Genomic DNA, 144,179 nt, shown 5'->3' on the forward strand with positions numbered 1-144,179 from the left:
GAGCTAAGGAGTCCATGGAGCCTAGAAGAAGTGGAATCGGTGGGTGTTTATAGGATTAGATTGTGATTTTTGTGATGGGCCAAGTAAAGCCTACTGATTGATGGTATGGATCCTATTTGGGACCCATTTTGATGTATATATTGTGATCATAGGAGGGCCCATAATGGCGGGGTCCCTCCATCACCGTCATCTCTCTCTCTCTCTCTCTCTCTCTCTCTCTCTCTCTCTCTCTCTCTCTCTCTCTCTCCCCCCTGTTGTGGCCCACCTTGATGAATGGATTAGATCCACACCAACCATTAGTGGCAGCCACCTTGCTGTCCACCGTTTGGGCAGACCCTGTCTTGAAGGGAAAATAATATCAACTTGATCCAGAGTGTGGTGGGCCAACCAGGTGGGGCCACCATGATTTATGCATTTTAGCCTCATGTCTAGTAGGTGGCTGGACGGTCTAGCACTGCTGGCACCGTCCAGCAGCCTGGACGAGAAGGGATAAATACAAATATTAGCTTTCTTCTAAAGCTGGTGGGTCTCACACATGTGGACCCACCATTGTATATGTTTCATCCATGCGATCTTCACCGTCCAGCAATAGATAGCTGCTGGATTAAACGTCAGAAGTCTGTGGGTCCCGTATGAGGTATATTTTATATCCAACCGTTCATCCGTGTGGGACCCACATGTGATGTATGTCTTATATCCACCCGTCCTTTTTTTTGGACGCTGGATACTTCAAAAAAGATATAATAATAATAGTAATAAATAAATATATAATATAAATTATTATTATAATATAATATATTATGTTATAATATGGTGGGCCCTACGTGGGACCCACCTAAGGAAGCTGATTGGCTGGCATTCCTTACAGCAGCAATATAGCTGTTGTATTGATGTCAGCAAGGGCCATGGGCCCCATGATGTAAGTGTTGTACCCTCACCGTCCATCTGGAGGTGAGGCCTACCTTGATGTGGTTATCCACACCGTCCACTGTCTAGACGGTGGGACCCACCTGCTGCTTATGACGTCAGCAATATATGGGTCTGATCACGGGTATGTATTATATCCTAACCGTCCATCCATTTCACCCATACCGTCCACCTGTTGGCGAGCAGCAGATTAGGAAGTTTTGTGGGTCCCACTTGAGGTATATGTTTCATCTATATCGCCCGTCTGTTTTGACAGCGAGTGGAGCCCACCTATGATATACGTGTTTCATCCTGGCTGTCCATTTGGATGGACCCACCGTGATATATGTATTAGATCCAAACCGTCTATCAGGTGGACCACATGCAAAAATCAGTGGAGAATTGACGCCTACCATTGAAACCCGTTTTGGGTCCCATAAGTTTTGAATCAATATGAAATTGTTGTTCCTCTTAATTCAGGCCTTTGTGACCTTATGAACACATTAGATGGAAAATAAACGTTGGTGGGCCCGGTGAATTAACAGTAAAAATCATTATCTCCACTGTTATTTGTGGTATGGTTCAGATGATCTTCCGTTATGATTCATTTGGGTAACGCTCTAAAATGATCTGTAAAATTGATGAATGGTGTAGATGGTGCGGCCCATGTGATGCGGCCCACTTGATGTTTATGAGGCCCATTGTTGTGGCCCATCTTGATGTACATGAGGCCCATTGTTACGGCCCATCTTGATGTATATGATATGAGTCCCATGAGTGAGGCCCAATGAGATGTATGTGAGGCCTTTGTGTGAGGCCTAATGTGATGTATATAAGGTTCATGGGATGTGATCCAATTGTGATGTGATGAGGCCCATGCGATGCGGCCTATTGATGTATATCGGGCCCATTGTGTATGCAAGGCCCATATGATGAGGCCCAGTGTGATGTATGCGAGGCCCATATGATGAGGCATAGTGTGATGTATGTGAGGCCCACTGTGATGAGGCCCACTGTGATGTATGAGACCCTTGTGTAAGGCCCATCGTGATTGTATAAGTCTCATTATGAATGTATGAGGCCCATTGAGATTGTATGTGGCCCATTATGTATGAGGCCCTTGTGTGAGGCCATGAGCCCACTATACGTTTAGCTCTATGTGGGCCACTCCTTTCGAGCAATGTTGGTTAAATGTCCACATTGATGAGCAATAATGGTTAAATGTCCATATTGTGACCTTCCCTTAGGACCTTTGTTAGGCTGATTGTCAAGGCCGATTATCAATACCGATTATCAAGGCCGATTGTTGAGGCCAGATATCGAGGCCGATTGTCGAGGCTGATTATCGAGGCCGATTGTCGAGACCAATTATCGAGGCCGATTATCGATGCCAGTTATCGATACCGATTATGAGTATGTGACAACATAGCATCATGATACATGCCTATACGCATCATCTGCATGTTTGTTATGAGATGTGGATGACTATTGCATATGCCGCAGGGCAGGTTGTTTATGGGAATCCCTGATAGGCAGAGTCGTCCCACATGAGTGCACGGTATGTGCAGGATTGATGCATGATTGGATTGTGACTCATGCATCTCGCATTTTGGGATATGACTACTGTACGTCCTAGTGACATCAGGGTCGTGGCCTCCACAAGCATATCGTGGATGGCCAGATGGGACATCGAAAATCTTTTTCTACATGGGGTGTCATAAATGTCCTTGGGAGAAAGTCCCTAAACCTCCATAGCTAGGAGATGCTCCAACGTCTAGATTGAGTAGATACATAAGCACCCTAATGTCGAATACCAGTAGGTCACGTCTCCCACTGTGTCATGGTCAGTTGAAAGGGGGTGTGGCCTTACCTGCTCGAGGGTAAGGGGCATAGCTAGGCTGAGTTTGACCAGCTCATAAATGGGTCTATTATCGATGTGCTAGATAGATATTGGCTTATTACTGGCCAAGCGGATAGTGAGGTCTCTTCCACTTGCATGGTTGCACGTCCAATGGGCGGCGATCGTGTGTAGAGTGTACTAGACCCCGGTGATGATCCCAAAGATGTACAGTACTGATATGTGAACTTATTGAGCAGGAGTTGCATACTCAACATTTTACTCATTCATTCATTCATTCACTATCCACTTGGGTTGGTGGTTCACAACTAATTGATATGTGTACCTTCGCAATGGCCAGGATTTTGGTTGGGGCGTGTGACCAACCTGAGGTCAAGAGTTTACCACATTAAGTTTATCTATCCAAATTTAGGTATGGGACTGGTTTCGATAGAAGTCCTTGTGATAGACCCCGTAGCCTGCGATACTGCGTATTATCATCCGGACTTCACATTCCAGCTTGGTTATTTCATTCGCACCGCATATTGCATTACATCCGCGGCATATAGTATTCTGGGTTGCTACGTTTCTGCATTTATATAGCCTAGATGAGGTTGACGGCATTCATGAACTTGTCGAGATTTGCATATTGCATTGTATCTTTAGTATATGATATGGGTTTACTATGTCTCCGTATTGCATAGCTGATCTACATTGCTTCCTCAGTATATGATATTAGCTTATTATCTTTTTGCATCACATAGCCTGGATAAGGTTAATGGTATTTATGAATTTACTAGCATGTTTCCGTATTGCTCTGATATTGTATACTTTGCACTTACCTTGCACACACACTTACACCACCCTCTAAGCTTTCTATAAGCTTATGCACGATAGATGCGTGCATGTGGCGTTAGGTCGTAGCAGTGTTGAGCTTGGAGCGTGCAGTGGTCTTCTAGAGCTTTGATTTTCGATATATGTATATTTCTCTTTCAGCACTGTAATCAACTATTTATATTAGTAGATATGTGATGATGATGTTGCCTTTGTGATTTGGGTAAACTTGTTGTTATGCTTATTTCAAGATAAATGTACGTTTAAAAATCCTCCTTGTAAGATCCTATGATCGGAATCTGGTGTATGGGTGCTGAAAGCCGAGAATAGGGCACTACGAAGGCTGTCGGCACCGGATTTGACGATCGGAAATTCTGTGAGCCTAGTTTTCAAGTTTGGGGCGTGACATATGTGGTTGAAAAATAAGGTACACTAACAATCTCCCCTTTCACAAATTACATGACAAAAACCTAACCTAGACAATGACATGTTCAGTATAAATTATTTACAACTCGATACAAACAAGGCACGAAAACTTGCAAGCTCCCCCCTTAATTTCTCCCCCCATCTTCATCAATCTCTAAAACAAATAGAACCTACAAAAAAAAAAATCACTTATTTTGGTAGGACTTGATATTTCTCCCTATTTTGTCAATATTTGACAAATAATTAATCCAAGAATATACCAATAAAAATAAAAACATGGAGAAACTCTATAAGTTATGGATTTACCAATTATAAGGCACATACTAACAAGAGAATATGGTGCATATAAATATTAAAAACAAGGAGCAGGGTGATTATGGTCATTAAAAAAATATACTAATGTAAATAGAAATTATCAATAATAGTTTAAGCTAAAACATATAATCCCAAAATTAAGCAACTTTAAAGCTTAAACTAACAAAATTGAGGCTTAATCCTCGAATATACCAATTAAGGGGTCGTTTGGCACCATGGATTTAGGGGGATTTCAAATCCCTTGGGTTGTTTGGCACTATAAAGTAACTAGGGGTTTCAAATCCAGAGGGTTTCAAAGCCCCTCAACCAGGGGGTTTGAAATCCAAGGTGAGACCTTGATTTACATCTAAAATCATTCCCATAGTTGCATGTGTAGCATGTGTATCACTAGATTATTAATCTACTGGACACATGGCCCATTAATGATATCCTAAAATAATTAGATTATTAATTGCATCACTATAACTACTTTAATATGATGATCGGCACCGTCCAAACATTGTCCATGTAAATCAACGATTAAAAATCGTTGGTTAGTCACTCGAACGTGATCTTGCGCTTGTGGCCCATTCGAGACCTATAATTTCATCATTTTTTGGCACATAATATATTCCAGCGGGCTTATTACAACCATCGTGTCAAAAATTACATGAGTTCACTAATTAAAGATATTAAAGTTGATTTAGTAATTAAATTCAAACCCCTGCAGATATACTATGAATAGCTACTTTTGGATTAAAGTTGATTCTCGATCTAGGGTGCCAAACAAAACAAGGGGATTTCAAATCCAGAGGGTTCTAAATCCAAGGGGTTTCAAATCCACGCTTCCAAATAGGCCTTAAGCATAATATGAAGCTAAATTCTCTGACTTTTCTATGGTGCTCACACTTGAGGTTAAAATCCTCTGATTTAACTATTAAACACATAATGATGATGCTTGAATCCTCAAATTTAACTATACGCTCATAATGAGGCTATAATCCTTGAATTTAACTTTAAGCTTAAGATGATGATGAAATTCTCATATTTAATAATTAGCTCAACAAATGAGGCTTAATCCTTTGATCTCTATTTAAGCCCTCATATCCCATCATAGGTAAACATCATTCCAAAGCTATTTTGGATAAACTCTAGGCGATTAAGCATTTCAAGAGCTACCTACTTTGATACCAATTGAAATTACAATGTGGATTGTCTAACATGACACCACATGCTATGCACGAAAGCTTAATAGAGCTAAGGAATGAATGACACCACATGCTTGAATTTGACCAATTAAATTTTATACTAATTAAAATGCAAATGCCTACTTGAACAATTTACTAGGTGAAATAAAGTAAAGTAAATAACACTATAGCTTCTAAGCCAATAGCAGGTCTAATCACATAAACTATAAATCATATTCTAATGAAGTAACTAGTCTATAATTGATAGTGTTCTTGTGTGTGTTTTTCAAGTTAAATGCCTAACATACAATTCAATTCAAGAATTTAAATAATTTAACTAATCAAACACATAAACATAAATTAAACATATACGCAAATTACAATCTCAAACACAAGCATGTATAGTGGTTCTGTTTTCCTACTCCACTCCTAACGGACGCACCCTCTCTTAAATTGTATCAATATTCACTATCGGAGGTTTTAAATCAGGTTCACCTCTAACCTTTATAATCTCACACAAAGATCTAGGTCCTACACAAGAACCTATTAAGCGTACACTTCCGCTAAAGGCTCCCACAAGGGACGTTAATTACTTTTCTATCAGTAAATCAACAACCTTAGTTCTATTCCAAGGACCTATGTTTACTCCTGTTGGAGACTCCCATAGAAACTAACATATACACACTCGTGTCCAGTGAATTCGACCCTATACAAGAGTATAGGTCTTACACAAGAACCTATCGAGTTTGGGTTATAAAATCTTACCTCCAATCCTATATAAGGAAAGAGATTATGGACTCATTAAATGACAACTCACTTATTGGATTAAGTCCCTTTGATGAGTCGCGCTTTAGTTGCTTGATTGATGCTCTCCCGTGCTCTAATAAGCTTTCCTTGTGCTCCCTTCATCGTTGAAGTCGATCTTCTTTCACTTCCTTGAATCGTCTACCTTACAATTGATACTCCAATGAGGCTACCAAGGTAATAAGATGAGTTTGATTGAATCTCTTACAACTAAAGACTTAATTGATTTTCAAATGGGGATTCACCTAAATGGGCATTCTAGAGGTTGCGAAAGACCAAGAGTTTTCCTATTGGATTGGTATCTATCTTCTAAAGAATGTAAGGAAACAAGATTATCTTCATAGGAAGCTTGGAATGCTTATTAGAGTGATTACACACATGAAAGATGACTTAAATACTGTGAGAGCTTAGAAGTGTTGGGAAGTATTCAGATACACAAGGGTTTCAAAGTCACTCAAAGTCCTTTTTATTTATTTATTTATTTATTATTATTTAATACCAAGATCTAGATGCAAAATTTATAAAGAAAAAGTCTCAACAAATCTACAACGGCTAGCCTCGATTAATCGATCGACTGAATTCTGCTGAAATAGTCCAGTGAACTCGCTAGGCGTTTTTTGCGGTGATCGATCAAGAAAGTCTCAATCGCTCGATCGAACTCACTTATAGGTTGGCTAGTTTGTGCATTTTGTATTCTAGTAACTCAGGATTTTTATAGTCAATTTAAACATGTTCTAAATAAGCTCCTAATTACACCTAGATCTATAGCTCAAGTAGTAGACTGAGTGAAAGATACCTCATTTCAACACTGAGGTCTTGGCATCAATTCCCTAGAGGGGGTGGCTAACAGTGAAGTGTGAATTGACCGTGGGGTGTACTAACAAGCTAACAAAAAATAAAAAATAAAATAAGCTCGTAATTCTATTGTATGATCAATCAAATATTTACATACTAAGCATGATTATTTAAAAGTTTAAGTTGTTTTAGGTCTAATAATAAGATCACCAGCGCACTTTATTTATCTATTCTCAATTCTCTCTAAGTTTTTACGTACCTTTGGTCTTCAATTTTTAAAAGTTTAAACAATCTCACGTTATTGATACAAATAAGTATAATAACAAATTTTCAGTCAATGAAAAATAAGATAGACACCGATGCAACCGAACTATAGTGAGACGTAACATGTGGACGGTCCCGATGGACATGAATGTATATCCTATGTGTCAGGTGGATGAGTTGCCATCGTTCAGTGAACGTGACCACCACTACAAACCGATGTCTGTCCGTGGAAAGGCAATCGAACGGGTAAAGGTCACTTCAGGCTGCGATGCATGCAGGGAAGCTTTCCAGTTCATAGACGTTTGAGGACCCCACGTACAGTCCATCGCTAGTCTACACTAAAAGTGGCTGCAATCTCAGAAAATCTGGACCGTTCAAATGGTGTTACCTACTAAAAATGTATAATTTTGAAACATTCACACTGATATGTCAATATCGCCTTAATTAATAGGCTTTTCGTTTTTAAATCTCGACCGACCATTGAAATTTTTATACCGTCCGTCTATTTAAGGATACAAATGTACAGATGGAATGTATCATCCGATGGTTGTCCCTAATAGTGGATCCTTCAAATCACTGATTATCAGATGGACGGTCTAGAATCACCAAACGGAAACCACATGTAAAAGGAATGGCAATACACGTTCGCCAGTTAATTATGCGACGACTCGGACCAAAAAGGAAAAGGGATTGTACAGACATTGGGCCGAGGATATGCACATTCGCCTCGGGTCTTGATTAAGAACAAATGAGCCTCACTTAAATCTGATCCAGACCGTTGAGACGACCTACACCAGCATGGGTAGACTAAATCTTATAAAAATTGAAAATTTTAGCCACCCAACATTTGGTTCCTTTTCCATCAAACTTGTTCCGTTGTTATTATATTCCCAATAAGGGTTTGAATTGTTCTTACCGAAGAGATTTGGAGGGACGCGGTTAAGAGGGAGTTGGCTACTGATCGGTGCTCAGTGGGCCCCACTGATGTATGTGTTTTATTCATGCCACTTATTTAGAGTGGATTTTCATATGCAATCCAAATCTCTGGTGGACCACACCACGGGAAAACAGTGGTGATTGAATGCCCACAGGTAAAAACATCACGGGGCTTACTGTAAATGTTTATATGTAATCCAACGTGTTTTTTGTTTTTTTTTTTATTTTTTCAAAAAAAAATAATAAATTAGATGACGCAGGCCGGGAAAACATAAATATCAGTTTCATCCAAAACCTTCATGTCCTTGACGAGTTTTTAAACGTGGACATTCAATCACTGCTATTTCTTGTGGTGTGCACTGGAAAATTTTGATTTGACCTATTTTTTTAGTTTAAGTCATGAAATAATGTCATAAAGGGGATGGATAGTACGGATAAAACACATACATCATGGTGGGCCCAGAGTGCACCAACCGGTGAGTAGTTACTTGAGGCGTCGGTAAGCAATCCGCCATCCGGGCTGAGTTTGTGTGGGACTCATAAGAACAACGGTCTGGATCGCCGATTCGGAGGATCACCTCACCAAGCTCAATGTCCGAGGTTACCACACCTAACCTCCACTCGACATTCTTTTTTTAGAGAAAACATTCAGTAATGATAGGAATTAGGATTCTAGACCCTAGTGTAACCAAAGTATATCCGGGTCCATTTTTTGTACAGATCCGGACCATTCATCTGTTGGAAATCACCGTGAAAGAACTACAAACTACCAGTTCCTGCCCACCCCAACCACTCGGGTCTTCTTCGGCTGAATATGGACCGCAAATGTATTTTTAATCCAAAATATCTATTTTCATTTCATTAAAAGAAGGTTACGATTACATCACAGACGACAATCTTTGGCAAATTCTAACATCAATGGCCTAGATCAGTGGATTATTTTCTCTGATTGTCCCAATAGAGAACCCGAGTACGATTCTTCTCGAGTCCAGTATCTTATTATTCCCTCGAGAAGTAAAACATGCCAATGCCATTTCCCAACTGCTCTCAGGCAGCCGCTGCACATGCTACTAACAAAAGGCAATTGAATTCGCTCGCGTGAACTTTGAAAGCGCATTCCCCTCACACGTGGAAACATTAGGGCTGGTGTAAGATCGGATCCGTTTGTCAGTCGTCCTTATCTGCGAATATATTAAAAATATTAAAGCAGACTTGTACCATCAAAAAATGGGTCTGAAAGACCTTAAAAAATTAACGGTTAAGATAAATTTATAGCGTTTCAGATCACCTGATCATCATAATAATCTAATTTTTGTAGGGTGGAATTCAAACAGCGTAGATCAATTGATTAGCTTTGTCCAGTCTTATACACGAGCGGAAAAACCTCCACATGTGAGGCGAGTGCACTCGAGCGACTGCAATCAGTATTTCTATGTGCTATAGTGCGTGGAACACGTCCAAGTCCGGCCGGTAGTTTTGACCCAGCGTAAGTAATTTGGTACTCTAGTTACATAGGCACATAGAAATTGTACACGTGGCATATTTTAACTCAAATAAAGCCGACTAAATTTACTGAGCCCACTGTTTAAAATATAAAAATTAGATTGGTTGAACCATTCTAACTACTGTGTCATGAATACTTGTTGTTTGGAATATAATTTTCATTTTATACCATCTAATATCCAGATATTGATGTAGAGTGGGTCGCAGAAAATTACATGGCCAAGATGGATCAGAAAAGGCCCGGTCGACGACAGAAGTAATCCAGACCATCGAACCTTAAATCGGGCGTATCTTGCAATCCGGAATGAGTTATCTGACGTAAAATATATGATTTTGGGGTAGAACGAGCTACTGAAGCCAACCAACCCAGCTACGCCGGGTTGCGCAGCCCGGAATTGCGAAAAACCCCTGGATTGACGGTCGTTTCCCTGTTTTAATTTCGTTTTTACTATAAATAGTAAGTTTTAGTTCGATTATAACTCTTCATCCGTCGGGCTTTAGGAGTTGCGCCCAACGTGAAAAGAGCTTAGAATAATTAGGAGAACGGTTTGGTGAAGCCAAATAGGACACTTACTATTTTTGGCCGAAAACCTTGCGCACTAGTAGACATCACGACCATCTATAAATAGTAAGTTTACTATTTATAGTAAGTCACGGATTCTAGGAGTTTTAGTTGTAGTTTGATTCTGATTTCTTTCCCATTACTTGGTACCCCTATTTAAAGGGTTGTGAACTTATTTTTATTCATTAATTAATCAATTTTTAATTTATTAGAATTTATTTCTATTTTCTGCTTTCTTTCCTCGTGGATTCGAGAAGTCTCTGTGAGGAGTCCAGAGAAGCTCCGTGGATTCGGAGTAGTTATCCTCATCACGCTCATCCTTGCATCAATTGCTGACCCCAGCTTGAACTCAGCTTGGCTCGGTCTTTAAGCCTGACTGGGCCAGCTCTATTCGGTTCATTCAGCAGCTCGGGGCAGTCAGTTGACCATGCAAGGGCTGCAGGCAACTCTTGACCGTCTTGCGGATGCGCTACTTCCGCCCCGAGCCTTAGGCGGTGCTCCACCACCCGTGGTGGCCCCACCACCCATGGTTGCTGTACGACACAACCCCGATTTTCGTAGAGCACTACCAGTGGCAAACCGTAGGGCTACACCAGATGATTCAAGTTCTAGCGACGAGGACCTTAATGAGGGTTTTGCTCGACGACCAATCCATGGAGGTGATCATCTAGATCGTGCTGAAAGAGACTATCGAGGTAAGGCTGAACTTCCTAGTTTTAACGGTTTATTACGTATAGAAGATTTTCTCGATTGGCTAGCCGAAGTAGAGAGATATTTTGATTATATGGACGTGCCAGATCATAAAAGGGTAAAATTGGTAGCGTTTAAATTAAAATCTGGTGCTTCTGCATGGTGGGAACAATTACAACTCTCACGAGCTCGCCAGAACAAGGCGCCTATCTCATCATGGCCACGGATGAGACGTCTTCTTCGATCTCGATTTCTCCCTGATTATGAGCAGATATTATTCCAAAGAATATCAAAATTGCAGTAAGGAAATCGAATACAGATTATATCAAGAATTTCAACGCTACACGAAACGATCTAATCGAGTCACGAAGGTGGCGCGATTTATAGTGGGTCATGACCGACAATTCAAGAACGAGTTCAGATGTATCAGGACCGTGGATGAAGCGGTTCAATTGGCGGGTAGGCGGAAACACAACTTGCAAGAGCTCCCGCTCGTCCATATCCTTCAACTCGACCCCCATGACGGGTCCCACGCAGAATCCAGTGCTGCCACGAGGAAAAGACCCAGGACCTCAACTTCCTACAACCGCAAACCGTGATACGGGGAGTGGCTCAGGCCTCAACGTGCAGCACCTGCAACAGCGAGTCCGAGTAGGATTCCAAATCCTTATACTCGGCCAAGGTCGAACAATTGTTACCGCTGTGGCCAACCAGGCCACTTATCAAACACTTGTCCTCAACGTCCCGCAGCGCACTTGACTATAAACGAAGGGGGCACTGAAGATGAGGCCGCAGAAGAAGACCATCGCTTTGATGAACATGAACAAACCACTGAAGAAATAGCAGGTGGCGATGAAGTGACGGGCGAGGATCGTGGCGAATTTCTAGTTGTGAGGCGATTACTGTATGCCCCACGAAAGGAATTACATCCACAGCGACACAATATATTTCGTACTCGGTGCACCGTCAACGGAAAGGTCTGTGATGTGATCATAGATAGTGGTAGTAGCGAAAACATCGTCTCAAGAGTAATGGTGGACAAGTTGCGGCTACCAACGATGAAACATCCTTCCCCATACTCTATTGGCTGGATAAAAAAGGTGAATGAGACCAAGGTAACTGAACAATGCACTATCTCGTTTTCAATTGGCAAAAATTATAAGAATCAAATACTTTGTGACGTGGTCGATATGGAAGCTTGTCATATGTTACTCGGTCGACCTTGGCAATCGGACCGTGATGCGACCCATCGGGGACGAGATAATGTCTACGTATTCGTCAAGGATAATCGAAAAATAATCCTTGCCCCTATGGCACTAGAGAACCATCCTAAAGCTTTTAAAGTAGAGGAAAGTTCCCTCTTGACCATTCAGAATTTCATGGAGGAATTCAAGGAAACCGGCAAGGTATATGCCGTAGTGGTGAAGGGCAAGGAAGAGGAACCCTCAAACATCCCTCCAAGTTTAAGACTATTATTAAACGAATTCAAAAAAGTTTGGCCTGAGGATCTACTTGATGGATTGCCCCCATGAGGGACATCCAATATCACATAAACCTCGTCCCTGGGGCTAGCCTGCCCAACCGCCCTCATTATCGGATGAGTCCGAATGAGTGTGAGATACTTAAGGGGCCAGTGGAGGAATTGATCTGTAAGGGTCTCTTGAGAGAGAGCATGAGCCCATGTGCCATACCAGCATTATTAACGCAAAAAAAAAGATGGAAGCCAGCACATGTGTGTCGACAGCCGGGCAATCAACAAAATTATCATCAAGTATCAGTTCCCAATACCGCGGTTGGACAACATGCTCGATATGCTAGAAGGGGCCAAGGTATTCTCTAAACTAGATCTAAGGAGCGGGTACCATCAAATTCGTATCCGAGCTAGTGATGAGTGGAAAACGGCATTCAAGACCAAGGAAGGGTTGTATGGGTGGCTGGTTATGCCCTTCGGCCTATCGAACGCACCAAATACTTTTATGTGTTTAATGAATCAAGTTCTAAAACTGTTCACTAGCCGATTTGTGGTAGTATATTTTGATGACATATTGATATATAGTCAGGATGAGGCGAAGCACGGGAAACATCTCAGGCGGGTGCTGCAGGTCCTACAAATTAACAAGTTATAGCTCAACTTGAAGAAGTGTAGTTTTTTAACTGACAGCCTATTGTTTCTAGGATTTGTTGTAACATCCATAGGCATTCGTGTGGACGATGAAAAGGTGCGAGCTATTAGGGAATGGCCGATCCCGACAAACATTCATGAGGTGAGGAGTTTTCACGGGTTGGCGACTTTCTATCGTCGATTTGTGCGAGATTTTAGCACCATAGTCGCGCCTATAACAGATTGCATGAAAAAAGGACCGTTCCAGTGGACCGATAAAGCTGATAAGAGTTTTCATGAGATCAAGCATCGTTTGTCTACAACACCGGTCTTGGTGCTTCCTAATTTCGACAAATTGTTTGAGGTTGAGTGTGACGCTTCATACGTCGGAATTGGAGGAGTATTATCACAGGAAGGCAGGCCAGTAGCCTTCTACAGCGAGAAGCTTAGCGAAGCCCGAAAGAAGTGGTCGACTTATGAGCTTGAGTTGTACGCAGTTGTTCAGGCGCTGCGACATTGGCGACATTATCTGATTCAAAGAGAGTTTGTTTTGTACACTGACCATCAAGCATTAAAGTTTATTAATAGTCAGACTAACGTGAATCGTGTGCATGCTAGATGGGTTGCGTTTTTACAGGAATTCACGTTCGTTCTGAAGCACAAGTCAGGGCAGCAGAACAAGGTGGCTGATGCACTTAGCCGTCGTGCATCACTACTAGTAACAATGAGCAACGAGGTAGTCGGCTTCGACTGTCTCAAGGAGCTGTATGCCGAGGATGAGGACTTCAAAGATTCTTGGATGAAGTGTCAAGAAGGTCACTCCAGTGACCTTCATATACAGGACGATTTTCTCTTCAAAGGGAATCGATTGTGCATCCCCCAAAGTTCTCTGAGGGAGCAGATTATTCAGGAGCTACATGGAGGTGGCCTCGGTGGACACCTGGGGCGAGACAAGACGCGAGCTCTTGTGGAAGAGCGGTATTACTGGCCGCAGTTAGTACGCGATGTGGGAAAAACCGTATAACGTTGTCATGTTTGTCAGACCTCCAAGGGGCAATCTCAGAATACGGGCCTCTACACCCCGTTACCTGTGCCTAACGGCCCTTGGGAGGATTTATCAATGGACTTCGTACTTGGTCTCCCACGAACACAACGTGGCATGGATTCGGTGTTCGTGGTGGTAGATCGTTTCTCTAAGATGGCGCACTTTATCCCATGCAAGAAGACCCTCGATGCAACACACGTGGCGAATTTATTTTTCAGGGAGGTCGTTCGGCTACACGGGGTCCCCAAGACCATTACTTCCGATCGTGACACGAAGTTCATTAGCCACTTTTGGCGGACTTTATGGAATCGATTCGATACACGACTTCAATTCAGCAGTGCTTACCACCCACAGACTGATGGGCAGACCGAAGTTGTGAATCGCACATTGGGAAACATCCTTCGCTGTATTGAAAAATAAAAGCAGTGGGATTTGGCCTTGTCTCAAGCAGAGTTTGCATTCAACAACATGGTGAACCGCTCAACAGGGAGATCACCATTCCAGATTATATACGGACGAGTGCCTCGCCAAACACTTGACTTGGTCCCTCTGCCCAAGCATCCAGGCACGAGCATTGCAGCAGAACATATGGCAGACAAAATCATGGGCATCCATGCAGAAGTGCAGACCAAGCTACATGCCTCGAACGAGAAGTACAAGGAACAAGCGGACAAGCATCGGCGACAAAAAGTGTTCGAGGTTGGCGACCGCGTTATGGTCCATCTGTGCAAAGAGAGATTTCCGACCGAGACGTACAACAAGTTGAAAAATAAGAAGATTGGACCTGTCTCAATCATCCGAAAGATTAATGATAACGCTTATATTGTTGATCTTCTAGATGACATGGCAATCTCACAGACTTTCAATGTCGCGGACCTGACCGAGTATCATGAACCAGAGCATGACGAGAACTCGAGGACGAGTTCTTTTGAAGTGGAGGAGATTGATGTAGAGCAGGTCGCGGACAGTTACATGGCCAAGATGGATCAGAAAAGGCCCAGTCGACGACAGAAGTGATCCAGACCATCGAACCTTAAATCGGGTGTATCTTGCAATCCGGAATGAGTTATCTGACGTAAAATATATGATTTTGGGGTAGAACGAGCTCAAGCCAACCAACCCAGCTACGCCGGGTTGCGCAGCCCGGAATTGCGAAAAACCCTGGATTGACGGTCGTTTCCTGTTTTAATTTCGCTTTTACTATAAATAGCAAGTTTTAGTTTGATTATAACTCTTCATCCGTCGGGCTTTAGAAGTTGCGCCCAACGTGAAAAGAGCTTAGAATAATTAGGAGAACGGTTTGGTGAAGCCAAATAGGACACTTACTATTTTTGGCCGAAAACCTTGCGCACTAGTAGACATCACGACCGCCTATAAATAGTAAGTTTACTATTTATAGTAAGTCATGGATTCTAAGAGTTTGAGTTGTAGTTTGCTTCTAATTTCTTTCCCATTGCTTGGTAGCCCTATTTAAAGGGTTGTGAACTCGTTTTTATTCATCAATTAATCAATTTTGAATTTATTAGAATTTATTTCTATTTTTCGCTTTCTTTCCTCGTGGATTCGAGAAGTCTCGTGAGGAGTCCAGAGAAGCTCCGTGGATTCGGAGTAGTTATCCTCATCACGTTCATCCTGCGTCAATTGGTATCAAAGCGAGGATTCCCCTCGGGCCGATGGCAAACAACGAAGGTATGAATCAAAATCGTGTGGCAGTGATCCAGGATTCGTTATCTTTCTGAAAGAATGGAAACTTTCCACCGGAGAGTCGATTGACCATGCAAGGGCTGCAGCAACTCTTCGACCGTCTTGCGGATGCGCTACTTCCGCCCGAGCCTTAGGCGGTGCTCCACCACCCGTGGTGGCCCCACCACCCATGGTTTGCACGACGCAACCCCGATTTTCATAAAGCACTATCAATGGCAAACTGTAGGGCTACACCAAATGATTCAAGTTCTAGCGACGAGGACCTTAATGAGGGTTTTGCCAGACGACCAATCCATGGAGGTGATCATCTAGATCATGCTGAAAGAGACTATCGAGGTAAGGCCGAACTTCCTAGTTTTAACGGTTTATTACGTATATAAGATTTTCTCGAATGGCTAGCCGAAGTAGAGAGATATTTTGACTACATGGCCGTGCCAAATCATAAAAGGGTAAAATTGGTAGCGTTTAAATTAAAATCTGGTGCTTCTGCATGGTGGAAACAATTACAACTCTCACGAGCCTGCCAGAACAAGGCGCCTATCTCATCATGGCCACGGATGAGACGTTTTCTTCGATCTCGATTTTTTCCTAGTGATTATGAGCAGATATTATTCCAGCAATATTAAAATTGCAGACAAGGAAATCGAACAGTCACAGATTACATTGAAGAATTCCAACGGCTGGCTACACGAAACGATCTGTCAGAATCTGAGTCACAGAAGGTGGCGCGATTTATAGGTGGGTTGCGACCGACAATTCAGGACCGAGTTCAGATGTACCCAGTCGGGACTGTGGATGAAGCAGTTCAATTGGCGGGTAGGGCAGAAACACAACTTGCAAGAGCTCCTGCTCGTCCATATCCTTCAACTCGACCCCCCATGACGGGTCCCACGCAGGATCCAGTGCTGCCACGAGGAAAAGACCCAGTACCTCAACTTCTGACAACCGCAAACCGTGATACGGGGAGTCCTCAACGTGCAGCACCCACAACTATGAGTCCGAGTAGGATTCCAAATCCTTATGCTCGGCCAAGGTCGAATAATTGCTATTGTAGCCAACTGTGCCACTTATCAAACACTTGTCCTCAACGTCCGCGGCGCACTTGACTATAAACGAAGGGGGCATCAAGAAGAGGCGCAGAAGAAGACCATCGCTTTGATGAACATGAACAAACCATCAAGAAATTAACAGGTGGCGATGAAGTGACGGGCGATGATCGTGGCGAATTTCTAGTTGTGAGGCGATTACTGTATACTCCACGAATAGCGACATAATATATTTCATACTCGGTGCACCGTCAACGAAAAGGTCTGTGATGTGATCATAGACAGTGGTAGTAGTGAAAACATCGTCTCGAGAGTGACTGTGGACAAGTTGCGGCTACCAACGATGAAACATTCTTCCCCATACGCAATTAGCTGGATAAAAAAGGTGAATGAGACCAAGGTAACTGAACAATGCACTATCTCTTTTTCAATTGGCAAAAATTATAAGGATCAAATACTTTGTGACGTGGTCGATATAGAAGCTTGTCATATGTTACTCGGTCGACCCTGGCAGTCGGACCGTGATGCGACCCATCGGGGACGAGATAATGTCTACGTATTCATTAAGGATAGTCAAAAAATAATCATTGCCCCTATGGCACAAGAGAAGTACCTTGAAGCATCTAAAGTGGAGGGGAGTTCTCTCTTGACCATTAGAGATTTCATGTAGGAATCTAAGGAAACCGGCGAGGTATACGCCGTAGTGGTGAAGGGCGAGAAAGAGGAACCCTTAAACATCCCTCCAAGTTTAAGACTGTTGCTAAACGAATTCAAAGAAGTCTGGCATAAGGATTTACCTGATGGATTGCCCCCCATGAGGGACATACAACATCACATAGACCTCGTCCCTTGGGCTAGCCTGCCCAACCTCCCTCATTATCGGATGAGTCCGAAGGAGTGTAAGATACTTCAGGGGCAAGTGGAGGAATTGATCCGTAAGGGTCTCTTGAGAGAGAGCATGAGCCCATGTGTCGTACCAGCATTATTAATGCCAAAAAAGGATGGAAGCTGCCACATGTGTGTCCATAGCTAGGCAATCAACAAAATTACCATCAAATATTGGTTCTCAATATCATAGTTGAACGACATGCTTGATATGTTAGAAGGGGCTAAGGTGTTCTCTAAACTAGATCTAAGGAGCGGGTACCATCAGATTCGTATTCGACCCGGTGATGAGTGGAAAACGGCATTCAAGACCAAGGAAGGGTTGTATGAGTGGCTGGTCATGCCCTTCGGCCTATCGAACGCACCAAGTACTTTTATGCGTTTGATGAATCAAGTTCTAAAACCGTTCATTGGCCGATTTGTGGTAGTATATTTTAATGACATATTGATATATAGCAAGGATGAGGCAGAACACAGGAAACATCTTAGGCAAGTGTTGTGGGTCCTACAAATTAACAAGTTGTATCTCAACTTGAAGAAGTGTAGTTTTTTAACTGATAGTCTGTTGTTTCTAGGATTTATTATAATGTCTACAAGCATTCGTGTGAACGATGAAAAGGTGCGAGCTATTAGGGAATGGCCGATCCCGACAAACATTCATGAGGTGAGGAGTTTTCACGGGTTGGCGACTTTCTATCGTCGATTTGTGCGAGATTTTAGCACCATAGTCGCGCCTATAACAGATTGCATGAAAAAAGGACCGTTCCAGTGGACCGATAAAGCTGATAAGAGTTTTCATGAGATCAAGCATCGTTTGTCTACAACACCGGTCTTGGTGCTTCCTAATTTCGACAAATTGTTTGAGGTTGAGTGTGACGCTTCATACGTCGGAATTGGAGGAGTATTATCACAGGAAGGCAGGCCAGTAGCCTTCTACAGCGAGAAGCTCAGCGAAGCCCGAAAGAAGTGGTCGACTTATGAGCTTGAGTTGTACGCAGTTGTTCAGGCGCTGCGACATTGGCGACATTATCTGATTCAAAGAGAGTTTGTTTTGTACACTGACCATCAAGCATTAAAGTTTATTAATAGTCAGACTAACGTGAATCGTGTGCATACTAGATGGGTTGCACTTTTAAAGAAATTCATGTTCATTCTGAAGAAGTCGGCAGAACAAGGTGGTCGATGCACTTAGCCGTCGTGCATCACTACTAGTAACAATGAGCAACGAGGTAGTCGGCCGACTGTCTCAAGGAGTGTATGCCGAGGATGAGGACTTCAAAGATTCTTGGATGAAGTGTCAAGAAGGTCACCCGGTGACCTTCATATACAGACGATTTTCTCTTCAAAGGGAATCGATTGTGCATCCCCCAAAGTTCTCTCAGGAGAAGATTATTCAGAGCTACATGGAGGTGGCCTCGGTGGACACCTGGGGCGAGACAAGACGCGAGCTCTTGTGGAAGAGCGGTATTACGGCGCAGTTAGTACGCGATGTGGGAAAAGCCGTACAACGTTGTCATGTTTGTCAGACCTCCAAGGGGCAATCTCAGAATACGGGCCTCTACACCCCGCTACCAGTGCCTAACGGCCCTTGGGAGGATTTATCAATGGACTTCGTACTTGGTCTCCCACGAACACAACGTGGCATGGATTCGGTGTTCGTGGTGGTAGATCGTTTCTCTAAGATGGCGCACTTTATCCCATGCAAGAAGACCCTCGATGCAACACACGTGGCGAATTTATTTTTCAGGGAGGTCGTACGGCTACACGGGGTCCCCAAGACCATTACTTCCGATCGTGACACGAAGTTCATTAGCCACTTTTGGCGGACTTTATGGAATCGATTCGATACACGACTTCAATTCAGCAGTGCTTACCACCCACAGACTGATGGGCAGACCGAAGTTGTGAATCGCACATTGGGAAACATCCTTCGCTGTATTTCAGGAGAAAAACCGAAGCAGTGGGATTTGGCCTTGTCTCAAGCAGAGTTTGCATTCAACAACATGGTGAACCGCTCAACAGGGAGATCACCATTCCAGATTATATACGGACGAGTGCCTCGCCAAACACTTGACTTGGTCCCTCTGCCCAAGCATCCAGGCACGAGCATTGCAGCAGAACATATGGCAGACAAAATCATGGGCATCCATGCAGAAGTGCAGACCAAGCTACATGCCTCGAATGAGAAGTACAAGGAACAAGCGGACAAGCATCGGCGACAAAAAGTGTTCGAGGTGGGCGACCGCGTTATGGTCCATCTGCGCAAAGAGAGATTTCCGACCGGGACGTACAACAAGTTGAAAAATAAGAAAATTGGACCTGTCCCAATCATCCGAAAGATTAATGATAACGCTTATATTGTTGATCTTCCAGATGACATGGCAATCTCACAGACTTTCAATGTCGCGGACCTGACCGAGTATCATGAACCAGAGCATGACGAGAACTCGAGGACGAGTTCTTTTGAAGTGGAGGAGACTGATGTAGATGGGTCGCAGAAAATTACATGGCCAAGATGGATCGAAAAAGGCCCGGTCGGTCGACGACAGAAGTAATCCGGACCATCGAACCTTAAATCGGGCGTATCTTGCAATCCTAATGAGTTATCCGACGTAAAATATATGATTTTGGGGTAGAACGAGCCACTCGAAGCCAACCAACCCAGCTACGCCGGGTTGCGCAGCCCGGAATTGCGAAAACCCCTGGATTGACGGTCGTTTCCTGTTTTAATTTCGCTTTTTACTATAAATAGTAAGTTTTAGTTCGATTATAACTCTTCATCCGTCGGGCTTTAGGAGTTGCGCCAACGTGAAAAGAGCTTAGAATAATTAGGAGAACGGTTTGGTGAAGCCAAATAGGACACTTACTATTTTTGGCCGAAAACCTTGCGCACCAGTAGACATCACGACCGTCTATAAATAGTAAGTTTACTATTTATAGTAAGTCATGATTCTAAGAGTTTGAGTTGTAGTTTGCTTCTAATTTCTTTCCCATTGCTTGGTAGCCCTATTTAAAGGGTTGTGAACTCGTTTTTATTCATCAATTAATCAATTTTGAATTTATTAGAATTTATTTCTATTTTTCTGCTTTCTTTCCTCGTGGATTCGAGAAGTCTCTGTGAGGAGTCCAGAGAAGCTCCGTGGATTCATTTTATACCATCTAATATCCAGATATTCGGAAATATTTTGTCCTTGGTATACTTAAACTGGTACACAGAATTTGGATGGTTATTTTGAATTACTTGTACTCCATGTATGAACTTTTCCAGTAATTTCTAACTAGCTGTGTATCATCTACCACTGTTTGCCAGAGTATCGCAAAGCATTTCTCTTTGACCCGCCAGTGGAAGCAAAGCCCACCCTCCTTAAATGGGCACATTAATGGCTCACATTTAGTCTGCATAAAAGATTCAAAATCCCAAACAGAGAGAGAGAGAGAGAGAGAGTGAGAGAGAGAGACTGGAATTCTTGGAAAATAAGACGAGAGAAAGAGAAGGAGATTGGAAGAGAAGTGGGAGAGAGGGAGGTGGTGAAGATGGGAAGGTCATTGGCAGAGACACCAACATGGTCTGTAGCAACTGTCATAACTGCCTTGGTTGCTTTTGGATTCATTGTTCAACGCTCTATCCAACGCTTTGGAAAGGTTACATAGATAGATAGAGAGATTCTTACTTCTATTTCTTGATTGGATTTCCTATTCCATTTTTACGAGCTGTGTTTTGCTTGTTTTCTATGAACATGTCCTTTATTTACTTATTATTTCTTTCACCAGTGGTTGGTTAAGACAAAGAGGAAAGCTCTTCTTGCTGCTCTACATAAGATCAAAGAGGGTGGGTTTTATTTTATTTTAAGATTTTGAGGAGTAATGATATTCTCTTGTTGGGTATGTGCGTCGTACGTTGACGTCAACACGGGCCGTCCAGATTGTGGGTGCCATTGTGGATGGATCATAGCTGAAAGATTGCAACCGTTGGATGATTCTAACTATCTGATTTTGCTGATGAATTTGAAACTTTGAACATATTTTCTTTGAGAGTAATGATCTCCTACAACCGGTTGTTGGATAGCTTACAATACAGTCCATATAACCTGTAAACCTATCGTCTGCCTGACATGAGGGCCATGCTAAAGGAGGGACTCACCTTGAAGAATCATTTGGTTAAAAAACCAGGCCATTGTGCATGAAAAAAACAGAGTTTAAATCAGAGATGCTGATGGTGTGCTTCCATGTACTCATTTGGCCCACCTGATAAATGAGTAGGGTTGATTTTTGTGCCAGCTGACCTACATGGTGGGTCACATTTCTTCATGGTTCAAATATCCTATACGTGACATATTGGCACATGTGATTAGTTGTATCTTAAGCTAAGCAACAATGGATTGTATGTGATCATTACTTTTCCTACAAAAAAGAACCACCCATTTGGTGGCTCCCCATCGAATGGAGGGACCATCTAAGAAGTGCAATCTTGGGCAATTCCCATCCAAACTGAGGCCCACAATTCAGATGGTCAGGATTTATGTGCATATACACTACATATAGGGTGGACTTGTATTCTGAGTATGATCTACAAAACTCCTCTTTTTTAATTCTGACTTTAATTGAGGGATTTTTTTTTTTTCCTTCCTTTTTGCAAGCAGAGCTAATGCTCTTTGGGCTCCTATCATTGTTGTTGGGTCATTGGACGATTTGGGTAGCCAAGATATGCATTAAATCTTCATCATTTAGCAGTCACTTTTATCCGTGTGCGAAGGAAAGCTACAAAAGTGGGGTGATGAATGTGAAACATTTGCTGGTTGATGATTTCTATCGCTTCAATTACACACGTTCTCGAGACCAGGAGATGAGTAGTCGGCATCGTTACTGCCCTGAGGTGGTTTTCATCCTAAAAGCCCATTCATATCAGTTCTTTTTTTCTTCTTATAACTAAGTTCATGTGTTAGTATCTTTACTGACTTTCACGGATTTAATCAGACTATCTAATCATACTTATTGCACATTTATTCATTTTATCCTAGGAGTGTTAGCATATAGAAATGAAGTTCTGTAATACATGTATGTAGGCTACGGTACACAGATACTTGCAATTTGTCCATAACAGATGCTTCAACATCAAGTGTAATAGGCAATGGCCACACCCCATCTTGTCATATATGTGCATGGGTCCTGAAATGTAAATCAAAGAAAGTGGTGCTGGAGGCTTACAAGGAAATGATGTGAGGGGGCTGATCTTTGATGAATATGTTAACTTTCATGGATCCTGATGAACGGATAGGATTCCCCAGTTAGGATTGTGCAACACATACATAGGCAATTAGGCACTATTCTAAAGCTTGAAAAACCACAATTGGGGATAAAGATTAGGCACATACCTTGACTCATGGTGAACTGGTGATCCATGAAACACTTCTACAAGGCTTGGGTTTCAAGATGAACGGTTCCAATTGACAGTCCACGCCTCTCAGGTGTAGACACCCTTGGCCCACCTTTTCTCTAATTCTCTCTCAAGTTTGTGCTAGAAATAGGTAGTCCCACATGTTTTGAGCGTGGTATGGAGAGGGTCAAGAGTCTACCTTGTTAGCTTTGGTTCCCCTCTCTCATCATAGAAACCAAGCCCTAGAAAGACTCTTTCCTTGCACATGCTAGTCCCTTACATGTGGAGTTTCCTAATGTGATTAGGCTTTGAAGACTTAGAGCCCAAGTTTCCTTAAAATGCAAGGATAAGTACATGCGTACGTGCGTGTGGACCACTACTCATGTGGGCCACCATAATAAACTGTTCCCAAAATGTGGTTTTTGGTTTTATTTTTAGTGGATCCAACATGGGATCTTGATGGCCTTTTGGATTTGGCACCCAAATGCTCTATTCTTCAAATTGCAAATGGTTGTAGTTTAGATGTGAAACATTTTTCTGGCAAAGAGTGCTTAAAATTAAAACCCTATTAATGTGGGGATTGGATTGCTTGACCATAAGGCACCATGGCCACACTTTCCAACATCATAGGTGTTCGTCTGTCTGACAAAATGATAATCAACATTGATGTGCTTTGTTGTCTGGCAAAGAGCAGTGCTTCCCCACAGTTTTCTTTGCTTCGATCGCTGTCTTTTGAGAATTCACTGTCTTCCAAAAGCATCATCAATATGGTGCATTTGTATGGAATATGTTCTACTTTTTGTGACCTTTAGCTTATTGTGCAGGGTCATGAACCATTTGCTTCATATGAGAGTGTTGAGCAGCTCCATCGCTTATTGATTGTTCTTGCCATCGTTCATGTTTCTTACTGCTTTGTCACTGTTGCTCTGGCCATGCTTAAGGTTGTACTCTCTTCATGATTTATTACAAAAAAGTGCCATCCTGGCGCATTTCTTTGTCTATATATGACTTGAACTTCTTTTCTAGTTTGTGTAGATCCATGGCTGGAGGAGTTGGGAATCACAAGCAAGGTCGATGGCTATTCCAAGCGAACAAGGTAAGCAATCCTTTAATACTTACTTGAACTCTGTAGTAGATTCTTGTGACTAATTAGGGAGGGATTACTAGGTCCTGCTGCACCCCTGTATTTGGGGCCCATGATTCAGTGATCTAAATGATTGACCCGACTGATCTCTTTCCTCATAAACCAATTGGACTGGATTATGTTAGCCATTTTATTTATGGCCAACAAATAGACAGGTAAGAGATAAAAAAGTATGGCAGTAGTCCACATTTGATGGCGAAGAGGTCAAATATCAGTGGGTTTGGAGCTTCCCATCCACATCACCAAACCTCCACTTTGGGGTGCTTCAGAGCCACACAGTTTGGAACCCCAAAACATGGGCTTCACAGGCAGGAAATCCTGTGCACCTGATGAGCTGGACTATGTAATTCTGCTTACATACCTGTATCAACATGGCTTGAATCGTTTGATACAGATATAGCTGCCAGATGCTCATTTGATAATTTCAGGATATGCATGATAATTGTAGGATTTTATTTTATTATTTATTATTTTTATTTTATGTAGCATTCCTTCTTTTGTGTGTGGTTTGATCTTGTTCACATGTTTGTAACCTTCAAGATCATGCAATCAAACTTAGTTTGTAAATATGAGATTTGCTAATACCACACGTGTGTATAGCCCCAGGCTTTGGCCACGCCCCTGGCTCAAAACTCAGACTGATCCACCTGTCTGGTGTGCAACAATCTCGAAATGAATGGGTGGTGTTACCAAGTTCCACATAATTTGGTTTTACCAGCCATTTTTGTTTTGTATGCTGTAGCACACTAGACAAGTGGACCCACCTTATTTTTGGGGCTGGGCATCAGCATGGTGGCCCTATTTGACGGACGGCTCAGATGTTCCGCCTGTGCCATGTTGGCACCTGTGTATGCATATCAGAGCCTGGGCTATAAAGAATTCCGGGATTAGTAAGCTCATAAAATCTTGAAGATTGTTCTTGCCATAGGTTTTAATGTCTAAAGACATTCCTGAACTTCTCTAAAATTGTTTTGCTTAAAATATTTCTTCGGAAACTTCTATTTGATTTGATTTTTTTCTCGAACTTATTCCAACAGCAGTCCTCGCAAAGGTTATGTTTTACTTCTTTTCTTCCAATATAGGTTCCTTGGGGATTGATTTGAAGAAAGTGGTAATTAGGCGCCAATCAACTTTCATATGTCACCATACATCACATCCATGGAGCCAAAACAAAGTTCTCATTTGGATGGTATTATCAACAAACTCAAATTTCACTTTGTTTTTGGTTTATGTCCTTAATTGCATTTTCATCTATCTACTGGCCAGATTCAATACAAATGTTTCTACATTAAGCTTAACATACAATTTGACATGTGGGGCCCACTGGGATGTTTTAATGAAATCCAATCCGTCCGTCATTTGTGGGCCCTTTTTTTCTTTTTGGAACCCAAAAATCAGGACACTCTAAAACTCAGGCGGGCCACACAACAGGGAACAGCTAGGATGGGGATGCCCACCACTAAAAACTTTCCAGATTCTGTGGGGACCCACTGTGTTTTTTTGTTTATTCCATCTAATCCATTCGGAAGATGCATCTGATGAGGATGAATGGATAGTCAAAACATCAGGCCATTACAGAACTTGAGAAGGGTCACGATACAAATTTTAGAGGTTTTAGGCATAATTTTACATGGTGTGGCCCACCTGAGTTCTGGACAACCTCAGTTTTTGAGGCCAAGGAGAATAGGAGGAGATGAACATGATGGGTGGATTGGATGTCATTAAAACATAATGGTGGGCCCCACACATAGATTTGTACTTTAAGCTTAGTGTAGACATGTTTGTATTGGAATCAGCTGCGATGAAGACACATTCTATCCTTGATACTTCTTAATGTCTAAGAATTCGAACTCAACTTGTAAATGAATCACATGTCCTGGTAAATTGATTCAGCTAAGTTGAACTGCGTGGTGAAATTAGGAAGCGGATCGCGTACTGAGGAAACTCTATGGGGTCCACCATGGATGTATGTCTTATCCACACCGTCATCCATTTTTCTAGATCATTTTAGGGCATGAGCCCAGAATCAAGGCATATTCAAAGCTCAAGTGGACCACACCATAGGTAATAGTGGGAATAATGACATCCACCGTTGAAACCTTTCTAGGGCTCACAATGATCTTTATTTGTCATCGAACCTTTTCATAAGGTCACAAAGACATGGATGAAAGGAAAACACAAATATTAGCTTGATTCAAATTTTGGGGTGGTAGGTGTTCAATTCATACTGTTTCATATGGTGTGGTCCACTTGAGCTTTGGATATGCTTCATTTCTCGGCTCATGCCCTAAAATTAGCTGGCAATCTGCTTTCGTGAAATTAATTATATTCTTTCTGTCTAGGAGAAAAATGATCAACACATGGAATTTGAAAAAGAAAAGTTCAAAAAGAAATTTCTATGGCCTATAAATGTGGTATATTACATTTGAAACTGAAGAAAAGGAGACATGGAATTTAGGGCATGTTTGGATATGTCGAATCCTTTCTTGGAATTGGAAATTGTTTTTCCACTAAAAAGAAAGTTGAGCTGTTTGGATGTGTGAATTCCTCAAAGTACTCATTACACTTATCCACCGTATGAATTTTTTGGTACAAGAAACTAGGTGATTGTTGTCTAATGAAATTGAGGATTCAATTTGCTATCCAAAAAGGAACCTAAATATGTAATCCTTTTTTTTCCCTACAACATTCATGGAAATTTACTTAGATAATCATTGTTTTTTTTCTTCTTCTTCTTTTTCCATGTTTTTCCTTTGGATCCTCATATCCAAACACGCCCTTAGAGAGAGAATAAAAACTAGGTAAGAAGAAGAAGAAGAAGGAGGAGGAGGAGCTAATTGTAGCCACCAATTGTCTTTGATGGTTAACAATGTAGTAAACATGTGGGAGTCACAATCAGTGTTTGAGTTGTCGGTATCGCTACAAGTTTCGCTGGCTGGAGATAAAGATATAATATCGTTATTGCCGATAACTGGAAATGCAGGGAAAATGTGGGAAAACGATGGAATTTTTCAATGAAATTTCAAGAGATGCCTAAATACACATATTTGCATACTTAGGAATCAAAAAATTATAAAAAGAATGCATACATAATAAGTTTTCATTTAATTAGGGCTTAAAAGCATGTGTTGTCGTAAGAAATCAGTCCAATAGTAGCACAACAATCATTCAAATCTCATTAAACCAATCAACAAGCATAATGCATTCATACATTTTACAGCCATGCATAAATAAGCATAAAATTTATAAACAAAATACATATGCATGATGATCCATCCATCCATCCAACAATCCAACCATCTCATCTAATCATCCAAACATCCATCCAACCATCCCATCTAATAATCCAAACATTCATCTATCCATCCAACCAACCCATCCCATCCATCCAACCAACCCATCCCATTCATCCATCCATCCCATCAAATCATCCGAACATCCATCTCATCCAATCATCCAAACATTCATCCATCCATCCCTATCCATCAAACTATCCATCATCCATCCATCCAATAATCCAACCATCCCATCCATCCATCCATGCCATCAAATCATCCAAACATCCATACATCCATTCCATCTATCCATCCAACCACCCAAACATCCATCGATCCATCGCATCAAATCATCACACATCCATCCATCCATTCGATCTATCCATCCAACCATTTAATCATCTCATCCAATCATCCATCCATCCAACCATCCCATCCATCCTATCCAAACTTCCATACAACCATCCCATCTATCCATCCAAACATCCATCCATTCCATCTATCCATCCAATCAACCCATCCATCCATCCATCCATCCAAACATCCATCCTATCCCATTCCATCCATACATCCAACCATCTAACCATTGGGAGTGGATTAGGAGCGGGCCTCACCTAAGATGATGGCCCCCACCTTTATTTACATATTCTATATCCATATGTTTTACAAGATCCTTTTAGGGCATGAACCTAAAATGAAGTGGATCCAATTCTCAAGTGGACCTTATCATAGGAAATAATGCTGACTGACCGTAAATGGGCCACAAGTTTTGGATCAAGTTGATATTTCCTTTTTTGTTTATGTGACCTTAGCAATAGGTTGGATGACAAATAAACCTTATGGAAACATTAAGGTGGGCCGTAGGAAGTTTTTAATGGTATGGCATTTAATTACATGGTGTGGAACTCACGTTATAAAAGTAACTTAAAAGTTACCTAAATTTTTAGTTTTATTTCTATTCAAAATAGTGGTGACCCATGCTTTTAAATGGGAAAAACTCACATTTTAGATAAACTTAAAAAGTAAAATTAAACAGTGATCCATTGATGTGAACTTATCAACAGGTTGGATGGTCAATAAACATTATAGTGGACCCTAGGAAAATTTTATCGGTGGTTGTTCAACGACCACTATTTCTTTTAGTGTGGTCCACTTGAGATTTGTATCTCCTTCATTTTTGGGGAAATGTCCTAAAATAATCTGTAAAAACAGATGGACGGCGTGGATATGCAATGCATACATTGAAGTGGGCCCTACGGAATCCCACCCTCACGGTAGGTTCTAGGCCGTGAGGCCGGATGGGATTAGGTGCGGCAATGGAATGGTGCCCCACTCACGGTGGGGCCCACCTTGATGTATTTATTGTATTTCCTTGCCATTTATCCATTTTTACATTTCATTTTGGATACGAGTCAAACTTAAGTAGATTCAAATCCTAGGTAGACCATCACATAAGAAAGAGTGGTGATTAACTGTTAAAACCTTTTCATGGGTCACAAAAGTTTTGGATCAACCTAATATTTGTGCTTTTCCCTTCATCTAGGTTTACGTGACCTTATCAATAGGTTGGATGACATATAAACATTAGAAAAACATTACAATGGGCCCTAGGAAGTTTTTAATGGTGGAGGTTTAACGAACACATTTTCTTAGAATATGGTCTACCAGAGAGTTAGATCTACTTGGGCTTGTATCCTAGAATGACCTATAAAAACTTATGGAATGCATGGATTTATTAAGAATACATCAAGGTGAGCCTCACAGTGAGGATTGCACCATCTTCTGTAAAGCCGAAGTCGCACGGAATTCACTCCCTGAAAATTTTAAGAGTTAAGAGCGAGAGAGCTGGGCGCGGATTAGCTACTGACAGGTTGAGTAGCGAGACTCGCTACTGAAGTGACGTCACCAAGTTCCGTGGGCCCCACCATGATGTATGTTTTGTATCCACACCTTCCATCCATTTGGAGAGATCATTTTAGGGCAATATCCAAAGAATGAGTTAAATCCAAAGCTCTAGTGGACCCCAGCACGTAAAACAGTGGGGACAGTGACACCCACCATTAAAAACTTCTAAAGGCCACAAAAGTTTTAGATCAAGTTGATATTTGTGTTTTCTCTTATTTCATGTCTTTTTTAACTTTTGAATAGGTTGGATTTCAAATAAACATTATGGTGGGCCTTAGGATAGTTTCAATGGTGGGAATCACTCTCCTCACTGTTTTCTGTGGTGGGTTCCACTACAAATTTTTATCTGCCTTGTTCTTTGGCTCATGAGTCATGACTTAAAATGATACCTCAAAATGGATGGACGGTGTGGATATAACACATACATCGTAGAGGGGCCCACAGAACTTGGTGACGTCATAGCCCACTCGCTACTCAACCTGTCAGTATCTAATCCGCGTCCGAGAGAGCTTTCGTTTTTACGAAAGTCTCTCGTCTTCTCCGGAAAACCTGCAATACGATGAGATTTCGATCTTTTTCCCTTAAAAATCCGAAAATCTCTCCAGAAATTTATCCTTTCCTTTTTCAAATCCGAACCCAAATCCTTGTAAACCTCAGTGAAATTGGGTTCTCTTTCAAATATTCTCTCTTCGAATAAAAAAACGGGTTTTTAAGGGTTTCCGTATCTCCTAAAATTCGGAGCAATCAACAACAATTGACCCACTAAATCCAACCGAAAGCCACTTCCACAGGTAGATCTCGGGAAAAAAAAGGTAAGAGAGATTTTTCCTATATATATTTTATATTTATTTCATTTTTTTTCCAATAATAGGGAGAATAATCGCTATTTTTTCGATAAAATCGAAAATATCGCCGATAATTCATCGACATTAGGAAGAGAAACGAAAATCTGGGGTTTCGGTATCGCTGGTTTAGCGACACCAATAATATCGCCGATATTATCGATTTCTCGTTGATAATGAAAAAACTGGTCACGATACAATTCAACCAATCATCAATGCAGCTTAGTAAGAGACGGTGACATAATCCAATAATCAGCAATGAATGGTTGATAATCTGATTGGCGATGAATGACCAACAACAATCAGAAATCAACATGTTTGATTGGCCCAGAATGAATGGCTCACAGTAGACAATGCCCAATTAGATTAGTGACAGTGAGACATGTGATCACGTTGAGCCAACAATCAAGCGTGGGAAACCCAGCTAGCCTTAACAAGTAACCAACAATCGGTCCTGAAGATAGCAACACCAGCAACAGTAATCGATCATGTCCTTTAGTAGAGATGAGGGAGGCCCACTAACTGATTAGGGCCTGACCATGTCCAGCAGCAAAGGTGAGGGTGGCCCACTGTCTGATTAAGGTTGATCATGTCAGAGATGAAAGACATGATGAATCGCATATCTAAAAAACATGAAGTAGTAGTGATGAAGACAAAAAACTTAGATCTGATCACATCTAGCAACCATGAAGAAGATGGGTGATGTCAGGCAACGACATAAGAAATCAACGTGATGAGGATGGGCTGCAACACAAGTGTGGTCCACTGCATCTGATGCTTTAACCGACAACAATGGTGATGAGGGATTTAATGACAACTAGTGGAAGCAACCACCGTAACAGCCCCTGCACAACAGCGTTAATGGCAACTGTGATACCAGTGTAATGATCACAGCCAGTGGAGATGCAATGGATGGATCTGGGTCATTCAAAATGAGTAGCAAACACATGATGCTGATCAAGATGGCCCAAATGCAGACTGGATCCAACCGATCCAGAAAAACTGAAACTCACAACTGTGAGTCTTTTATGGTTGTTTGAGAGAAAATGTGTTAATTAAATGAGGGGTTTGGGAGAGTGTGTACTAGCTTCTACATAGCCATTGGGTATCAGGCATCTCATGTAACCATGCTTGGCGTCGGGGTTGACCGTGAGAGGCTGTGGCGTTAGATCGCAGATTAGTCAGTAAGGCATGAGAAATGAATAATTCGTTGTGAGAGGTTTCAAATTTACTTGATTATATTGAGGAATCACTGCTCTCGTTGGGGAGTTATTTAAATATTTTGAGCTCTTTTTTCGAATGAATGCGAATTCTTACTTATCATACACCCAAACAAAGTCAGATCGAGTGACCTTCATTAATGTTTAGGGTTGTTACATTCCAAGCTGCGGTCTAGCACAAGCCCTTAAGTACATCCCTAGGGAAAATCCTTAATTAGAAGGTAAAACGAGAGTGGGTGTCCTGTTACATGGCGTAGGATGTGTGTTGGTCATTGGTTCCTCATCTTCAAAGTGAAAACAAGGAGAAAACGATTAAGGCTTTTAGGATAATGATTCTCCTTTTAGTTTTCTGTGTATTTGAGATAACCCTGAAGGGTTGAATATATAGAGCTTTACAACGACTATACAAGGTAAAATGATAAATACAAAATCTTCTACTTATACATCGTCTATCTATAAAATCGGCTATACAAGGTATGTGGTCTGTCTAACATCTCCCCTCAAACTAATGCTGGTCATCGACAAGTAATAGTTTGCCAACGAGAAATGAGTGACGTGCAGAAGTGAGGGACTTCGTGAGAATGTCTGTAATCTGATCATGGGATGCGACATGTGGAAGAGAAATGAGCCGAGACTGAAACTTCTCGCTGATGAAGTGACAGTCAACTTCAATATGCTTTGTCCGTTCATGGAAAACCGGATTAGAGGCAATCTGAATGACACTCAAATTATCTACATAGAGTGGAGTAGCATCTTGGAGATGAACGCCCAAGTCAGAAAGAAGTCCACGTAACCAGAGAAGCTCACTACAAGCAGCTGACATTGCTCTATACTCGGCTTCCGTGCTGGATTTGAAAACAGTGGCATGCTTCTTATACTTCCAAGAGATGAGAGAAGTGCCGAGAAAAACACAGTAGCCAGTGGTAGATCTGCGTGTGAGAGTACAACCAGCCCAGTCAGCATCTGAATAAGCGCAAAGATATAGAGTGGCCGTGGAGGAGAAGAACAGAGATCGATCCAGAGTTCCATGTAGGTACCGTAAGATGCGCAATACTGCAATCATATGAAGAGTCCGAGGAGCAGAAACAAATTGGCTGACAACTTGGACCGCGTAGGCAATATCAGGGCGAGTCGTTATTAAGTAAACCAGACTCCCAACCAAATGGCGGTATAATGTGGGTTCCGCAAGGAGATCACCATCATCACGGCCATATTGAATGTTAAGTTCCAAGGGAGTCTGAACAGTCTTCTGATCCGTCAATGAGGCCAAGGTGAGAAGATCCTTGGTATATTTACACTGGCTGACCAGGATTCCACGTATAGAACGCTAAAATTCGAGTCTAAGAAAGTACGTCAGATGTCCCAGGTCCTTCATTTTGAAGGATGACTTCAGAACTTCCTTTAATGCCGAGATGCCAGTATCATCGCTACCGGTCAGAAGTAGGTCATCAACATATATGAGAACAATGACGATTCCACGCTCAGCGGTGCGCAAGAAGAAGGATGGATCATGACCACTTTGAGTAAAGCCAGCTCCTGTAACAATATCATGAAAGCGTTGGAACCATGGCCGAGGGGCCTGTTTGAGGCCGTATAGAGCTTTCTTCAGGCGACAGACCTTATTGGCAGGGATTAAAGATCTAGGAGGAGGTTTCAAATATACTGTTTCTTGGAGGTCTCCATGAATAAAAGCATTTTTCATGTCCATCTGAGTGAGTGGCCAAGAGGGAACTGATGATACTGCCAGAAGAGTATGAAGAGTTTTCATCTTGGCCACAGGAGCGAATGTCTCATCATAATCAATTCTGTGATCCTGTTTGTATCCCTGAGCGACAAGCCGAGCTTTGTATCAATCCAATGATCCGTCAGACTTGAGCTTTACAGAATAAATCCATTTACTGCCAATTAATTATTGGTCAGGAGGTCGAGTGACAATGTCCCATGTATGGTTATCATCCAATGCTTCAAGTTCATCTGCCATAGCCTTCTTCCAACAATCATGACTGGCTGCCTGATGGAATGAAGTAGGAATAGATACAGTATCCAGGGTAGTATTCATGGTATACATAGAGTATATCAAGCGATCAGGCTAGCGATGTACACGAGTGGAACGACGTACCAAGATAGGATCTGGATCGGTAACGGGTACAGTAGGAATAGTAGTAGGTGATGGATCTGTACGTGGTTGTTTTGAATAAACTTGCAATGGACAAGGGGGTGTACTCGAGGCAGCCAGAATGTCAGGAAAAATAGTAAGACCAGGAGAGTCTGGTGGGGGCGAAGGAGGAACAGATGAATGGAAGGCAATATGCTCAAGAAAAACAACATGTCGTGATACCCGTACATGACGAGAGACCGGATCATAGCAACGAAAACCCTTCTGAGTTTCTCCAAATCCCAAGTACATACATTTGACTGATTTTGGGGAAAGTTTGTTACGTTCACGTGATGCCAAATGAACATAACATACACAACAAAAAACATGAAATGTGGAATATGTAGGAAGTGAACCGGTGAGAATAAAGTAGGGAGATTTACCATTCAGAACTATGGTTGGCAACCGATTAATCAAGTAGACTGAATGCATCATAGCTTCCGCCCAAAAGGAACGAGGAACACTCATAGCCGTCATTAAGGTATTGACAGTTTCAATAATATGGCGATTTTCGTTCAGCCACCCCATTCTGTTATGGAGTATTAGAACAGGTGGTTTGATGAGTAATCCTATGACTCTGAAGATATGTACGAAAATTTGTGGAGATATACTCTCCCCCTGAGTCAGAGCGGGCTTGATTTTCTTGGCACCTAGAGTCCTAGGACTCTATGCTTACCATGACAGATTGCGGTGCAATGCCTTCCATTGGTTTTTTACTTGTTAGTTGTCACGACGAGATGACATCATCATTCAGCTTAGAGTTGTTGGAAGTAAGATGCTGTGGCGCAATGGTGCCATTGGATGCATAGGGGCCCGTTTTGGCTTAGTACCAAAATTCATGTGGCAACAATGGCATTACAAACTAGCAGAAGAAGCCAACTAGTTCTTGATGATGGAGGAGGAGACAACAATCAATGGTTGATGATGGAGATCTAAACTCTTTAGAGTTGCAACAATTCAACCAATCACCACTCTAATAGCACGTGAAATCGAACGGTAGTGGTGGTGGTTTCAGGTTTTACAGCATATATATATATATATATATATATATATATATATATATATATATATATATATGTATATGTGTGTGTGTGTGTGTGTGTGTGTATTCCCGGTCTCCTGCGAGTAAGACCGCATACCCTTTCGTGCGCACCGAGTTGCATTGCCGTTGGATCCTTTGGATAGTCCAAATGCGGCCCGCAACTGAGAAATTAAGGAAAAGCGAGTCTTTCTCTGAGGCTTTCAATTTAAAGTCTCCACACATGGGTCTTCAGCCCACTACGAATGTATGTGGTTTATACACGCCGTCCATCTGTTTTTCCAACTCATTTTATGGGTTGAGCCCAAAATTGAAGCATATCCAAAGCTCAAGTAGAGCACATCACAGGAAAAAGTGTGACTTGAATGTCCACCTTTGAAAATTTCTTCGGGCCATAGAAGTTTTTCAAGTTGATATTTTTGTTTTCCATTCATCCATGTCTGTGTAATCTTATCTAGTAAAATGGATGGACGGAGTGGATATAATAGGTAAATCATGGTGGCCGCACAGAGTTTACTTAGTATGGTAAGCGTACTTAGTTGCTCAGTACGTATTCCACTTCCGGTCCTGATGGGAAGCAGATTGGTTGTTGTACCACACACCACCAATGTAGCTAGTGTGTTGACGTCACCAAGTTCTGTGGGTCCCATCATAAGGTATGAGTTATATCCAAACCGTCCGTCCACTTAGTGTGCTCGTCGCAAGGCTTGAGTCAAAAAATAAGACAGATCCAAAAATTTAGTGGACCACACTATAAAAAGCAGTGGGGGATTGAATGCCTGCCATTGAAACCCTTTTAGGGGTCACAAAAATTTTGGATTAATATGATATTTGTTTTTTCTCTTCATCTAGGTCTGTGTGACGTGATGAACGTATTGGATGGAAAGTAAACATTACAGTGGACCCTACGAATGTTTTAACGGTGAGAATCATTGGCTCTACTGCTATTTGTTGTGTGGTCCACTTTAGCCTTGGAAATTACTCATTTTTGGGAGAAAGATCTAAAATGATCTCGCCAAATGGATGATAAACGGTGTAGATATGACGAATACATCATTGTGGGGCCCATGTAACTTTGATCTCTTTTCAAACGTTCGTACAACTCGGTATACCCACACCAGCTAGATTGGTGGTGTGTGGTACACCAACCAATTCGCTTCCGTCGTGATGGGGGTGGTACCGGATGCGGATTGGCTTTCGCAGGAAGTTCCTCTGCTGCGATGCTACGTGGGGCCCACCATGATGTTTCTGAGAAATCAACACCGTCCATCCGTTACTTTATATCATTTTAGGACATTAGAACAAAAATTAGGTGGATCCAAACCTCAAGTGTGCCGCACGAGAGGAAATAGTGGAGATTCAATGACCACCGTTTAAACATTTGTATGGCTACAAAAGTTTAGTATAAGGCTAGTAGTTTTCTGTTTTCACTTCATCCCAGTGGGAATGAACTTATAAACAATTTAGATGGCATAGAAACATCAAGATGGAGCCCAGTAAGGTTTCAACGGTGGAAAACTCTTTCTCCAGTTTTCCTTCTCGTATGGACGCCTTTAGTTTTGGATCCACCGGATTTTTGGTATCATCTCCTAAAATGACTTGAAAAAACGGATGAACGGGTGGATTTTTCAGAACATCATGGTGGGCCCCACATAACATCCTAGTGCAGGAACTTCCTGCGAAAGGCTTTCGTAGGAAATCTGCATCTGGGTGGTACCCATGCATCCAGGGGACGCGGATTGCCTTCTGATGCTGCCAATCACTAGGTGGCTACTGTAAGGTACTTTGTGGGCCCCACCATGATGTATGTGTTTAATCCATGCTGTCTTTCCATTTTGAATGATTATTTTAAGGCATGACCTAAAAACGAGGTAGATCCAAATCTCAAATGGACCACACCACATGAAACAATGGTGATTCAATGCCCACCATTAAATACTTCTTAAGGGCCACAAGTTTTAGATATATTGGATATTTTTGTTTTCTCATCATCCAAGTCTGCGTGACCTAACGAACAGGTTGGATGGCAAATCAACGTTACAGTGGGCCCTAGGAAGTTTTTAACAATGAGTGTTCAATCACCACTGTTTTCCAGTGGTGTGGTCCATTTGAGATTTAGATCTACCTTGTTTTTGGGCTAATGTTCAAAAATGATCTGAAAAATTAGATGAACAGCATGGATAAAGAACATACATCATGATCGGCCCACAAAGCACTGTCCAATAGCTACATAGCCATGGAAAGCGTGCAATTCTTGTGAGTGTGCGGGAGTCTTCATTATTTTCGAGACTCTCTCATTCTCAATGCTGCTGAATCCCAGCCGTGAGTGTAATCTAACGACTCATATGAAAGCTCGCATAAAAGCTCTATGCAGCCTTGTGCGCAGGAGACCAAATTCCATACATATATATATATAGATAGATAGATAGATAGAGAGAGAGAGAGAGAGAGAGAGAGAGAGAGAGAGAGAGAGAAAGAATGGACCTACTTGGGCTTTTGACATGAGAAGCCCAATATTTACATTTGATTCAAGGCCTTGCTATTGTGTATTCAACTATGTACAAAAGTTATTCAACTCTTTCAACAATCGGGATTGATGCACGTATTACTAGAGGTGTACACAAGTCAAACCGAATCGTGCTTGACACAACTCGACTCAACTCGGCCACTAGCTGACCTCAGCTTGAACTCAGCTCGGCTCGGTCCTTGAGCCTGATTGGCCAGCTCGGCTCGGTTTGGTCAGCAGCTCAGTTCGAGCTGAATTCGAGCCAAGATCGAGCCGAGTTCGCTTGTGCAGCATTTTCACAAACACATGGACTGCACCATCAAATTCTTACTGTATGTAAAACACCATCAAATGGTTTTACAGGTATTTCATCAAACACTTTGTAGGCAACATCAAAATCAAGAAAAAAAGGTATTTGTTTGATGAAACATACCTTCCTTGCCACCAGCCGACACTTCGTTAAGTCATTTCATCAAACACTTGGTGAGCATTGAGCAACATCAATATCAAAGTAACCGAGTCACCGAATTGGTTCGATCCGAGTTCTATTCGAGTTGGGTTCGATCCGAGTCAAGTCGAGCTCGGGCAAGCTCGAACTCAGTTCAAAATTTTTGAGCTAAAAAAATCAGCTCGACTCGGCTCGAACTCAGTTTCAAACCAAGTCGAATCGAGCTTTTTCGAGTCGAGTCGAGTGAGCTAACCGAGCTAACTCGGCTCGTGTACAGCCCTACATATCACACCCTTGGGATACAAAAACAAGTGGTATTGCATGGGAAATATTGCGTGTATCAGGGAATGTATTACTGTTTGAGAGAAACATTGGAAATTCTTAACGGATGTGGACTATACGACTCACCTAGACTTTATTTTTAGTTATTTCTTCTTGTTAATACCAATGTTTTTAGTATTGCTATTGACGGATGTATCACACCCTTAGGATACAGAAACATACCAGGTATCGCATGGGAAATATCGAATATGTCACTTAGTGTTTCAAATAGTGCTCGTAGCATAGTGGTAGCGTAGCCTTAGCACCACATAGCGTAGCTAAATAGCGTAAATTATGCTACAACCACATAGCATGTAGCGCTTGTAGTGTATGCTACAATGCTTTTTTTTTTTTTTTTTGTTAAAAATGGTGTAAAACTAACATTATAAAAATTCTTAAAATATAAAGTTAAAACCAAACTTTCTTTGCTTACTTTCACTTAAAATGGTGGTGATCCTTGGTTAAAGTTGGTATGAAACTCACACGCTAAAAAACCTTTAAAACTAAACTTAAAAGAAAAAAGAGTTTCGGAAAAAGGGTTTTCGAAAACCCCTCTTTGTATAGATGGCATTTGTATTATACTTAATACTCTTAACCTATGTGATTCTTATTTCTTTTCAGACTTGTGAGTTGTGATTTGTGGTTTCAATTAGAAATTATGAATTAAAGTGGTCTGCTTTGAAAGTTGTTGATGTGATGATTATTTGATTTGGTTATGACTTTCATATGTGGATTGGCCTTTGATAAATGATAATTAATAACTTGTTTGAACATGCTTATACTTGAAAAAATGTATCATCTTTTGGATATTTTTATATATTTTTTTCTTACTATTTATCATATTTTTCTTATTTTTAAATTAAAAAATAGAAGTATCATGTATAGCTTATGTTACACTCTACTCTATTTACGCTACACGCTACAGAGGGTTGAATGTTACACAACACACTACTGATATTTAAAACACTGATATCACATAATGTTTTGTTGTTTTTAGGAAACATTGGGAAATTTGTTGAATTTTTCAATGAAACTTCAAGGGTGAAAACATCATTGCACGCTTAGAAATCAAGAGATCACAATAAACAAGTGCGCATAAGTTTTCTTTGTAGAGTGTCCTAAATTATGTGTTGTCTAAGAGAGGTGATACAACTATATTTAGAATTTTTTAAAAAATTTAGTGGGGGAATTATCACAATGTTTCGCTATACCTATTGCAATGTATCGCAAGCATCGACGATATGGGTGAATTTAATAAAAGGGTTTTTGGAAAAATATTGCAATGTATTCATATATTGCGATATATCAACGATACATAGCGATGTTTTGTGTTAAACAGGGGAATTTTATAACTTCCCGGTCACATGCGATATCGACTCTATTGGCCAATACTATCAATATTTAAATCACTAGCTACGATAACCAGGACAATCTAGGTAAGGAAGGGAGCTTTGGTTGGGGTGAATGGCCTAAAAGAAGAATAAAGGAAAGTCGTAGAAGGACTTGGATCAGGATGGTGTGAAGAGGTGAGGGTTTGTTCACTTACGGATGATGGGGACTTAGATAGGATTGATTGGCAAAACAGGATTCAAAAAGCCATCCAAAATAGCTGGGAGACGGCTATGATGATGATGATCTAATAATTGCATATAGCTTTTCAGTGTTATTCCCTTTAGCGAGTGTTTTCAATAGCTGTTTTTATTTTTATTTTTTCCTGGTACGTATTGGAATAATTTTTTTTTCTTGAACTTTACATTTTGATAGAGAATACATGGACAATGTTCCTATATGCACCAGGTTAATTCAAACTTGTTTATTCATGTGTGCAGCTGTGTTTTATCCGCCAATTTTGGAGTTCAATAAACAGAGCTGACTATTTGGCGTTGCGCTTGGGCTTCATTACTGTGAGTATCTCTTTTCATTTGTGTTCCTGTTGATGATTTCCTGTCTTGATCTTCTTAACAAAAGAAAATAGGAGCTGAATATACTGATCTTATCAATTACAGCTAGACTTTATTCAATGCAAATCTGTGTCTGTTTGTAAAGACGTACCAACATGCATAAGTACATAGTTGGGAAATATAGTGTTCGAAATATCGGTATCGCCCAATGTATCGCAACCTTGGGATACAGATATGTATCGGTTATTGCACGGGATATATCGTTTGTATCGCATAACTTATCGCACTTTTTGGGAAACATGGGGAAACATTGGCAAAATGGTTGAATTTTTTTTTATGAAACTTCAGGGATTATTTAAAAAGACCTTAATACACACTTTTAAATAATAAAATATCAAAAAAGAAGTGCACGTAATAAATTTCCTTTGTATAAGGTCCTAAGTTATGCGTTATCTAATTGAACAAAGGTAAATATATTCAAATATGATGCATACCATTTATAAATGTATAAAGATATGTATGAAAACATAACCAGTGCATTCAAAAGCAAAAGATATATTAGAAATTAGAAAACATACCTATCAATGATGTGTGTATTCAAAATCCACCCTGTCCATCCGTTTTTTCATGTCGTTTTAGGACATTATCCAAAAAATGAAGCATATCCAATAATCAAGGGGACCATACCATAAGAAACAATGTTGATTGACCATTAGTGGGCCGCAAAAGTTTTGGATCAAGTTGATAATTGTTTTTTCCCTTCATTCAAACTTATGTGGACCGCGCAAGTGAAAACAGTTGCAATTGATGCTACTGTCGAAAACTTCTTGGAGCCGTAAAAGGCCTTAATGAATTAATGCTACCGTGGAAAACAATAGGGCCCACCTCGATGCATGCACGTCGTATCCGCATCGTCCGTTTGTTTTGCAACCTGATTTTAGGGGTTGGCCTAAAAAATGAGGCAGTTACAAATTTTAGTTAGATGTGGACCACGCCACACAAAATAGTGGTCATTGAATGATCACCATTAAACTTTTTTGGGGCTATAAATTTTTTGGATCAAGCTAATATTTATGTTTTCCCATCCAGGTTTGTCAAACCTTATGAATAGATTGGATGACAAATAAATATTACGGTGGGCCCTAAAAAGCTTTAATGGTGGACATCATTGCCAGCCCATTTTCTTATGGTGTGGTACACTTAGCTTACATTTGTCTCCTTTTTGGGCTCATACCTTAAAATGACTTATGAAAATGGATGGAGGGTGTGGATTGGCTGGTGTACCACACACCAGCAAGGTGTGGGTATGTGTTGTGCGAAGATGGGACATGGATTTCCTGCTAAATCCTTTCGCAAGATGGGCCACACCGTGATGTTTGTGAGAAATCTACCCCATCCATCCATTTTGTGAGCTTATGTTAAGACTTGAGGCAAAAATTGAGCAGGATCCAAGACTCAAGTGGGCCCCACTAAAGCAAAAGGTGGGTCGGGAAATTCCTACCGTTGAAACCTCCCTGGGTCGACAGTGATGTTTACATTCCATCCACACCGTTCATAAAGTCATTACTACTGGGATGAATTGAAAACACAAATATTAGACTGATTCAAAAATTCTATTGCCCCACGAATATTTCAACTATGGACCTTCAATCCTCATGTTTTCGGCCCACTTGAGTCTTGGATCTGGCTCATTTTTGGCCCCATGTCTTAAAATGTGCTCAAAAAAGGATGGACGGGGTGGATTTCTCACAAACATCACGGTGGACCCCACCTAAGTTTCTAGCGCAGGAACTTCGTGCGAAGGCGCCACTGACGATCGCGGAGCTCGAGTTTTACAAATAATTCAAAGGAGATCAGAGTTACATGGGCCCCACAATAATGTATTTATTATATCCACACCGTTCATCCATTTGGAGAGATGATTTTAGATCATGAGCCCAAAAATGGGTCATATCCAAAGCTCAATTGGGCCACACCACAAATAGCAGTGAGGACAATGATTCTCACTGTTATAACATTTGTAGGGTCCACCATAACGTTTGTTTTCCATCCAATCTGTTCATGAGGTCTCAAAGACCTTAATGAAGAGGAAAAACAAATATCATATCGATCCAAAACTTCTGTGTCCCCCAGAAGGGTTTCAATGGTAGACGTTCAATATCCCACTTCTTTTTTTAGTGTGGGCCACTTGATCTTTGGATCTGTCTTATTTTTCACCTAAAGCCTTACGAAGAGTTTGCCAAATGGACGAATGGTTTGGATATAACAAATACCTCATGATGGGACCCACATAATTTGGTGACGTCAACACACGATCCAAGTCGGTGATGTGCAATACACCAATCGATCCGCTTCCTATAAATAAGGGCTCAGGGCCCTTTTTTTTCGAAGCAGAGAGGATTCCGGCCTCTCCCAAATGTCGATGATTTCGAGGATTCCGACGGATTTCGCACCCAAATCTCTCCAAATTAGAGGGTTTGATTCGAATGGCCCATCAAACACAGCTTCCAATAAGGGCGATCTTCTTCATAGGTACCGAAATCTACTGTTGAAAGTTTTTCTTTTTCTTTTTTCTTTTTTTTCATTTTTTTTTTCGGACAATGATGCTCTCCCAACATCCTGGAGTTGGCTACAGTAGCCCCACTAGGTGTTGTATAGCAAATTTCTTGAAAAAAGTAATAAAATCCCGATAAGAGTGATAGTATCGTTGATATCGCATGATATTTTGCGATATCGAACGATATTTGACGATATTTCGATCGATACAAAGTATTCTGTAAAAAAATTCAATTTTTTAGTATCTTCCAAAGGGTTTTGTATCGCTGGACCGCGATACCGATAATATCGGCCGATAGTATCGATATTGCGAACACTGGGGAAATATGTTTTTGAAATAATTGTTAAGGGAATTGATATTATATCTGCACCCTCTCTCAATGATTCACTTTTTTTCTTTCTTTTTTTTCTCTATCTTGGGTTTAAGAACGGTGCATTTTTTATTTACTTCTTTAATACAAAAAAGAAAAAGGGTGCATATCTCATTTCCATCTTTGAAACATACAAATGTTTTCATCAATGTTATCATCATCATCCAAGCCTTATCGGAACTAATTGGGGTCCGCTACACGATCCTTGTTTTGCCGTTTCACTCGATCAAGGGTCATAACTTTAGTTAGACTATAGGTCATCAAATCTTTTCTTACTACATCCACCCACATCCTTTTTGGCCTTCCCCTTGCCCTTTTAGAGCCTTCAACTTGCACCAACTCCTAGCCAACGTAGTTCTCGGTCTCCATTGCACATGACCAAACCATCTCAGTTTTATTTCCTATTGGTTCTACTCCTTAGTTCCTTCAAATGCATTCATTTCTAATTTTATCCTTCCTCGTCTTGCCATTCATCTATCTCAACATCCTTATTTTAGCTACACATCCTATGAAACATGTTACGGCCATCTCTCTCTCATTGGACTCACTCATCTTTAGTACAGTCTTCTCTATTACTAATTGTTTAGGACATGTTGGGAATTCCTGCTTTTGTTATAAGGGCATTATGACCATTATTGTAATTGTGACTTAAAATAAAACAAAAGAGAGAGGGGCGTTAACCCTAACTTCTATTCTCTCTCTCTCTCTCTCTCTCTCTCTCTCTCTCTCTCTCTCTCTCTCTCTCTCTCTCGTTCTTTCTCTCCTTTCTTCCTCTTTTCCTCCTCTTTCTCTTTCTTAATCACATCCACATGGTATCAGTGTGATTTATCTGGGTATCAATCTCTTCCTTCATTTTTAACGTTTTTCCCTTTCCTTTATTCTTTTATTGTTTTGAGGTGAAAATCTAAAGCCGTTGGGGGCTAATGTACTCAAATCTCTCTTAACCACCATATAGTAGTTGTGTGCTCGTGTCCCGTGCATGTGTGAGGCCCACTTTCATATAGATCCATCGTGATGGACAAAAGTGGGGCATCGTGCGTCTATGGCCAGATTTATGATCAGATTTGAGGTTGAGGGTATTTTTTGAACTTGTGTATAGCAAGGGTTAAAGAATAGTGTACGTGTGGAGGTTTTGAAATAAGAAGTGCCATCAAGTGTTCGTGTTTGTTGATATATATCGGTTTCTAAAATACGTGTTGGGTAAGTTAAAGTTAAACATTGTTCCTCATGTGTTTGATTTCTCCTGCACCTATGGATGTTAAGAATGAAGCTAAGACTAGTCTTTTATCTCTATTTGAATCGACGGACTTTTAGATTACATCAGCTAAAGTCAATGGAGCAAATTACTTACAATGGGCTAAATCAGTAGAGGTATTCCTTATGAGTAAAAGAAAATCCAAATATTTGACTTGCCCCAAACCTGAAGAAAGTTGAATAGAGTACAAAGATTGGTAGTGGAGGATGTTCAAATTAAATCGTTACTATGGAATAGTATAGACCCTTAGATTGGTGTAAACATGATCTTTTTCAAGACTGCAAAGGAAGTATAGGAAAATCTATTTGGGCAAAAGAACTTAACTCAATTCTATGAGTTACTTCATAATATCGTTTCTCTTCAACAAGGAGATAAAAACATCGGTGAATATTATTCAGCCTTATGAGGCATGTGGAAAGAACTAAATGTATAACAACCTTTGTCTATTGATTATGAGACTGAGATGACAAAGAGAGAAATTCTATGTTGCTAAATTCCTCTTTCATCTTCGACTTGAGTTCAAGCCTATCCAAGCTCAGATTCTTGGAGATAGTGGGATTTCATCCATCAATGAGGCATTCACTCATGTTTAGCGTGCAGTTAGTGTACATGGTCCCTCTTTGTTAGATCGTGCTTTATTTGTTTCTACATCTGGTAGAGGAGATGGGGGAGGCTGTGGTGGTGTTCATGGCCTTAATGGCTATTTTGTGGAAGAAATAATTGGAGAGGTCGTGGTACAAAATTCAGTGGTAGTTAAGGTCATGGTTGTGGCAATTGACAGTGCACTCATTGTGGTTTTACTAACCGCACTGTTGATACATGTTGGGATATTGTTGGTAAGCCTACTTGGGAGAATCAGGTTTGGTCTTTATATGATGTACTGAGGATTATATCTCCAAGCTTATCTCCTCCATTTCCAAGCCTAGTACTTCAAGTGATATAGTTACTCTATCCAAAGATGAATATGTCAGACTTCCGAAAGATTGCTCCATTCATGCATCATCCTCCACAACCACTCTCGCTAAGGAAATATATTTTTTCTTGCATTGTTTAATAGTGTTCCATGAGTCATTGACTCGAGATTTTGATCATATGACTAGTAAGCACCACGTATTGTCTCAGTTAGTCAAGCCATTGTTCATTTCTTCTATCAAATTAGCAAATGATACTTCAACCCATGTATCTAGGTTGTGTACTGCCTGTCCTACCTTGTTACTTTCATTGTTGTCGGTACTTTATATTCCTAAATTTTCTTTGAGTTTATTGTTAGTGAGTAAATCAACCAAATTTTTAACTTCTCCTATTACATTTTCTCCTTCTTATTGTTAATTTCATAATCTAAAGACGAGGAGGATGATTGGTGGAGGGCATGAAGCAAACAGATTTTATTATCTCAATAGTTGGGAATCAGTCAATCACTTATTCATGCACTGCCCTTTCTTCACCAGTGTTTGGTCAGCAACCTTAAAATCCTTTCATATTTCCTGGGTTTTCCCTGATGCGACGGACCGGCTTCTCCAAGCTTAGCATGGCCCTTCTTTTGGCAAGGAAAAGAAAACAGTGTGGAGAATGGCTATATTGGCAGTTTGGTGGTCTATATGGGAAGATAGGAATGGGAGATGCTTTAACGACATCTCCAACTTGGCGGAATCCGTACTCCTTAGAGTCCATCATCAAATAGTTGAATGGGCCTCTATCTTCGTTAATCTTCAGGGTTGCAATTTGTTCTGTAACTGAGGGGATTCATCTCGCTATCTCAGCGAGTTTTATTCCCTTTCTCTCCTTTCTTTTTGCTGTTTTCTGCTTTTTGTTTTTCTATTTCTTTGCTTTTCCTTTTTAATAAAGTATCCGTACCTCTCAAAAAAAAAAAAAAAAACCGAGAGTTGCATTACAGACAGACATCTCTCCAGATTAGTGAAATTTCAGTCTTACTCATCTATTGTTCAGTAGTTTGAAGAGTCTAGTTCCATCATTGTCACGTGTGTCTAACTCAGAGTATGAGGCTTGTGAGTTAAGCAAGAACCATAGGGTGTTGTTTCTTCCTCGCATGAAGAAAAGAAGTGATGAACCTTTTCATTTTGTACACTAATATTTGGGGCTAGTTTATCTTATTGATGTATCTACTTTCAAGTATTTTGTTATTTTTGTGGATGATTATTCTTGAATGACATGGTTATATTTAATGAAAGATAGTTGTTTTGGTAGATCTCACCATGGATGGATTGTGCCCCAAATGGCAAAAGAATGGATGGCTACAATCTTCATGTTTTAAAACATTTGGGCCATCCATTATGTTGGACATTATATGTGGATCGTCCATCATATGGAGCCCACCTTTGATATGGACTGTCCATCGTGTGGGCCAAACCTTCAAAATTGGCCTTCCATCATGCGAGGCTCGTCTTGGATGTGGACCATTCATCATTAAGCGCTGACCTTTGATGTGGACCATCCATTATGTGGGGCCCACCTTGATGTAGGTCATCCATCATATGGGGCTCACCATCCATCGTGTGGAGTGCACCTTCTGTGGATCATCCATCATGTTGGGCTACTTTGGATATGGGTTGTTCATCACGCGGGACCTTAGATGTGGACCGTCCATTAGGTGGGGCCCACTTGATGTTGACTGTCCATCATGAGGGGGCCATACTTTGAGGTGAGCCATCCATCATGTGAGGCCCACTCCATCCATTATGTGGGTCCACCTTGATGCGGTCCATTCCTTATATGGGGCTCACCTTCAATATGGATCATACATCTTGTGGGCCTACCTTTGATGTCAACCGTCCATCATGTGGGCCCACCTTTAATGTCCACCGTCCATCATGTGGGTCCCACCTTTGATGTGGACTGTCCATCAGGTGGGGCCTACTTGATGTGGATCGCCCATCATATGGGACCACACTTTGATGTGGATCATCCATCGTGTGGGGCCCACCTTTGATGTGAACCGTGCATTATGTGGCCCCACCTTGATGTGGACCATTCATCATGTGGCACCACACCTTCAATATGGGTTGTTCATCATGCGGTCCCACTTTTGATGTCCACCATCCATCATGTGGGTCTCGCCGTTGCCATGGATCATCCATCATGTGGGGCCCACTTGATGTGGATTGTCCATCATGTGGGACCCACCTTTGATATGAACCATGCATTCTATGGGCCCACCTTGATATGGACCATTCATCATGTGGGGCCCAACCTTCAATATGGTTCGTTCATCACGTGGGCATACCTTTGATGCCAACCTTCCATCATGTGGTCCCACTTTCAATGTCCACCATCCATCATGTGGGTCCCACCTTTAATGTGGATCGTCTATTGAGTGGGGCCTACTTGGTGTGGATCATCCATCATGTGGGGCCACACTTTGATGTGGCCCATCCATCATGTGGGGCCCACCTTTGATGTGATCGTGCATTATGAGGGCCCACCTTTAATATGGGTCATTTATCATGTGGGCCTGCCTTAGAGAGATTGTAAAGAGACGATAAGAGGGCAAGATGGGATTACCTAAAATGTTTAAGGATGAAACAAAAAATGTCTATCTGCTTAACCAAATAAGCTCTTAAAAAACTGATCTCCCTATTACTTATTTTTAAGAGCTTTTTTGCTAGTTTCTAAAAAGTTATAGTGGTAAAATAAAAGCTTTATTAAACAGTATTTTCAAAAGTAGAGTTTATTTATTTATTTATTTTTAGAATAAGCAAATAAGCTCTTATTAGTAGAGGTGAAATGGCCCCTTAGTCTCTTTTCTCTATTACTAGTTGTTTAGGACATGTTGGGAATTCTTGCTTTTGTTGTTAAGGGTGTCATGGTCATTATTTATGACTTAAAATAAAACAAAAGAGAGAGGAGTGTTAACCCTAATTTCTACTCTCTCTATCTCCTTTCTTCCCCTTTTACTCCTCTTTCTCTCTTTCTCAATCACGTAAATTCATTAAAATGATGCACTCACAAACATTTTGATTACATATCCCTTTGTGGCTAGATGATTTAATGGACTTTATGATCTCCAATATCTCCATACTATTTAAAGGCCACTAGTTTAAGCAATGATCTATGAAGTGCTTCTACAACCAAATTGAAATTGCAAGTTGATCAAAACCACCATTGCAACAATTTTATCTTCTCAAACTTGTCTTTTCCTTATTTATTTTGACTGTAGAATCACAACCTTCATCTATCCTATGATTTCCATAATTATATGCTTCGTAGCATGGAGGAAGAATTCCGGGATATTGTCGGCATCAGGTATTGCCCTTCACACTATACTTCTGTTATACTAGTGAACCTTTTCCCTTTTCCAGTTGTTTGATTAAAGAGCTTTGATAAGCACACATGCATGTGTAATAAAGCTCATGTACATGCCACACATGTGCCAGCATGGCAAATAGGTGCGAGATCTAATCCATCTATCAGGTTGGTACGACCTTCTCTATGTTTTCCTAAAAATAAATCTGGTCCACTCAGCATGTGGGCTCAATACTGAAATCAGGCAGATGGGTTGGAAAACTTCAGCCAAGTTTTTTCATGACTGTACCTTTTTTTTTTCCTTCTTTGCTTGCGAACTTTGGACCACCTGACCAGTGAATCAACCTGATTCTTGGGCTAGGGCATCAATAAAGTGGTTCCTTTCTGATGGATGGATTGGATTTTGGATCGATTATGCCAGCGTGGCACATGTGTAGCGTGTGTATGAGCTTTATTGCATGTGTTGGAGCTTTTAGCACTCATGTTTTACAGATAATTGCTGAAACAATTTCATCTTCTTTTTTTTCTTTTTTTTCTTTTTTTTTTTAATGTTTCTTCTTCTTTTGTGATTGGAAGATAAAAGATTTTTTGTTTGTAATTGGACTAACTTTACTCAGCTGTAATGAAAATTCGTCTCTTATATTATTATTGTTCATGTCCAATAAATTGCCATATCTCATCTAAGTTGAAAATTCAAATCCTTTGAAATATTAGCTCCCGTAGACATTTTTTTTTCTTCTATTTTCCACCCAGTTATGTGTTTCTGAAGACATACTTACATTTTATGTGATTCGATATGTGTTTTTGGGCATGATACTTCTTCTACTTCCATACATTCATGCCTATTTGTGTGAGAAATTAATGTAGCACGTAAACCTACATATTGATTCTTCTATCTGATACGAAAAAGCAAGTGGGAATATTCAAACCATCGACAAACCAGATGCCCTAATCTTTAGGGTTCTATTCCTTTTGGATAGAAAAATCCTAAAAGAGTAGGGATAGCTCGTGCATTCAAGCCCTGAATATCTTATTAAACCCAGCTGAGTTTTTTCTTTTCTTTTCTTTTCTTTTTGTATTAATATTCCATAACATTTTGTATCGGCCTCTGGTTGTTAAATTGTGCAGTGTCCCACTTTGGGGTTATGCCATAACTTGCATGCTTGTAAACATTCATGGTAATTTTCTTGAATCACAAACCCTGCTAGCAAACCTCTTTCAAGTGCGTCAAACCTTTTCTTATCTGAATTTTGATTTCTGAAGCATGAACAATGACTGATCATTCAGGTACAAATGCGTACTTTTGGTTGTCTTTCATTCCAGCTATTGTAAGTCCTCAACTTCCAACAGTTCTTCAGCTATGCCTGTTTAATTGCTTCAGTATCACTTATGCTGAACTTCTCTCCACTTCTACTAACAAACTCATTGGATTTCTGACGAAAAAAAAAAGTTGATCCTGCTAGTGGGTACAAAACTACATCATATAGTGTCGCAGTTGGCTCTCGAAGCCATGAATGCAAGTCACCCTATGGGATGTCAGTTAAAGCCACGAGATGGACTCTTCTGGTTTGGGAAGCCCAAACTGCTTTTGTGGTTAATACAAATAATTTCTTTTCAGGTAGGAGCAAACATAAAAAATATACACTTGACTTGAATAACAATTGAGATGGGATCTTATTTTTCTTTGCATTTTATTTGCAGAATGCATTTGAGATGGCAACATTTATATGGTCATTGGTAAGCCTTCTTATACAGAACTGTTTGCATGTTTTTCCACCGCAGAAATTAATAGATGGTCCTAGCCACTGCTTTGAGGTCTTTTGAGGTTATGAACAGTTGGAAAAAAGGTCCAACTAACGGTCAACAATCAATGCACAAAATCCTCAAGTCAGTGGCTAGAAACACTCGGCCATTGCTTTTTTCTTTTTCTTTTTTTTTTGGGGGGAGGTTTTTTACCATCCATACATGGTAGGATCAAATAGATGAATGGCCCTGATCCTTCACCTGTGTACCATGTGTATAGATATAGAATACTATATAACTAACTCATTGTTGGAATACATGTCCGTTTGTTTTATTATCATCGGGAGCATTCTTCAAATTTTTCTTTATCAAATACTTGTAGAGAACTTATACAGGTGTAAGGGGTACTTCATATGTTGTCTCTACTTTCTCATCGTGTTCTCCTCACAAATATTTTGTTTCCTCGTTTGATCTCGTTTTTCCTAATTCTCTCAGTAATCTTATATTGGCATCAGAGCAAGGACCAATCACAATGATAGTCTCCTTCATTGATGTCATTTGGCCATACCATTGACTAGTGTTTTAAATATCAACAATATCAGCCAATATATCCCACGATATATCTTGTATCTCACCTACGTGATACAAAATGCACAGGTGGTGCCGATATATCCCACCTAATCAATCCAGTGAGCATTTTAAATTTTCGATCCATGTTTTTGTTGTAAATCACGTTAAACCAATGTCAAATGGTTACAAATCTATGTTTCTTCATGTTTTTTTATGAAAAATTACGGACTTGGAACTTCGATTTCGAGATTTGGGGGAGATGGGTCTAGTTGCAGAAAATTGAGAAAAAACAAAATTTCTCAATTTCTCACAAATCAATTGCAATCTTTGTATCCAAACACAAAATTAAACTTATATGTAACCTGATCTAGTGATTCTTCTTTTGCTTTTGAATGTGTTGCTTGTGTTTCTATACATGTCTTCTTACGTTTATAAATTATATGGATAGACTTTGAATATACTTGCATCAGTTCAATTGGAAATCACGTATATTAGGACCCCGTACAAAGGAAATGCGTATTATGTGCACTTTTTTGATTTCTAAGTGTGTATTGATGTCTTTTTCGACAATCCTTGAACTTTTATTGAAACATTTGACCAATTTCCCAATGTTCCCGTGTTTCCCAACAACAGCGATACAACCAATATATCCCATGCGATAACCAATATTTATCTGTATACCAAGGGTGCGATACATTACGTGATAACGATATTTAAAACATTGCTGTTGACATTAGTAGTTGTGGTTCCATATGAAAGAGCAAGAATTCAAGATTTTTTTTTGCTATTTTTTTTATGGAGATAGGGTGAGATTTGATGTACGTTTTGTTGATTATTGGAATTTTTTTTTCAATTTTTTCTTAAAAATTCAATGCTTTGTTTTGTTTTGTTTTTTTTTAAAAATAATTTTCAGTCATTCATTTGTTTTAGTTTTTGCTTTTTATTTTTTATTTTTATAAAGGGAATGGAATTTAAAGGGAACAGAATTTTTATTAAATAAAAGCGCAAAAAAAAAAAAAAAAAAGGCACAAAAAACAATAGCCCAAACAAAAGAGACACATTACAATCATCAAGAGCCTTTAAACAAGAGGCTCCCCACAACCTCTAGCCTTACCCTACTAACCACCTCCAACACCAATCCATTCTTATTCCAAAAAAACCAACTGTTTCTTAGTCCTTAAGACTGCCATCAAGACCAAGCAACACACCACCGTTGTTTCCCAATCCCTCCTCCATGCCAAGCAATGAGAAGGTCTTCAATTGTCCCTGCCTCCCTGGCATAACCCTCGAAACTTTGAAAAAACAAGGAACGTCTCCCACACCTTTTAAGCAAAAGGTTCATGAATGAAAAGATGATTAATTGCTTCGGCATCTTTCATGCACATCACGCAAATGTTGGGAAGCACCAACTACCTTTTCTGAAGATTGTCAATTGTTAGCACCCTCTTCCTCCCCACTAACCACATAAAAAGCTGCTACTGTGGGAGGAACGCCATAGAACCAAATCTTGAAATTATAATCTCTTCTCTCTCCCAACGAAGGACTCTGGGAATCTAGTAGAAAGAACAGATAGAGAAATGACCTGACTTATCTTTACTCCACACCATCATATCCATCCCCAAAGGATGGAAAGCAAAATCTTGAAGCCTAACAAACTCATCCACTTCCTTGTCCTACAAATTCTTGCAGCAAGGAGGAGACCAGACAACTGCATCTTCATACAAAGAGAAGCAACCTGCAACTGGAATATTTCTTTCGGCAGAAAGGCGAGCTAGCCTTTGGAACTCAGCCTGGAGCCTTTTTTTCCCAAGCCACACCATCTCAAAACCAAATCCTCTTCCCGTCCCGAAAGAGAATAATGCATTTGTTAATTGATTGATTCATTGATATTGAAGCCAATTGTACCCCTGATGATTTTGTTGGAGATCACATCTATGATGTTTGATTTATAAATAAATAAATCAGTTTTATGTGTTTTTAAAGGGGCCGAATTTCGTGTTTTTTTTAATGTCTGCAATAACTTCCATTTTTATTTATTTATTTATTTATTTTTTCATGTTGTTGATGCAAGTGGTGTGGAACTAGCCTTCTTATACTCTGTGAGATTTCTGTGAGCTCATCTAAGCAGATTCAATTTCCCTTTTTAAAATGGCAATGGACTCTGTCCTCGAGTATTGTAACTAGTCCGATTATGCAAGCTAGTTTGAGAATTCCTTAGATGGAGAATCTGAGGTTGCAAATCAGTGGACAAATGAAATTGGGCTATCTTGAATGGTCTGAATCAACAAGATTTTACATCAGTCTGTGAATGAAGCTGGGTTACAATACGGGTAAAGTTGTCAAGCTGCCTCAACATACCTATCATATGACAAGTAGGATGCTTAAAACTTGGTAATGTCTTGGTTGTTGCACTCCATGCAACCAAATGTGGTCCTCACCATAGGAAATCTTGTCTCCATGATGTCACTTTTCACGAGTCTTCCCATTCTTCTCTCCTCTGATCAACAGTTTGCATCTTCTTCTTCTAAGATGGAGCCTCTTCTTGCCATTGCCTTTACTACTCATTTCATTTCTTCAAAGAAATCCCCAATTGCTACTTAAGAATTGCAGGTTTATACTCTACAGAGGAAGAAAGTTGAATTCACAACCACCTCAACTAACCAACCATCAGTCTCTTCCATAATCCCTTGTAATCCTCTTTCTAATGATTCCCCTTGTCTCTTATCCTCTTGAACTTGATTTGACTATTACTATTTGCGAAGGTAATAGTTCTTGTACTACTAGGTATCCTACTTGTGCTTGCACTTACCATCCCCTTGGGAAATTGTGTTTCCTATAATTTCATATCCTTCATTTCATGCATTTGTTGCTTAGTTGTCTTCTTTTGATCCTTCTAGTGTGGTACATTGCTTTGCTCATCTAAAGTGGAAAGATGCATGCAAAGGAAGTAGAAGTACAAGTTCTTGAGAAAAGAAAACATGAGTTTTAATGGATCTTCTGGAAGAAAAAGATTTAGCAGTTGCAAGTGGATGCTTACTATTAAGTAGTGTCCAGATGGCTCCATTTGCAGGTATAAAGCCTATTTAGTTGCAAAGGTCTTTGCATAAACATTTGGTCTAGAGTAGACTATCCGGACACAACTGGTTCAATTGCCAAGCTAAATTCTATATAAATTATTCTCGCTATTTTTATTTTTTTTTTGTTACAAATCATGGCCTTTATATCAGTTGGATGTGAAGGATCTATTCCTACATGGGGACCTTAAGGAGGAAGCTTACATGGTGTTTCCTCCTAGATATGTTTGTAGGCTTAAAAAGACTACGGTCCTTACATATTAATCATTCTTTCTTAAGTGAAAGAAATTTATTTGTCATGTATATGATCCACTTTTGGAAGTTTTTAAATGCTCATTTCTCTTCTTAATATGTGTTTGTTAGAGCTAAATTGTATGCCATAACGAACTCCAAGATAGCTTCTCCCATCTCATTTCTTCTCCCAAAACCATATCCTTCATGTACCCTTTCATATGCTCTACTTTCTTTTCCTATGTGACCATTTAAGTCTCCTCCTACAAATATCCTCTCTCCATTAGAAATTTCTTGAATTACTCTATCCATATCCTACCATAACCGTCTCTTCATTCTATCCTCTAACCCTGATTGTAGTGCATATGCACTAATAACATTGATTATCTCCTCTCAAAACTCATAAGTTTTATTAATAAAATCATATCACTTACTCTCTTAACATCACAACTTTATCTTTTAAATCTTTATTAAGCTCCATCCCTACCCCATTTATTTACATCTAAGGATTGAATTTACCTTTCACATCCTTTAGATTGCTAATGGCATATTGTGTCTAGAGCACTTATACTTTGAGGTTTACTCCTTAAGATGAGATGAAAGGAGAAGGCCAAGAGGTTGTTCTTGAAGATTATTTATACGAGGCTTAAGCCTAAGCGTTGTGGCGTAACTCTTGTGTATTTAGGCAAAATAGTTTTTTATTTTTATTTTTATTAAAACAGTTTTCTACTCATTTCCATGTATGGATTATAATGGGCTCACTTGCCATGAATGATCCATGCTAGTGGAAGATACCACTGTGCGGGTGTGTATATTGGGTTCCATGTTTATTTTGGCCCACTATATTTGTAACTTGTTAGTTCCATGAGTTGCATTTGGATGCACAGATAATCTAATCAATCAAATTTGGACCTTAGTGCATATACCATCGAGAAAAATCACATCGATCAAATTATTCTAACCACCTAGAGTGTACTGTGCAAAGCCTCGTGTTTAGTAGGATATTGTAATTCCTCATTTTCACAAACCATGTGACTCATGTATATTTGTTGAGACTAGGTGATTCATGATTCAATATTACTAAATCATATTTCCCAAATTAAGTTGGGTAGCACCAAGTCATGCAATGTTTTTATTTTCAATCCTACTTAATCGGTCCCTTTTTTCTAACTATAACATGCAAATAGGAGCTCTAACCATGTTTTTTTTTTCCTTCTTTAGCTATAATAAAACCACTTTACTTCGAATTAGAAATTCCATGGTTCTAGAATATGTTTTTGTAATGGAAATTGCAAGTTTACTAATTAAGATTAGGGGGGTCAATGGGCCAGGTTGGCCCGTCGGGCTTCTAGGCTTGGTCCACCTAAGCTGGGACATGGGCTGGAGTATCAAGTTTGAGGGCTAGGCTCGAGCTTAATATTCAAGCCCGTTTCAAAACAAGGCTGGGCTTGGACGTAGATGTCCAAAAGCTCGTCAGCTGGGCTTGGCCTAAATAGTGGGCTCCACCCACAAATCTTTTGTTGACTCCCATATAAGAATTTATCCCTAAGACTCATTGCTGTGATGTGATTTAGAAGGTGTTATCTCTTCTCATCATAAATAGCTAGGGTTTTCATTTCCTTGGATGGATTCAATTTTTGATGGAATCTAACAGATGACCTAATAGCATGATGCATCTAATAATTGTGGTTTTTTTTTTTTTTTTGGTTTCATGAAATGAGGGTTTCTTGAGTTTTCTAAAATATGAAATGTAGAAAGAAGATAACCGTGAATTTCCGCACTCTCTTTGGGAGGGTTTTTTTTTTTTTTTTTGGAATTTTTGAAATATGAAATGTAGAAAGAAGAAGACGAACTTGGAACTGCCTCTCTCTCTCTCTCTGTCTTTGATTTGGGCTTGGGCTGGACTCGGGCTAGACTTTTTTGGCCTGTCACGGGCTTGGGCCTAGGTTGGACAATGCGGGCCGGGCTTGGACAGAGCTCGACCTGGCTGTTGACACCCCTAATTAAGAGTTAGGATTTGAATTCTTCATTGGAAATTCACAATCTTGTTTAGCATCTTCAATTAGTCTCATAGGTTATGTGATTTCATTTTGTTCAAACCTTCATCAAGGTTCCAAAATCCAGCTCATGATTGTACAATTGTGATCAATGATTATAACAAATTGCGGAATATAAACAAGTGCAAATATACTAATGAACTAATTAGTATGCCCAGTAGCATACGTTAGAAAATTACAAAAGATTCATTCTATGCTGCTCTATAAGCCTACTTGAAATGCTCTTTCTAACGATATTTTGATTTCATAGCATGACATTGGATCCGGGTATTAGTTTCATTTATTTTATTCTTATAAACTACCACTATAGGCATCCTTATAAAGAACTTTTCTTCAATGTTTTTCTTGTGAAGAATAACAAATTGATACATCAAAATAAAGAGAACTGACCACCTACAACCAGTTCTAGGCTACTAACTTTTCTGACTAATTTTGACAAGCATTTTGCCCTTGAAAATATCCAATATTTACAAGGCAAAAGTGGAAACAAAATTCAGCGCCATTAAGAAAATGGGTCGTACCATATGACTAGTTGTAAATTACTAATTCTCTAAAATAAATAGCTTCTTATAATATGTTTTATGGTAAGTAGCTTCTTATAATATTTTGTAGGGAATTTTACAAAAACCTACTTTATTAATATTGAATTTAAATTCCAGTATGTTTCTCAAAAAGGTTTTCAATAAGCTACATCATTAATTTAGGTAATTATCATTAGAGTACCATCCGTTAGATTTCTTAATGGAAAGTTGGGGTCAACCATGTGAGCAAAGGGGTAGGTAGCTTGGATGGGCTCCACCATGATGTTTATGTGAAATCTACCCCGACCACCAGGCCTGTCACCCCATGTTAGGTCTGGGGCCCAAAAAATCAGCCCCATTCTTGATTTGAGTGGACCACATGATTGGAAACATTTATAGGGCAGCCCTCACCCTCCAAATTATTTTCCTTGGTATGACCCACCTAAATCACGTATGGGCCTAATGTGGTGTAATACGAATGAGAATCATCAACCGTATACAGTTATATCAAATCCTAGAACCAAATCAATGCCCAAACACATCCAATCCAGTAATAGAGATTCTTCCACTTGAAAAGAAAGGAAAAACAATGCAATAACCAATGAATAATTGAAGCTCTCATCGGTTTTGATGGTTTGGATCATACGCTCCACTTGTGAAAGCATGCACTTACACAAAACCTAGCCTAAGGATTATAAAGAAGACAAAAACGTCCAAAAAGTTGTGGAACATTTTCTGTTTATTGAGCATTTATATGAAGAAAACAATAGAGAAGCCCTAATACTAATATGGGCCTTTCATCAAGTATAAACTACGGGCTAGATGTTATAATTTTAGCCCTCCAATCCAATTTTAAAAGAAGATGACTAAAATACTCCTATCTACTTAAGTTTGACATAAGCAAAGGAAAAAAGAAATCAAAATTCATCAAAAAATAAGATAAACTTTGGAACCAAAGATAAATGTCACTCTTTTTTAGACTTAAAAGTGTACCACCAGTGCCACAATGCTTGGTTCACTGATGGGTCTATGGATTTTGCCCATTATGGAAGATATTTGGGCCCTTTTCCACACCCTAATCCATCCAAAACTCCTAAGCAAGTACATCAATCCAATCCATCAACATTTGGTAGTCCATGTCCTCATCATAATGTTTGGGCCCGAAACATAAATTTTGGTGTGTCAGCTAATGGTTGGAGTGGATTTCATATTATCATCACAGTGGGCCCTGTAAAAATCAAGAGTGGATGTCTCTCTCCCAACTGTTTACTTTCGTGTGGCCCACCTAAATCACATGTCAGCTTGATTTTTTTCTCAGGGTCTAACTTAGGATTACACATTTATTGGTTAGAGTTGATCTCACATACACATTGAGGTGGACCCGTCAAAAACCAATGGTGGGCGTCCCCTAAAATTCCCTTTAAATCTCAGTTTTCTTAGAACAATTGTGAGAGGTGGGCCACCCTTGATCTTTTTTCAAAGCCCACCCTATCATGTATGTGTCAAAAAGATTGAGAAATAGAACCATATGATTTGATTCATTCTCAATAGCCATGAGATGATCATCTTAGGGTGATTCTTTTGTCAACAGATGCTCCTATTACACTCATAATCTTTGAAGGACAAGAACCAACTATGTAGCGTCTATAACTCTATATCGACAATTCAAGTATTGTATATGACATCAATATGAAGTGGATTTCACATACACAACATGATGGGCTCTGAGAAAAGATCAAGGGTGGCATCTCTTTCGCAATTGTTACCAGAAAACTAAGATTTAAAGGGAACTGTAGGGGATGCCCACCCTTGGTTTTTGACGGGTCCACTTCAATGTGTACGTGAGATCTATTGATCAAGTGCCTTTAATCTAGTGCAGAGAAGCCCTGTCTCAATTTGATCGGTGCCCCTTTTGGTTCGATTGAATTAGAAGTGGATTCTCATATTGCACGCTTTCGGTTCGACTAGATGGATGTGAGTCGGTTCCTGTTGGTCCCACCGACAAAATGCATAAGTGCAGGTTTTATTTCCCAATTCTGTACGGGTGAGTATAAATACTTTTGCTAATTGCGATTGGGGTAGAGAACGTAGAGAGCTTGAGAGCCAAAGGGTTTTGAGTGGAAAGTTGGGGTTTCTAATGTAAGTTGTTCCATCTCTTGTAACCTTCTTATTATAGTGGATTGATCGTTGCTTTGTATCATGGTTTTTTCCCGCAAGGGTTTTCCACGTAAAATCTCATGTGTTCTCTTTGTTTGCTTGGATTTTTCGTTCTCTATTGCTTGTTTGATTTGATCTGAGGTTTCTTTCACGCCCAACCAATGGTATCAGAGCATAGGTTGGGGTATTAGTTTAAATATGGAAACATGGCATCGAGGGGATCAAATGTAAAGTTCGAGACAGAGAAGTTCATAAGCAAAAACAATTTTGAACTATGGAGGTTAAAGATGAAAGCCTTCGAACTTGATCAGAGGACGATTAACACAATCCAATTGTGCTTGGCCGATGAAGTCCGTTATAATGTCATCGATGAGATTACTACTGTGGGCTTATGGACGAAGATAGAGAGCATCTACATGATGAAGTCGCTCACCAATTGTCTATATCTAAAGAGACGGTTTTACACTCTGAAGATGACAGAAGGGCCGGATCTCTCCGAGCACATAAATGACTTCAACAAGCTGTTTTCTAAGTTGACAAGCATGGAGGTGAAGATCGGTGAAGAAGATAAAGCCCTAATTTTGTTGATATCTCCCAAAGTCCTATGAGTATATGGTTGATCCTTTGTGCTATGGTAGAGATACCTTGAACATTGAGACTGTTATTCATGTCCTTCAATTAAAGTAGATAAGAAAGAAAAGCAAATGCGAAGGTACTTCTATGGATGCATTGTTTGCTCGGGGAAGACCATTTGAGTGAGAGAAGGAGAAGTCGCGATCTAGATCCAAGTCAAAAGGCAAAAGTAAGTTGAAATGTTGGAATTGTTAGAGGATGGGATGTATAAAGGACTGTCAATATCCCAAAACTCGGGAGGAAAAATCATATAATTCGTTGAAGGAAGCCAATTCAACGGAATTAGGTGAAGTATCGGATGGTTGTGACATGTCGTCAATGTCCAAGACCAGTTGCTTCTATCAGGAGTGGATTTTGGATATGGGGGCATCGTACCATGTGTCCTTATCGGAATTGGGTCACCACATATAGCGAGTATGATGGTGGCCTGTTTCTTATGGCAATGATCATGTCTGTAAGATGGGCGGAATTAGTTCGGTTCACATCAGGATGTTTGATGGGGTGGAGCATACTCTGACCAATGTGAGGCACGTTCCGGATTTGAAGAAGAATATGATATATCTGGGAGCTCTAGATGCTCTCGGGTGTAAGTTCGCTGGTTATGAATGTGTCCTGAAGGTTTCAAAAAAGGCACTCACAGTTATGAAAACTTAGAGAAGCAAAAATCTTTACAAGTTGATCGGGAATACTATATTGGGTGGAGTTGCAATGTCTGTAGCGAAGTCCACGTCAGCATGTTTGTGACATGCGCACCTAGGCCACATGAGTGAACGAGGTATGAAGGTAATTATTGACCGTCGTTTAATTCCTAGTTTTAAAAGTTTTAATTTAGATATATGTGAGCACTGCATATATGGGAAATAATCAAGGTTAAGCTTTAAAACCAGGAAGCATGTTAGTAAAGGTTAGTTGGACTATGTGCATTCGGATGTATGGGGGCCGTTGCCTATTGTTTCTGGAGGAGGGTCGTATAACGCCCCGAATTTCCGTGGCCCGAGTTCGTGCTCGTCCCGAGAATTCCAAGTGTTAATACTTACATGCCTTATTTCAATTTTGAGGTTTATAGAATATTTCCTCACTTTATTTATAAGAGTGGGTATTCACGAGAAAGAAATTTCCTGTAATTCTTATTCCATTTAAAATAAAAGGGTTCATAAATTATCCAATGCTCACTCAATGGGAGCTTATTACATTGTTTTAAGAATGCAACAAAGGTAAATAATCAAATAAATTGTAGAATTGTCCTCCTTTCTCAATCGGTCGCCTCTTCTCCATATTGATCCTCGTCCGAATCATCAGCGCGTATTTCACCTGCAATATCTATACGGTTCGAGAGGGTCAACGCCCTACTCATAGTGGTGGTTGCCCTTTAAAGTTTACGATGATTCAAACAATTCATAGAAATAATAGAAGGGTTCCAATAAATCTCATACTCCACAGATAGGGTTGATTTCACATAAACATCACGGTGAGGCTCAGCGCATGGCCAACCCCAACTTCCATTAAGAAATCTAACGGAAGGTACTCAGTGATAATTACTTAAAACTAATGGGGTAGTTTATTGAAAACCTTTTCGAGAAAGGTAACAGAATGTATATTTAATATTGAGTAGGTAGGTTTTTGTAAAATTACCTATTTTTTATGCATAGATATCTCATGAACAAGTTGTTTTAGATACTAATGATATTTGCATTCAGTGGGAAATAAAGGGACCATCATGTTTCATGAAGAACCGTGTGTTCCTTATTATCAGATTGGTATCAGGGTATGTATTTGTCATGTTAAGTAGAAATTTTTGTAATGTACTATCCATGTTTTTATCAATTTTTATTTGGACAGCTGCTACAGCTTCTCTGTCAAGTAGAATTTCACATCATACTTTCCCATGCAAGATCCAAACCATTCATCAGGTGGGGCACTTTGTATTCGTGTCATGTACAGAAAATGTGGACCATTAGTTGATTGATTTCACCCATCCATTTTTCACACTTGTGTGGCCCAATTGATGACTGGATCTACTTACTTTTGGGCCACACTAAATACATGGTGGGGTTATCACATGGGCAGTTACATGTATGATTCAGAATCTCTACTATTGCAACTTGTCGTCACATGTTTCTTTTAGTTGTCATCTCTTTTTTACTTTAATGTAGCATGTACAATACTGATGTTTAGTTTTAGATATCCATATTAGAAAATGTTATTCTACATGAACTGATTCCATAGAAAGACGACCAAACTAAAGCCTGCTAACTAAGTTTTAGCTCACTTCAGTGATTATACTTGATCTGTAGGAAAATACCCACGTATAAGTATAACGCGTTAACTACTAAATATAAAATCCCACGTAAAGATTGTTCCTCATAGTCATCCATAATTAGGAAAATACTTTAAAAGTCCCTTTAGAAAGAAGTTATTCATGCTAGCTTGGTTGAAAGAGATCACAAAGACAAAATGAACTAACTCTCATATCAATCCAAGTCAGAAGCTGTTGTGCACAAAAAAGACCGAGTTGCATAAAATCCAAAGTGTACAGATTTAATGAAGTTCAACAAAATTCAAAACTAGGACTAATTTTGATAAATTTCTGAAAGTTTATTATTCTTCCAAACAACTTGAATAATTTTCAATGAGAACATGATAACTTTATTTTGAAACTTAAATGATCTAACATAGAAGTTCCCAAAGTCTTCATCGATTTTTAAACCAAAGTTAAACCCCACAATTTCAAAAATGAAAATTTCAAACATTCATGCAAGTTAGTCCAACAAAACCAGCAGGGGCACCTTAGAGGATCCTTCTAACCAAGATCTGCTCCTACTTTGAATCTTACTTCAGATTTTTCATCCTTGCTCCTGCTTCATGGAAATTCATACTGCTAATAATTTGAAGCAGACGCTTATCTGCTTCCATACCTGAATCTATTGTCGCTCTGCTTCATGCTTCATGCTTCATGCAACTATCAGACTGGAGACATTTTTGTGTTGTCAAAATTTTTATGACTTGCAACCGGCAAGTAGCTTCTGGACAAGAATAGCCAATTTGGCCTTTGATAATTGTTAAATCTACACGTTACAACATCAGCAGAAATATGATAGACATGGCGAATCTTCCTTTAATCACTAGTGCTTACCCAACTCTTCGTATTTCGATATTGTCATCCTTCATGCATATAAATTTCTGCAGCATAACTGGCTCATGTAGAGAAGATATAGACTGTCTTTTTTCCACCTTTTTTTTTTTTTTTCAAAATCTCAAGGATACTTGACAAGTTCAACTGTGTATTGATTATTGCAGGGTTGTTTTTCAATTTTGGTGTAGCTATAACACATTTCCCCTATATGTTATCATTACTCAGGTTTGAAGCCCTTAAATTTCAGTTAATTCCTTTCATTTCTAACTAGAAAGTGACATAATTGCAATTTGGAGCCGAGACTGTAAAGGGTCTCATTGTGCCAGACAGGCTGGGCCAAGTCGATTCAGTTTGGGTACAGATGCATTTCCATGTGCATGCACATGTATGTTTCTGTGCAAATGTCAAATGGACAGTCTGATTCTTTCAGAGTCTAGTTTTTAGTGGTTTCGTAACTCCTTTAAATCTATCCTTGGTTTTGTAATTGAAATTTGCTGTGTATGTTTTTTGCAATTTACCCATGGAATGAATGATACCTGTAATGGTCATCTCAAGGTAGCCTATATAAACCTCTCTTGGGGTCATCTGGAAATAAACAGAAACAAGCTTTCATATCTTCTCTCAAGTTAACTTCTCCCTCTGTGTTTTCTCATGTGTGTGAGCCTGTCTGAGCTAAAATCCAGAACAGTGCCTCATTTTCTCAATTTGGCCATGCAACTAGAGTCAACAATCACTTCAAGGGCGTGCCTCTTAATCCTGTGGGAATTCTTCTGTGAGAACCAGTACACCTAGATCTCTATTCTAGTGGGGCAGAACTTGCCCTAAAATTAGCCATCTGATTGTAAACAGACCTCAACTGCTGCTTCAGCTGCTTGTCAGCTATGTCATTCATCTGCTCGTGAAACTGGCCAATATCCTTAGTGTGTATTTTTTAGTTCATAGCCTAAAATGTAGAACCAATAATTTTAGGATTTGCCCTCCAAATAACTAAAAACTAAATCAATTCCGAGCTAAGCCCAATTTTGCAAGTGTATGATCAGATCAAACCCAAGCCTAGACCTGATTTTGATTAATAAAATGCCAACTGAAACACAATGAAGGGGGGCGTGACTAGGTTGCAATGCAATCGATCCCACTCTAATCACTTTTCCCACGAGAACACAGGTTCTTGAGATTGGATTCCGGCCAAGTGCCAACACAATCAGCAGTATACTGTCAACAGATGAAGTCCACAGTCAGTAGGGTTTCTACCACCTACTGACACGGATTCTTGGGCTCCATTTTTTTCCTAGAATTCTAATCCTAAGAATCTTGAATCCTGTTGAGTAGAGAACTTACATTGTATGGGCGGAGAAGGTGCCTAATACTTCCTTCTTCCTTGTTTGGAATCCTTGGGAAAGATGGACCATTGGAGTTTGTAAAGTAGAAAAGTTTTGAAAGAATGGAAAGACCAGTAGGGTTGGACGTCCAACCATATAGTATTTATAAGAAAAAATATGCAAATCACATAAAATACCCCCAAGTAAAATGGTTAAACTAGAAACAGGAAAAACCTAAGAAAGAAAATGAAACTAGCAGGCCTAAAGCCCGACAGCCTAAACTAGGGGCCCACAACAGGTCCATATATGCTATAACACTCCCCCTCAAGCAGAGGCATCATATCAATCATGATCAGCTTACCTTAAATATGCCTTCCCACTTCAATTAGAAGGACCTTAGTGAAGATATTATCTGTAGACCTAACAAAGGGAGTATTAACAATGCCAACAGTAACCTTCTCACGAATAAAATTACAATCAGCTTCAATAAGTTTTTTGCGCTTATGAAAAAGGGACTTGGAAGTGATATGAATTACATCCTGATTGTCACAGTACATAAGCATAGTTGTCACCAGAAATCCGACTCAGCGATAAAGCTTTTCAACCACAAGATTTCTCATGCTGTATTCGCCATAGATCGATATTCAGCCTCAACACTGGATCATACAACAACAGTTTGCTTCTTAGTCTTCCATGTAATAAGATTTCCTCCAAAATAAAGTACTACACATTGTTGTAGAACGACAATCATCAAGAGAACCTGCCCATCATGCATCTTAATAACCCTCAATATTCAGATGATTATGACAACTAAACAGAATACCACATCCTAGAGAAGACTTGATGTAGTGAAGTATGTGATGAACAACTTCTAGATAACTAGAGCGAGGTGCATGCATAAACTGGCTTACCTAATTGATTTCATGAGATAGGCTAAGACGAGTAATAATTAAATATATCAACCAACCAACCAGGTGTTGATACATTCGAGGATCATCAAGAAACTCCCCATCCTCAGCCTAAGGTTCTTTTTAAGCTCTAATGGGGAATCAAGATATTTGAGAGTAAGATTACCAATTGAAGTCAAAAGATCAATAACATATTTTCACTACGACAAAACAATACCTTTCTTTGAACAAGAGACTTCAATGCCAAGAGAATATTTAAGCAGTCCCAAATCCTTGAAGTAAAAAACCTTGCTTAGATAGAGCTTAAGTCAGAAATCTCACTAGTATCATCACCTGTAGCAATAATATCATCCACATACACACTGACAATGATAATACCTTGCACTTGTTGCTTAATGAACATTGAGTGGTTTGACTGAGTACGGGTAAATCTAGTACCAATCAAGGCCCCACTAAATTTATCAAACAAGCCCGAGGGGCCTGCTCTAAACCATATATCGCCTTTTTAAGACAACATACCTTATTTTCCTCCCCTCTCGAGTAAAATAAGGAGGAAACATATAAATTTTCTTAGTCAAATCACCATTTGAGAAGGCATTCTTAACATCAAATTGGTGCAACGGGAAATTCAAATTAGCAGCGGGAGAAATGATAAAGCAATAGGAGCAAAGGTTTCAGAATAATCCTCAATATATGTCTGTGTAAACCCTTTAGCTACTAGACGGGCTTTGTATCTGGCTATACTACCATTAGGGTGGTATTTAAGAGCATATACCCAATGACACAACCCACCAGAGTCTTCTCAACAAGTAGTCATCTCCCATGTATGATTCTTCTCAAGAGCAGCGTTCTCCTCCTCCATAGCTTGTCGCCACAGAGGAGAAGTCAAAGCCTCTTTATAAGTTTTAGGAATAATAGAATAACACTAAAGGGTAGAAACAAAAGACTTGTTTTCATGAGACGAGGAATGATTTAAAAAAATGTAGAATGGGATGGCAATACAATCTTTTAGCTTTTCAAATAGCAATAGGTAGATTAAGAGATAGATCTAAATATGGATCAAAATAAATGGGAAAGCGAGTAGGCATACAATCAGTGCCTAGATTCAATGGAGCATGACCTGTGGTGGACTATGGAAAGACTAATGTTGGAACATTGCTTCTTTCATGCACCTTCAAGCCAGGTTCAGTTGCCTTGGAATCAGGAACCACTTTATTTGGAACATCATTGGGTGGAGAACATGCCTTTGAGATGGAAAGAATTGGATTGTAGTCAAGAACAAGTATAGGAAGAACCATTAACCAGTGCTCTTCATGATCTTTCGAAAAATATGGAATATTTTCAAGAAACTTGACATCCATAGAAACATAACATTCTTTATTGACTAGATGAAGACACTTCTACACTTTTTGGAAGCTGAATATCCCAAGAAAACACATTTAATAACCCGATCTGACAATTTACTTAGACGAGGATATGTATTAAAAATATAACAAACACACTCAAAGACTCGTAATGGAATTTCAGGAATCGGGTAGAACGTTGAGAAAATTGAATGAGAGACTAACTATCAAGAACCATAGTAGGCAAGTGATTAATTAAATAATAGGTAGTAAAGGCAACATCTTGACCAAAGATACTTAGAAACAAACATACTGGTAAGAAGAGGACGAGTAATTTCTAGAAGATGTCTATTCTTTCTCTCAGTAATACCATTTTTTTATAGGGTTATATACATAAGTGGTTTGAGATTTTATACCATGATCCTGAAGATGAGACAACATAAAATGAGAAAGATTCCTTTACATTGTCAGTACGGAGGGTTCCAATATTTATATTAAACTGATTTTTAACCCAAGCATGAAACACTTTGAAGAGTGAACCAACATCATCTCTGTTTTTAATCTAATAAATCTATGTTCATGCAAGAAGCATCATTAATGAAAGAGACGAAGTATTTATATCTATTAGAATTAGCCTCCATATATCATAATAAACCAACTAAATAAATTTATTTGACTTTTTTTCCTAGAGGAATAAAAAAACCTATGATGTTTAGCCAAAACATAGGCCTCACATTAAAAATTCTTGATATCATTAGACTAAATTGACAAATGCAACAAAGATTGTAGGACCGAACTAGAAGGATGACCAAAACAATAATGCCAAAGAAAAAGAACTTACTTTTTATTTTTATTTTTACAGTAAGACCCTCACTAAACTATCTTAAAGAATTTTTATGAAGACTGTATAGCCCATCCTTCTCAAGTCCATCACTAAGCAAACTTCTTCGTCTTCTGATCCTCAAAGACACAATGATTAGGAAAAAATGTCACACTAAATTTTAGATCCTTAGTAATCTGATCGACAGACAAAATATTAGAAGCAATATTAGGGACTAATAAGACAGAAGACGGAAAAATGGTGAAGCTGAAACATTACCCTTTCCCTTAACAGGCATCAAGGTACCATTTGCTAACTTCACATGACCTAAATAAAGATATGAGGTAAACGAATAAATAGAAACAATTGTACCTGTCATATGATTATTGGACCCCGAATTAATTGTCCAAGGACTGGACTTAGAAGAAGTGTGAAGACTAGTGAAGGTACCTTTCTGAGCTAAAGATGTAGATGGAGTGGTCTTATTCTGGATGACATCCCTTAGTAAAACATCATACTCACTTTTTGAGAGATGAATCACATCCCCAAATGGTTGACCATGAGTGACTTTGCCAATGGAGCCATTTCCCCAACAATACTCGCAAAGTCTTTATTATATGTGGTAGCTAAATTAGCAGAATGGCCTTGAGGTAGTCTACCATTAAGTACCCCGCAACAATCAACAATGTCAATATTGACCATAATGAGTGCACAAACTGTCTCCAACACAACCACAACTAACATCATGCCCATGCCATCGACCTGCATCTTGACCTCCTTGTCTAGTAGCCCTACCTCTTCTAGTACTAGCATTATAAAAATTTATAAACCCAATTGCAAGAGCAGATTTCTCAACCACAGTAGGTCCCATAGCTGCATGGCACCTCTCATCTCTTAATAGCAAAGCATAAACACTATTTAAGGAAGATAAAGTAGGTAAACCAAGAATCTGAGCCCAAACAAGTTCAAAATTAGAACTAAGACTCGCTAACAACTCAAATATTCTCTTTTTCTCAATATTTCGCTTATATGCTAATGCATCAATGGTAGAAATAAATTGGAGATCATCTAGGAAAGATAATTTCTGCCACAAACCACACATCGTAGCATAATAATTAGAAAATGAATGCTTCCCTTGTTTGAAAGTCCCAATCTCTTGGTAAATATAGTAAATCTGAGCCATATTAGTTTGATCGGTATACAATATGTGAGCAGTCAACCAAATCTCACGGGCAGTAGATAATAAGAAAATGCCTTCACTAAGTTTTAGTTCCATAGAATTAGAAGCCAGGACATGACGAGCAGGTTATTTGATTTCCAATCTCCATAAGAAGGATCTAACATAGAAGGTTATACTTCCATCTATATAACATAACTTCTATTTTTATTTTATTTTTATAATAAACATATCAACTACTTTTGACCATTGAAGATAATTACTGGACTTAAGTTTATGGGTTGTAATCTACAACTCAAGATTTTCAGAATGAACAATAAATCTCTCTATCATAGAGTTGTTTGAATCAACTATCTCATACCTTAATGAAGAGGCCATATTGAATCCACACAATATGGATTAAAACCCAAGTCAAAATAATAGTCAAATCCCAATTCATGAAAAACCAAGAAGAGAGAGAAGGAAGATGCTATGGTTGGATTAACACATCTGAAAAATGAGTTTTACCATACGCAAATTTCAATAAATTTGGACACTAAAATCTGTTCAAACAACAATTTAACATTAAAAAAAACCTTATCACTACAAATAGATTTAACAATTCTAGAGGAAAAACTACACAAAGTCCAACAGACACAAACTTCTAGCAAACCGCAAAAACGTTATTAACGAAAGACTTCAAAAAAAAAAAAAAATAGTAATAAATAAAAATCAAAACCTTGATTAAAGAAGATCGTCCAGTAAAATCTTCTCTTAGATCTCTCAAAAAAAGGAAATAAAAAAGAAAAAAAAGAAAGAAAAGAGCTGTAAGTCTTAAGCCTCAAAGAAAACCTGCGATTTGAATTCCACCACAAATCTTCATAACCTTAAAAAATCTCTAGTTACAGGTCACCCCCTCTCGAATCAAATCAGATCAGTTGGTAAAAGGAAGAAAACGAAGAGAGGAAAAAGAAATGTGTTGAAGGAGAAAGATCAAGAGAGGCAGGAACAAAGAAAGAAACACTAGGACAATCTCTAGGCTTTAAGACCATGTAACGTAGAAAAGCTTTGAAAGAAAGGAAAGATCGATAAGGTTGGACGTCCAACCCTATTATATTTATAAAGCAACATGTAAATTACTGTAGACACCCCACTCAGGCTAGCAACCTGATGAGGCATGGATGGTCCTTAAGAGCCATTGTCCCAAACCTTTAGCTATACCTAAGCCATTACCCAAACCCTTAGTCATCCCCCTAAGCCATTTTCAAGCCTTAACCAGACCTAAGCCATACCCAAGCCTTAGCCACCCATTTAAGCCAAACTCAACCTAAGCCAAAACCCTAAATTTGGCTAAATTCAAAACCAAATGAAGCCAAACATAAGCCGAATGAGAAAAACCCAAAACATAGCCAACACTCACCAGATACCACCCCAAACCAAAACCATAGCTCATTTGGAAAATACAGAGCCAACCGGAGCAACTGACCAATTTTTGGAATAAAGTAAGAGGTGGTGGTAGTTTGACTACCAACAATGGTAATTAGATTACTACTCCCTCTCGAGAGATGTGCCCGAAGCCACAACTGTTGCTCTCCTGGAGAGACAATTGTGTTAGAACCCCTATTTACTCTTTTACCAACCTCATCCACTTATGAAAAAGTTCCATGTGGCACCTCCTTCAACCAATCACAAGTTTCCCCCCATCCTTTGCCCTCTAAAGTCTCGACATTTACAAGATTGCATATACGATCACATATATGGCACATGTGAAAATATGCGATCCTATAGCCCCCTTCTAATCATTTAGCCCACTTAGGTCAATCCTTTCAAGCCATAATACTTATACATCATCCAACCCACATCCAAGTGCAAGCCAAAGATCATGCCATCCTTACTAGCATGCATACTTCACCAATCTGTTGCGCAGCACGCCAACAACGCAGTGAACCGAGATCCAATCTCCGATCTCACCCACAAATGATAAACAAAAAGAAATATAATCTAGAAATAGAATCAAAGCATACCAAACAAGCCATAAGACAAGATATACGTGGAAAAACCCCAAACAAGGGTAAAAAACCACGGGTGCAAACTTCCACTATGAAGAAAACGAGATTACAAGCAATATACTAACCTTTTCCCTTGGATGTATAGAGAAAACCCTTTGCCCACACTTTAGAATAACTCTCATAACCCTAGAAAAGCCCTAGAGACCCCTATTTATAATTTAGGTAACTTCCCTTTCGCACCTCTTGCAAAACCGTCTCAAAAATCCGTAATCCGCGCAAAATCCGGAAACGAATCTGCGTAACCTCGACTGGTCGAACAGGCTGCTCGATTGGTCAAGCAAGGGCTTCGACTGATCGAGCACCGCAGACCCAAAAAATCATAGCTCGTTGGACTTTGAGTCGAGCCGGCCCTCGACCGGTCGAGCAACCCACTCAACTGGTCAAGTGGCGCTGCCCAGATGTTACTCCACATCTCAACAATCTCCCATTTGGAGACACATCGCCATAAACCTTCGTCTTCTACATCCGAATTGCACCACCTCCCCGTCTTCAAGCCTGAAGACCAATCAAAGCTAAACAGAGCTTCAGCTTCTCCCGTGTGACCACCTTGGTCAGCATATCCGCAGGATTCTCACTTGTATGAATCTTCTCCAGAGCAATCGATCCATCTTCCAGTAACAAACATATGAAGTGATATCTGATGTCAATATGCTTAGTCCTTTAATGAAAGGCTGAATTCTTAGCCAAGTGTATTGCACTCTGACTGTCACTGTACAACTTGCAATCTGCTTGCTTCTTACCCAACTCTTCCTTGAAACCTTGCATTCACACCATCTCCTTGCACGCTTCTGTAGCTGCAATATATTCTGCTTCCGTCGTACTAATAGATACTATCTTCTGTAACTGAGAGACCCAACTGACTGCAACACTACTCAGAGTAAAGACATAACTTGTAGTGCATCTTCTGCTGTCAATATCTCCTGCCAAATCTGAATCTATGTAGCCTTGTAACTTAATTTCCGATCCACCATAGCACAACCCTATATCCACAGTACCTACCAGGTATCTGAGGATCCACTTCACAGCATCCCAATGTTCTTTCCCGGGGTTGTTCATGAACCTACTAACAACTTCCATTGCTTGAGCAATGTCTAGCCTCGTGCTCACCATAGCATACATGAGACTCCCAATAACTGACGCGTATGAGACTTGAGCCATGTAGTCCCATTCCTCCTACGTCTTTACACCTTGCTCCTTAGAAAGCTTGAAGTGGTTAGCTAATGGAGTGCTAACCGGCTTAGCACCTCCTATATTGAATCGATCAAGTACCTTGGCTATGTACTCTGCCTGTGACAAAACCAGTTTATTGTTTTCCCTGTTACGCTTTATCCTCATGCCTAGGATTTGTTTTGCAGCTCCTAAATCTTCATGGCAAATTCTCTAGACAGTTGTCTTTTGAGATCTAAGATGTCCTTCATGCTTGAACCAGCTACAAGCATATCATCAACGTACAGAAAAAGGATGATGTACGACGTATCAAACTTCTTCAAATAGCAACAGTGGTCTGCATGACATCTCCTAAAACCGTTTCCCAACATGAAACTGTCGAACTTCTTGTACCATTGTCTCGGAGCCTGCTTCAAGCCATATACTCTTCTTTAGTCTACACACCTTGTTCTCCTTTCCTGGTGCTACATATCCTGTCGGCTAATGCATATATATCTCTTCTTCAAGGTTTCCTTAAAGAAAGGTTGTCTTAACATCTAGCTGCTCTAGATGTAAGTCCTCTATAGCCACTATATTCAAGACCATACGAATCGTAGACATTTTCACTACTGGTGAAAATATTTTGGTGAAGTCGAGACTTGCCTTTTGCTGGAACCCTTTCACAACTATTCTAGCCTTGTACCGTTTTGAACTATCATGCTCCTCCTTCAGTCTGTAAACTCACTTGTATGAAGAGTTTTCTTACCCTTAGGTAGAGTGACTAGCTCCCATGTACGATTAGACTCAAGAGAGTCCATCTCATCATCCATGGCCTGCTCCCACTTAACCCATGTATCTGACTGTAATGCCTCTTCAAAACACTCTAGTTCACCATTATCTGTCAGCAGTAGATAATGTAAGGAGGGTGAGTATCGGACCGTGGGTCTCCTCTCCCGAGTAGACCTCCTCACAACCAGTGTCCATGACTCTGCCTCATAATGCTCCTGTACATGATCATCCTATGGTGCTGTAACACCCGTGTCCGGTAACTCTTCCAACTCTACGAATTCTTTCTCCTCAGCCTTGTTTTGCTGCACACTATCCCTATGCATCACTTTTTCATTGAAGACTATATCTTTGCTTTTGATGATTTTCCTATTTTCTGTATCCCAAAACCTGTAACCAAAATCATGTTGCCCGTAGCCTATAAACGTGCACCTCCTGGATTTCACATCTAGCTTGTTTCTGTGCTCTGCATCAATGTGAACATATGAAGTGCAATCGAACACTCGGAGATGTGCAAGGTTCACTTCTTTCCCGGTCCATGTTTCTTCTGATAGCCCACCATCTAATGGTGCTGAGGGACTTCTATTGATGAGATATGCGGCAGTATTCACAGCATCTGCCCAAAACATCTTGGGCAATCCTGCATGTAATCTCATGCTCCTGGCGCGCTCAAGGATAGTCCTGTAAAACGCTCAGCCACACCATTCTGCTGCGGTGTCCCTAGAATCATTTTCTGTTGTTTGATTCCATTTGCTGCACAATACTCCTCAAATCTCTTATCACAGTATTCTCCCCCATTATCTGATCTGAGACATTTTACTGTTTTACCTGTCTCGTTTTCTACCATTACTTTCCACTACTTAAATACATCAAATGCATCAGATTTATGCTTTAAGAAATAGACCCACAGTTTTCTACTAGCATCATCAATAAAAGAAACAAAATAACGTGAGTCACCAAGAGATAATACCTGTGCCGGTCCCCACACATCAGTGTGTACAAGGTCCAACAGATGTGTCTTTAGAGCGCGTCCTATTTTCTTGAAATTTACCCTCTTATGCTTACCATACACGCAGTCCTCATGGAATTCCAAGTCAATAGACTTCAGCCCTGGTAGCTTTCCTTTTGACAATAGCATTTTCATCCCTTTCTCACTCATATGTCCCAACTTCTGATGCCATAACTACCCATTCACTCAAGTTGATGCGACTGCGAGTGAACTATACGATCCTGAAGTCACGTACAAAATACCTTCCTTCTTGCCTCGAAATATCACAAATACACCTTTTGTGATCTTCCAGGAATCACTAGTAAATGTTGTCACATATCCGGTATCGGTCAACTGTCCCACTGAGATCAAATTCCGTTTCAAACTCGGTACATGTCTGACATCCTTCAATTTCCAAGTTGTTCCATCTTTCTGACTTATATGAACGTCTCCCTTTCCAACAATACTGCACGGCTCATTATCACCCAGGTAGACTCTCCCGAAGTCACCCAACACATAATCACGCAGAACTTACACGAAGTGGCATGAAACAAAGCACCCGAGTCTATGACTCAAGACTCATTCCTCGCATCAAGAGACAAGATCAACGCCTCTGCGTCACTTTCCTCAGATAGATTCACTGAATCCTTCCCGCCTTGAGAGCTTCCTTCTTGTTTCTTAAGCGCCCTGCAATCACGTTTCATGTGCCCCTTCTTGCCACAATGCCAACACCCATCTTTGTCTTTCGGTCCCTTGGACTTCTTCCTCTACTTAGAACGTCTGTGTTTATTAGCTCCTTTGTTCAGCGATCTTCCTCTTCCTTTAACGTTTAGAGTATTCCCTGAATCCCCTGAAACTCCTGATGCTTTTCTTCTTGATTCTTCGCTAAGAATTAGACCGGCCACATCATCAAATTTCAGCTTTGTGGACCCTGAATAATTGCTCACAGCAATCACCAAACCATCCCAACTGTCTAACAAACTGGACAAGATCAATAACGCCCTGACCTCATCCTCAAAAACAATGCCAACGGATTCCAACTGGCTCGTGACTATATTGAAATCATTTAGATGTTCAGCCATGCTCCCACCATCTGACATCTTCATGTTGAATAGCTGTTTCATAAGATGAACCTTATTAAATGCTGAGGGTTTTTCATACATCGTAGCTAGGGCTTCCATTAATTCTTTTGTGGTCTTTACGTTAGATATATTGAAGGCGACGCTCTTAGACAAAGAGAGTCGGATCATTCCTAAAGCCTTTTGATCCAATAAAGACTATTCATCATCTGTCATCTTTTCTGGTTTCTTCTCTTTTCCTCCTAGAGGAATATAGAGGTCCTTCTGATACAGATAATCCTCCATCTGTATCTTCCAGAAGACAGTTTAAACCATCAAACTTCTCAATTGTAGTCTTCCCTTCTTCCGTCATCTCTCTCACTTGAACTAAACTAATAGCTCTGATACTAGTTGTTGCGCAGCACGCCAATAACGCGGTGAACCGAGATCCAATCTTCGGTCTCTGGTTTGCCTTTAAATGTATGCTCTGTGACTTGCCGGAACTCTTGATCCCATCGCATAAAAAACTCATGGTAGCCTGGTCCTCTTACCTATCATTTTAACATCATCACATCGCCTCTAAACCCCCTTGCTTCTCTAGACACTCTCTAGACGTATGCTCTATAACTTGCCGGAATTCCGAATCCTACCATATCAGAAATCTGAGTTTACATAGTCCTATTCTCAATACTTTGCATTTTCTTTTCTTATCCTAAAGATAGCAATCATGTTTGGCCATGACCGCCACCACATCCACTCATCAATATGTTGTTCATCTACTCGTGAAACTGTACATGTGGCTGTCTCCTTGCTAGTAATTTTGTCCTAAAGATAGCATTCTGAATCTCTGATCATGTTTGACCCTAACCGCTGCCGCATCCACTCATCGACTATGCTGTTCATCTACTTGTGAAACTGTCCAACATGCGGCTGTTGCCTTGCTAATCCAGTTCTTGGGGAGGACTTGTCCTAAAGACAGCATTCTGATAATGTTTGGCCCTGATCGCTGCCACATCCACTCATTGACTATGCTGTTCATCTACTTGTGAAATTGTCTAACATGTGGTTGTCGCCTTGCTAGTAACCCGGTTCTTGGGGAGGCAACTCTTATAATGTGTACTTTCTAGTTCATGACGTGGATTGTTATGCCAACAAGACTATCAATATGAAGATAAATAATACATGAGCGACAACTATAATATTAGGTTCTATAATTAGTGGTGCCACACATTCTTCAGTATTTCTCTCAGACTACCTTTTTTATCCTTCTCAATGGGTGAGAATTGTTAGTGTAGCATTTGAGTGAGACATTGCTATTAGAGGGCTTAGATGCTCTAAAACTCCCTTTTACTATGAGAACCCTAATTACAGAAGGTATAGTGTCCTGAAGGAGCACCGAATATGAATAATACAAAATAAATAAATACTACATTCTCTGGTACCATTTTGAAAGGGAAGAAAAGCAGACAGAATATGGGAGAGAAATTGGTATCTATCCCTCTTTTACTAAGAGAAACCTAATTACAAAGGTACGTTGTCCCGAGGGAGCACTGAATATACTACACTCTCTAACAAGAATTATGATTGATTTTGCAACCCTTCTACATGGATGTTAATAGAATTTGGCATTTGAACTTATTTTGATTGTGCAGCTACTTCGTGAAGACCTTAACATGACATCACTGACCCTTGTCTTTCTTTCCGCTAGCATGTGAACCATTGTGTGAGGTTGATATGCCATAAGTAGAGCTGGACACTAACCAAGCTAGTTCAGTTAACTTGCTCGGCTTGGCTCGGATAAGCTCGACTCAGCTCAACTCAAAAACTGGGTTCGAGCCGAGCCGAGCCGATTTTTTGAGCTCGAAAGAATTTCGAGCCGAGCTTGAGCTGGCCTAAGTTTGACTCAACTTGGCTCGAAGCTCGGCCTGAACTCGACTCGGTTTGGCTCAGCTTGAGTCGGCTCAAGTCATGACTTAATTATGTAATATTATATATATGGAAATGCTCACCTGCGCACTAGTTCGCACGGAACTGGTGCGAACTTTTTTAAGAACCCATCATACGTGATGGGGATCCAAAATCTTAACCATCCATGTGAAGCAGCACCTCATGAAACCCCCCGAACCCAAGTTTTACTTTGATCCAAAGCTTTGGTGGGCCATGAAAAATGAAAACAGTTTCCTCCCTTGATTTGCATTTCTCTTTGCTATGGCCCATCAGAATTTTAGATTAGGGTGAAAATTTGTCCCCTGGGTTTTCATGGGATTCCACATCACATGGACCGTTCAGATTAGACACCCATGATACGTGTGCAAAGGTGCGCACGTGCGTAGGTGCGCAGGTGAGCATCTCTCTCTCTCTCTCTCTCTCTCTCTCTCTCTCTCTCTCTCTCTCTCTCTATATATATATATATATATATATAAACTTAATTAATATATTATATAATATAGAAAAGGGCCCGCCTGTATAAAAACTAAAAAGAAAACGCTCAACTCGAAAGCTCGAACTCGAACTCAGCTCGAAAGCTCTAGCTCGAACTTGGCTTGAGCTGGCCCGAGTTGCTGACTGCATTGAGCTGAGCTGGCAAGTCAGGCTCAAGGACCGAGCTGAGCTGAACTCAAGCCGGGGTAGGCTGCTAGCCAAACCAAGCCGAGCTATGTCAAGCTCGACTCAGTTCAGCTCGTGTACAGCTCTAGGCATAATGGAGCCAAAGTAGCACATCCATGGAAATGTAGCATAAATGCATGCTACTCGAGACATGGACCCTGCTGTAGAAAAGAGGTGGCTGAAAAAACAGACTGCAAACTCAGTGGACAAAAATGGATGGTTACGATTTCCAATGAGATTTTAAGCCGTGATCCATCCATAATTAGCCCCACAATTTGGATGGTCTGGATTGGCATACTTGCACGTTATGTCTTTGGTGGATGTGTTGCCATCCCTGGTTATAGCAAACCACACAATACTCTAGTTTGTTTTTTTCTTTTGTTTACACACCCACCCACACCGCACACACACACCCACACCACATGGGCATTTGATCCCATGATCTGAGTGTTGAAATAGAGTATGTTACACCCAGATCCATAGCTCAAGTGGTAGACTGAGTGAAAGATACCACGTTTCAACACCGAGGTCTTGGCATCGATTCCCTAGTGGGGGTGGCTAACAGTGAAGTGTGATCTGACAGTGGGTGTACTAACAAGCTAACAAAAAAAAAAAAGAGTCTGTTTACCACTGAGCCATGGAGCCATGATCACAACACTCTAGTTCATTAAGCTAAAAGTAGTTCCATTGAAAGATTTTGTGTGCTCGCCATGAAAGAGCGGGTACTAGCAGGTTTTTACAGTTTTTATTGTATTTCGAGTTATAGAAGAAATGGACAAATCCTCTATTCTATTGATTTTATTTATTTTTTAATCCATTTAGTTGTGGCATGTTGGATCCTTAATGAAAAAGGTCATTCTTTTTATGGGTGTAGATGGGTTCGAGATTTAAGAAAGCTGTAATCGCCGAAAATATCAGAGGATCGCTTCATGGGTGGCTTAAGAGAGTGAAGGATAAGTCTAGACATGATTCTCATCATCTCAACCTTACAACCACACGATCAAACACGTCTTTGGAATCTATGGCGGAAGAGATGGATGAACCAGACAATCCATCCTCAGGCACTGTATCAGGAGTTGAACTGGTGCCAATCATGCAAGAACCGACCTTTGTGATATCAGACGAGATTTACGAGCAGCCTGAAGGTGATGACTCTTTGGAGGTTCTGCATTGTTCTGATCCTATCTACGATCACTCTGATGATGGTGGTGATGATGGTAATGGTGATTGTGATGACCATGTAAGGAATGAGTCATGTCTACTTCCGCCTTCAGGGAGCGTTTAGTTATCTTGGAAAGAGCTACAAGTTCTCTTTACCTTATTGCAATGCCAATTCCTATGATTGGCCTAGTGGGCCTATTATAATCCAATGAGTGGGACAATGGATAAGAAAGGTCTGCTGTGGATTAGTCATGTCTATGATCGTATGGCTGAAACTATTTTGTTAAGGGACTACCAAACAAACAATGACACCATTTTTGCTCTTACCATCCATTTGCATACCCTCTGTTGTATGGCTTTGATCACCCCACCGAAGCAATCAACAGTGGACCACTCATGTGTAATGGTCGCTAGTGATTATCCACGAGCCCACCTGAACCCTACTAGGATTTTTCCTTGGTATAAGGTAATAATAATTCGCATCAGATCATTGCTCATTTTGAAAATACTCGTCTTTATTGTGGCATGGAAGTTGCTTGAGAAAAACAAGGTGTGTGTAAAGATTATGAAAATGCTTGCTCTTTGTTAGCTAAGCTTTCAAAACAATGGTGCCAAGGTGAAGTTAGTGCGGATCCTTTGCTGTTGTTGTCTATTGTAATGGTTAGGATGGTGTTGGAAAGATTGGGCGTGTGCAATGTGCACGCCTAGTTAGTCTGCACTTCTCTGGTTGGTGGCTGCCCAACAAGCATGGCTCATATTTTTCAAATGGACTATTGACAATTCAAATTTTGAATTGCTTATAGATTTCCACCATCTTTAAGCAATGTGTGCACCAACACTCCATGCTTCCCCGGTGCACCGGAGTCTTGGTTTATTATTATTATTATTATTATTATTATTATTATAAATGTTAACAGGAATTTCACAGTGGCTCATGCAGATCTTGGATTGAATTCAGATAGACTGTCCACATGGCCAGACGCAACTCTATGCATGGGAAGGTTGTCATTTGTAGTGATTGAGAATGTTTTCATCTGTCAAGAGCCTATACTTCTGATCTAATTATGAAATTAACAAGATATTTCCACCAAATTTGAGTGATTAATAGTGAAATTTTATGATATTTGGTGAAACAAAATGCACCCTAAACTACTAATAAGGAAATGCATATTCTATCCATTAACGCAACATATGGTTAAAATTATCCAAAAACGACCAATTTGGAAAAACACATGATTATGATCATCTAGTGGTGGGCTTAATGTAGAAATAAACATGGCTATGAACAACTAACGACAGGCCTTGCATGGTTTGTATTTAATTCGGTCTAAACTTAGAAGAACAGAAACAGAAAACAAAAAATAAAAGTAAAAATCAGAGAATGAAAAGTTTGAGTTTAATACAGCCTGGAATAATAAAAAATTAATGATAAAAGTAAAAAAGAAAAAGTGAAAAAGGGGCTATATATGTGCCTGTGTCTACATATTATTTATAAATAAGGTTAATATAGAAATTTTTAATTTGAATAATTAGAAATTCTTTATGTATGAACAATTATGTATGTAGATAGCTGAACTCTGTTCTTCGCCTCTCTCAATTCCTTCATTTTCAAGTAATTCACATATAATTCAATGTTTCTACTAAACATTTTCATCTCCAACTCAATTTTATTAATGGGTGGTGACCATCAATCTCTATTTTGTAATTACACCAAAAGTTTTTTTTTTTTTTTTTTGAATAAAATATGTTGTAATAAGAAAAACATGTTTAATTTTGTTTGCCCAAAAAAAATTAATGCTTTTGCTTATCTTCCAAAATATGCAAAGTTTTAAATGTTTAAATCAATCATACATTTTAAAAAATAAAAATAAAAATACGGAGTTTAAAATTGAGGTTAAGATCATCTGATGATGGGACCCATGAGGAAATAAATGTGTTATAGTTGGCTAACGATGGGCCATGTGATTAAGATCATTGACTAAGTATGGCTTCACATGGTTAAGATCATACTAGTAAAGAAGACAGGAAGTAAAGTCAAGCTGTAAAACAGAAGAATTTTCTTCCCATGTTAGTAAACTGTATTTAGTAAGAAGTTTTAAATTTTAAATTGAAAAATACCCTCTTTTCTAAAAGTTCTGATAGTGTGAAAATTCATTTTTCATATATTATGAAACAATAAAATTCTCATTTTCCTTTTTTCTTTTTAAAAAAAAAAACATGCTCATATAAATGTGGTCACTATGAAATACCATTTCCAAAGGAACAACAACATTTTTGAGAAATTGGTGTAATGAAAAGGTGTTTTCTCATTTAGGGTCTGTTTAGATTAGTGGACCACCATGGTGAAGGCTTTATAAATTTTATGATATTTTGCACACTTCAAGACCCCTGGCCCACCTTCAGATCACAGCTTAGTGGGTGAGGTCGTGACCGTGGGCCTACCTTGATGCATGTGTTATACAATTTTGCCAGCTCATTTTAGAGCATGGTCCAAAAAATAAGGGACATTCAAATCTCAGGTGGACCACACGGTAGGGATTGAATTCCCACCATTAATAACTTCCTGTTAGCCACAAAAGAAGTTTTGGATCAAAGGCTGCTATTTGTGTTTTTCCTTCATCCAGTTATCTGTGACCTTATCAATAGGTTGGATGGCAAATAAACATTACAATGGGCCATAGAAAGTTTTTAATGGTGGGCGTTCAATCACCACTGTTTTCCTGTGGTGTGGTCCACCCGAGATCTGGATTTGTCTCATTCTTTAAACCATGCCTAAAATGAGCTGGCAAAACGGATGGACGGCTTGGATATACAACACATACGTCGAGGTAGGCCTACAGTCAGGGCCTCACCTAATCGGTGCCACCCGCACTGAAAAATCAATCCAGCCCTTACATAAACTTTTTGATGTCCTGGATACTTATGATCCGTTGTCCCAAAAACGGCATACAATCTGCCGCAAGACAATCCCAGGACTCACCTTTGGTGTGCAAGTGTTGCCCATGATCTGTGGATCTAGTCCGTTTATCTGATGACCACTACGTGGATGGGAATTCCCAAAATTCTCCCATACTTAAAAAAAATCCATTCTGTCCAACTTTTGGCAATTTTTTTTTTTCTTCTTCTTAACATCTATTTGCTAGGAGTTTTGCGGCGAAGAGCTAGGGTTGTTCCAATACATGTTATTGCCTATGAAATCAACGGTTCAGATCACTGTGCAAAGGTATCGATTGCAGAAACTCAAGGTTCGAGGATTCGGGGTTCCAGTAAAGGTTGCAAGAACGATAGATACCATCCTAGACCCGAGGATATACAAAGTATATTCGGGTTTTCATGTTGGACAATAGGACCCGTGATTTCGACCCTTGATCAGTTGGACCGCAATGCGGATGCAGCATGCCCCTAAAAGTCGTGACTTGTAATTAGATGGTTGAGCAGAGGAGGTCCAAACTGCTGGCTAAGATCTTCTGATCTCCGACAGAGATCTTTGGGGGTGGCTAACTGTGAGGTGTGAACTGCCAGGTTAAAAAAAAAAAAAAAAAGACGAGATCTTTGAGGGCACAGTTCATTGGTGGTGGGCCCCACTTGGAGCAAACTATTTCATATCCTCAGCACGAGGACCCCACAGATCTATACGAGCACATGATCACCATTGGTCTGGTGGGCCCCACCGTGAATGGACCATGCTCCAAAATTCTCTTTGACAGACAGGACCACTCCGCTTCCAATTGGGGTATGAATAGAGACACTTATGCCTAATGGAAGGTGAGTAAACCAGTGAGGTCCACTATGATTTATGTATTTTATCCTCTCTATCCATTCATTTTATCATATAATTTTGAAGTTTAGTCCAAAAAATGAAATATATCCAATGTTCAAATGGACCACACCACACGATAATGGTCCATACTAGTGGATGCGGCTTTGGTGGATCCTGTGGGACCACTGTGATGTATGTGCATTATATCCACGCCATCCATCCGCCATCCCAGTGTCATACGAAAGAATGGTGATTGAATGCCCATCATTAAAAACTTCATGTTTATTTGCCATCCAACCCGTTAAATAAGGTCACGCAGACCTGGATGGATGAAGGGATCACACAAACGTTAGCTTCATTCAAAATTTTAAGTTTTCAACGGACGCGGATTGCGTCCTACCCTGTCCGTCTCTAGGTTTGGGACGGGCAGCAGCTTTGAGTGGCCACTATGAAGTATGTGTCTTATCCACACTGTGCATCCATTTTTCGTATCATGTTAGTAGAAAAGCCCAAAAATGAGGCAGATCCAAAGCTCAAGTGGACGACACTTAGGAAGCAGCAGCGACAATGATTCTTATTGTTGAAACATTTTTAGGGCCCACTGTGATGTTTATTTTTTATCTAACATATTAATAAAGTTACATAGACCTGAATGAAGAAAAAACACAAATATCAGCTCCATCCAAAACTTTTGCGGCCCCTGAGAAGTTTTCAACGGTAAGAGTTTAATCCCCATTGTGTAGTTCACTTGAGCCTTGGATCCGCCTCAGTTTTGGGTTTATACCTAAAATAATACGAAAAAATGGATGGACGGTGTGGATAAGATCCATACATCATAGTGGCCACTCAAAGCTACTGCCTGTTCTTAGTGGCATTCAATTACCGCTTTTTACTGTGGTGTGGTGCATCTGAGACTTGGATTTTCTTCGTTTTTGGGATCATGCCCTAAAATTAGGGGTTGAAAAGGATGGACGGCGTGGATATAAGACACATATATCACGGTGGCTCTCAATCAGGGCCCCACATAAAATAAAATAAATAAATAAATAAATAACTAAAAACTAAAAACCCGAGTAAGTAGTGCATATCCTCGAGTCGAGGATCATGTAATTCCCTCCAAATGCTGAGGTAGAAGTTAGAAACACCATTAGTGACCAAACTGCAGCAACAAGAAGAGAAAAGGTACGGTTTTATTTCATTTTCCTTCTTTCCATCTCCTCTAGAAAACGATCTTCCTCGCCAACATGCCATTTGTCGACATCCTCACCGTCCAAACGGTGGGCCAGTCCACGAATATCTCCCGGCACAAAAATCAGGCCAGTCCGCTCATCGGTTCGGCCACACCGTTGGGATCTGTGTGCCTGACAAGTAGGCCCATCTGATGAGTGGATTAGCTTGATTTCCAAGATGATGGATCTTCATGGTGGGTTCCACTGTTTGCATGGGGCGTAAAAGATTGGCCACAAGTTAGGGTGCCGTTGGCTGTAGGCGATCAGTCCAAATTTTCTTTGCTCTGTGATGCAATGGCAGATTAGAAACACAAAAGAAAGAAACTCTTAGCCTGTTTTTGTTTTAATCTGTTGTGGAGAATGTTTGGATCTTTTTCTCAATGATTGGAGTTTCTGGTTTTGATTGTAAACTAAAAACCTTTTCAAAGGTGGAGTTAATTAATACTCTGGCAAGTGTGATGACTGATACATATGCACTCCAATGTTGTACACGCAGCATACATTAACTCAAACTGAACTATCCAAATTGTGGGGCCCACTTCATATATGCCGTCGTCCAAAATTTAGATTGATTGAACGATATTAACCTCTGATTAATGACCATCTTTCTGTTGAATGCTTATCACTTTGGATGTCTATTAAACGTCCACCAATTGGACAGTAGGGGCTGTTTGGCATTTCTACGAATGAGAGCTTATTTGCTTATTTCTAAATAATAAAAAAATCTTTTTATGAAAATAAAACGTTAGGTAAACGTCTAATTTTGCACCTTATTTTTTTAGAAATTAGAAAATAAGCTTCTTCTTCTTTTTGGAGCCAGGTAGAGATCATTTTTTTAAGAGCTTATTTGGCTCAAGCAGGTAGAGGTTTAGGGGTTTTAATAAATTTTCTTTTTAAATTCCAAAAATACCCTCATATATCCTATTTGCATTATCTCCTTTCCTCCCTTTCTCATGGCTTCTCCCCCACCCTCCCCTCTGTCTCCCTTATTTGCATCCATGGCTGGCAGTCGCTGTCGTTGCTATGGCCATCAGTCGGCCGCTTAAAGACACTCTTTTTGCTCCCAAAATGAGAACAAATCTAAACCCTTTCACATGTCTGATTGAAGAGAATTTTGATGTAAAATTTTGTAGAATAGGGTCTCACTTAGGAAAGACAATGTAATACTTGCTTGGGTTAATTGTTAGGAGACCTCTTTAAGCTAGATGTTGTAAATACTTTCTCATCAATACCAAGCAGCTTGTTTTTTGTTGGTGTGACTGATGCTACTGTTATATATGAATCTATTAAATGGCATACCAGATTAGAGATATAGGAAGAGATCGAATGATGAGGTTAGCATGTGATGGATTGCTAGGCACATTGACTAGAGTAGATTTGTTCTTCTATGAGTATCGCGATAGGAAAGGCAACCAGGAATTTATTCCAAGGGCAGTAAAATTATAACTTTTTACAGATCATACACAATGATATATATGAACCAGAATGTACAAGCTTAAAATGGTTGTCAATACTTTATAACTTCTGTTGATGGTTACTAGCGGTATGGTACGGCATTTCTGAGTTCACAAACATCTAAAGCACTTGATTGTTTTAAAAACTATAGATCCAAAGTGGAAAATCAGTTGGACAAGAGGATCAAAGTATTGAGGACAAACAGAGGTGAAGAATACACTTTATATATTTTTCATGTCCTATTGTGAGAATGCTAGCATTGCTTGATAGTTACCATGTCTTACATGCCTCAACAAAATGGTGTAGTTGAAATGTGAAATAGAACTTTGTTAGATATGGTTATATTTGTGATGCCGCGTGCACATTTGCAAACTACTTTATGAGGAGATGCACTATTTATTTATTAAATAGAATTCCCTTAAAATTAGTTCCCGGAATACTGTATGAATTATGGATTGGCAGGAGATAGTCATTGGAAGATTTATTTTCATGGGGTTAATTGGGCTACATATTGATTCTTACTTTGAATAGAAGCAAGCTAGAGGAGAATATTTGACTGTATATTTGTTCAGTATCCCATCCATTATAAAGTTTGTGTTAGTGTTCAAAGACCATGGCAGATGGATTGAAATTGAAGTCCAAGATGTGACATTTATGGAAGATGGGTATCCTAACAGAAAGAATTCAGGGATAGAGAGAGAACTTTATGAGATACCAGAAGCAATTCAAGGAAGTGGGAGCGATAGTTTAAACCAGGGTAATCAGGGCATTTTCATGATTTATGGAGATAGTGAGAACGCATTGTCCAGTGTTCTAGAGCTACGACAAAGTTTATGAGGCAGAATTCCTAAGAGGCATTTTGAAATAGAAGGTGAATCATATTCATGCGTTGCAATAGATGAAGATGTACCTGATTTGCATCAAGACGCACTAACATCTCCAAATTCCGAAGACCAGATTACTACAATGAATGAAGAAATGGACCTGACGAAAAAAAAAAATCATGTCTTGGAATTAGTTGATCTTTCAGTGGCTGTAAAGCAATTACAAATGAATAGGAATTCAAATTAAAAGGAAGATGGATGATTTAGTCGATAAATATAAAGCTTGTTTAGTGGCAAAGGGTTTTAAATAGATGGAAGGTGTTCATTACGAAGAAACTTTCTCGTCTGTGGCTAGGTTCATATTTATTTGCATGATTTGGCTATTGTGACATATCCATGTCTCGAAATTAGTTGATATTCCAGTTAGCCGTAAAGCAATTGCAAATAAATGAGTATTCAAATTTCTGAGTTGTCTTGCTGTCGAGGTACTCACCCGTTCCATCATTGGTTCTATGGAGCCCCTACGTTGCGGTTTTTGTATGGCTTGTGAGTCAGAAGAGAATTCTCACTATTGATAACTTTCAGAGAAGAGCCTTGATTCTCCCTAATATTTTTTTAATGTGTATGGGTAATGAAGAAATGGTCGATCATCTCTTCATCCATTGCCCTTTTGTGGTAAGAGTCTAGAACCATTTCTTTCATTGTGTCATACCGTTTGGGTGATGGCGAAGTCTATGGAGGACTTACTTCGGGCTTGGCATGAGGAGTTGGCAAATTCGGGAAAGCTTGATGGAAATTAATCATTATGGTTATTTTCTTGGTTATTTGGGGAGCTAGGAACGGGCGTTGTTTCGGGAATGTTTGCGATGGCATTGATGTAGTTACTAAAAATGTCAATGGCCTTGTTGTGGCTTGGGATGTCTATGTAGAGGCCACTTTGGCTAGTCCTCTTTTTTGAGCTCTGTCTTTTTGGATTGTATATTTTTCCTTGTCTTTGTGAGCTTTTTAATAAAGTTGTTATCTCTAAAAATAAGAAATAAAATAAAAAATCAAAGGAAGACAAATGGTTAACTCGATAAATATAAAGCTCGTTTAGTGGCAAAGGGTTATACAGATGGAAGGCGTTCATTATGAAAAAACTTTCTCACTTGTGGCTAGGTTCACATTTATTTGCATGATTTTGGCTATTGTGACATACCAGGACTTGGAATTATGTTAGATGGATGTTTTTTTTTTAAAAAAAAAAACACCTTTTTAAATGGAGATTTAGAGGAAACCCTCTGTATGGAGCAACCTGTTGCATGTGTCGATAGAAATAAGGTTAGTAAGATTTGCAAGCTCTTGAAGGCTATTTACAAGTTAAAACTGTAATGACCCGCTCCACTCAGCGTCCGCCCACATGTGCCACAGTATTGTGTCACAATAATGGTAACACAATACTGTGGCACATGTGGGCAGACGCTAAGTGGGCGGGGTCTGAAAAGGACCTGGGCGAGCTACCAGTGGTTGACAGGCTATTGTGCTGGCAGTGGGGTGAAACCTTGTCCCACATTGGAAGCCCCGTCTAGAGTTGTGGTGGTTATATGTAGAAGCTCTCCCTTAACCGGTGTGACGCGTTTTAAATCCGTGAGCTTCGGCAAAGCGGACAATATCACAATGGTGGGGCGGGTCGTTACAAATGGTATCAGAGCCGAGGACAGCTCTGCCCTTGACGGGGGATATTGTGACACAATACTGTGACATATGTGGGTAGACGTTGAGTGGGCGGGGTCTAAAAAGGACTTGGACGAGCTACCAGTAGTTGGCAGGCTACTGTGTTGGCAGTGGGGTGGACCCTTGTCCTACATCGAAAGCGCCGTCTAGAGTCGTGGTGGTTATATGTGGAGGCTCTCCCTTAACCGTTGTGACGCGTTTTAAATCCGTGAGCTTCGGCAAAGCGGACAATATCACAATGGTGGAACAATACAGAGAAGATTAGCATGGCCCCTACGCAAGGATGACACAATGATGGGGCGGGTCGTTACAAATGGTTTCAGAGCCGAGGACGGCTTTGCCCTCGATGGGGGGATAATGGTAACACAATACTGTGGCACATGTGGGCGGACGCTGAGTGGGCGGGGTCTGAAAAAGACCTGGGCGAGCTACCAGTGGTTGGCAGTGGGGTGGAACCTTGTCCCACATCAGAAGCGCCATCTAGAGTTGAGGTGGTTATATGTGGAGGCTCTCCCTTAACCGGTGTGACGCGTTGGCCTTGTGTGCCAAGCAAAACCTCCGATGTGCACTCTGATGGCAGGGTTAGACAATATCACAATGGTGGGGCGGGTCATTACAGAAACAATCATTGAGGTAGTGGTACATGGGGTTTCATAATGCGATCACTTCCTTCAGGTTTAACATGTGTGAAGAAAACCACTACGTATATGTAAAGAGATTTGGGAAGCACTTCTTAATACTGTCATTGCTTGTCGATGATATTTAATTAGCAAACAGTGATATGGGAATGTTACTCTTGACAATGGCTTTCATCAAATTTTGAAATGAAGAACCTCGGGGAGTTGGACTTTATCATGAAGTTAAAATCATAAGAGACCGTCCTAAGAAGTTTTTTGGATTATCACAAGCATCTTATATTGAGATCTTGGAGTGATTTAGAATGCACAATTCCATACCAATCGAAAGTCTGATTGATAAATACTCTAAATTGAGTAGAAGTATGTGTCCCAAGTCTGATCTTGAGAGGCATGTCTTATGTACCTTATGCTAGTGTGATAGGCAATCTCATTTCTGCGATGCTATGCGCAACCCAATATATGTTATGTTGTGGGTCTCGTGAGTTAATATCAAAGTAACCTAGGTCAGGCACATTAGCAGGTGGCTAAAAGAATCTTTCACTATTTTCGAGGCATGAAGGACTATATGTTGTGTTATCATGGTATCGAGATAATGGTGCAAGCTTATTCTGATGCCTTTTGGAGTGATGATCAGGATGAAAACAAGTCCACTTTAGGTTATGTTTATGTTAAATGGAAGTGTCATTTTGTGGTGCAACAAGAAGCAGTCCTCAACTGCCATTGCTACCATGAAAGCAAAATACATTGCTTGTTGCATGCAGTTCAAGGTGTATGGATCATGAGATTCTTGTGATCTTTAAGTGTTGTTCCTTCAACAAAAAGGTCTTCTCCTGATAGGGATAGACAACACATCGGCCATGTATCTCACGAAGGATCCGAATCACTGTAACAAGTCCAATACTGTCAAGATTAAATATTACTATGTTAGAGATCAAGTGAGAGATGGACAGGTTGTGCTAAACCACATTCCTACTAGAGAAATGTTGGATGATCCCTTTACAAAACTAATTATTAGAGATATATTTGAAATACACATTAGACAAATAGGAAAGGAGTCTTGAGAATGGGAGTGTGGAAACATTTTGTAAAGCTTTCAGTGGATCAAGTAGTGATCCCATGGTGTGGACTGTTCGGTACCTGAGACTTGTACATGTGAGACGGGATGGTATCCATGTAATTCCGAGAGTGGGTAATGTAAATGATTGATGTTTTGCAATAAGGACTTGTTTTATGAAATGAATTTTCTAAATACTCACACATTAATATAATATTTATGTGCAATCATGTTAACTAGACTTTAAGACCATCGGTGGTGGACCATGTTCTTTGTGTCGGTCTTTGTTTCCTTTTTATTACCAAGCCAGTCTTCCTCACCTGTATAGGAATTGACCACCCCTGACATGCGCATGGAAGGCATGTTTAGGATGAGGAAGCATGCTGAGTTGTAATTGCCTTCTATAGCAACACAGAAGATGAGGAAGCATGAGTTAAGGTGCGACTGCCTCCAGTCACAATTGTGTATAGATTATTTGATTCCTGTCATGTTGGGTATGTTAAATTTGCACGTGTTACTGCATGTAGCCCTGTACCACCACACAGGGATATCTTTGAGTGACTAGAGATGAGACTCCTGAAGTCGAATGACCTTCACAGTAGTAGCGGGATCAGAAGTTAGTATGTTGAGTTTGCACTCACGTGCTTTACGTGGGACCTCTGTTTGGTGAGGTTAGGAGTTGTTGAGTTAGTATTCACGTGCTTTAGGCGAGATCCCTATCTCCTGATGTTGTCATGATCTGTATGGAGCCAGGTTAGGAGTTACTAAACTGAGTCAATACTCACGCACTTTAGGCACAACTTGCGCATTGTAGACCCGGCTATGCCTAGTAATGTCTATTTATGTGGCATGAGTGACCATGTGCTCAAAGCGTTGAGTTTGACTACGCTCCATGATTGATTTACCTATTGATCACTAATTCGATCTGACCAGTGCATTGTATGAGCAGATTTGTCCCGTAAGTGACCTTTTTGCCCTCATCTACTCACTTTTGCATATAGGATAAAGAGATTGAGTGCAGTTACTTTAGTGTATAATACAAAGGTCATGATTGAATTGATCGGAGATGTGCTGCTAGGAAAGCATATTGGTCAATTTTGAATTATGTAGATGTGTACAGAAGACCCATTGATAGCAACACCAGGTTCCTAGGATCATGATTACGCACTTTGAGACTTACCCATTGCTGGATTATCATAGCTTGTGGGACAATGATTTGCAGACCATTTCTTTAAATTATATATTTACATAAGTAGTTTATTTTGAAAACATTTGCAAAAAGCATTTCTGATTTAAACTTGATAAGAGGATACATAAATATGCTTGCATAGCGATCTTAAATCGAGGATTGTTTCTATCTGGTGTGCTCATGCGGGTCTAGGGCAAACCTTTGAAAACTTAAGAAGGTTATGCGCTAGTGTGGTGGTCATTTAGCATACAAACTTCTGTGTGTGGAGATATTTGAATCTTGGATGGTCCTACCTCCCTATTTCTTTCTTCACATATGTAATGTTGGTCAACATTGTTGAGGCAAATTGGAAAAGCAGTGTTCCTCACTATGGGGTTGAGTGGGAGATGAGGGACAGGTGGCGATTGACCCTAGACATGTCAAGAGGAGAGAGGGAGAGGTTGGTAACCATTGCCTCCCCCCTCTATTCTCATCTCTCTCTCTCTCTCTCTCTCTCTCTCTCTCTCTCTCTCTCTCTTGCGGCACTCGTGCTATAGCTTGTAAGCACTTTTAGTGCATAGGACCGCGGTAAGTGCTTACCACTTCGGATTGCAATCCATGTCCCCCTCGGACTGCCCAATGGGCACCCCCCTTAAATCGTGCAATGCACTTCATTTCGGATTGTGCAACACGTGTCCTCCTTTGGACCGCATACATCTGCTCCCTTCTAGTGGACTGTGTAACACGCACTCCTCCTTGGACCATACATTGCACATCCCCTTTTTATTGGACCACGGCATTTGTGCTTCCTTCATATATCACTCAAAAGAAAATGAGGTGAGAGAAGGAAGAGCTGAGACATCTAGAGTGAGGCCCATCCACTTGCATTTGACCAAGACCGTATTGTCAGCATACGATCTCTACCATTGGATCGGGAGGTGAATTGGTTTGTCTTCCCACATGTACTTGATTTAAGCGGGCTATCAAGTTCCATGTTTTGGCTCCCTAGTTCATTGCGCAATTGTGTTGCTTGATTCGTAACAATAACACTCAAAATGTAATATGCCATGTATTCTGTGCCCTACACCCTCAATTTGGATGCCTTGGTGTGCAATTTCTCAATGCCTTGGTGTGCTACCATCACACTTTGCTAAAGGATTTGCCATTGTAAGATGTCGGATTATTCATGTATGGGCCATAGGGAAGCTTTTGCGTTTAAAATGCTTACGTAGGTGCTACGTGAGTGCACGCAAGCACACATGCACACACATCTTTTCACGTGCATGTGTTTATCTAAGAAGGCATGACATTTTCATAGCTCTAGATTGTGCGCCGCATATGTGGCATGTGTATGATGGTTCAAAGAAGGCATCCCGCAGGCTCCATCATCGATTGGGCACTAATAAAAAAAATGCTTTGATTGGAGTACCTAGCTATACAATAGATGGACGTTTGTCACTGAACACGAGCCATTGCTGCTGTATGCCACCAATTAAAGTGTTAGGATCGTCCAAACAATTTCATTTTTTGGTCTATGGCCTAGTCACTTTTGACCTATTGAATGAATGGTTTCTATGTAGTCAATGTATGACACATGTGCAGCAATGACATGGAGGCACTCTCATGCTGATGGGGACATCACACGCACACACACGCCCCCCTACGTACGTACGCAAGGAGGAGGATAGCCCCACCATCGATCTGGATCAATGACGACATTTAGGGAGGGCCTCCTAGTTAGAGGACTGCGTTTTGGTTCGTTGGAGTGGACCTGATAATCATGTGAATTCCACCATGGGTTCTTATGATCGTGGCTCACTATTCTAAATAATTTAGTACTTTGGGTTCTGCTTATTATTGTTATTAGGAATATCATGGACGGTTTAGATTGCTTTGATTAGTTGTTATTTTTTATTACTTCGTCTCCAAGTAACAGGTTGCGCACATGGCGCGAGTTTTGGGGTATATGGTTTTATTATAAATGGGCACCCTTTGTAGTCTTTTTTTTTTTTCATTGAAGATTAATAAAATTTCTACGTTTTCCTGCTCCTTTCCGAGTTATAAAAACCTAATTGGGTGCGAAGCCCTCCTTTCTTCGAAGGGCTGACTACCGTGGTGTGAAGCCACACCTATCTCGATTCGCCCCCACCTTCTTCCATCTATATTTCTCTGCTCCTACAATCATCTACGCTTCAAATTTATCCTCTATTGCAACCGTTTTTCTCTCTACAGCAAATTTCCAAAATCTGGCTCTACAAGAGGGCTAAAACTTAGGCGGAGCACCACGCATAAATCGTGCATTGGATCGAGCTGATATTTCGGGGTTTTGGAGTCCACCCCTGGCCGACCAGGGCCAAGTTGGCCTTTTTCTGAATAGTAGGCCCCACACACATGTGGCCGAGATTACACGCACGTGCGTCTGGGCCATTGCTGCTGTCCACACGTGCGGTACTTCTCTAGTTCGTTTCTCTCCCCTCTTTCACTCATCTTTCACCCAAAATCCCTAAACCTAATCCTAAATTGGTCAAATCCTCAATCTTATGCCCTTTCTTCAACCTTAGGGTTCCCCGAATTGAAATTTCTAAATCTCTTGGATTGAGGGAATTATTTCTGTGCGTGTGTGGATGAATTTACCCTCCTTTGAGTATTGTTTGGTCTATAATTTTTATTGATCCAGCCCTAACATGTGTAGGCCTGGACCCGCATAGATTCCCCTTGATTGAGTTCTTGACTTTATGTGGGATGTGGAATTTTGTGTGATTGTTTCTAATTTAGTATGATCTTAAGCTTGAAATCTTACACATCATATTTGAATTTCATGTCCTGCATCACATGCCTCCAAAGGCACAGGATCTAGTTCCCATACATGCATGTGCTCATGCACTTGTGTATTCAGGGATGTCCTAAAATCATAGCCTCAACCAATCTAAACAAGCTCACTAAGCATGTCATGGCTGCCACATTTGTAGCAATGACTTGGAGGCACTTTCATGCCTCCAAAGGCATAGGATCTAGTTCACATACATTCGTGTGCTCATGCACTTGTGTACTCAAGGATGTCCTAAGATCATAGCATCAACCAATCTAAACAAGCTCACTAAGTGTGTCATGCCTGGATTACTTCATGGGTATGCTTGTTGCTCTTATGGATACTAGGTGGTTTGATATCCCAAATTCTAAAGTTTATATTTTTGCAATGGAAAAACTCAACAAAACCGACATATGCATGCAAATGTCTCTCTCCATCTCTATTTGGTTCTCGACTTGGACTCCTAACCGCTCACTATGGTCTTATTAGGAATCATATCTTCATAAATAATTTGCTAAATTCATTTGCTTTGGATTGATGTGGAATGGCGAACAGGATTCATGTAGCTGACCACAGTTGGGTTTAGGCTGAGATGATGATGATTGTGGTGATTTGTTATGGATTGACATACAGCAAATCCATCTTCACAGTTTTATTTTTTTGTATTTATTCTATACTTTTCGTGCTATTTAAATATTTTCAACTCACCAATTCATCAATCATAGTGATGCATGATCCCTCTATTCATATGGGTTTCAAGATCATGTATCGAACTATCTCTGTTGTTACCATCTTAACATGTGGGGTCTAAATATCCTTGTCCTGATTCTTCTTCTTATCTATATAGGTGCCATGCTTTGTAAAGGACTTTATCAATAGTTGTGCTTGTGGGTTGGATGGACAATTCCCCTGTGAGTTCTCTGTGTCTGAATACTAGTAGTTGATATTTTGGTATGATGTTTTAAAGCATTTTCATTGTTTAGCTCCAACATTGGTTCCCTTGGTGAAAGTTTCATAAATGGGCTGAGTTGCTGAAAATTGAAAAAAATTTATATATAAAAAATCCCAATTTCCCACAAATTGATTACAATCCTTGTGTCCAAACATAAAATCAAACATGTATGTAACCTACTCTAGTGATTCTTCTTTCGCTTTTGCATGTATTGCTTGTGTTTTCATTCTTACATTTATAAATTATATAAACAGACTTTGAATATGCTCGCATCAATTCAGTTAGCGGATAGATTAGGACCCCATACGAAGAAAACCTTTTATGTGCACTTGTTTTTTGTAATGTTTTGATTTATAAGTGTGTACTAATGTCTTTTTTTAACAATCACTGAAGTTTCATTGAAAAATTTGACCAATTTCCCAAGGTTTCCCCATGTTTCCAACAACAGTGATACATTACGCAATACAACCGATATATCCCATGCGATAACCAATACGTATCCGTATCCCAAGGGTGCGATATGTAACGTGATATCAATATTTCGAACACTGCTTATATATACACACATATGTGTGTGTGTGTGTGTGTGTGTGTGTGTGTGTTTGTATGCATGAGAGAGAGAGAGAGAGAGAGATTCTCACATCCAACTGGTTGGACTAATCTAACAAATTTCCATTCTACCATAGTGTGCGCAACATCCAAACCACCCATCCCAAAGGTTTTTCCCCACCATTGGGATCACCTTGTGCAAAAATTAGTTGAATCCACTCATAAAGTGGGCCACATGATCAACATGTGCTTTTTTTATATTATTATTATTATAATAGTTGCTATCGTTTGCTTTCTTGTGGCCCACCCAATAAGTGAATATGGTTGATTTTAGGTGATCCTCATGTTGGGCCTACCTATTGGACGGGTTGGATGTTGTACACATGACATAGCAGCTAGTTGGCAGTTGGATGTGAGCAGCTCTCTCTCTCTCTCTCTCTCTCTCTCTCTCTCTCTCTACACGCGCGCGCGCACACACACTCACAAACACTTTTTCTCATGAATCCTGATAATCTCATAGTTCATGCTCTTGCTAGGGCATTACTCATAATCGACACATGGGAAACATATTGGTATCACATAGGAAATATTGCATGTATTGGGGAATGCATAGCTTTCTTCGTCTTCTTCTTCTTCTTTTTTGTTTTGTTTTAAGATAACGAAAATTTTATTAAAGCAAACTGAACAAAAGTAAATTACAATAAAGATGCCCCATAGTTAGGGGAAAGATTATAGCTTTCGAAGGATTTTGGACATGCCAGCCCATGACATCCACCTTCACCCTCCTAAACACATTTGATACTAACCCACTACGATTCCGGAAGCACTATTATTTTTCCCCCCATATAGCTCAAAGACTTGTCAGCAAAGCTAGACCCTAAAGCACCTCCCCTATTCCATGCTAAAAGACCTCTTCAATGGATCTCAATGAACTCTTCAAAGATGCCCAATACGTGGGGGAATGTATCGTTGTTTGAGGGAAACATTGGTAAATGATGAAATCTTTCAATAAGACTTTATGATATGTTGAAAGAGACATGATTACACACTTAGAACTAAAAAAATCACAAAAAAAGAATAATGCACAACAACTTTCCTTTGTATACGGTCCTAAAATATGCATTGTCTAACAAAGGTGATGCAATTATTTCCAAAATGAGTTCATATAATTCATAAATGATACAATACAAGTATAGTAACAAATTCCCTAAAAAGGTTTTTCATAAAACTTTTTTTTTTTAATCCGAATTTCCTAAAGGGCAATGTATTGCAATGTATTACAGATCCATATTGCAATATATTGCATGTATTGACGATACTGGGGAATTTTATGAAGGATTTTGGTAAAATATTGCAACGCATCGATATATCGATGATACATGGTGATATTTTATGCGATATAGGGATATATAACAACTCTTGTATATTGTATTGGCCACATGCTATATCGATAGTATTGGTCGATATTATTGATAGTTAAATTATTGGTGGCATTTTGCCCATGTTTGAAGTTAAAAAATTGGGTAAGGGCACCAAGATGCCAATATTTGAGGCACTTTGCTCACTTTTCAAGTCCAAAATCTTCGGAAAGTCACCTAAATGACTGTTCACGAGGCATTTTACTAACTTGCCAAGTTAACATTCATGTTAATGTTTTATAGCCTTGTTTGATGGGGAGGAATCTAGTGCTAACGATTAACAACCTCCAGAAGAGGTCGATGGTGTTCCCTAACTATCGTGTAATGTTCGTGCGGGAAGCGGAGGCGGTGGACCATTTGTCCATTCATTGCTCCTTCTCTCAGAAGGTTTGGGATAGTCTTGGTGGCATTAGGTATGTTGGGTTATGTCAAGCAGTATTTGAAGTATTGGTATCGCTACAAGTTTTATTGGCCGGGGATACGAAAACAATATTGATATCGCCGATTTTTGGAAATGCGGGAAACATGGGGAAAACAAGGAAAATTTTCAATAAAACTTCAAGAGATGCTAAAATAGACATATTTGCATATTTAGGAATATAAAAATTGCAAAAAGAATGCATACATAATAACTTTCCATTTAATGGGGCCTAAAAGTATGTATTGTTGTAAGAAATCAATCCAATAGTAACACAAAAATCACTTAAATCTCGTTAAACCAATTAACAAGCAAACACACATGCATAATGCATTCTTATATTTTACATCCATGCATAAATAAACATATAAACATGATACACATGTATGATGATCCAACAATCAATCCATCCATCCAGTCATTCCCATCCATCCATCCCATCCATCCATCCATCCAAACATCCACCCATCCATCCCATCTATCCATCCAACTATCCAAACATTTTTAGTAAACAAAATTTTGGCAATATCGATACATTGGTGATATTATCAAAATATCTCCAATACACCGGCAATACAAGCGACACTTGGAATTTACACAGTCAAATTTATTGGCAATACATTGGCGATATCGATGCATTTGTGATACAAGGGACACCTGGAACTTACAAAGTGGAAAATATTAGTGAAACAATGGCGACATCGATACATCGGTGATACTTAGTGGTCGTTTGGTAAAACTTAATTTCAGGACTTACCACTGAAAATTGCCATTTTCAGTGATTTTGGGCATTTAGACTGTTTGGTAAAGATAAAAGATTAAGCACTTGATGTTGAAAATCACTTAAAATTGGTACTTTTTTTTTCCCCAGCTACGTGACCTTCACTTGTCACTTATCGTTGAATGTTGTAAGTGATTTTAGTTGTGGATGACCATTGATGAAAATGTCCTTGAGAACATTTTGAAAAGACTATTACCCTTGAAACGTAGTACATGCTAACATGTGAAAGTTGTGGGCCCAATCATGATGTATGTGTTGTATGCACACTGTCCATCCATTTTGTCAAATCATTTTAGGGCATGAGCCAAAAAATGAGGCAGATCCAAAGACCAAGTGGACCACACTTGAAAGCAATGGGGACAATGATGCCCACCGTTGAGACCTTCCTAAGGCCCATCGTGATGTTTATTTGTCATCGAACCTGTTCATAAGGTCACATGGACCTGGATGAAGGAAAAACACAAATATCAGCTTGATCCAAAACTTCTATGGCCCACAGGAAGTTTTCAATGGTAGTCGTTCGATTCCCACTGTTTTCAATGGTATGGTCCACTTGAGATTTGGATCTGCTTCATTTTTGGGCACATGCCCTAAAATGATATGACAAAATGGATAGACGGTGTGGATATAACTCATACATCATGGTGGGACCCACAAAACTTTGTCACGTAAACATGGCACCAATCTAGCTGCGGTGTTCTTAGTTATGCAATCCAAGTCTGCCGATAGCGGATTAGGTGTTATTGAGTAACATGTTAGTGGGTGTTACCATGACCATAGGGCCCACCTCGATGTATGTGTTGTATATCCAAGTTGTCCATCAGTTTTTCTAGATCATTCTAGGGCATGGTCCCAAAATTGAAGAAGATCCAAATCTAGAGTGGACCACACTACAGAAAAGTAGTGGTGATTGAACGCCCACCCTTAAAAACTTCCAAGGGCCCACTAAAATATTTATTTGCCATCCTGTTGATTAAGCCACACGGACATGGATGAAGGGAAAACACAAATATTAGCTTCATCCAAAACTTTTGTGGCTCCCACGAAGCTTTTAATGGTGGGCGCTCAATTACCATGGTTTCCTGTGGTGTGGTCCACCTAAGATTTGGATCTGCCTCATTTTTGGGCTCATGCCCTGAAATAAGCTTGCAAAATGGTGGGACAGCATGGATTTCACATGGACGTGAAGGTGGGTCACCTTTTTTTTTTTTTTAATGGGCTAGGACCCTATTCAATGAAAGTGGATTGTGTACAGAGTAACTAGTACTCTCTAGTGTACTAAGTAAACTCTTTGGCCCACCGTCATGTATGTGTCTTATCTAAGTCGTCCATCCATTTTTTTCAGCTCATTTTAGGGCATGAGCTCAAAATTGAAGCACATCCAAAACTCAAGTGGACCACACCACATGAAACAGTGGGAATTGAATGCCTACTGTTGAAAACTTGCTAGGGGGCACAATAGTTTTGATCAAGCTGATATTTGTGTTTGCCTTTCATCCATGTCTATGTGACCTTATGAACAGGTTGGATGTCAAAGAAACATCACTGTGGGCCCTAGGAAGGTTTCAATGTATGTGTTTACTTGAGCTTTGGATATGCTTCAAATTTGGTCTTATCCTCTAAAATGAGATGGTAAAAGTGGATGGACAGCGTGGATAAGACACGTACATCACCTGTGGCCCCATAAAGTTTACTCAGTATGCAAACCTCTCTCCTATTCAATATTGAGGCAGAAGATCTAATCCATTTCATGGATTACTATGCAAAACTGCATCAATCAGATGATCCAATCCATCCATTATTTGGCCTTATTTTCTATGACTATTCCCTTTCCCTGCCACCAATGGGATGGTTGTGATTGCCTTAAAAGGTGCTTCTTTAGAATCATAAACCATCCATGATGGGCCCTAACAAATAGATAGATTAAATTGTTGCTCGCGCCTATTTTTTAAACAACATGGACCGTCTATGTTAAAGACCATTGATCAAACAATTAATATTTGTCAAATATGGTGGTTCATGAAATCCGCGTTAAATCTAATGAATGGTCTGGATCAATGCATTGGGCTATCTTAGTGGGCAACCGAGTTGCAAATCTGGCAATAATGATTATAGATTCAGATCCGGCCTAGACAAAAGAGGTTACCCACATACCGCGGATGTAGTTAATTGTTATATACTTTTATGCTTGTTCAAACCATCCCAATTGTGGGTCCCATTGTAAATGGATCATAGATGTGCCAAATTTGAGTTATTTCTCCATCAAAAATGGAGTCCATCAATGGCGTGGCTTGTCTCACCAATGTGTTTTAATTACAGAACTAAAGGCCATACGTGTAGAAACTAAAAATCTAAACATATAGGCATATCCTTGGGACGAGTATCATCTACTTGCCTCCGTGTACAATCAATTCATGTTATAGTAGTGGCAAACATAAAAGATCTAGACATTCATCTACTTGGCTTTATTTAATGACAAAAGTATTAAAATTTTACTGCAATGGGCATAGGTGTGCCCAATTTGGAGGCATGACAATAACAGGTTTCATCTTATACTCTACAAAAGATAGAAATTGGGACAATATGGGCAAATATGACAAATTGTCAATTTTTTGGCATTTGTAATTTGTGTTTACCAAAAAAGTTTTTTTGTGAAAAAAGTGCTTATTTTCAAATATCACAACTTTTTTCATACAAATTACCCAACAGATTTTTCAGTACTTCCAAGTACTAAAATTCAGCACTTAAATTAATTTGCATACCTTATTTTTCAGTTTACCAAACGACACCTTAGCGATATATCGTCGATACCTATAATTTTTTATACTGCTAGTGTTATTCGCATCACTACTAATGTTATTGGTATCGCCGAGCTAGAGATACATGTAATATGAGGATATTATTGTAATATCAAGGATACTCTGAAGAATGATGTCGAGGATTATTGTGAGTCTCTTCTTTGCATGGCACGTGGAAGGGATGGGAAGGAGAGAAAGATCTAGAGCTTACCCCTTTTGAAGGTTATTTGGGTTATATGGGGAGAAAGAAATAACCAGAATTTTCGAAACAAATGTGGGTTGGAACAGGATGTCTATAAGAGAGTAAGGTTAACTCTGAAAAATAAATGCGGAATTGAGAAAATGCTCCGTATCAAGAGTTGTTTGTTAACGCCGAAATTGGAAAGCGCTAAGTGATTTTTCATTGAATTCTTTCTGTGATAGGAGTCTGGCTTAATGGTGAATGCGGAATGTGCTCCATAAATTGTTCTATTTAAAAAAATAAATTTGCTTCCAAAATTACCCATTTTCAAATTACTACAAAAAAATTTTCTCTTTAAATTGTTTGCATAATAGAAAACCAACTTTAACATGTGAAACTTATTTATGCCCCACTATGATTTATGTGTTTGATCCACACCGTCCATCAACTTTTTCGGATCATTCTAGAGCATGAGCCCAAAAATGAGGTACATGTGAAACTCAAGTGGGCCACACCATAAAAACCAACGGAATTTGAATAAAACTATTGTTGAAACTTTCCTAGAATCTAATGTAATGTTTATTTCTCATATAAACTCATCATAAGGTCACACGTACCTTGATGAAAAAGGAAAAATACAAATTTCAGCATGATCAGGGCCTTCTATGGCCTCGAGAAATTTTCAATGGTAGGCACCCAATTTTCACTATTTCTTGCAATGTGGCCCACTTGAGCCTTATATCGACCTCATTTTTTATTTTATGCCCCCAAATGATATGAAAAAGTGGATAGACGATGTGGATTAATCATATACATCACCGTAGACCCCACAGAGCCACTAACACGACCCACCTAGAATCCCTAGGTAAGCCTTCTGCGTGAAATCCGCATCCCATGTAGATTGCACAGTCACGTTGCCTACCAATGGTGTGGATGGATTGCCACCAGCCTGTGGGCTCCACGATGATGTATGTGTTTCATCTATGCCGTCCATCTATTTTTCCAAATCATTTTATGGTATGAGACAAAAAATGAGGTATATCCCAATCTCAAGTGGACCAAATTACAGGAAACAGTGTTGAATAAGCGTCGACCATTAAAAACCTTTTGGGGGCCATAAAAGTTTTGGATCAAGCTGGTCATTGTTTTTTCCCTTCATCTGGGCCTATATGACCTAATCAACAGATTGGATGTCAAATAAACAGTACAGTGGGCCTTAGGAGAATTTTAATGGTGGATATCCAATCATTATTGTTTTCTTGTGGTGTGGTCCACCTGAGATTTATATCCCTCTCATTTTTGGTGTGAATCCCTAAAATGATATGTAAAAATGGATGAACGGAATGAATGAAACACATACATCATGATGGGCCCATAGAGCACCGACCACCAGCTACAGCGTTGGTGGCAGGGGAGTAGCTAGTCTGTTTCTAGCAATCCTTGTCCAGATTGGTGCAGATTGGCGTAGATTAGCTATTGGCAGGTTGAGTAGCGAGACTCGCTACTGAAGTGATGTCACCAAGTTCCGTGGGCCCCACCATGGTGTATCTATTGTATCCACGCCTTCCATCCATTTGGAGAGATCATTTTAGGGCAATATCCAAAGAATGAGTTAAATCCAATGCTCTAGTGGACCCCAGCACAAAAAACAGTGGGGACAGTGACACCCACCATTAAAAACCTCTAAAGGCCACAAAAGTTTAAGAACAAGTTGATATTTGTGTTTTCCCTTCTTTCATGTCTTTTTTAACTTTTTAACAGTTTGGATTTCAAATAAATATTATGGTGGGCCTTAGGATAGTTTCAACAGTGGGAATCACTCTCCGCATTGTTTTCTGTGGTGGGGTCCACTACAGCTTTTTATCTGCCTCATTCTTTGGCTCATGCCCTAAAATGATATCTCAAAATGGATGGACGGTGTGGATACAACACATAAATCATAGTTGGGCCCACAGAACTTGGTGATGTCACTTCAGTAGCGGACTCACTACTCCGGTTTTTATAGCTGGTGTACCACACACCAACTAGTGTAGATACGTGTCATGCGAAGATGAGCGCCTACGCTCCTCGAGCTCCGAGTTGTACAAATAGTTCAAGGGAGATCAAAGTTACATGGGCCCCACAATGATGTATTTATTATATCCACACCCTTCATCCATTTTTCCAGATAATTTTAGAGCATTAGCCAAAAAATGAATCATATCCAAAGCTCAAATGGACCGCACCAAAAATAGCAGCGGGGATAATGATTTTTCACCATTAAAAAATTCGTAAGGCCAACCATAACGTTTATTTTCCATCCAATCTATTCATAAGGTCACAAATACCTGGATGAAGAGGGAAAACAAATTTCATATTGATCCGAAACTTCTATGACCCCCAAAAGGATTTCAATGGTAGATGTTCAATCCCCCACTGCTTTTTGCATTGTGGTACACTTGATCTTCATATCTGCCCTATTTTTCAACTAAAGCCTTAAGACGAGCTCAAAAAATGGATGGATGGTTTGGATATAGCACATACATCATGATGTGACCCACGGAACTTGCTGACGTCAATACACCAACTACATAGCTGGTGTGTGCTACACCAGCCAATCCGCTTCCGTCCAAATCGAACGCGAATTTCCTGCGAAAGCCTTTCGCAAGAACTTCCTGCGAAAGATTCTGTATGGGGCCCACTGCGATGTTTGTGAGAAAGCCAGTCCGTCCATCCGTTTTTTGAGCTCATTTTAGGACATACGACCAAAAATAAGATGTATACAAAACTTAAATGGGCCACACGATAGGAAATAGTGGGGATTTCATGACCACCGTTGAAACATGTGTATGGCCACAAAAGTTCGTATCGGTTTAAATTCATGGTGTTTTCACTTCATCTCAGTCAAAATGACCTTATAAACGGTTTGGATGGAATATAAACATCAAGGTTGAGTCTAGGAAGGTTTCAACGGTAGGCATTCCTTTCCCCACTGTTTCATCTCGTATGGCCCACTTGAGTTTTGGATACTCCTCATTTTTGGTCAAATGTCCTAAAATGAGCTCGAAAAATGAATGGACGTGTTGGATTTCTCACAAACATCATAGTGGGCCCCATGATTTTTGTGCTCACAACGTTATGGCCATCTGTGACTTCAATATGATTTTTACACATGTCATAGCTGGATAGGAAGGAGTGGCAATGATTCAAGGGTCCTTATGGATGTTGTGCTTGATCCAACAAAGAAATTTCCGTCGCCACCTCCTGGTAATATTTAATATGTTTTTTCATATAACTTGGTAAAATTATAACTTGAAATTTTGCTAAAATGTCATTTGTTTTTATGTAGATAAATATTATCTAGTTGATGCTGCTTACACTTACACAAGAGGATTTATGGCACCATACTATACTGTTCGGTATTGGTTGGGTGAACTTCATAGTGGTAGGCGGCCTACTAGTAAAGAGGAGGTTTTTAATCATATGCACGCAAAGTTACAGAATGTAATCGAAAGGGCTTTTGGTGTGTTGAAGGTGCGTTTTGCAATTTTGAAGCGGATGACACTATATTTCTTCCCGACGCAAAGAGACATAGTTATTGCATACATGACACTACACAACTACATCAGAAAAGAATCCATCTCCGATCCACTCTTCCAACAATACAATGATGAAAATGTTCTTTTGGAGATGAATATCGAATCAGAGAATAATATGCCTGAAGTGGAAGGAGTATTTGGAGACTTTGAACAAACTATTATGTCCAATATGCGAGAAGAAATTGCCGCCGCACTTATACATGCAAATCATTAAATTTTTTTTATCTGTTTTATATGAATAATGATATTTTAATTTTCTATTAAGTACTTTAGTTTATTTAAATCAAATAGAATAATTTTATTTTCATTTAATAAAAAATAATTTCTTTATAATGTAAAATATTTCCAAATAGGAGATAGGGGCAAATGTGTCAAATTAACATATTTCAGACATTTTAGATGTTTGTTAACAAACAGGTTGTTTCAAATTCAGTACTTAATTTTCAGACTTCAGCCATAATTACCAAACAAGTTTTTTGACTTCAGATTTCAGATTCAGGCTTTAGACTTTAGATTTAACAAACAGGGCCTAAGACTCAATGTAATTAGTTGGGCTTCTTGTCTTGGGGATTTTGGCCAAGAAGATTGGCCTTTGCTTTTTTTAGTCTTTAGTTATAAAGATTCTTTAAGCTTTTGCTCCGTTTGAATAAAACGTGAAGGCATAGAAAATCCAATCCACGAGGCCTTTTTGCCCACTTTTCAAGTTACAAATCTCGGAAGGGGCACCAAAATGCCAATCCTTTAAGCATTTATCCCAATTTTCAACTTATCAGTTGACTAAGATAACCCAAGTTGACTCAGTTAACCTCGGGGGATTCCGGCAATTGAAGAAGATTTGTCTCATTCTCACTGTGAGAGGGATTTACTATGCCCACTTCGAACTCCAATAAAATTTCAAAATCAAAGATCCATGTAAGTGCACCCAAATGCCATTTTGCAAGGCATTTTACCCGCTTTGAAGTTAAAAATCTGGGTAAGGGCTCCAAAATGCCAATCCTTGAGGCATTTTGACAACTTTTCAAGTTAAAAATCTTTCTAACGGTGCCAAAATGCTAATCCTTAAGGGATTGTGCCCACTTCTCAATTTAAAATTTTCGGTAAGGGTTGCTAAATGCCAATCGCTGAGACATTTTGCCCACTTTTCAAGTAAAAAATCTTGGTAAAGTTACTTAAATACCTATCCTTAAAGCATTTTGGCTACTTTTCAAATTAAAAATCTAGGTGAGTGCACCAAAATTTCAATCCTTCTGGCATTTTCCCACTTATCAAGTTAAAAAACTCGATAAGGGCATCAAAATGCCAACGCTTGAGGTAGCTAGCCACCTTTTCAAGTTAAAAATCCGGCTGAGGTCTCCTTGAGGCATTTTTCTCACTTTTCAAGTTCAAAATCTTAGTAAGGGCATCTAAATGCCTATTATTATGGTATTCTACATGTTTTCTAAGATGAAACTCTTGGAAGGGCACCTAGATGCCAATGCTTGAAGTATTTTACCTACTTCACAATTTGAAAACGTGGGTAAGGGCACCTAAATGACTATCCTTGAGGCATTTTGCCAGTTTTTCAACTTAAAAAATTTGAGTAGAGGCCCCAAAATTCCAATCCTTGAAGCATTTTGCCCACTTTCCTAGTAAAAAATCTTGGTAACGGCACCTTAATGCCTATTCTTGAGGAATTTTGGCCACTTTTTGACGCAGGACAGCCCTAATTATGATGCATGCTCATGGACATAATTAAACAGGGGAAATAAAAGGAATAAATGATCTAAAATTCTAACAGTAATCATCATAACTGAGAAAATCATAAAGGAAACATGCAATGGAGCGGGCCATCACTACAACCATAGATTATGGAATTCAATTACTACTTAGGTTGGATCCGGCGAGGGATGAGACCTCTCGATCTTGCATGGTCACACCCAATCGATCAATGAAGATCACTAGTCCGAAAAACCAAGAAGTTTCTCGGATTAGGGATTTGAGAATTTGGGGGTTTAGGGTTTAGATCGGTTCTCAAGATTTTGATCGAAGAAGGATTAGCCAAAACTGAAAAATAGAAGGAAGAAAACTATTACCTTGAAGAAGTTGGAGGGGCACAAGAAGAAATTAGAAGAAGAAGATCAAGGGAAGAAAAGAAGCACCATTAGAGAGAAGAGAGGAATGAGGCAACCAAAGGGTTTGCTTTTCATTAATCAATAGTTAAAATTCGAGTTTAGAGCTTTAGCCCACTCAAATAAGCAAATAAAGACATAAAATTATTAAAATACCCCTAGAATAAGCAAATAAAGACATAAAATTACTAAAAGACCCCTAACTAAGTCAAAAACACGCAAATAACATAAGTACGGGAAAGTTTGGGCGCTCGGTCTTCTTTCTCCAATCTTCCTTCACATGTGTCTTCCCTGAGTGGAGTCTTCTATATGTCCAATCACATGTGAAAGGTCTTCAGCTCCTCAATAGTCGCCTATCCACAAGGACGGCACTTGTGGTTGGCGCTTTCTTCGTTGGTACACCTTGAATGCGCTTGTGTCCGCATCAATTCCCCTCGGGTGAGAAAAACTCGACTCCGACGAGTTGAAACTTTTGTAGCGCTTGAGTAGATTTGTATCAATACCCTGCAATGCGTCGCCCGACAGCCACGTAGATTCAGACGATGGTTTGTTCTTCCACTTGACAAGATACCTTTGGAAACCCCATCTCTCGTGGATACTATCTCGTTATCTAAGATTTCCTCTATTGCTTCTTTATGGGTAATGGGTGGAGGAGGGGGTGGAAGGGGTTGGGTAGCAAACTCAGAAAAAGGCCATGAAAGGGACAATGTATTAACAATGGGAGTATGGGCACGGACTAGATCTTCCACATTAAAAGTTGGATTAATGCTCATTTCAGGTGGCAGGTCAACCCGATACGCGTTGGACCCAACCTTTTGTAATATTTTGAATGGTCCAGCACTACGCGCTTGTAATTTCTTTGCAGATCCTTGAGAGAATCGCTCTGGCCTTATTCGCACCATTACATAGTCTCCTTCTTGAAATTCTTGCACTCTACGATGAGAATCAGTTGAAACTTTATAATCATCATTGCTCTTATTTAACCGTTGTCTAATATGTATATGCAAATCATGAATATGGCGTGCGAATGCATCGGCTGACTCAGAAGACCTTTGGGTAACAGACATAGGTAAGAGATCTATGGGCATTCTAGGTTTATAACCACTTACAATTTCAAAAGGACTCAACCCTGTAGATCTATGAACTGATCCATTATAAGCAAGTTCAGCAGTTGGTAAAATTAGGTCCCAAGTCTTAACATGTTCACCCACTAGACAACGTAGAAGATTTCCAAGGCTACGGTTTACCACTTCAGTTTGACCATCTGTTTGTGGGTGGTAAGCAGTAGAAAATTGCAAACGAGTTCCCATAATGTGCCACAGTGTCTTCCAAAAATAGCTAGTAAATTGAACATCACGATCAGACACTATGGTTTTAGGTAACCCATGGAGACGCACCACACCATCAAAAAAGAGACGAGCAACATGAGACGCATCTGACGTCTTCGAACATGGGAGGAAATGCGCCATTTTAGAAAAACGGTCCACAACAACAAAAACGGAATCGTGCTTTTTTATAGTCTTGGGAAGCCCGAGCACGAAGTCCATACTAATGTCCTGCCACGGAGCATGTGACACTGGCAATGGCGTGTACAACCCAGTATTTTGTATTCTTTGCTTTGCCAGTTGACATGTTCGACACTGCCCTAAAACTTTGGCTACGTCTCGCTTGAGGCTTGGCCAATAGAAATGATCTTCCATGAGGGCAATGGTCTTATCATGACTAAAATTGCTAGCTATCCCTCCTGAATGAAGCTCCCAGATGAGGAATTCACGAAGGGACATACGGGGAATACAAAGTCTGTCTCCCTTGAAAAGAAAGCCATCTTTAAGAACATATTCACCCATAATATGCTGGTCACTAGAGAGCCACGCGTAAGTACCCCCAAAATCAGGACATGGGGTATTCATCTTTCAGTTGCTCAAATCCGACTACCTCTACACTCAAGGAGTTGAGCAACGCCACTCTCCTACTAAGAGAATCCGCTGGTTTGTTTTCAACCCCGGCCTTGTGTTTCAAAACAAACGAATATTCCTGAAGAAACGCTACCCACTTGGCATGCCTTGGGTTGAGTTTCTTCTGAGAATGCAAATATCTCAAAGCCTCATGGTCAAAAAACAAAACGAATTCTTGCGGTAGGAGGTAGTGTCGCTAATGTCTCAGGGATTGCACTACCGCATAAAATTCTTTGTCGTAAGTGGAGTATTTTTGTTTTGCCTCATTCAGTTTCTCACTGAAATAGGCCACTGGGTGTCCTTCTTGACTCAACACTCCACCTATAGCGACACCAAATGCATCGCACGCTACTACAAAGACTTTAGAAAAGTCAGGTAGACGCATGACAGGAGCTTCCACCATCTTGCCCTTAATTTCTTTAAAAGCCTTGACGGCGGCTTTAGACCACACGAACTCTCCATTTTTCATGCACTCGGTAATGGGAGCCATGATCGTGCTAAAACCCCTAATGAACCGACGATAAAAAGTTGCTAGGCCGTGAAAACTTCGCACCTCATGAATGTTCCTTGGTTCTGGCCACTCAACTATGGCCCTGACTTTTTCAGGGTCTGCGCGCATCCCTTCAGATGACACTATAAATCCTAAGAACACAACTTGGCTAGACATGAATGCACATTTCTTAAGATTAGCGTACAACTTTTCCTTCCTAAGGACACTACAGACTTTCTTTAAATGTTCAAGGTGTGATTCCTTAGTAGTACTATAAATAAGAATATCGTCAAAGTACACCACTAGGAATTTTTCCATGAGCGGCCTCAAAGCTTGTGTCATCACCCGCATGAAAGTACTGGGTGCATTAGTCAAGCCGAAGGGCATGACCAACCACTCATACAGCCCATCTTTCGTCTTAAACGCCGTCTTCCACTCATCTCCTGAGCGTATACGGATTTGGTAATATCCACTCTTGAGGTTTATCTTAGAGAATATCGTGGACCTGGCCAACATGTCAAGCATATCATCAAGTCTAGGTATAGGGAACCTATACTTGACAGTAATTTTGTTTATGGCACGGCTGTCCACACACATGCGCCACATGCCGTCTTTCTTTGGCGTCAACAATGCAGGCACGGCACACGGGCTCATACTCTCTTGGATGAAACCCTTTTGCAGAAGCTCATCAACTTGCTTCTTCAACTCTGCATGCGCTGCAGGGTTCATCCTGTAGTGAGGAAGGTTCGGTAGAGTAGACCCTGGGACAAGATCAATGGCATGTTGTATGTCCCTCATAGGTGGCAACTCATTCGGTAAGTCTTCAGGAAATACATCACTGTATTCCTTCAGGACCGAGGTCACCTCACAGGGCAACTCTGATGGAACCTCAGGTGTAATTTCTCTAGCCACAAGGGCATACACCATAGAATCCTCCTTAGCCTCTTTTTCAAACTCTCTTGCGCTGATTATATATAAAGACTTAGGTTTGGATTTTCCCATTTCTCTAGGCTCACTTGCCTTCTCATCCTTCTTCTTCCCTAGTGTATTCTTAGGTGGTATGGGATTAAGTTTGATCTTTTTACCATTATACATAAAAGTACACGCATTCGAACGGCCAAAGATCGTGACATTATTATCGAATAGCCACGGTCTACCTAGGATAACATGTCCCACATCCATAGGTAAAACATCACACCACAGGGACTCTTTGTATGACCCAAACTCGATGGGGACTAGACATTGCTGGGTGACAGGTAGGGATGTCTTGTCAACCCAAGAAACTTTATACGGGTCTGGATTAGGTGTGGATTTCAGTTTTAAGCGATCTAAGGTGCTAGTGGAAATCACATTCTGACAACTTCCACTGTCCACTATCACCTTACAATTCTTTTCACCACACTTGGCAATAGTGTAGAAGATAGTGCTTCGACACCAGTCAGCACTACTTCTAGATTGAGCTAACACACGCCTGACTACTGCAAGCGTTGCTTCTCCATCCACTTCTTCTTCATCAGTAAGTCCTCCTTCATGGTGATAGTCTTCAACTTCATAATCACCCTGGTCGTCTCCACTCTCGTGGGACTCACCTATAACTAAGGCTCTCCCACGGCTCTTCGTAGGACACTGATTAGACATGTGGTCAAGGTTGCCACACTCATAGCACCTCACTTGGCTCATGTTACTAGTACCGGCACCAAGAACCCCTTTGCCTTTGTCCTCCCTAGGCCTAGGCGGAATGGTCGCCTGTGCCCTAAGTTGACTACCAATATTAGGTCTAGTTCCTTGGGAACTAGATCTAGCACTGGAGTCTCGGGACTCAAAACGACGAACGACAGGAGCCTTCAGATATTGCTCTAATTCGTGCACGACTTGATATGCTTCATCTAAGTCCGTTAAGGGCCGAGTAATAAGCCCGCGCTGAAGATCCGCACAAAGGCCCGTCTTGAAACGCGAGAGCGTTACTAGAGGGTCTTCTCGGATATCACATCGCATCACATACTCTTCAAATTTAGCGATGTAGTCAGCGGCAGACATTGACCCTTGGCGTAAGGATTGCCATTGGTCAAGGAGCTTCTGACGGTATGGGAGAGGAAGGTACTTCTCCTTCAACTTCTCTTTCATCTCATACCAATGTGTGATAGGGGCTCTACCAACTCTCTCTATCCTACGCTCGGTGTTGGTCCAGAAGAGCTTGGCTTGACCCACAAGCTTCATCTTAGCAAACCGCATTTGACGGTTTTCCGACATGCCATACCACTCAAAGTAGTGGTCCATGTCAGCAACCCAGTCAAGGAACGCCTTGGGATCCAAGCGCCCATCAAAACGTGGGACCTCAACTCTCACACTCTTCATCACACGCTCATCTGGATCATAGCGGTCTTGATGACCACATGTGGCCCATGCCTCTCGCACCACACCACGACCGTTACCACGATCTCTGTCCTCACTACCACCACGTGTGGCAGCACGTTCTTCAATGATTCCTTCCACTTGGGAGTGCGCATCTTCCCCTACAGCGGGGTTTTCCTTTTGGGACGCCTCTAGTTGCTCCACCTTAGTCATGGTAGTGGTAATTTGGTTCTCAAGGCGGGCAAACTCACGCCTTTGACCCACTTCTAGGGCGGTTATCTTTTGTATCAATTGAGCAAGTTGCTCAGATAACTGCTCGTTATTCATGGTAGGTTGAAGTCCGAAACCTCTACCTTTTCTCGTGGGCATACAATGAAGACTTGAACCAAACTCTACCTAATTAGACTACTAGGTATTATGACTTTCAAGATGAATGCAAAACTACTATGAACTGACACAATTAAGTTAAAATAGGAAACAACTCAAATCTGAAAATTTTCCAGATTAGGAACTTTTTAAAATTGGAAAGTTTCTAAAATTGAAAACTTTCTAAACCTGGAACTTTCCTAAGTTAAACCTAAAAATCAAAACCCTAATTTGATAACTCGATCTAGACAAAAACCATGCAAGCCTAGGCTTTGATACCAAATTTGACGCAGGACAGCCCTAATTATGATGCATGCTCATGGACATAATTAAACAGCGGAAATAAAAGGAATAAATGATCTAAAATTATAACAATAATCATCATAACTGAGAAAATCATAAAGGAAACATGCAATGGAGCGGGCCATCACTACAACCATAGATTATGGAATTCAATTACTACTTAGGTTGGATCCGGCGAGGGATAAGACCTCCCGATCTTGCATGGTCACACCCAATCGATCAATGAAAATCACTAGTCCGAAGAACCAAGAAGTTTCTCGAATTAGGGATTTGAGAATTTAGGGGTTTAGGGTTTAGATCGGTTCTCAAGATTTTGATCGAAGAAGGATTAGCCAAAACTGGAAAATAGAAGGAAGAAATTATTACCTTGAAGAAGTTGGAGGGGCACAAGAAGAAATTAGAAGAAGAAGATCAAGGGAAGAGAAGAAGCACCATTAGAGAGAAGAGAGGAATGAGGCAACCAAAGGGTTTGCTTTTCATTAATCAATAGTTAAAATTCGAGTTTAGGGCTTTAGCCCACTTAAATAAGCAAATAAAGACATAAAATTACTAAAATACCCCTAGAATAAGCAAATAAAGACATAAAATTACTAAAAGACCCCTAACTAAGTCAAAAACGCGCAAATAACATAAGTACGGGAAAGTTTGGGCGCTCGGTCTTCTTTCTCCAATCTTCCTTCACATGTGTCTTCCCTGAATGGAGTCTTTTATATGTCCAATCACATGTGAAAGGTCTTCAGCTCCTCAATAGTCGCCTATCCACAAGGACGGCACTTGTGGTTGGCGCTTTCTTCGTTGGTACACCTTGAATGCGCTTGTGTCCGCATCACTTTTCAAGTTAGAAAGCTTGGTAAAGGTATTGAAGTGTTATTATCCTTCTGGCATTTTGCCTAATGTCAAAGCTAAAATTCTCAAAGGGCACCAAAATGATAATTGTTAAGGTATTTTTGCCCACTTTTCACGTTCGAAGACTCGGGAATGGCACCTAAATGCTTATCCATGAGGTATTTTCTCACTTTCCAAGTTAAAATTTGGGGTAAGGGCATAATCCATGAGGCATTTTGCCTACTTTTTAAGTTAAAAATCTACATACCCAAATCTAGATATCGGTATCTAAATTCCAAAACTCTCAATATTTTGCCCGCTTTTCAAGTAAAAAAAATCTAAGAAAAGGCTCCCGATCCTTGAGGCATTCTCCCACTTCTTAAGTTAAAAAAAAATATATATATATATAAATATAAATATAAATATAAATAAAATCTAGGTAGTGACACTAAAATTCCATACCTTGAGCTATTTTGCTCAACTCTCTTGTAAAGAGGTAGGTAACGGCACTTAAATTCCTATGTTTGGTGCATTTCACCCACTTTTCAACTTAAAAGTTTTGATAAAGGTACTGAAATGCCTATCCTTGACAGATTTGGCCCACTCTAAATGTTGAAAATCTAGGTAAGGGCGCCAAAATGCAATGTTTGACCCATTTTGCCTACTTTTTAAGTTCAAAATCTCGGGAACAGCACCTAAATGCCCATCTATGGGGGTTAAATTTTAGGGTAAGGGCACAAAAATCACATTCCATGAGGCATTTTGCCAACTTTCGAGTTAAAATTTTAAGGGCACCTAAATTCCAATCCTTTTTGCAGTTTGCCTATTTTTGAAGTTAAAAGTCTTGATAACTGCACCTGAATGCCTATGATTAAGGCATTTTCCAACTTTTAGAGTTAAAAAGGTGGCTAAGGACACTAAAATGCCAATTCATGAGGTTTTTTGCCCACTTTTCATGTTCAAGATCTCGGAAAGGGCATTGAAATGCCTTTACCTTAGGTATTTTGTCCACTTCACAAGTCATAATTTGGGGTAGAGCTCCAAAATGCCAATTCATGAGACATTTCGACTACTTAAGTTAAAAAACTGAGTAAGTCCACCAAAATACCAACCCTTCTGGGTCCAGGCATTTTGCCCACTTCGAAGTCAAAAATCTGTTTAAGGGCAACAAAATGCCAATCCTTAAGGCATTCTGCCCATCTTTCAATTTATGAATTTTGCTACGGGCAAGTAAATGCTAATACTTAAGGCATTTTGCGCACGTTACAAGTAAAAATCTGGCTAAGCGCACCCAAATGCATATCTTTGAAGCGTTTTCCCCACTTTTCCAATTAAAAATCTAGATATGAACACTTAAATTTCAATCCTTTTAGCATTTTGCCCACTTTTCAAGTTAAAATCTAGGTAGGGGTACCAAAACGCCAATCCTAGAATTGGTTGGCCACCATTTTAAGTTAAAAATCTAGGTAAGGGAACGCCTATCCTTAGGCATATTTCCTATTTTCCAAGTTGAAAATCTGGATGAGGACACTTATATGCCTATTCATGAGGTATTTACCAACTTACTAACGCAAAAATCTAGGTAAGGCCACCTAAATGCCAATACTTGAACCATTTTACCCACTTTTCAAGTTAAAAATATGCATAAAGGCACCAAAATTCCAGTCACTAAGGCATTTTTCTATCTAAAATGTTAGTTAAAAACACATCAATGCCTTGCTTCAGGCATGTGCCCTATCTGCAAATTAAAATTTTTGGTAAGGGTTGTAAGACCCGTAATCCTGTGAGACCGATCGTACGCTTTGTTTTCAATAATGGCATGTTTCTGGCTCACCAAATTGACGAGTTTCGATCACGATCCTATTTTAGTACCATAACACCTCGAGACTTGTACCCTATCACCCTATCGATCGCATGGTTGCTACGATTCCAACGATGCATGGCACACCCCATTGCGATCCCCTAGATTAGAAGTTGCAGTTTTGGCACAATCCAAGGTGTGCCGCACAATGCAAGTAGGCCCACATGCACAAATCCCAAGGTTGTCCAATCAATCCATCACTTCTCTCTCCTCATTAGTCAAAGCAACCCATGCCTCCCATCATGCAACTCATGCCTTGCCCATGCCTAGCCATTCATCTCTCCTTCTTTCTCTCCCCATTCTACCCCTCCATCTTCCTTTAATTCCCTCCCTATCCTAAGAGTTCTACCACAAAATCTTCTTATCATCTCTCATTTCTACCATTTGCTTGCAAGAGAGTATAAAGAGATTAAGAGAAAGAAAAACATTAGAGAGAATTAGGGAGAGATTAAGAGAGAAAGATTAGGGAGATGGTTTAAGAGAAAAGAGAGCTTGAAAGAGAATTAGGAGATATTAAGAGGGTAAGAGTGAAAAGAGAAAAGAGTGATTATAGGAGATTAGGAGTGGAGAGGAGCTTAGTGGACTGTCTAATCGCCGATCAAAACTGATCCAACCATCCATCCGTCGTTGTAAGTGCATGGGAGGATTTTGATCCTCCATTTCTTTGTGATTTATCCATTTTTGGCGGGCCTACAAGGGTGAGAGCCACCTTAATCATGTATGGAGTGTATGGTTGACCCCATAGGGGGGGGCACCCCGAAGACCAGATCTCCTTCCCTTCTTCTTTCCATTTCCTTTCCCATTCTTTTCTTACTTTGATATTGTTGTGGGGGCCATAAGTGGGTCACGCTATTGGAGAGTGACATGCATGCTATCACAGCGTGGACCACCTTGTGTGGCCCACCATGATGTTTATTTTCTATTTAACATGTTAATAGGTTTATGCAGATTTGGATGGTGGAAAACCTCACAAAATTTGGTTGATCTTAAGTTCCTTAGCCCATCATGAGTTGGCTGACCCAATGGACAGAGTGGATTTCCTAAGTGGGACCCACCACCCTTTAAAAACACGAGAGAGATGGGGGCAGCGACAACTGTTGCTGGACACAACAACATCCATCTTCCCAAGGCCACTGTGTGGGCTTCACTCATGGGCCCCACCATGATGTGTATGTTACATCCTCGCCATCCATTCACTTTGCGAAATCATTGTGGCCGTTAAGCCCAAAAATGAAACCGATCCACACCTCAAGTGGGTCACACCGCAAGTTGCAAGGGGGCTGATGAGCTCAAGCGTCAATGACGCTGCTTGCATGGGCAGTTGGGGAGTGGTTCCCACTCGTGGGACCTACCCTGATGTATATCTTAGATCCACACCATCCATATGTTTTCCAAGCTCATTTAAGGTGTTGAGCCCAAAAATCAGGCCGATCCAACCATCAAGTGGAGCACATTACAGGGAACAATGGAGGTGGAAGCCACCCACGTCAGCGTCTGCACATACAGGTGTGGGGAGTGGCATCCCACTTGTGGACCCCACCATGATGTATATGTTAAATCCACACCGTCCACTTGTTTCTTTAGATCATTTTAGGACATGGGTCAGAAAATGAGGCAAATCCGAGTCTCGATTGGGCCGCACGGAGGGAAACAATCCCTGCTGTTGAAATCTTCCAAGTCCCGCTGTGGGGTCCCTATTCGTCCAAACCAACCCAAGTTAGGGCCCATTGGACCCCGCTCGAGCTAGCCTACGTGGTAGATGGAGTAGATCATCCTAATAAGGCCCACTTTGATAGTTATCCAAACAAAAATAAAAATAAAAATAAAAAAATAAGAATGCAAGGCAGGTGGATGCCCAGCGTGGACGTGGAGTGGGGCCCACTCGTGGGACCCCCATGATGTATGTGACTTATCCACTCCGTTCATCCATCTTGCCAGATCATGTTAGGCCATGGTGCCAAATATCAAGCCGATCCAAATCTCAGGTGGACCACACCGAAGGGAAAAGTGGGCATGTATTGTTGTCCGTTTTGACAGCACATGGGGCCCACTTGTGGGACTCACCTTGATTTTTCTGTGCCATCCACGCCGTTCATCCTCTTCTTCAGGCAGTGTTAGGCCAGGGGCCCAAGGTTCAGGCTGATTCAGATCTTATGTAGGCTGCACCACGAGAAACTGTGGGGGTGGAAACCCCCTTGGACTTGGAATCCCCTAGATATGGAATCCCTTGGACTTGGGATTTCCTTAGATTTGGGATCCCTTTAACTTGGGAATCCCTAAATGTGGGATCCCTTGGATTTGGGGCTCTCTTGGACTTGGGATTCCTAGATTTCTGGAATCCCTTGGCTATGTTTGGCAACCTGGATTCAAAATCCCTATGATCCTAAGTTAAATGCGAGGGGTATTTGCAGGATTTGAAATTAATTATTAAATCAATTGAAAATCCCTAATTAGTGTGTGTATGTAATGTTGACACTATGGTTGTATTAAATCCATTGAGGCATATACCTTGCCTGAAATGATGAAATCACAAGACTCAGATGGGCCACAAACACAGGATCACATCCTAGTGACTAACCAACAATTTATAACCGTCGATTACATCGGCAAAGTTCAAACGGTGCAGATCATCCTATTGATGCCGATGATGATGCAAGACATGAAATTCAGATATGATGTGCAAGATTGCAGGCTTAAGATCACGTTAGTTCAGAAACAATTACACAAATTCCATATCCCACACAAAAGTCCAAACATTCAATTAAAGGGAATCTATGTGGGTCCAGGCCTACACATGTTAGGGCTGGATCAATAAAACTTATGAACCAAACAATACTCAAAGGGAAATAGAAATCATCCACACATGTATGATAATCAATCCCTAATCCGAGGAATTTACCAATTTCAAATCAAGGAACCCTAGGGTGAGAGAAGGGGTAGAAATTGGGGATTTAGAACAATCTAGGTTTAGGGTTAGGGAAATCAGATGAGAGGAGTGAAAGAGAGGAGAAAAGAATCTGGAACCAACTCACATGCATGGACAAAGAGGGGGGGGGGGGGGCTGCACGTGCGTGGGGCCCACGAACCCAAAACAAGCTCCCTTAGGTTTGGTCGGCCAGACCTAGGCTTCAAAACCCCAAAATCTCACATTGATCCAACGAACGGCCTGGGCGTGGTGCTCCGCCTAAGTTCTGGCCCTCCTACAAGGCCAGATTCTGGAAATTGGCTGTAGGGAGAAGATCTGCTACAAACTGGTTGTAGAAGGTGAGAGATATGGGTGGAAAAGGGTAGGGGCGGATGGGGATAGATGTGGCTTCGTACTACGGTAATTAGCCCTTCGAAAAGGGAGGGCTTCACACCCACTTGAATTTTTCCACAACTCAGAAACTCAGAAGTAGAAAAAAACTTGCAGGAATTTTTATTAAATTTCAATGAATCAAAAGAACTACAAGGGGTGAAAACCCTATACCCCAAAACTCGCGCAATGTGCGTAACCTATTACTTGGCGATGAAGTAAAAAAATAATATAAAATAATATAAAAAAAGTTACTCAAAGAAATCTAAAGTATTCATGATGTTCTAAATAATATAAATATGCAAAAACCTATAGTATGAATTTAATTTGAATAGTAGGCAACGATCATGAGATCTCATGATGGGCTTTTCGTGACTATCGGACCCACTCTTATGAATCAAAACTTCGTCTTCTAACTAAGAGGCCCTCCCTAGACGTCGTCATCGAGCTAGATCGACAGTAGGGCCCTCCGTACGTACGTGCGTAAAGGGCAGCGTGCATGCCCGTGTGCGTGTGATGTCCCCATCAATTCTCCCTGGTTGTGAAGATTTCGCCACTGGCAAAATAAAACTCCACCGCTCCAGGATGTCAGGATCAAGTCTCTGAAGCTCCTCCTCAGTGAGTCATGTGCTGTCTGAAACTAGGCATGACTTCTATTTAACCAGGTACTTCTGAATCTTGCCGTCCGACGTTGAAACTATTTGTTGGTTCATGATATCCTCTATTTCCTCTCTGGGTGTGTGAAGGTTAGGTATGGGAGGCAGAGGCTGGGAAGAAATGTCAGAAAGAGTAGGTATGGGAGGTAGAGGCTGGGAAAATGGGTTGAGACGGGTAGGTATGGGACGTAGAGGCTGGGAAAATGGGTTGAGAAGGGTAGGTATGGGAGTTTGAGGCTGGGAAGATGGGTCGAGAGGGGGCCATGGATCAAGGGATAACTCTGAGGAATCAGGATGGGTGAGTGAAGGGTCGGACAAAGTATCAATGGTCCCCTGAAAAGTAACTAGATCCTCCACATTGAATGCGGAACTAATTCCCATGAAAGGTTGAAGATCTACCCCATACGCATTGAGACCGTTTTGTTTTATAATTTTGAAGGTCCATCGCGACGCGCGTGTAACTTACGAACTGTCTTTGGAGGATACCGCTCGGGCCTGATGCGGACCATCACAAAGTCCCTACTATTGAATTCTTTGAAACGTTCATGCTGGTCTGCCGAAAATTTGTAATGTTCATTACTTGTAGTGATCTTCTGCCTGATATCTTGATGTCATGAATGAATGTGATGTGCAAAAAACTCTGCAGGTTCTGACGGCCTATGTGACAGTGACATAGGGACAAGATCAATAGGCTTTTCAGGTTTATAACTAGTAACGACTTCATAAGGACTGAAACCTGTGGACCTATCGACAAAACTATTAAACGCAAACTCGGCTGTAGGTATAACGGTGTCCCATGTTCTATTGTGCTCTATATCCCTCCTAGGGGGAGATTCATCCGGTAGATCATCAGGACAGACATCACGAAACTCATCCACTACCGGAATGGCCTTAGTGATTAACTCTACACTAGCATCTGATGTACTCTCTCCAACCACAAGGCCGCACATGTTATACCCCTCAAAATAATGGTCTTGATGTCCCTCATGGGATGGGTGTACGGGTGCACGCCCATAACTGATTCCTTGGCTAACTCCATTCATTGGTCTATCCTCCTGGCCACCTGCCTGAGATTGAACATCTACCCCAATGGGGGGGTTTGTCCCGGCAGAGGCCTTTAGTTAGGTAATGCGCACATCAAATTGATCAAAGCGTTGGTCTATATATTGTTCCAAGCGCTTACCTACAAACTCGATCTGCTGGGATAGTTTGTTTAGTGACTCTAGTTGTTACTTCATGTTTAGAGTAGGGTACAAACCAAAACCATGACTCGTACATGTGGGCATACACTTGCTAACTCCACCTAAGTACTTTCTATGACGACTATATGCAACTAGATAGGACTAAATGATGCCATCAGACTCTATATGAGGGAAACTATACAGTGTTTCTAAAATCCAGCATCATAGTTGGCGAAATACGGGAATAACAGAAAGTTACAGCAATGTGAATTGCGAACTCCCTACTAACAGAAATTTCAGCAACTAATATCAGGGACTACGGGCTTCTAAACAGCTATATGTAATGAAACTGGATGCATGAAGGACTCAAACAAACTAACCCTAAACATGTAATGTATTCCCCTATAAGAACCCTAAGCTCTGATACCAAATTTTATGCAGGACATGAAATTCAGATATGATGTGCAAGATTTCAGGCTTAAGATCACGTTAGTTCAGAAACAATTACACAAATTCCATATCCCACACAAAAGTTCAAACATTCAATTAAAGGGAATCTATGTGGGTCTAGGCCTACACATGTTAGGGCTAGATCAATAAAAATTATGAACCAAACAATACTCAAAGGGAAATAGAAATCATCCACACATGCATGACAATCAATCCCTAATCCAAGGAATTCACCAATTTCAAATCAAGGAACCCTAGGGTGAGAGAAGGGGTAGAAATTGGGGATTTAGAACAATCTAGGGTTAGGGTTAGGGAAATCAGATGAGAGAAGAGTGAAGAGAGGAGAAAAGAACCTGGAACCAACTCGCGTGCATGGACAGTAAGGGGGAAGGGGGGGCCTGAAGCACGTGTGCTGATGGCTGGCCGCACGTGCGTGACGCCCACGAACCCAAAACGGGCTCTCTTGGGTCTGGTCGGCTAGACCCAGGCTTCAATACCCCAAAATCTCACGTCGATCCGACGAACGGCTTGGGCGTGGTGCTCTGCCAAAGTTTCAACCCTCCTATAGGGCCAGATTCTGGAAACTGGCTATAGAGAGAAGATCTGCTGCAAAAACTGATGAATTTGAAGCAAGGATGTTTGTAAAAGGTGAGAGATATGGATGGAAAAGGGTAGGGGCAGATGGGGATAGATGTAGCTTCGCACCACGGTAGTTAGCCCTTCGAAAAGGGAGGGCTTCTCACCCACTTGAATTTTTCCACAACTCAAAAACTCAGAAAGTAGAAAAAAAAACTTACAGGAATTTTTATTAACCTTCAATGAATCAAAAGAACTACAAGGGGTGCCTATTTATAGGAAAAACCCTATACCCCAAAACTCGCGCAATGTGCACAACCTATTACTTGGCGATGAAGTAAAAAAAAAAAAAAAAATTCAATCAAAGAAATTTAAAGCGTTCATGATGTTTTAAATAATATAAATAAGCAAAACCTAAAGTATGAACTTAATCTGACTAGTGGGCCACGATCATGAGATCCCATGATGGGCTTTTCATGACTATCGGGCCCACTCTTGTGAATCAAAACTTCGTCTTCTAACTAGGAGGCCCTCCCTGGACGTCGTCATCGAGCCATATCGACGGTGAGGCCCTCCTTCGTACGTACGTGTGTAAGGGGTGGCGTGCGTGCGCGTGTGCGCGTGATGCCCCCATCAGATGATAATCTGATCATTTTGGGATATCATTAGTGGGCCATGTGCCCAGTAAATTGATAGCCTGGTGGCACACACGTTACACATGTAGGTGTCCATCTGGGTTATTTCAAGTGGACCCCGCCATAGCATATGTATCTTATCCATGCCTCACATCCAGTTACCAGATTTGTTTTTGTGTAGGCTACATGAGGAGCCGATGTTAGTCCAACGTGGGCCACACCACATAGACCTCTATATTTCTAGTGGGGCCTGTTGTTCGAGTCCCACTCTCTATATATGTTGTACCAATTAAGGCCGATTATCACATGATATGTCTGATAACATGCTAGTATGCTTAGCCTGATAGGACACACTGATAACATGCTTAGTGTAATGGATATCATGCCCATTTGTATGCCCATACGCATCATTTGTATGTCTGTTGTGAAGAACGATTGATCATAGCATACACCTTTCGGCTTGAGATACTTAGGGGACCCCATATGAGATAGGGTTGCCCCACATGATTGCGCAGGTTTGGTGCATGACTTGGACAGTGACTTATACATTTTGTATGTCACGACCACTTTCACACCCTAGTGACATCGGGGTTGTGGCCTTCACGGGCATATCGTGGATGGCCGGATTAGATACTGGAAATATATGTTCTAGCATTAAGGCACTATGGATGTCCTTGGGTGAAAGTCCTTAAACCCTTGTGGTACCAGTAGGATGCTTCAACGTCAAGACCGAGTGGATAACACGAGCGACCTAGTGCCAAATACCAGTAGGCCGCGTCTCCCACTTTGTCGTAATCAGTTGAAAATGGGTGTGACCTTATCCGCTCGAGGGTAGGGGATTATAAGATAGGTTGAGTCTGACCAACTCATAAATGGGTCCACTATCGACAAGCCGGGTGGGCATTGGCATACCACTGGCGAGACGGATAGTGAGGTCTTTTCCACTCACTTGGTCTTGCGCATGATGGGGGCGGTAGCCAATGTTGGAGTATACTAGACCCCGATGATATTTCCAGATACAAATTGTACTGATATGTGGATTAGTTGGATATTGGCATGTTTACGTTGCATCTCTAGCATCTGACACTTGGTCATGTAGGCCTTGCATTGCATAGCCTTGGTATGGCTAATAGCATTCATGGACTTGGCAGCCTAACCCTCCATCATCTTCCGCATACTCTGATATCTTTATTATTGTCATAGCATTGTGCACGCATACAGGCACTCTACTGAGCTTCATAGGAAGCTTATGCGCGTTTGTTTACGCTGCAGGTGATGCTAGGGCGTATCAGCAGCATTGAGCCCGGAACATGAGCCTAGTATTTTGAGTTTTGATTATATCTTGTATTTCCTTTCCAGCACTATACTCAAAGATTTTATTAGTGGATATGTGGTGATGATGTTTTGTGACTTGGGTACACTTGTGGTTATGCTCCTTTGAAAAAAAAAAATCACCCTGAAAATCCTCCTTGTAGGATCCCAGGATCGGAACCTGGCGTATGGAAGCTAGAGCCGAGAATGGGGTACTACGGAGGCTGTCGGCACCAGATTCGACGGCTAAGAATTTTGTGAGCCCGGTTCTCGATTTTGGGGCGTGACCAGGGTACCTAAACATCTATTCTTGAGGACTTTTACCCGCTTTCTGAGTTAAAAATCTGGTAAGGGTATCAAAATGTCTAAGGCATTTTGTTCTCTTTTCAAGCTCAAATTCTCTAGAAGGGTGCCCAAATGACTATTCGTGAGGGACATTGCCATCTTTTCAAGTTAACGTTTAGGGTAAGGATACAAAAATCCCAATAAATGAGTTATTTTGCTTACTTTTAAGCTAATATTCTATGCAAGGACTTACTCCTAAATTCAAATCATTTTAGCATTTTTCCCAATTTTCAAGTTGAAAATCTGGGTAAGCACCTAAATGCATATCCTTGAGCCATTTTTCCACTTTGAAATTTAATAAATTGGGGTAGGGACACCAAAATGTCAATCCTTAAGGCGCTTTTCTCACTTTTCATGTTCAAAATCTCATAAATGGTGTCGAAATGTCTTCCTTTTAAGGCATTTTCCTTGGTGTACAGGTTATAAGGGCACCAAAATGCAAATTAATGAGGCACGGTTCCCTATTCTCAAGTTAAATTTTGGGTAAGAGCACCAAAATGCCAATCCTTGGGGCATTTTGCCTACTCTTCTGATTCAAAATATGAGTAAGGGCACCAAAATGCCAATCTTTGAGGCATTTTGCCCAATTTTCAAGTTAAAAATCTGGGCAAGGGCTCCAAAATGCGCCCACATTTCAAGTTAAAAATATATGCAAGGGTACCATATTGCATATCCTTGAGGCATTTTCTCCACTTCTTAATTTGAAAATTTTTGTAGGGGTTGCTAAATGCCCATCCTTGATGCATTTTGCCTACTTTTCAAGTTAAAAATATAGGTAAGGGCACATAAATTCCAATCCTTTCGCTATTTTGCACACTTTCAAGTTAAAATCCACCTTTTCAAGTTAAAAAAAAACTTGCTAGTGACATCTAAATGCTTATCATTGAAGTGAGTTTTTTTTTGGAAGATCGGAATGTATTGATAGAGGGGGCAAAAGTAACCTAAAAATAAATAGGAATAAGAGAGAAGAAAAGAAAGGAAGGAAAAACGAAAAAACTATCGTAATGCTATACAACTCAAGACCTAACTAGAAAAACTAGGAAAATTTACAACAACAAACCCCAAACCAAAAACCCAAATGCAAACCCAAATATCAAACCTGAAGAATAGATAAGCTATACAAGAGAAATCGGAAAGCTAGAACCCATGACAACAAGATGACCTAGCCCAAAATAGAATGAATCGTCTCGCTATCACTGAAGCGGCAACTTTCAGACCAATCCTTGAGATCTCGAAAGAGGAGATCTATCACCCAATAATGGAAGAGGAGGAATTTCGGAAGCGTTGAGAGTTCCTTTCTCTCTAGATGGTCTAGAGAGTTGTCATTGCTGCGAGACGCTAGATAGACAGAAGACTCCATTAGTGTTTCTCCCAAACCAGACGAACAAAAAGCAAGAGATCGAAGGGGGCATCACCCACGACTAATGAAGCTTGAGGGGAATAGAGGACCAAACATCATGAGTGAAGGGACAATGCAAGAAGAGATGGTTTATGGTGTCTTCATTGCTCTAACAGAGAAGGCAGATGTTATGGAGCATCATGTCTCTGTGCTATAAATTGTCGACCGTGAGAACCCTTACAAAAGCAAGAAGCTAGATGAAAGAAGCCACTTTGGGAGGGTCCCTATCTTCTAGATAAATGAGGGAAAGGACACCTCCAGACATAGGGGACGACTGCTACTTATGAGGACGAAAAATGACTAAGAGGTGAAGAAGTCGGAAGGAGAGAGAGACCATTGAAGGGAGACAACCATCCCAACAACAGGGCGAACACCATCAAGAAGCTTTAGGAGTTCTAGCAGTTCCTCAAACTCAGAGTTTGTCAGGTATCTTCTGCACAGAGGACTCTAGACCTATGATCTAGTGAAAGAGAAGCTATTAGCAACTGATAAGAAGAGATTAAAGGACACTCTAGCTAAGCCAGGAAAAACATACGCTAAAGGTCTGTAAGAGATCCGCTGGTCTAACCAAAATTTTATTCGAGACCCATCCCCCAAAACACAATTAATGCCTTCCCAAAATTGAGGAAGGATGCTAGTGACGGGTTTCCAAATCGACGAAGCCTTGTAGATAGAGGATGACTTGGTGAACCAGCCACCCTCAACTCCATATTTCAAAACTAAAATTTCTCTCCACCAACTTTCCGATTTTGTACCAAAATGCTAAAGCCATTTCCAAAGAATTTTTGTGTTAACCTCAAAGAGAACTCTGATCCCGACAACCCTTTTGTGAAGGGTTTTGAGCAGTGTTGTCATGTGCGGCCGCATATGCGCATATCCATATGTGATCATGGCATATGCGATCGCATATGCAATGTATGCGATCGCATATTGGCCATGGCACATTAATTTTTTTTTATTTTTTATTTTGCAAAAAAAAAAACAACAACAACAACATTTTGCCTATAAAAAGGATTCCAAACCTCCTCCATTTACAATATTCCCACTCCAAAACTCTCTTACTCTCTTCTTCTCTTACATTTCTTAATTACAAGTGGTCTTAATCTCTCTCTCTCTCTCTCTCTCTCTCTCTCTCTCTCTCTCTCTCTCTCTCTCTCTCTCTCTCTCTCTCTCTCCTACATTGCTTCTCTTGGAAGTTGGAAGATCAAGATTCAAGCACTCTTAAGTTTCAAGGAAGATGGCTTGTTGATTTTCTACAATAATAAATAAATAGCTTGTTGATTTTGTTGTTACTTCTTGTTAACTATATTGTTGAATGTCTATGACTCGATGTTTAATTCATTATTTAATTGATTTTTTCTCTCTCAAATGTATTTTAAATATGTAAAATTAGTTATCTATTAACTTAGAAAAGTTCCCCTTAGTTTCTTTTTTTTTCTTTTTCTTTTTTCTTTTTAAAATTTCCCTATATATATATATATATATAATTAAATTTTTTGAAATAAATTTTTAAAAAAATATGCGGTCGCATATGCGATCGCACATGATCACATATGCGATTCAACAACATTGGTTTTGAGACCTCAGATTAGCTCAAGAATGGAACTTATGAATTTCAAAATTCCCATTCCAAAGGAAATCTCTCCTCATCTTATTAATTCGGGAAAGGATGGATTTAGGGCAATGGAATAAGGAAAGGTATTATGAGGGGAGGTTGGACAAAGCCACCTTAATTAGGGTAAGAAGACCGCCAAGGGATAGATAACAACTTTTCCAAGGGGATAATTTCATCTCTGTTCTTTATAAGACAACATCTAAGAGACAATTAACAGGTTGACCTATACAAAGTAGGATGCTAAGGTACATGGAAGAAAAAGCTCCCGCTTTGCATCCAAACACCTTTCAGCAAATGAGGACACGAAAAAAAATCAAAGATGTTAATTCCCAGCATTTCGCTTTTGAAAATATTGATTTTAAGCCCTAAAATAGCCTTAAAACAATAAACTATCTTTCTCATATTGGACACAACTAACAAGGAAGCTTCACAGAAAAGTAAAGTGTCATATGTAAACTGGATATGGGATACCAAAAGACTAGAGGAGATACTTTGAACCCATTAAACAGCCTAATGGATTCCCCTTTTTTCAGCATTCTGCTTAGGCCGTCAAAGGAGAACACAATAAGAAAGGGGGAAAGAGGATATCCCTGCCTAAGGTCCCTCGAAGATTTGAATAAGCCTTTCGGGGACCCATTCACATGCACAGAGAAGGAGGCAGAGACAGGGAGGAACTGAACCATTTTCGCCATTTATCTCTAAAACCAAATCTCCCCAAGAGATTATCAAGGTAATCCCAATCAATGTGATTGAACGCCTTTTCAATATCTAGTTTGCAAACGAGACCACCCAAATGTTGTTTGTACCTAGAATGAATGCATTCATTAGCTAATGGGGCACAATCTAGGATCCACCTATTAGCCAAAAGTGCATCCCGGGCCTCTGAAATAACCTTGGAGAGAATGGGCCTGAGTATGGGTGTTAGATTCCTTGACAGAATTTTGTAGGGGGCACCAAGAAGGCTAATAGGTCGAACATCCTTTAGATTAACAACACTATCAATTTTGGGAATAAGGGCAATAAAAGAAGCACCTATAGATATAGAAATACTACCCGTACTAAAGAGTTCCAAGAGATAGTTCACGACGTTTTGTTTAACTAGATTCTAGAAAACTTCGCATCAGAGCAGGATTTTAGACGTGATCGCAAATCTACGTTTATGAGATCCACTGCTGATATTATTTGGTCTTACCAATGACGTCAACAAGATAGTTCTTTGAAGCAGAAAGTATGGCATATAGAAAGTGAATTTAGAAGATATTGTTGATTTTTCTGCAATTTTTGGATTTTTTTTTTGGTGTTTCATTGAAACTAAAGAAAGTCGGAAAAAAAAAATAGATTTTGGTTATCAAATCTCGGTTTTCTTGTTGTATTGCTTTTCTGAGGGAATTTTGGGTAGATTTGTCACATTGATTAGGTGCGGTTAATTATTAGCAATCACCAGAATCAAGAATCGTGAAATTTCGTCGAGATTTGGGGGCACTATGATGTGTAGGAAAATACATGTAACTATGTGCATGTTATCTATGTACTCTTGTGGAACACCATATGTTTCTCTTGTGAGTTAATATAAATACGAGTGTTAGTCTTTTAAGCTAGCACAACACTTGTTGCCCTAAACTTCTTTGTCCACTCTCTCTATAAATACGAGTGTTAGTCTTTTGAGCTAGCACAACACTTGTTGCCCTAAACTTATTTGTCCACTCTCTCTCTCTCTCTCTCTCTCTCTCTCTCTACTTCAAAAAAAAAAAAACTTATCCAAAAATTGCAAACAAATCACTAATATTCTTTTAAAATCATTCTTCCAGATCCCTTACTTTTTTTTTGAAGGACTGCCTAGCGATACCCTGTTGATGTCATCTATATGGCCATGGGCCCAACAATCGTAGATGCGATCAGGTCCAAAAACCTTCTCTAATACGAAGTAGAAGATGGTGACATGGTGAGAGAGAGAGAGAGAGAGAGAGGAGAAGACAAGTGTTGTGTTTAGCCCAATATTTATATTAACTCATAAAAGATAACATAAGATTACATAGATAACACAAACAATTAAATATATTTTCCACACAGATCGAGTGATCTGGATTATGGATCATTTGGGATCTAGATTGCTAATGTTTAGCAACCCAAAATTATGGATCTATGTTCTCATTATTGATTTAGTTAATACAAAATTATATTTACAATATAGAGATTTCTACTTTTTTATTTACTTATAATAAGCCGGCATGGTCTATAATAATAATATTCATCATTCCAAATATAAATTGCAATATGACTACATATATAGAACTACATTGCACGCCCAGTGTATGTATTGGAGGAAGTAGTATACGCGCATTGTTTAGAGTATCCCCGATATTATTTGTATCTCCAGCTCGGCGATTCCAATAAAATTGGTAGCCATACCGATATCACTAGTAGTCTCAGAAATTTGTGGTATCGGTGATGTATCACCAAGTATCGCCAATATTTTTGACTGTGTAAAATCCAGGTGTTGCTTGTATCACCAATGTATCGATTTTGCCAAAAATCTGTTTATTTATAATTAAAAAAAAAAAATCATTGCAAATTTTTTTATTGGCACATGGTTATATGCATTGTACAAATTTTCAATGATAATATCGATCAAGTCGCGATATTATCATAATCACAATACGGGCGATATCAAGACCACAATCTTTCATTTTCTTTCTTGTTGTTGAAGATTTCTCGGCTTAATATCATGTTATCAATATTCTGAAATATCAATGGATGTTTGGATGGATGATTGGATGGATAGATGGGATGGATGGGATAGTTGAATTGGTTTCTTATTACAACATATGCTTTTAGACCCCCCTTAAATAGAAATTATGTATGCATTTGTTTATTCCTAAATATGCAAATGTGTATTTTAGCATCTTCTGAAGTTTCACTGAAAAATTCCACTATTTTCCCCAATGTTTCCCCTCATTTCTAATTGTCAGCAATATTATTGTCGATATCGATATTGTTTTTGTATCCCCAGCCACCGAAAATTGTAGCGATACTGATACTTCAAACGCTGGTACCATGTACCCATTACTAAAGCGACCCACGATCCAAGCAACATTATACTTCAATACCTATCCTTAAGGCATTTTTCTAACTTCCCAAGTTAAATATCTGAGCAAGGGCACCAAAATGCTAAGCCTTGAGGCATTTTGCCCACATCTCAAGTCAAAGATCTGGGTAAGAGACCAAAGGGCCAATCCTTGAGGCACTTTACCTACTTTTCAAGTTAAAAATCTGCTAAGGGCACCAGAATGCCAAACCTTGAGGCATTATGCTCACTTCTCAAGTTAAAATTTTGGGTAGCAGCACCAGAGTGCCTATCCTTGAGGCATTTTGCCCACCTTTAAAGTAAAAAATCTGAATAGGGCACCTACATGCCTATCCAGGAAGCACTTTTCCCACTTTTAAATATGTAGGTAGGGGTACATAAATTCAATTCCTTTTGTTATTTTGGCCACTTTTTAGGTTAAAAATATGGGTAATGACACGTAAACACGCTTGAAGCATTGTGTTCACTTTTCAAGTTAGAAATCTGGGTAAAGGCACTTAAATTCATGTCCTTGATGCACCTTCTCCACTTTTCAAGTCAAAATATGAGTAAGGCACCTGTAGACACCTCACTCTGCAGAGTGTAGGCTAATTAACCCCCTCTGTCCTTAAAAAGGATGGGTCTTGCATTGCTCCCAAAATAAAAAACTGCAGAATTGACCCAGTACCCATCTCCTATGCAAATCCTAAGCATGGTCCTGTGCCTATGCCCAACTATAGCAGCCTACTCATAGCCCAAAACCCGAAACCCCTAACCCTAAACCAATTTCAGGTCCCAATTCCTTGAGCTTTCAGGATCCAAATGTTATAATCCATATGTCCATCTTGTAGCGCATCAATAACCTTTCTAATGAGTCTAATTTCAGCTCAATCTGATCTATAGGTTCAAAGTTATGATCAAAATGCCAAATAGTGTGCAGAGTTGGTTGACTGTTACAATCAGGAAATTAACCAAACTTGTGGACCCTATATCTCCTTAACCACTAGGAATTTCTCTCTCAAAACACAGCAGTAGTTAGCCTATCAAGTTGTCCCCCTTCCCAATAAGTCATGGATCACTCAAATCCAACACCTGAGCACCAAGTTACAATTGAAAAACCAAAGGTGTTTTCTACTGAGCAGGAAACAATTTCTAAATTACCATATCGTCTTAGCATGGAAATTCAAAACCCAAATCCCATTTTTCTTTGACCCTATTTTTACCGAAATACCCTAGAAGCCTTGGTTTGCCCCTAAACTACCATCTTTGTTAACAAAACTACCCATCTAACTTACTTGGACTGTGAAGTCCGAAAACTACCCCTCCCCAAACATTAAGATTCCTACAAGTGTTTCATTCATAGCCACTCAACTCCAAACTCTTTAGAAACCTCTTATATCCTTCCCAAAGCCCAATTATTCCTCAATTCTCTATAAATTGCCCTCTAACTACCCAATCTAGAATCCATAATGTGCCACTTGTCAACCATCCATAGCATTCCTACGCTTTAGAACACCCCTAACTTTATGTCAATTTGCAACATTGCTACTCCCTTCTCTATAAATAGAGACCCCTCCCTCTAAGAAAGGGGTCTTGCCTCTATAAAACTCCCAAGTCCCATAGCTCCTTGTAGGATCCAAATGGCCCTATGCTTGGAAAAAAATTCTGCAATCCTCATGGAGAAGGAGCATTGGAGACAAGGACTATGAACATGGGAAGTTCTTCTCCATCAAGGCCACAAAATACAGCTCCTTACAGTGGTGAATCAAGGCTTCGGAACCTTTGGAAGGAGAAGTGTTCACTTGTTCTTCTTCTTTCTTCATTTCTCCTAGAACAAGGAGAGACCCTCTTTCACACAAGGTTTTAAAGACTCATTCTAGGCTATCAAGTCCACTTTCAAGCTCAATTCTAAGATCAAACATCTAAAGCATCAAAAGGTGACAACCACAACCCCCCCCCCCCCAAAAAATAATAATAATAATAATAATAATAAATAAAATAAAATAAAAAAATCTTCTCTCTAATCCTCTATTTTTCTCATTTTTGGAAAAAAAAAAAATCCCCTTTTAAGCGGTAGTTAACCATCCAACAAAATTCCAGCCATTGGAATTTCATCAGCCTTGAGAAGAGACCGCTATTTTGCAGGTGGAGTAGGCTGCCTAACCCCTTCCTACTCCATAACTGTGGTGCTTACTCGGGAATTTGGTGGGAAGGCCTTATTGGAGTCAATCTCCCAAAAACCGAGAGAATCATCTATTACGATTTGAGGCTAATAACAAGGATTCTAGGCTTCCTTGGATCATACACAAAAAGGGCTAGTGGTAACTCAAGTTTGACAAAACTGGCTCTACCATCTCGATGGAGCTTTGCTGCTACCAAAATTTCAATCTTTGAGGCATTTTACCCACTCAAAGTAGGTAAAAGGCACTTAAATGCCAATCATTGAGGCATTTTGCCAACTTTTCAAGTTAAAAATCTGAGTAAGGCCATCCAAATGCCAATCTTGGAGGCATTTGACCACTTTTCAAGTTAAAAATGTAGGAAATGTCGCCTAAATGTCTATCCTTGTGGCACTTTGCCCACTTTCCAAGTTAAAATTCCACTTAAAGGCACCAAAATGGCAATTCCACAGCCATTTTACCCACTTTTCAAGTTAAAACGGTTAGGTGCGACTAAATTCCTATAATTAAGGTATTTTGCCCATTTTTCCAGTTAAAATTTGTATCAAGCACGACTAAATTCCCATCATTAAAGCATTTTGCCCACTTTTCAACTTAAAAATCTGGCTAAGGTATTCATCTCCATTTTCAGGCTTATTAGCATAGCTCCTCCCCTATCAATCACACTCATCCCCTTCTGTATCATCTGTATGCTATCTCTCCATGACCATGGTCACACGCATCTTCGGTTCTTCATTGTGACAGCATCACCTACGTCATAGCACTGCCACTACCCCACCAGAAGCAATATGGGTAGCAATATTGTTACTAGCAATGCTACGGTAGGACTATGTACACCATCCTCAATTGTCATCAACTGTTTGTGGCTGAGACCATGAAGTACCAGTTGCAGTGCACTTTTCTTTATCTGGTGCTGCCTTTCTTCTGTGAGAACCGGTATTATTTAGATCGGCATTATATTTTATCATATCATACATCGTCATGTCTATATTTTTAAGAAAAATTTGATTGGGGAGGGACGGTGCGTCTTTCTCTACAGAATCGTGTTTTCTCTCTTCTCCAACCTTGGACTTGAAGAAAAATGGGGAAATGGAATGAAGCCGAAGTGTTTATAAAACATAGGACTAGACACAGTGCTACTGCCCCAACTCAAACAATACTAATCCGAATCGGTGCGACTCGTCTTAATTTTGGACGAAACCAATGCGACTGGGCTGGTACCAAGTAATATCGGATGTTTTCAATCCATGCTTTAGTTGATCTTGAGAAATTTTGCTGCAGCGTGCTTATTGTAAGATCCATCATTGAATCCTTGAGGTAAATGAGAAAGGCCTTTCTGGAATGATGGATCATTTTCAATTGTGTTGTTTTCCTTCAAGCCATGACAAGATGCTTTAACATTTCACCATGCATTTAAACTTATCATTCGACTCAACAGAGTTTGAATTTAATCATGATTCCATGAACCCAAAGGTCATATGTTGATAATTGAATCTTGATTGGTAGTAACTGTTAGTGTAGTCTCCAGTGCTGCGGTGCACCTGCAGGGTACACTTTATTTTCGTATTAGTTTTTGGTTTCTTATTACATCTCTATTCTTATCTCTTAAAGGCTTTTATATGTATTTTACTCTCTTTAAGATTATTGGATATAAATAAAGGATTGAGGAGAGGGGGATTGTGCCAAGCTGTCTCCATCTTCTCACGTTTTCTTCTCTTTTGTCTCTCTTTTCCATCTCAGTTTACATTAACTAATGCTGCCCAAGTGTGTTCATTTCCCAGAGCATTTGCCAAGTCCATGCAGACCTCTCCAGATGCAGCCACCACTAACCAACCTTGCACATTGTGGGACATTTGATCTATACATCAGGTGGAACCCACTGTGTGGACCTGACTGCTGGCCAACTCATCATATTGCTACATTTGCTCAAAAGCAGTAAAGGGTTAAAAATCTGTTGCCAACGGCCCATATTCATTGTACGTGATGGATACCTGATGCACAGATCAGCTTGTTTTGGGCCAGGTCTTTTACGCTTTGAGGTCCACCTGATGCATGAATCAGATCTCCCATAAACATGCTCATTGTATGTGGAGGGGAATGTGTGGATTAGCAAGACTTTCTGAAAGTGGATTTTACATTCCAAACCATTTTCCTTCATCTTCTGATTTTCCATTTTTTATTGTTTCTTCGAAATGGCTCAGAATGAAATTGGTGATAGGTCAACTAGCGATGTCGTTGTCAGGTTACGGACGCACGAGGGCAGGGATGATTGGTTTTACTGCCACTCTCACGTACTCGTAGAAAAGAGCAAGTACTTTGCCGAGCGTCTCTCTGAGGATTGGCCAACATGCCAGATCCTAGACTCCCGTAACTGTGTTGAAGTATACTGCCAGGAATCGGATTTTGACCATCACGTTAGTGCTCTACGCCTCCTTTACATTCCTGACGACTCAATGCCCAACACCTGGCATGGCGTCAAAACTACACTTGGCATCATTCAAGTGGCTGTCCAGCTAGGCTGTCCACAGATGGTCCGTGCTTGTGTGGACTACTTGGAAGCAGTCCCTTGGGAGGAGGCTGAGGAGGAGGAGATTCTAAGAATCATCCCAGCCCTTGGATCACAAGCTGAACCGATCCTTGCCCGTCTTCAACCAGTTGACCCTACGGCCATCGTCAGAATTTTCTTCTCGGCCATCCATTTTGCCACATCATCGCCCCCTCCGTCAATGAATGATCTGAAATCCTCTGCCCAGGAGCAGCTTGAGTATATGCTCACCGAGGATGATGATGCCCCACTGCTGACAGCCGATGACAGAATAAAATCTGAGGTTAGAAAATGTGTGAACAGTCTCTTAACCAGATTCTATAGCGAGCTAGAGACTCTGGTTAGTGGGCCAGAGGACTTGGAACCAGTGATGGAAGGGAAGCAGATGCTACAATCCCTCTTATCAGACCTAGCATGGGCTTGCCAGATATTGATCAAGTTGGAGATGATGAAGGATTTCGTGCACAGTTGGGTAGAGATGTCAGACAAGATAGTGGAGGCTGTGGACGATGGGAGTTTAAATTTCGATGCACTTGAAAAGAAATTAAAAGTCATTGAGGTCGCTGCTAAGGTTTTAGAAGTCATTGGATATGGGAATGTGATCCTTCCAACAGCAAGGCGACTTCACATGGTAAAGGTTTGGCTTCCTTTTGTACGGAGGACAAAGCCAATGCTTGATTCTGATGGTTTCGATGGTGTTGATCGGCCTTCCTTTAAGATGGACAGCGAGCTTTGGCAGAGCATTGAATCTGCGTTCATATCAATCGTGCTCGCTTTGCCATCAGGGGACCAGGCACAGATCTTGGCTGATTGGTTGAGCGGTGAGAATGTCCACTTTCCGGACCTGACTGAGGCATTCGAAGTGTGGTGTTACAGGTCCAAGGTTGCAAAGAGAAGGATGGCAGCATTACGTGGCGGTAGAAGTGGTGTGACTCAAACGTGATTTCTTTTATCTTGATGTTGTTGTTTCATGTATATTTCTTCATAGCTAATGTGGTTACCGCGTTAAGGTCAAATCAATAACAGAACAGGGAAATCCTGTTTTGGCATTGGTTAGCTTCTGTCTTGTGAAATTAGTCTCCAAAGCTGCAACCATGGTCCACGAGGAGAGTTTGGTTTGCCCATCTCGCGACTCAGGATCTCCAACATGTGCTGAGCTGGTCCAATGATTTGAATGTCCATTTTCTAGGTACTACTTAAAAAAGCTATGATTCGATAATCACAGATTTGAAAATTTTCTTTTCAATGTGTACATTTATTCAGAAACATTGATGATTTTAGATCATCCGTTCACCCTAAAGTTTATTAGGTGGCCCATAGTAAATAGCATCCAGACCGGACGGTTCAGATCATCTGACCACTCAGCTTATAGACATCCATGGAGCAACTCATTATGGGATCAGCACAATGGAGACAATGAACTAACACAACTTTTTATAGAACCATGCTTGATACTTGAATATAGTGCCTCAAAGAAAAAAATGTCTCATTTGCTCTATCATTTACTGACTTTTGTTTGACCTTGCACAAAGTTCCAGACATGACCAATCCTATTGGAAGTGCTATGATTATTTGTGTAGGATATCAAGACGGGGTTGTGAGCTGACTGGCCTTGATACTCAGCCCAATCAACTTAAATCTTTCAACACGACTCGGCATGACTTGAACTGAGTCACCTGCCGAGTTGATTCATTTTTTAAATATAAATATGACAATTTTGCAGGATTTGAACCCATGAGCTCAAGCAGTGAAGGAAACAGTGTCTACACCACAGCTATTTTGCTTTAACTAGGCTATTTTTGTACCTAAACCATTTCCAGAGTATCTATCATTAGAATAAGAAGATCCTAGTTTAATTATTATAAAAACTCAAGTCTAGTTGAATCGAGTCTTTAATTCTACCTGACTCAACTGGATATCGAGATGAGTGAAGTTGTAGTTGGTTGTTGCTGCTGGTTCTCGTTGGCTCTTTGGAGGGATGTGTGGCTGATGATGGTTGGCTGTGGATAATGTATGGGGCCATAGCTGAAGGTTAGGCTGGGTGATTTCTATCTATGGATGGTGTGATGTGGCTTTGTAATGAATGGGTAGCAGATGGTGGAGATGATTCCTTTGTATTGAATGGGTAGCTTGGGGTGCTGTTAATGGATGGTTTGATGGTTGAAAAGGTGGTTGTGTTTCTCTGTCCAGTTGTGGCTGTGTGTGTGCTGTATTAGCCTCTCCAGGAGATGCCAAAGATTGTGGCTGTTCCAAGTCCTTATCCCAAGTTCCACATGATGCTTAGACTGTCATGGGGTTGGGAAATGATAGGATCCCGGGGTTGCTGATTTAAAGCTATGGCTCTTTTGCCGTCCTGCTGTAGGCTTCTAAAGATACTGAGGTTGCTGCGGTGGCCTTTATGTCGCTGGTTTGTGTTGTAAGCTGTGGCTATTTTGCTGTCAATGCTTACATTGTCTTTGATGAATCTGGGGTACTGATTGGTGTGGCTCCGTTTGGTGACTGGATTCGGTTTTTGTCATTGCACTCTATTTTCTTGTAATTTATTTGTTTTGTGCTGTATGGTGGAGCTATATATATATATATATATATATATATATATATATATATATATATATATATATATATGGTAATGCTCACACACAACTAGTTGGACATTACATTTACGTCCAACTAGCTATGCATTTAATAAATAAATAAATAAAATTTACCTCTTAAGTAATGTAAGTAATTGCTTCCACCGCATACTAATTTTATTTTATGATGTAAAGGGAGCAATCTCTTGGGTGGGCCCATCGTGGTCCTAATGTAAAATCAACTCCTACCATTAGGTATGTCACCCCATGTTAGATTAAGATGTCAAAATTTATCTCCATCTGCAGTTCAAGTTGACCACACAATTGGAAACAGTGTACATGGAAGGGTTAACCCTCCAAACTATTTCTCTAGTGTGGTTCACATGATTCATGTATGGACCTCATTTTTGGGACCCGGACTTACTTTTGGTGTTACATCTAATGGTTGGAATGGATTTTACAGTTCCATCATGATGGGCCTTGTAAAGATCAAGGATGGATGTCTCTTTCCTAATTGTTTTCATTGGTGTGGCCCATCTAAATCATATGTTTTCCTGATTTTTGGATCTGAGCCTATCACTGAATTACACATCTAATAGTGAGTGGATCTCATGTACAAGTCAAAGTGGGTCCATAAAAAATCAGGAGTGGTAGTGCATGTGCTACTTGTTCCCAAAATGCCGCTAGGTGTAATTTAAGGTGGTAATAAATGCTGATAATAAGGAGAGAAGTGGCGTAATTCAAGCCGCCTCGTGCCAAAGCCTTTCATAAGTTCCTATGCCGGAAGCTAGGTGGGGCCATCTTAATGTTTATGAGAAATCCACTCTGTCGATCCGTAAAGTTTTACGAGATCATTTTTAGAACATGGGACCAACAAAAAATCAGATGGATTCAAAACTCAAGTAGTATATTGAGCGACCACTGTTGAAACATTTATATGGCTACACAATTTTTGTATCAGGCTAAATTTGCGGTGTTTTCAATTCATCCCAATGGAAATAACCTTATAACCCGTTTGGATGGCATATAAAAATCAAGGTAGATCCTAGGAAGGTTTCAATGGTAGGTTTTTTTTTTTTTTTCATAGTTTTACTTCTCATATGGTTTCCTTGAGTGTTGAATGCAACTGATTTTTGGTCTCATATCCTAAAGTGATATTGCAAAAGGGATGGACGGAGTGGATTTCTCACAAACATAGTGGTGGCTCCACCTAGCTTCCCAACCCACAGGAACTTCCTACAAAAGGCTTTACCAAGAAATACATGTCCCGTAATTCAAGGTGGTAATTAATCCTTGTAATGCTGGCAGATGGACTATTTAAACACACTTTGGAAAAGAGTGACCGGTTCGGGTGGACCCACTATAGTGTTAATTTTAAATTTACCCTGAACATTAGGTGGGTCACCCCACGTTGCAATTAGCTTTCAAAACACTGGGCCATGATGGACAAGGTGGATCTACTTCACGTGAACTCTTTTCCTTCTAAGTCGGAAAGCAATGCCCCATTACTTCATGGAAGGTCATGTAAACATTTTCCAGAAATTTAAGGAGAGACCATGAAGCATGAGTAAATGCAAGATGAGTTACATACCTATTGTAGATTTGGACCATCCAACTCAAGATCAAAACTATGCGTCATATAGATTACATTATCAATATGCTAGGGATAATTTTTTTTTGACAATTTTATGATGAAACATGTCAAACACTTATTGAAAGAATAAGTTGTTAACAAAAAAGTCTAGCAATACAGATTCAACATGCATGTGTCTTTTCCTTTGAAGTGTAGTTTCTTAGTTCTTGGCACATGACTTCTCGTTAGTGGGTCTTAACTAATAAATGGCTTAGATCTTTGATACATCCGACACTTTACATAATTATTACACGCATTCTAATATCCCTTAATAAAAGTGTATGTATTATATCAAAGAGAAGAATTTTCTCATTAAATGCATAGCTAGTTGGACTAAAATGCAATGTCCAACTAGTTTGTGTGAGCATATCTCTCTCTCTCTCTCTCTCTCTCTCTCTCTCTCTCTCTCTCCCCGTGTATATATATATATAAAGAGAGAGATGCTCACACACAACTAGTTGGACTATTCATATTGGTCCAACTAGCAGTGTCATTTAATGAGCAGTTAATGTTAATAAATCTTTCCATATAATTGATGAAAATAAGTTGTTTGTTTGGGTGGGGCGCAGTGTAGCATTAATGTGAAATCTGCCCAATCATTAGGTGAGTTACTGAATGTTAGACCCAGTGCAAAAAGGCCAGCCCCATCCCTAGTTCACGTGAACCACACATTTGGAAAAGGTATAGTAAAAAGCATACCTTCCAAACTCTTTCTCTTGGTGGGAAAAAGTAGAGTAAAAAGCATACCTTCCAAACTCTTTCTCTTAGTGTGGCTCACTTGAATTACTTATGGTCCTGATTTTTAGATTGAGGCCTAAAATGTGATGTGGCTCTTAGTGTGGCTCTCTTAGTGTGGCTCACTTGAATTACTTATGGTCCTGATTTTTAGGTTGAGGCCTAAAATGTGATGTGGCAACTAATGGTTGGAATGGATTTTACATTCTCTGGGCCTTGTAAAAATCAAGGTTGGATGTCTCTCCCGACTGTTTCAATTGGTATGACCCACGTAAATCATTTCTTAGCTTCTTTTTTCTTTTTTGCTCCAAGCTCAACATGGCATTAGACATCTAATGATCGGAGTGGATTTCTTGAACACATCACGGTGGGCCCTTTAAAAAATTGAAAGTGAACGTCCATCAAACCATTGTTGTCCCCATGAAACTGTTATTGTCTCCAAGAACAGAAAAGAGTGAATTAGGTGTTACTCGAGCAACATAGGCGCGAGTGTTTATCTAACCATATGCCCCACCATGATATATGTGCTGTATATCTAAGCCGTCCGTTAGTTTTTACATATCATTTTAGTGCAATTTCCAAAAAAAAAATGTGGTAGATTCAAATCTCAAGTGGACCACATCACAAGAAACAATGGATATTAAACGCCCACCATTGAAACATTCCTAGGGCCACAATGATTTTTATTTTTCATCCAACTAAGGTCATACATACGTGGATGAACGGTAAACAAAAATTTATGCTTGATTCAAAACTTCCATGGCCCCCAGGAAATTTTCAATGGTAAGCTCTTAATCCACGCTAATTTTTATGATGTGGTTCATTTGAGCTTTGGTTGTGTCTTATCTTTGGGCTCATGATATAAAATTATTTAGAAAATTGGATGAAGGGGATGAGTATGACACGTACTTTATATAGGGCCTACAATATTTTGCCACGTGAACCTAATTTATTCTACCGACCTAGGTAATTTCCAACTGTACGACTCATATATGGCCCACCAACCTTTTTAAGCCCATTTGCTTTTTACCTCCCAAGAATAAGCCCCAGCTGTGCGGCCGCAGTTCTAAGGTCGAAAATGCCCCTGCTTTTCCTTCCGGAAGCGGATCGCCTAGTGCTCGATGACGAGCGCTGACGCTCCTCGAACTCCGAGTTGTACGAACGGTTCAAAAGATATCAAAGTCGCATAGGTCCCACAGTTATGCATTTATTATATCCACAACGTTCATCCATATATCGAGATTATTTAGGTGCATTATCAAAAATAAAAATAAAAAATCATATCCAAAGATCAACCGCACCACACCACAAAGCCGTGGAAAACTTGATTTCCACGGTTAAAAATTTTGTAGGGCTCACCCTGACATTTATTTCTCATCCACTCTATTCATGAGGTCACAAAGACACAGATGAAGAGGACAAACAAATTTCATAATAATCTAAAACTTCCATGACCCCTAAAAGGGTTTCAACAGTAGACGTTCAATCCTCCCGCTGCTTTTCATAGTGTGGCTCTCTTGATAGCTAGATCTATCTTATTTTTCATCTCAAACCTTGATACAAGTTCACCAAATAGATAGTGTGGCTCACTTGATAGATAGATCTATCTTATTTTTCATCTCAAGCGTTAATACAAGTTCACCAAATAGATTACAGTGTGGCTTACTTGATAGCTAGATCTATCTTATTTTTCGTCTCCAGCCTTAATACGAGTTCACCAAATAGATTGACGATTTAGATATACCACATACCTCATAATGGAACCCACGAAAAACGGTAGGGATTACAATAAGGGAAAAAAAAAACAGCCGAGGAGTCGGGTAAACTGCGTTAGGACTTGGTTGACCGGCCAGTGGCTACGGATTATAACCGTAGCTATAACCACAGTGCGACTACAATTTTTGCATTTTTTTTCTTTTTCTTTGTAAATTTATTTACATGGAGAAATTTATTCTACCTACATTTTTCTCTAATACATATTTATATAAATATGTATATATAAACATATAAAAAAAGATTTCTCTTTTACCTTTTCATTTCTTTCTTTATTCATTTAACATGAATATCTTCTAAATCAAAATTAGTTACTTGATGTACCATATATGATTTTGGGTTAGGAGAAGCTACTTTAGCCAACCAATCTTGTTATTTTCCAAGATTCCATCAGTTCAATGGTCGAAAATCCATTTCATTCACTTCTCGGTCAATTTTAATCAATTCGCGGTCAATTTTATTCAGTTCACGGTGAATTTCATTAACTTCACGGTCAATTTCATTCACTTCACGGTCAATTCCAATCACTTCACGGTCAATTCCCTTCATTTCACCGTCAATTCCATGCATTTCATGGTCAATTCTGATGATTTCCTTTAACTTTACGGTCAATTCAATTCGTTTCACGGTCAATTCCCTTCACTTCATGGTGAATTTCATGCATTTCGCGGTTAATTCGCTGCACTTCACGGTCAATTCCTGCGATTCCCCTTCACTTCACGATCAATTCAATTCATTTCACGGTCAATTCCCTTCACTTCACGGTGAATTCCATGCATTTCACAGTCAATTCCCTTCACTTCACGGTCAATTCCATGCATTTCACGATCAATTCCGGCAATTCCACTTCACTTCACGGTCAATTCAATTCATTTCACGGTCATTTTCATGCATTTCACGGTCAGTTCACTTCACTTCACGGTCAATTCCATGCATTTCAAGGTTAATTATGGCGATTCCCCTTAAATTCCAACAATTCCCCTTCACTTCACGGTCAATTCAATTCATTTCACGGTCAATTCCCTTCACTTCACGGTCGCTTCGCTTCACTTCACGGTCAATTCCATGCATTTCATGGTCAATTCTTGCGATTCCCCATCACTTCACGGTCAATTCAATTCATTTCACGGTCAATTCCCTTCACTTCACGGTCATTTCCATGCATTTCACGGTCAATTCACTTCACTTCACGGTCAATTCCGGTGATTTCCCTTCACTTCACGGTCAATTTCATGCATTTCACGGTCAATTCCCTTCACTTCAAGGTCATTTCCATTCATTTCACGGTCAATTCCGGCGATTCCCCTTCACTTCACGGTTAATTCCATGCATTTCACGATCAATTCCCTTAGCTTCATGGTCATTTTCATTCATTTCACAGTCAATTCTCTTCACTTCACGGTCAATTCCATGCATTTCATGGTCAATTCGTTCAATTCCCCTTCACTTCATGTTCAATTCAATTCATTCTACGGTCAATTCCCTTCACTTCACGATCAATTTCAGCGATTCCCCTTCACTTCACGGTCAATTCAATTCATTTCACGGTCAATTCCCTTCGTGCAATTCATGGTCAATTCACTTCACTTCACGGTCAATTCAATTCATTTCACGGTCAATTCCCTTCGTGCAATTCATGGTCAATTCGCTTCACTTCACGGTCAATTCAATTCATTTCGCGGTCAATTCCCTTCACTTCATGGTAAATTCCATGCATTTCACGGTCAATTCCCTTTACTTCACAGTCAATTCCATACATTGCACAGTCAATCTCGGCGATTCCCTTTCACTTCACGGTCATTTCCATGTATTTCATGGTCAATCCCCTTCATTTCATGGTCACCATAACATTTATTTTCTATCCAATTTATTCATAAGGTCATAAAGACCTGGATGAAGAGGAAAACTAATTTCATAATGATCCAAAACTTCTGTGACCCCTAAAAGGGTTTCAATGGTAGACGTTCAATCCTCCACTGCCTTTTACATTGTGGTCCACTTGATAGCTAGATCTATCTTATTTTTCGTCTCAAGCCTTAATACGAGTTCGCCAAATAGATGGACGGTTTGGATATAACACATACCTCATAATGTGATCCAGAAAAAGCGATGGGGATTACAATAGGGGGAAAAAACAAACAAACAGCCAGCAAGTCGGGGTCGACCGGGTTGGAACCCGATCGACCGGATTAGTGGCTACGGTTATAATCCGTAGCCACTAATCCGATCGACCGGGTCCCAACCCGGTTGACTGCGACTCGCTGGCTGTTTTTTTTCCCTTTTATAATCCCCATCGCTTTTTATGGGCCCATTATGAGGTATGTGTTATATCCAAACCGTCCATCTATTTAGCGAACTCTTATTAAGGCTTGAGACAAAAAATAAGATAGATCTAGGTATCAAGTGGACCACACTGTAAAAGGTAGTGCAGGATTGAATGTCTACCATTGAAACCCTTTTAGGGGTCACAGAAGTTTTGGATCATTATGAAATTTATTTTTCCTCTTCATCTAGGTCTTTGTGACCTTATGAATAGATTGGATGGAAAATAAATATTATGGTGACCATGAAATGAAGGGGATTGACCATGAAATGCATGGAAATGACCGTGAAGTGAAGGGAAATCGTCGGGATTGACCGTGAAATGCATGGAATTGACCGTGAAGTGATGGGGAGTCGCCGGAATTGACCGTGAAATGAATGAAAATGACCGTGAAGTGAAGGGAATTGACCGTGAAATGCATGGAATTGACCGTGAAGTGAAGGGGAATCGTCGGACTTGACCGTGAAATGCATGGAATTGACCATGAAGTGAAGGGAATTGACCGTGAAATGCATGGAATTGACCGTGAAGTGAAGGGAATTGACCGTGAAATGCATTGAATTGACCGTGAAGTGAAAGGAATTGACCGTGAAATGTATGGAATTGACTGTGAAGTGAAGGGAATTGACCGTAAAATGCATTGAATTGACTGTGAAGTGAAGGGAATTGACCATGAAATGCACGAAACTGATCGTGAAGAGAAGGGAGTTGACCGTGAAATGAATTGAATTGACCGTGAAGTGAAGGGGAATCGCCGAAATTGACCGTTAAATGCATGGAATTGACTGTGAAATGAAGGGAATTGACCATGAAATGCATGGAAATGACCGTGAAGTGAAACGAATTGACCGTGAAATGCATTGAGTTGACCGTGAAGTAAAGGGAATTGATTGTGAAATGTATGAAATTGATCGTGAAGTGAAGGGAAATCGTTGGAATTGACTGTGAAATGGATGGAAATGACCGTGAAGTGAAGCGAATTGACTGTGAAATGCATTGAATTGACCGTAAAGTGAAGGGAATTGACCGTGAAATGCATGGAATTGACCATGAAGTGAAGGAAATTGACCGTGAAATGCACGGAATTGACCGTGAAGTGAAGGGAATTGACCATGAAATGAATTAAATTGACTGTGAAGTGAAGGGGAATCACCGGAATTGACCATGAAATGCATGGAATTGACCGTGAAATGAAGGGAATTAACCGTGAAATGCACGAAATTGACTGTGAAGTAAAGGGAATTGACCATGAAATGAATTGAATTGACCGTGAAGTGAAGGAAAATCGTCAGAATTGACCGTGAAATGCATGGAATTGACTGTGAAATGAATGGAATTGACCGTGAAATGCACGAAATTGACCATGAAGTGAAGAGAATTGACCGCGAAATGCATGGAATTGACCGTGAAGTGAAGGGGAATCGTCGGGATTGATTGTGAAATGCATGGAATTGATCGCGAAGTAAATGAAATGAATGAAATTGACCGCGAACTGATTGAAATGGATTTTCGGCCATCGACATGATGGAATCTTGGAAAAGAACCAGGTTGGTTGGCTAAAGTGGCTTCTCCTACCCCAAAATCATATAGGGTATGTCAAGTAACTAATTTTGGTTTAGAAGATATTCTTGTTAAATGAATAAAGAATTTTTTTTTTTAGGATTATATATGCATATTTATATAAATATGTATTAGAGAAGAATGTAAGTAAATGAAGTTATGCATATAGGAAAAAAAAGTGCATCCATAAAATAGCTTGACCCAGTCAATCGGGTCCCAACCCTGTCGACCCCAACTCGCTCTCCTACTACCCACATATTTTAGCAATGGCTATGGTTATGGCTACGGTTATAATCCATAGCCATAGGGAACCTAGCTTTCATAAATTGCTTTTTTCAAGAAGTAGGGGCATTTTCGTAATGTGAAAAAGTGTCCGTACGTTGGGGGAGTATTCTTGCATGCTAAGAAGCAGTGGGCCTAAACAGGTAAATGGGCCATAAATAGGTCGTACGGTTGGAAATTTCTCTGCGGACCTTAATGCATGTGCTGTATATTGATGCCGTACATCCGTTTTCTCGTGTACTTTAGGCAATGAACCCAAAATCTAAAGAAATTGGCTACTGTAAATGCAACTTTTTACCCCGTTTTTTTATTTCTAAAGACTCCAAACCTTATATTCCCAGTTTGGACTTCGAACGTACGGACGAGCATTTGAGGACCAAAATACTCCTGCTTTCCTTTCGAAAGCAGACTGGCGGGTGTGCAAAGACGGGGGACGCGAATTAGCTACTGACAGTTTGAGTAGCGGGACTGGCTACTGAAGTGACCTCACTTAGTTCTGTAGGTCCTACCATGATGTATATTTTGTATCCACACCGTCCATACATTTGGAGAGATCATTTAAGGGCATGAGCCAAAAAATGAGTCATATCCA

At 40.1% G+C, this 144,179-nt stretch overlaps 2 protein-coding genes and 1 pseudogene across 10 annotated transcripts; all 3 read left to right on the forward strand.

The window, feature by feature from the left end:
• Positions 1 to 21,216: 21,216 nt before the first annotated feature.
• LOC131251323 (MLO-like protein 4) lies at positions 21,217 to 78,493 on the forward strand. 7 transcript variants are annotated; one of them, XM_058251983.1, is made up of 14 exons: positions 21,222 to 21,461; positions 21,591 to 21,648; positions 22,460 to 22,692; positions 24,018 to 24,134; positions 24,229 to 24,289; positions 25,420 to 25,526; positions 39,878 to 39,952; positions 48,306 to 48,391; positions 49,520 to 49,569; positions 49,679 to 49,719; positions 49,842 to 50,009; positions 50,093 to 50,128; positions 61,075 to 61,142; positions 77,585 to 77,758. In XM_058251983.1, exons 1-14 carry the CDS (start codon positions 21,354 to 21,356, stop codon positions 77,610 to 77,612), a joined length of 1,236 nt encoding a protein of 411 aa, XP_058107966.1. In that variant the 5' UTR covers positions 21,222 to 21,353; the 3' UTR covers positions 77,613 to 77,758. The 7 variants fall into 7 exon arrangements, with proteins under 7 accessions (XP_058107969.1, XP_058107966.1, XP_058107968.1 ...); XM_058251985.1 differs by lacking the exon at positions 61,075 to 61,142 and adding an exon at positions 62,675 to 62,735 and having other exon boundaries at positions 77,585 to 77,722; XM_058251982.1 differs by lacking the exon at positions 49,842 to 50,009 and adding an exon at positions 62,675 to 62,735 and having other exon boundaries at positions 21,229 to 21,461; positions 77,585 to 78,493.
• A 4,230-nt stretch (positions 78,494 to 82,723) lies between these two features.
• Positions 82,724 to 135,267, forward strand: LOC131251324 (BTB/POZ domain-containing protein At3g05675). 3 transcript variants are annotated; one of them, XM_058251987.1, is made up of 5 exons: positions 82,724 to 82,813; positions 93,369 to 93,432; positions 94,357 to 94,434; positions 132,365 to 133,634; positions 134,432 to 135,267. In XM_058251987.1, exons 2-5 carry the CDS (start codon positions 93,418 to 93,420, stop codon positions 134,494 to 134,496), a joined length of 1,428 nt encoding a protein of 475 aa, XP_058107970.1. In that variant the 5' UTR covers positions 82,724 to 82,813; positions 93,369 to 93,417; the 3' UTR covers positions 134,497 to 135,267. The 3 variants fall into 3 exon arrangements, with proteins under 3 accessions (XP_058107970.1, XP_058107971.1, XP_058107972.1); XM_058251988.1 differs by lacking the exon at positions 94,357 to 94,434 and having other exon boundaries at positions 82,730 to 82,813; XM_058251989.1 differs by lacking the exons at positions 82,724 to 82,813; positions 94,357 to 94,434 and adding an exon at positions 84,474 to 84,522.
• Positions 87,062 to 87,171, forward strand: LOC131252351 (U6 spliceosomal RNA; annotated as a pseudogene).
• Positions 135,268 to 144,179: the final 8,912 nt, after the last annotated feature.

Source organism: Magnolia sinica, chromosome 7, assembly GCF_029962835.1.
Source record: "Magnolia sinica isolate HGM2019 chromosome 7, MsV1, whole genome shotgun sequence".
In the NCBI taxonomy this organism is placed as follows: domain Eukaryota; kingdom Viridiplantae; phylum Streptophyta; class Magnoliopsida; order Magnoliales; family Magnoliaceae; genus Magnolia; species Magnolia sinica.

Bases quoted from the DNA above. Each gene is read 5' to 3' on its own strand.
- LOC131251323 (XM_058251979.1), top strand. From the start codon at position 22,339: ATGTGCATATACACTACATATAGGGTGGACTTGTATTCTGAGTATGAT. The intron at 22,693-24,017 runs GTGGTTTTCATC...CTTATTGTGCAG, and splicing joins GGCATCGTTACTGCCCTGAG to GGTCATGAACCATTTGCTTC. The intron at 24,290-25,419 runs GTAAGCAATCCT...CTTCCAATATAG, and splicing joins GGCTATTCCAAGCGAACAAG to GTTCCTTGGGGATTGATTTG.
- LOC131251324 (XM_058251987.1), top strand. The intron at 94,435-132,364 runs GTGAGCAGCTCT...GAAATGGCTCAG, and splicing joins CAGCTAGTTGGCAGTTGGAT to AATGAAATTGGTGATAGGTC. The intron at 133,635-134,431 runs GTGTGACTCAAA...ACAATTTTGCAG, and splicing joins ATTACGTGGCGGTAGAAGTG to GATTTGAACCCATGAGCTCA.